General features: G+C 42.4%; 6 protein-coding genes across 12 annotated transcripts; 3 read left to right on the top strand and 3 right to left on the bottom strand.

The window, feature by feature from the left end:
* Positions 1–3,728: 3,728 nt before the first annotated feature.
* insm2 (insulinoma-associated 2) lies at positions 3,729–5,702 on the top strand (the record flags this gene model as incomplete). The annotated part of the gene is made up of 1 exon (XM_080042282.1): positions 3,729–5,702. The coding sequence occupies one exon, from the start codon at positions 3,729–3,731 to the stop codon at positions 5,700–5,702; it is 1,974 nt and encodes a 657-aa protein (XP_079898408.1).
* A 1,581-nt stretch (positions 5,703–7,283) lies between these two features.
* On the bottom strand, positions 7,284–71,263 carry ralgapa1 (Ral GTPase activating protein catalytic subunit alpha 1). 5 transcript variants are annotated; one of them, XM_080043058.1, is made up of 46 exons: positions 70,889–71,263; positions 67,410–67,520; positions 67,218–67,267; positions 66,178–66,235; positions 65,727–65,770; positions 64,859–65,036; positions 64,055–64,170; positions 63,542–63,680; positions 63,223–63,431; positions 62,368–62,691; positions 61,499–61,678; positions 60,956–61,027; positions 60,645–60,793; positions 60,378–60,501; positions 60,097–60,243; positions 59,357–59,447; positions 58,573–58,737; positions 52,014–53,822; positions 48,946–49,070; positions 48,331–48,565; positions 47,388–47,576; positions 46,944–47,114; positions 46,644–46,837; positions 46,437–46,535; positions 46,016–46,171; positions 45,744–45,872; positions 45,473–45,598; positions 44,751–44,809; positions 44,489–44,597; positions 42,480–42,590; positions 42,326–42,394; positions 42,097–42,234; positions 40,723–40,906; positions 39,361–39,479; positions 39,140–39,259; positions 38,088–38,688; positions 37,625–37,740; positions 36,984–37,108; positions 34,929–35,000; positions 34,515–34,638; positions 33,994–34,149; positions 31,178–31,336; positions 29,719–29,846; positions 15,081–15,205; positions 13,632–13,663; positions 10,531–10,663 (listed from the first exon to the last, which is right to left on the bottom strand). In XM_080043058.1, exons 1-45 carry the CDS (start codon positions 70,992–70,994, stop codon positions 13,635–13,637), a joined length of 8,040 nt encoding a protein of 2,679 aa, XP_079899184.1. In that variant the 5' UTR covers positions 70,995–71,263; the 3' UTR covers positions 10,531–10,663; positions 13,632–13,634. The 5 variants fall into 5 exon arrangements, with proteins under 5 accessions (XP_079899182.1, XP_079899185.1, XP_079899183.1 ...); XM_080043056.1 differs by lacking the exon at positions 13,632–13,663 and having other exon boundaries at positions 7,284–10,663; XM_080043059.1 differs by lacking the exon at positions 13,632–13,663 and having other exon boundaries at positions 7,284–10,663; positions 53,622–53,822.
* Positions 71,264–71,652: 389 nt separating this feature from the next.
* brms1la (BRMS1 like transcriptional repressor a) lies at positions 71,653–79,147 on the top strand. The gene is made up of 9 exons (XM_080043088.1): positions 71,653–71,767; positions 72,854–73,008; positions 73,353–73,443; positions 73,802–73,929; positions 74,048–74,127; positions 74,702–74,798; positions 75,020–75,109; positions 75,259–75,323; positions 77,064–79,147. The coding sequence occupies exons 2-9, from the start codon at positions 72,870–72,872 to the stop codon at positions 77,160–77,162; spliced, it is 789 nt and encodes a 262-aa protein (XP_079899214.1). The 5' UTR covers positions 71,653–71,767; positions 72,854–72,869; the 3' UTR covers positions 77,163–79,147.
* A 411-nt stretch (positions 79,148–79,558) lies between these two features.
* Positions 79,559–89,986, bottom strand: mia2 (MIA SH3 domain ER export factor 2). 2 transcript variants are annotated; one of them, XM_080043092.1, is made up of 23 exons: positions 89,786–89,986; positions 88,742–88,873; positions 88,601–88,622; positions 88,366–88,454; positions 87,996–88,067; positions 87,505–87,615; positions 87,322–87,393; positions 87,021–87,125; positions 86,753–86,875; positions 86,438–86,620; positions 86,219–86,309; positions 85,624–85,691; positions 85,448–85,518; positions 85,261–85,362; positions 85,068–85,164; positions 84,785–84,852; positions 84,489–84,574; positions 84,254–84,364; positions 83,013–83,144; positions 81,904–82,044; positions 81,395–81,447; positions 81,116–81,296; positions 79,559–80,911 (listed from the first exon to the last, which is right to left on the bottom strand). In XM_080043092.1, the coding sequence occupies exons 1-23, from the start codon at positions 89,885–89,887 to the stop codon at positions 80,673–80,675; spliced, it is 2,451 nt and encodes an 816-aa protein (XP_079899218.1). In that variant the 5' UTR covers positions 89,888–89,986; the 3' UTR covers positions 79,559–80,672. The 2 variants fall into 2 exon arrangements, with proteins under 2 accessions (XP_079899218.1, XP_079899219.1); XM_080043093.1 differs by having other exon boundaries at positions 81,116–81,293.
* An 8,827-nt stretch (positions 89,987–98,813) lies between these two features.
* Positions 98,814–102,423, top strand: gemin2 (gem (nuclear organelle) associated protein 2). 2 transcript variants are annotated; one of them, XM_080043005.1, is made up of 10 exons: positions 98,814–99,083; positions 99,434–99,524; positions 99,621–99,719; positions 99,805–99,864; positions 100,206–100,322; positions 100,467–100,511; positions 100,617–100,685; positions 101,284–101,394; positions 101,688–101,746; positions 101,980–102,423. In XM_080043005.1, the coding sequence occupies exons 1-10, from the start codon at positions 98,962–98,964 to the stop codon at positions 102,017–102,019; spliced, it is 813 nt and encodes a 270-aa protein (XP_079899131.1). In that variant the 5' UTR covers positions 98,814–98,961; the 3' UTR covers positions 102,020–102,423. The 2 variants fall into 2 exon arrangements, with proteins under 2 accessions (XP_079899131.1, XP_079899132.1); XM_080043006.1 differs by lacking the exon at positions 101,688–101,746.
* A 1,005-nt stretch (positions 102,424–103,428) lies between these two features.
* On the bottom strand, positions 103,429–109,559 carry pnn (pinin, desmosome associated protein). Its single transcript, XM_080042782.1, has 9 exons — positions 109,427–109,559; positions 108,906–108,983; positions 108,394–108,465; positions 108,001–108,076; positions 107,518–107,612; positions 107,282–107,357; positions 105,928–106,083; positions 105,562–105,700; positions 103,429–105,407 (listed from the first exon to the last, which is right to left on the bottom strand). Exons 1-9 carry the CDS (start codon positions 109,537–109,539, stop codon positions 104,110–104,112), a joined length of 2,103 nt encoding a protein of 700 aa, XP_079898908.1. The 5' UTR covers positions 109,540–109,559; the 3' UTR covers positions 103,429–104,109.
* Between the last annotated feature and the right edge of the window lie 4,984 nt (positions 109,560–114,543).

The following is a 114,543-nucleotide window of genomic DNA, read 5'->3' as shown; positions in this document are numbered from 1 at the left end:
GTCTTAGTTCGTGTTTTATAACAAATTATATTGTATAATTCCCTTACTTTCAACGAATCAAACACCCAACTAAAAGTAAGCTGTGGACCATGTGGTTTCTACAAGAATGTCATGGTTATATAGGCCTAAGAAACTTTAAAAATCACACTTAGAGACTTTTCCATCTCTTATACTCCTTCAACAGCTTCTTTGGAACATTTTAAACCAGCAACGTAGATTTACATCAGCTTTTTACAGTAACATTTCAGAAGAAAATGCCCTTTGCTAGTTGATTGATTTGTATGCATTTGTCAGTAAGTTTCCATTTTCAAACATGAAAACTGGATTCAAACATTTTACTGTGTAGGCCATTCATAATTTGCAAACGTGTCATTGAAGAAAACATTAAAGCTCCCATATTATACACTTTTCGGTTCTATTATACACCATATTATATGGTCTTAGTGGTCCCTAATACGTTTTTCTTTAATTGTTTGCTGAAAAAAACTTTCAGATAATTTATTGTACTATGCTGATGTTCAGCTAATCTCACAATGGCCTATTTTTTTAAAAAGAGCTGCAGCTCCCCTCGTAAATATACAATCTTTGAGTTCCCCCCGCCCCCTGTCCGGAAGCGAAGCCAGATACGCCTCGCCCTCTGTCTGTCAGGGCCGTGGACCAATAAGAAATAGGGGTGTGGGCTGCACAGTGGAAGCTTCTGGCTTTCCAGTTTTTGAGGTCAGAAACGAGGAGAATTCTGACTGGAGTATATTGGGGGGGAGGGGTGGGGGTTTCAGAAAGGGGGAGAGTGAGAAAAGGAGAGATTGTTATTTTTTTAAATATTTTGGCAGTCTCTAGGCACACCGTGGACCCATGGATATGTTAGAACAGGGGTGTCCAAACTTTTTTCACTGAGGGCCACATACAGAAAAATCTACGAAGGGCCGGGCCACTTTGCAAAAATAACACATTTATCAGGACATGTAGCTGCTCAGTTACATAGTGTCTTCGTAAATTGTAATCCTTCTTCACGGCAACACTTTACTTGCACATTAAACAGATACATTCCCCCTCTTGTTAAATGCCATTGATACACCCAGTGTTTTCTGCTTTTGTGTCCAATGTCCAGCTAGGTGAAAATAGTAGCAAACCGAGATCGCGCCCCTCCTAGGGGGGTCCGGGGGTATGCCCCCCCGGGAGATTTTTTTAAGTTTTTAAAGTGAAATGCATGAATCTGGTGCACTTTGAGAGGGAAATTAAGAGGCTAAATCTAAAGAATTTTCTATGAAAAAAAATGGAGACACTGTGTCAGATGAATCAGAAGCTATTGGAGAAGGACACATGGATTTTCCATAATAATATTAATTTAAAATAAAATACTATGCAGGGTCCTCTGGGATGGGCTTGGTGCTCTTTTTCTTTTATGGGACATATTTCTCTGTAATATAATGAGTGCATTTAAATTATTTAAAAATTAAAAGGGCCAAATTACATTATATTTTTCAAATGTGCCACGGGCCAATCAATCAGTTTTGACACCCCTGCACTAGTGGGTTAACTAAGAAATGAAAAAAAAAAAAAAAAAAAAAAAAAAAAATTTCAAAGGGCCAAATTATATTATATTTCTAAAATCGGCCGCGGGCCAATAAAAAGCGGGCCGCGGGCCGCAGTTGGCCCGCGGGCCGTAGTTTGGACACCCCTGTGTTAGAACAAATTTAAAAAGTGCATTTAGCATAATATGTGACCTTTATTATTAAGCCATAATGAGCATACTTCTGGTTATTTTGACTTACCATGAGTGTTTTATATTTAATCCATTGTATCCATGTTTTTCCTTCTTTTCCTGACTAAATGTAGTTTGATTGAAATGTATGTCAAATGAAAGCAGAAGCTTCAGTCACTCATGTTTACTTTTCAGTCAGTCAGGGCAATGACGGCTGATCTGGGGTCAACGTGTCCTCTCTGTGGGGGACATTAATGGCTGTCAATTACAGTGAAAAACAAGCAAACTAAAGATCCAGATAGCTTGGAGCTCAATTGGTTTTTGGTGTTGGACTCACTTTTCGCCACCCATCCCGTTTCTATTCTCAATTCTATTCCCCAGGCGGCCCTCGTCATGCCAGCAGGCCGACCCCTCAAGCTCGTTCTCACGCTCATCCTCCTTGATTGATTTCCAGGGAGCGACGCCGGCTGGCCCGAGCCCACTGGCCGTGCTATAGAGCGACTGGCCCGGCGCGGAGGGGCCGGCCTAACCCGGGGGAAGATGGACGGATGGATGGATGAGTCTCCCTCCGATCTCTTATCAGCAAGAGCAGCTTCTAGTGGGAGGACGGGTGTGAATAGTGCCCCCCCCCCCCCCCCCCCACACACTCACACACAAAGATCATCATCTCTATGCGCTGCCATTCTGCTGAGGAGATAACGCCGCGCGCACACGCACGCACACACGCGCACGCACGCAGAGGGAAAGTTGTGCCCGAGGTATTCCCACCACCACCACCGACAAAAACACAGATAATCAGACACTTCAGCGGGACATAAACGCTCATTAGTACTCTTAAAAAGATATGATCTGTATGAGTCCCAGAGCTGCTGTTTCTAATTACATTGACACCAACACGCACATCGGATCATGTTCTCTTCTCAAACATGTGTCGACTTTTGCATGTTCACGAGACAGGTGCCGAGTACATCACAGCTTCTAAAATAAATGGAGGAAAAGATTTTTGACAGTAGCCTATATGCGCAATAGCTGCATTTTATTTCACCACAGAGGCAACATTGCTGATAGTTACATTACTTAAAATCATAAATGACTTTAGTGAATAATGATAATAATAGGCTAATACCAATCATATTAATACTTTAATATTTCGTATATAATTTTAATTTTCGTTATTTAATGTAAAGTAAACGTTTGAAATTGATTTCCTGTTTGCCCCTGGAATGAGAAACGTGAAGCCATTTATTCCCTTAGGCTGTAGAAAACACGAGAAACCATGTGAGCTGGATTATGACAAAAGAAGAATTGCCGAACAAATACAGTTTAAATCTTAGAGTATGAATCAAAATGCTTCTTTAAGACACTCTACGATGTGGCTGGATAGCTTAACATCTGACTAACAACATTTCACTGGACCGTGTCATTCCAGACTCGACATTTGATAAAAGTAAGAGTAAAAGTGTTTAATCTTTTAGTTGTTGTTATGATGGAACTATATAGCCTATTAATATAAGTCATTTTTGAAGTTAAAATGGACAGAATTTCCTTTAGTACTATGAATTTATCACATTTAATAGCCCAAATAAAACATTCAGCACTTCGTTGTTGTTCATAATGCAAATGTAGGTTTAAGTAGCATCTAGGCTATGATATTTAGCGAAATTTCAATATTTGACAATATAGAAAAGTCTAGAATTTTGGGGGTAATGGCTCAAACTCCACTAACAAGTGTGCAGGGCAGAAACAGACACAGCACAGATTAGCAACTCTATCTCTGGGCGCTGTCCCTCTCGTAGCCATGGACATATCCCACCTGCGCGCGCCTCTCTCTCTCTCTCTCTCTCTCTCTCTCTCCCTCACTCTCTCCCTCACTCTCTCTCTGTGTCTCTCTCTCTCTGTCTCTCTCCCCCTCCTCTCTCTCTCTCGGCCACTTAAAATCTCTACTTGAAAGTGCGCTCGAGACGAGAGTTGTTGTTTCTTCAGCCTGGTGGTGCCACGCGCGAGCCTCACCGTCACCACCACCGTAATGCCTCGAGGATTCTTGGTGAAGAGAAACCGGCGGTGTTCGGGCTCGTACCGCTCACGAAACAACAGCAATAATAACAAACAAGTTGCATATGATGGCGACGGGAACAACGGCGAGAACTCAAAACCGGAGTCGGCGAAGACAAACGATGCGTTGAATGTTAACCCATTTGAACAGCGTCCCGTGTCCCAGGAGGAATCCGCCTGCGTAAGAGCGGCATGGAACCCGCACGTGGAGTCCGCGCTGGAGGCAGAGGCAGACCGGCTGCGTGCGCAGTTACCGGACACCGGAGAGGAGCAGGTGAGCGAGGTGGACGTTTTGACTCCCGACGAGGACTTCTCCTGCTTCTTCGCACACCCTCCTTTAACGGAGTCTTGCAGCCCCGTTAAACCAGTCGGGACGAGACTGATGGAGCATCAGCGCGAGGCAGGAGAGAAGCAAGAGCCGTTGTTCCAAGCAGCCAGGTGCCTGACAGCATCCCCTGAGCTGCCGTTCCTGGTGAGTTCCTCAACTCCCACCTCGGTGTCCGCTTCTATCGAGAGGCTCCTCGCGAGCAGCAGCAGCAGCAGTAGCCGCAACGCGCAGCCATCATCATACGGCCACAGTGGCAAATATGAGCCCGGTATGGGTCACGCGCACTTGTTCCCGCCACTTACACTAGTGATGAACCAGGAGCAGCATCAGCAAGCAGCGAGAAAACGCCCCTACCTTGATTCAGACCAACGCCTGAACAGCAGCAACAGACTCAACAACAACAAACAGCCCTACCCAAAGAAAGCCAAAGTCAACCGGAAACTTAACTTCGAGGATGAGGTCACGACCTCGCCGGTGTTGGGTCTGCGGATCAAGAAGGAGACTCCTGAGTTGAGGAGAGCGCGCGAGAAATCTTCCTGTTCTGGGAACCGGCCGCTGGGTGAGTTCATCTGCCAGCTTTGCAAAGAGGAGTACCCCGACCCGTTCTCCCTCGCGCAGCACAAGTGCTCCCGCATAGTGCGCGTGGAGTACCGCTGTCCCGAGTGCGACAAAGTCTTTAGCTGTCCCGCTAACCTGGCCTCCCACCGCCGCTGGCACAAACCTCGCCCGATTAACAACCAAGATGCTTCGACCAACAACAAGGGCCAGCCGTTAAAAGAGGCACGAGGGCTCATTCAACAGCACGAGAGGCTCGCGCTAGAGACGGAGGGCAAAGAGAACGAGCTGCTGCGCATAAACACCAATCAGCACCACGCAGCGCTGGACAGTTCCCGGGTCAGGCGCGAGCCATCCCTGCTGCTGCTCCACAGTAGTCGCTCTCGAGACAGCCAGGACCGCGACGTCAACAGCCTCGCGCTCCCTCCTCACTATGACCCCGCGCTTCATTACCGGAACCCGGTTGAAAGCTGTCTAGACTTTCAGCAGCACGGGAGAGCGGCAGACAGTCCGCCCACGAGCCTTCTTCTACCAAACGGCAACCCGGAGGAGCCGCGGCAGCAGCAGCCGTCACTTTCGCACCCCCTTCCTTTACCGTTCGTCCAGTCGTTACCCGAGGAGGAAGTGTACGAGTGTCGGTACTGTGGGAAGAAATTCCGCCGACAAGCTTACCTGAAGAAACACCAGGCTGCGCACGAGGCGGCAGCGCGAGCGTCTCCGCCCCCGTACGGCCAAGTGGCGCGCGAGAGCAGCGCCTGCGGACAGAGCCAGGTGTTCCTGTGTCACCTGTGCGGCGCGCGCTTCCCGTCGGTTGAAATCAGGGACAAGCACCGTCTGTGGCATGCCATGAGGGACGAGTTACTGGCAGGAGCGCTGGGAGGACTGAGGCCAGATGTTTACCACGCGCAAGGTGAAGATAGCGTCACCGAACAGCAGCAGATCTTCACGTGCAAGCACTGTCCGTCCACGTTCTTCAGCTCGCCGGGGCTCGCGAGACACATCAACAAGTCTCACCCGACCGAGAACCGGCAGGTGATGCTGCTGCAGATGTCCGTTCGACCGTAAAACGCGCACGAGAGACAGACACACTCAAACAAGGCAACTGGACTGATTGGGGGGAATTATCATTGAGTGTCATTATGGGGAAACTATTTAGTCTGTTTTCATGGTCTGTTCTCTCTCTATTGTAGATCGGACTTAGGCCCGCTTCTTTCAGTTGTGGTCAAAAAGATAACAGTTGACAACTGTGTGTTCCAAAAGAGGGATTACGGTTGAGTCACTTTGCATTTTGTCTAAAGGTCAGTAATAATCAGACACTAGAACGACGCAAATGCCGTCTGTCCATGGTCATGGAACTTTCTGATACGATTAAGCAAAAGTAGACCAAACGTTGCTGAAAATAGGCAACAAAAAAAATCATTCCCCGTCTAATATACTGGAGCTGTCAGTGGTGCTGAAACCATGTCCACAAACACAACTGGACTGCTCTGTTTACGCACAGGTTTATACGCCCTTCATAACAAGCATAACTGTAAGATTATCACACTGAGGGAAGCTATGACCCCGTTTTTTTTTAAAAAGGATAGCGAATTTTTTTCTTTTAAGGTAAATATGGGACAGTCCCATTCAGTAGACAGTTGACAGATTGCTGTTGCATAGGCGAGAAAAAACAAAAAACCTGGTGGATGATTATAAAGATATATAGACATCTGAAAATAGCGGCAAATTAAATTAAAGTGAACCTTGTTTAAGAAGGGCTATTTCATTTGTTGAAATCTTTTGAGAAAAATACATGATCTCTCAATATTAAAATTGTTGTGGAGGCGGATGCCACAAGTCAGACATTGTTTCTATATTTCCATTCAGATAATGTTGAATCCGTATTGGCACACTTTTTTTCAGCTTGTCTGTTAATCATTTGAGTTTCAAACACAGTTTGACAGAAAGAGGCATTTGGATTATAACTCGAAGTAAGATGGAACTTTTTTTTTATTTTTTTACATACAATGATTGACAGACTTCTAAACTCATGCTCAACATATTTCTGTGGCAAAGTAGCCTTATACTGAAGCGAGGAGGAGTCTGATGTGTTACATTACTTTCTGGTATAATATGTAGGGAACTGTAATTACATTTTGGAAGTGACCTTCCTTACCCCCCAATAACTGGAGACAGAATAGATGTCCTGACTCGCTTTCAAATACTATTTCATGTACAGTGAACAATAATATGAAACAGAAAATAATCAGACATACCATAATATGCCTTTTATAGTTAATGTGCCAGTGAACTTATCAGCTATAAAATATTTTCATACAGAAATGGAACATTTATTGTTAGTACTGCTAGTAAAACGTCTTTCGTCTTAATAGATTATAAATTAGTGTTATGAAATGTTATACAAATGCCTTCCCAATGCTTTACATGTAATTGTGGTTCTATGAAGCCTATACAGTACTATTTTGATATGTTTGAAGTTGAATGTGAAATCTATTCTAAATTATTGTCAATAAATGTTAATACAGTATGATCAACAAGGTGACCTGCCCCGTCAACTTATTCATGGTTCAACGCAGGTACACACACACACACACACACACAATATGAACTGGTACAGAAGTCAGTGGTACGAATCATTTATTTTTTAAATTCCATCATCGCACATCCAAGCTCCTCCCTGTGTGTCCAAAAGAGACGTTACACATTTACAGCTCCGACAGTAACATCGTTTGAGGAGTGTGTGTGTGTGTGTTGTGATACAGCTCTTACATGATCAACACATGCAGTCAATACTGAACTGGTGTCATGCAGTATGTACAGTCAGTAGTTACATACATACATCAGCCTCGTCCCAAACTAACGTCAAGACACCGAGCTTAACCTGTGTCCCGTCCACAGCCCCGCAGCATGTTCAGAGCATCCATCCACTGAGGCACATTAGCTCCACACCCACAGTATATTAAAGAGGGGACGTTTCTGCATTTCTTTTATATGGCTGCAGTAATAATTTTTTTTTTTGGACAACTAGAGTTGTCTGATTTGGGTCAAAAGGGCTGAAATATTTTTTCCTGAAAATCCGAGTGAAAATCCTCTGGACATGACAGCCCTCGGGGTAGTTCATATGGTTTTCATACGTCTAAAGACTTTGAGTAACTTCGGTTTTCCATTGATTTTGGTTGCTGCTGCTAATCAGGGTTTTACGGAGTCACACATCTGAGCTCAGAAATGTTGGTGAAAAGCAATCTTCTTTACATTATTCTAAATCTGTAAAACAAAACAAAAATTGTACCAAATTAAATTCCCCTCACTTCCCCCTGAGACCTAAAAGCAGCATTATGACTCCAGTCCTCATATGGATTGACTAGTATTTGAACCAAAGCATATCCAAGCTTGCAGTGTGCTGGAACACAGTTTGGGATGTAACCATTCAACAATAGAGACTAGTTGGTGTCAGGTGAGCTGCAGTCTATGTGCAGCGAGTGCAGTGGGGCTACTGGGACCACGTGCCTCAACCAAATCAACGATGCTTCAACCTCAGCAATATTAAGAAATGTTACAGCCACACTTTATAAAGGGAAAACTCAAATGTCAGCTGACTTCAAATATTCACACACAAAGTAACACCAATAATCTGAATTTGACTTCATTTTACAATGGCACATTTCTAAAAGAAACTATTTCAGGTGCAAAAAGATTTAAATTCCCTTTCCTCTGTGGAGAATCTATGGATGAACTTAAAACAAACAACGTGCAACAGTAACAGAAAATACAGCTGTGAATGTGCTTAAAATGTTGAACTCAGATCTAGATTTTCAAATACAGATCTTTGAATATTTGTATGTTTCCATAACTGGGGACCAGGCCATGGAAAAAGGCAATAATGGAGACAAAACAAAGCTATTGTGAAATGGTTCAATCCTGATATAACATGGAAAACCACAGCTGTGACATTTTCTAAAGAAAAACCCCTGACGTATTAGAACCATGAGAGCCGATTTGAGACCTTGTCAGTTTAATGTGAGTGAACGGATGGAGTGCTGAAATGATGGCGGTGAGTACATGAAAATCATCTGTGGTAGTGTTACATGTTTTTGTATTGTGATTACAAGCTGATGCACACAGGACTGGAACTGGGGACAAGTCTAAATACAAAAAGAAAGAAAGAGAGAAAGAAGGAGCAGCACAGAACCATTCACGTTTAAGTGATGAGTTGCCATCTCTTTCCTTTCTCTCCTTCTTTGGCCTTTGGAAATACAGTGACCCGCATTTGGACACTTTTTTTCCCCCTCCTCCAGTACGCAACTAAACTAGCCCTGCATCAAAACACACGTCACATGTTAGAACAAGAAAAAAAGATATGTCGACAGTGAAGAAGAGTCTCTGTGCTACAATGAAATTATGGAGAAAAAAGTGCAAACTAGCTATGAAAAGCAAAAATAACAAAAAAAAAATAAAACGTTGAAGCATAAAATCTTGTAGTGTAGAACCATTTTTAAACAGGTGGAACCACAGTTTGGCTTTGGCAGCTATCCTCACATAACAGTATATACACAACAAGCCTCCTCACACACTGTACACGCTCTTATAGATGTTCTTATATCTACTATATATATATATTTATACTCATACATATATAGACATACAGAATATATATATAGTCAAAAAGGAACAAATGAAGAAAAGCCGTGGTTCCATTGCATCAGATAGATAGACAGACACTGAACTTAGAAATACAGCAACCGTTCCTGTTCGAGTCAGAAAACTGAATTTACAGTCAATAAAATAAGGACAAAAATAAAATAAAAAAATATGAAAAATAAATGCAGCGAAGTAAATCAGTGCTTGTCCACATCTTACAGCATGATGAGCACACACAAAAAAAACCATCTGAACTAAATAGGATATAACAAGTGCTTCCTCTTTGATCAGTAACTCGTGTTCGTTCTCTAGAAAGCTCTTTTCCTCTCCCTCCATCATTCCTTTAACACTGTTCCTCACATCGCTTGACTCGAAGTGTCGGCTTTCAGTCCCAGAAGTTTAGGGAGGGGGAATAACAAAGAGATTTTTTTTTTTGGCTTTAAAGTGTTGCCACATCTGTGATGACAGGTTTTTATAAATTCATCTTTTATGTTGGCAAATGATTAGTTTTTATCAACATGTTATTGGGACTGAGTAGAAAGCGACCCTTGCCCTCACCTCAACAGGTCTGAACATTACAATAAAAATAGACTTCTTGTCTTGCTCTCTCCATGCAACACTATAGGTGCAATCACTTTCATATCAAAACGCATGTTTCAGTCTGTACACACATAGGCGCACGGACTATAATACAAATATACAGATTTCCCCCATAGCAACGGTATTTTGTTTCACTTTGCTCTGCAGTCTGGCCTTACTGGATGTGCTGTGCAGCGTATATTGTGGCACACAAAAGCGTTTTGCAGTCGCTGGCTACATTGAAGTTTGTTCAATTTTTCTAACATGGCACAGATTATTGTGAAGTAAATACTGGACTGCTTTCTAATGTGTCAAAGACCGGCACTGGTTCAACTTGAAACCAGGTTTAAAAAAAAATAAAAATTTTAGACAGCAAAGCTAAGTACAAGTTCAGCAGCTGAGGGAGCAGTTTGGACATAAAAGCTACAGTAATACAGTATATAGTCCACAGAACACTATGAGGTGTGTTTTTGAGAGAGGCCAGTGGTCTGGTCAGAGCATCATCATGGCCGGGCGGAGGAGCTCCATGCCAAGTCAAAATCCTACTGACAACCCCCCCAGATATTTTCAGCTCAGTCCAACTTTATATTTTTTCCCCCCGTTGACGACGAAGCGATGGAGCATGAAGAGTCAGTTTGGGACTATCGGCCGTGTTAAAGCCTTTTAGGTCTTATTGGCCGATCCGGAGGAACGTCGCAGCTTCATGGACATGCGACTCTTGCTAGTCCGGGGAGACATTGGGGACGCCTGGTCGCTCCCGGCCTCCCCAAGAGCCGGACTTTCTCCCCGAAGAATCTCTAGGCAGGAGCCTGAGGAAGAGGGTGGGACGGGGTGTGCCAGGGAGGACGGGTGAGGGGCCGGAGAGGGTGTGAGGAGGGTGGATGAAAAAGGGGAGTCAGGAGGGGGAGGGAGGTAAATATGAGCAGAAAAGGATGAAGGGACAATGAAAAATATCACTCAAATCCCACCCCATTATGGTCTAACTGAGCCAGACTGGACAAACTTCTACTGTCACTCACACAGGCAGGACAGATAGACAGACAGACAGACAGACAGACAGACAGACAGACAGACAGACAGACAGACTAACAGACAGGACAACAGACACACAGAAGGGACGACAGACAGACACAGAGCTAGAAAGACAGGCGATGTATGAGCTAAATTTTCTTAATCAATAAAATCCTTAAAAACACCAACAGAAGTTGAGATTTCCTATCCTAACACACATTATGTAAAGGTGCATTCAGCCATTCCAGAGAACGCTTGTCGTCAAAATATCTGAATATCTCCTCATGATCCACTACCGTTACGTACTGTGTGCACGCTGATTTTTCTTTTTTCTTACAGAACCAAGGCTATATAATAACACTGGATTTCTTTCCAGCACAAGGCCAAGCTGAGCAGACTGGGCTTTTTGGAAGGCGGGGCTTAAAGAGACAGGCTCTAAAAACGGAGCGTTTCAGACAGAGGCGGAAAATAGGAGATTCAGCAATGGCACTTAGAGAAATGTAAAGGTTTGTTTTGGACACCACACAATGTTTTTAGACACCTAAATTACAAATTTCGAACCTAAAAATTAGCATATTATGTTGCCTTTTAACGCAGAATTTAAAAAGTTATTTCTACAGTGGCTGCTGGGAAACAAGACCCAAATATGCTATTTAAAAAGATACTCCGGCGAGAAGAGTACTTGTCTTTACAGCATACCATTCACAGCTAGCATGGAGAACCTTCTGCTTCAGACCCTTCCCTTTCACCCTGAGCAGGTTAAAGCTGTCTAAAGGTTTAGGGACCATCAAACACATGACACTATGCTCCTCTGGAGAGGATAGGAGAGAAGAGGAAGAGGAAAGGAGATGGACGGAAAGGAAAAAAATAAATTGGCAGAGAGGAAAAGGAATAAATCATAGGAAAGGGCAAAGGAGCAGTTCAGGAGAGTGAAGGAGGAATGGCCAAAGAAAAGGAAAATTGAAAAAATGAATAAAGACGAGGAATAAAATGTTGCCACACGTATAGAGAAAAACAGTTGAATATATTCAACGTACATGACAGACACAAATAGACAGTACACACAACACTGAACACAACATGTACACACATAATGATGCAAAAAACAGTTAGCTCATCCCCACCACTATGATTCTTATAGCCAATGTGACATTAAAAACAACAACTTTAATATTAGTTTCAAATGAAACATTCAGTCAACGTGCCGCTATATTAGATATGCTTAATTTTACAGAAAGAGTGTGTGTGTGTGTGTGTGTGTGTGTGTGTGTGTGTGTGTGTGTGTGTGTGTGTGTGTGTGTGTGTGTGCAATGCTACATCATATCAAAACCGGGAAGAGAGGAGCATACAAAGGGTTAGAGGTAAAGCTTCACCAGACCGAGTGTGATGTCGCAGGTTAACAGAACAAAACCAGGAAACATTAACAGACAAGTGAACCAACAGGAGAGGAGAAATCTCACACTGTTAGAAGGACGCGTCACTTTCACCCTGCCACCCAGTGTAGTTTGGTATGAAGCCCAACTCATTGTTAAAGCAATGATGGAAATTGCAGTGACTTCAATAAGCCTATTCCTCAGAAAGGCAAACATGAACGTTGAAGCCTGTTGTTAAAGGTGTCATCATAAGTAAAGATTTGTTTTCGGATTTTTCAGGTTTAATTAAACATGTCACTTAGAGTCAATATGTTCTGGCCTATTGGCTTAAAGTTGCACTTATCAATATTTTAATATTAATAAGAGGATTCTGACCCGACTGTGCAGTAACACCCAGCTCTAAGGAGCATTTTAGGTAAGGGGTTTAAGTTCCAGTCTTCATTATAGTTAGCAACTATCTAGTGAACATAGTGGAGTTTTATCAGCTAAAGTTGGAGACCAAAACAACACAAGAAAGAGGGTGTGTATTGGATTTAAATTGAACAGGTAGACACAAATACAACTTAAAAGTGCTAGCTGTTTGCATACAGCTTCACCATACAAATGTTATAAGGTGATAGATGTCGATATTCTTTTTGCAGCTTTATCCACTGCCCAAAGTGGCCGTAACATGCAGATTTGTTTGTACATGTGAGAAGACAGCAATCATCCTCAGGTGCGCACCAAAAGTGGACCGAACAAGCGAAACCGAGACCTTGTTAAAGAGGTGGTCTTGGTACGATTCCAAACAAACTCTGGTGCAGTCCATTTGTGGTGAGAACGTGAGCCCGACCAGACTGTAGTACTGTATTTGCGGAGTATTTTTGGATTAAACGAGCGAACATTGAATATAGCAGGTCAGGAACTACATTATTTCTACCGCCCCCGACACATCTGACCAATGTGTAAAATGAACGTTCTCATGTGGCTTATGCCACTGTATTTTGGTTCGCTTCGGACTATAGGAAAAAACTAAACGTGTATAATTCTCGGATCTGATGCAAACCAAGGTAGCGAACTGGAACTAGACAATCAGGTGTGAAACTGCCCTAACATTACACCTTGTGCTCCTATAATGAAACTGTTAATTATCTCATCCCTGTTACTCTGGTAACATAATGAGTCACACCAAACTACACTCCAAGATGAGCTGAAAATGACACTTCCTTTTAAATATCGTGGGACTAAAAACACATGCAGACCTGCTTTAACTGTGAAAACAAAGGAGAAAACAGAGAAAATTGTGCGAAAACACAGTATGGCGGGGGATTCGGAGGAAAGCATAGGTTAGGCTGAAATGTAAGTAGGGAGAGCCAATCAGAACGGGGCATGTCAATCATGTGACCAGGCTTACCTTTTAGCTATAGACAAGTGAGACATTACGATCTAAAGGAGGGGGGGAACAAAAAAGATAAAAGAAGAAAAAAGGAAAAAAAAAAACACAGAAACAAAAGTAAAATGAAAAAAAAAATGTAAACAAAAGAAATTAAAAATAGTTTGAAAAAAATAAAAATAAGTGAAATGAAAAAAGAAAAACAGAAAGAGAGAAGAATGTTTGATCATTGTGCTGTTACGGGAGGGGAACCTGGAGGTTAATTTGAGCAAGGTTTATTTCAGAGCACAGGATTTTACATGTGCCCTCTAGACGTCAAAAAACACAATTTGAATACTGAACTTTGGAAATAATATGCCTTATAGGACTAATATAGTGGATAAACTACAAATATGGCTATATGAAATGATAATATATCATTATCTCACTACCATTTTGATCCTGTGCTCTGAAATGACATTTTGGGGCTGAACAACACATTGACAACCCAACAAAGAGCAACACACTATATAACATACATTACTCTGAATGAGATATGGGAAAAAAAATAGCATCCCAGGTTGTGTTCAATGTTATTCAGCCTCAAAGTAGGTTGATTATTATAGAACAACTATTAATCATTTGGACACAAAATCAGGTGAGATGAAGAGCAGCTGGCCATGGAAAAAAACAGTGATCAATTACACACATATTTAGACAAACACTCAGTCACACCTCTGCAGTGAAGACACAAAGAAAGACATTATGTAACTGTCCCCGTATATTAATATACTGATAGGTGACTAACACGTCACAGCTGTGTTCCTTTATGCTTTGTATATAACACATCTTTATAAAGCAATGTATGGCTATGTGTGTGGAATTACATTATTGTAAATAATTGCCATGCAGAATAATTGGATTATGTCTGAGTCAGAGGACAGTACACAATTTTAAATTACACTTAAGCGGCATATTACGGAAAAAATTATCAGTATCCGTTGTCTAAACTTAAACTAAACAGGAGACATTTGAGATACAACTCTGCATTTAAAAAAAAAAGAAGACAGAGGGAGATTCTTGATGGTTTGTAGTGGACAATCCAACATTCATTATTTCATAGTACTTAAAAAAAGTGAGAAAAAAAACTGTATGCTTTGGTTGAGCGTTATTTACCTTTCAAATATTTTTAGGATAGGATTCTTAGAGTAAATTAATTGAGAATTAATGTATGAAAGTGAATATCTGAATATCCCAAGAATTGAGTAAAATATTTATATTGAGTCTCTAGTATGTTGACTTAAATGTCTTTCTTTTTTTCTCGTTCTAAATCATCCCAAAGATTTGTTTGTGGCCAGATTTGACCACTTGACAAGCAGTTTGCAGGTTGCATAAGACACTGAGGTTGAAGGGTTGATTGACAAGTGGACAGCTGCAGTAGTAATTTAACATGTGTGTGGTTACAGGAGGTTTGACAGAGTGGGTCTTTACCTGTGTCTGAGGGCAGGTGTGTGCAGGGAGCGGGGCTGTAGACCCGGGCTGCGTAGTCCTCAAAGGTGGTGGGCTCCTGGTGGTGCTCCACGATGGTCTCTAGGTAACGGGATCGCTCCTCATAGCTGAGGTCAAAAGGTCAAGGAGAAAACCCCCCCCAAAAAAAACAGATAGAGATGGAACACTAGAAGGGCAATATAACACAGATAGAATGTGGTGGAAGATGGTAAATTAAATAAAACAAGAATACCCTTGATGTCGACAGTTATCTCACATTAGGTTTGGAGAAATTAATAAGAAGAACTCTGTGTTACAAATTGGAGGGGTCCAGTTTCGAAAGACATTACAAATTTTAACCGTTATAAAAGTCTTGTCTATTTTCAAAAATAAATAAATACATTTGCAAGTAAAAAACTAAACATGGGTGATTTTAACACTGAAAGCTCAAAAAAAAAAAAATGAAAGGGGTTACAAGCTTCCGGACATTTTTCTATTAAATAACAAGAACAAAATCACTAGGATAGAGCAGAAAACAGAAGAGAAATGAAAATGACATACTGCAGCTAAAAAAAAAAGCACATCAAGGGAAAAACGGAAGAAAAGACATACAGTATAATGAAATAAAATGAGCAAACAGCTTTTTTTTTTCTCCATACAAAACTACAATCTCCATACAGTTTGCAACGCAGGTATAGTTAACTCCACGTATCCAATCTACTGAGAACGCTGCCAACCAAAGCCCTGTAATCACTGGCTATTACAGCCTTCAGCAATGAATTCAATGAGAGAGCCGCAGCCTGGATTGAGCAGAGAGCGCAGTAAATGGAAACCAGGACTTCAACTGTCCATCTATTAGAGATAACCTCATTGATAGAATGACATTTACCCCCTCTTCCTTAGTCCTAGTCATACATCCAACCATAATGACAGCCCTATGCAGCCACACACACACACACACACACACACACACACACACACACACACACACACACACACACACACACACACACACACACACACACACACACACACACACACACACACACACACACACACACACTCCCAATAGCATTACCATTTGCTCAGTGAGCTCCAATAACCAAGGATTTTCAATGAGAGCAGCGTGTGTGTGTGTGTGTGTGTGTGTGTGTGTGTTTGATAAGATTGGTTGTGAACAGGCACAATGTGTGTTTGTAAGTGCATGTGTCCCTGTTTGAGTGTGTGATGGGATTAGGCCAATGAATCTTCAGAATGAAATCTGTGTTTTTCTACCTCTGTGTGTGTGTGTGTTTTTGTGTGCACATTCTGAATGGGTCAGCCATCTGTAATAGCGCCCATGGGTTTTCTATTGGGTTAGAGAGCAGGTCTATGGGCCTCAGAAGGAGAAAGATTCAGGTCTAATGGTAACTGATCCAGTTAGAGACAATGATAATAACAACAATATGGCTCCTTCAAAGTAGGGAGACAGACAAGCGCTGGCAGACTGAGAGAGTGTGGGGGGGAGAGCAGAGCAGGAGGGTGGGGGGTGAAACTTCAATAAACTTCGGACGGATGACACAGTTTTTCCGAACGTTTTACTGTAATTTCAAGACGTCTCGAAATAGCTACTGTTTGCGAAAATATTCTTCTCACTTAATCCTGACGCAAGCCAAGGATGTGAGGGAGAAGGGGAGAAGTGAGGGAACAGAGGTGGGAGAGAGGGAGGGACGGAGGTGCAAAGAAAGCAAAACTCAAGAGGGAGGAAGAGAAGTTGTAAAAAGACGGGGAGGAAATGGCCACGGTGAGGAGGAAAAGCAGGGTGAGAAGCTGCAGTGAGCCACAGAGGAGATGAGAGAGGAAGGAGGGTATTAAGGTATCAACACGATGTTGTGTGAGCATGTGTGTGTCACAGAGTTAGGAGCAAAAATCACACAGAGAGCGTGGAGCCAGCGCCTCTCACACCGAGTCTCTGTGTGATCTCGCCGTTTGCCTTTTCCTGCTCCCCTGCATCACACTTTCTCTCACCAAAGGGGGAAGAGTGTGTGTGTGTTTGAGGGGGAGAGACTTGTGGATGTAACGCAATTAAGGAACACTCTACTCCTGCAAACATCACACAATAATAATTTCTTTGTATCATGTGTAAATATGGTGTGGCAAGGAAAATCTCAAAAAGTCTCAGAGAGGGTAAAAAGGTTTAAAGGTCACCTATTGTGCAAAATTCACTTTTTCAACATAAAGACGGTGTGAGTAGAGACTCCCCAACTATGGGAAAAAACAACCTTCCGTTTTTTGTTCCACGTTTCAGAAAACATTTGTTCAAAAACCCCAGTCCGATTTCTTTACCTGTATGACATCATAGGAGTAAGAGCAACGCCCCCTCATTACCAACCTAACTTAGCACTACCTCCACCTGGGATAAACAGACCCCCCCCCCCCCTCCCCCAAAGGAAAAAATATTCCTCTGAATCTAACCGGCAGCTACATTAAAGGAGCTGTAAGCGGAATGGTTCTTTTAGCTAACTTCCTGTCAGTTACTGCAGTTAGCAGTCCCCTCGCTAGTCCCTACGTAACCACATTAATGCATTGCGGTCTTCAAGCAGCAAGTTATCTAGCATCATCTCAGATCCATAAGTGTGATAAAACCGGATAAAACATGATAAAAATCATCAAAGGGAAGGATTTTTACCTGCTCCGCCATTGTAGGCGCATACACATTCACCCATCTGTTGCTCTGGCGTGCACTGGCAGTGAGACCATGGAGTGTATATGTATATATGAGTGAGACGAGTGACGGTTTGTAGCGTTCTCTCTCCTGATTGGATAAAAAAAATCGGGATACTACAACATTTTATTTGGGCTATTACTGCAAATCAGAATGACTTGGAGACCTGTGATATGACGTCCGCACTCTGTTGAAGTGATTGCTGTAGGAATATGGAGTGATATAACACATATATTAACACAAATAAACCGCTCACTTCACCTTTAAGGGCCAATCAGAGCAGACATGGCTTTTTGGAAGGAGGGGCTTAAAGAGACACTCTCCAAAAACGAAGCGTTTCAGACAGAGGCTAAAAAGAGGAGATACAACAATGGCACTGTGATAAATACAAAGGTTTTTTGGACACTAAACCATGAACACAGTTTCTAACAGTAACCCAAATTATAATTTTGAACCGGAAAATGAACATAATATGTCACCTTTAAAGAATCTACAGAGGCAGGAGGGAAGCTGAACGAAAGAAAGAGAAGAAAATACACTGATATGGTAGCACTGCTGACATAAAAAGACAGGAACATCACTTTGCTTTCTTTCTCTCTGTGTGTCTGCCTCCTTTATATCACCCTCCCTCTTTTCATCCCCTCTGCGGGGGGTTAGTGCCTGTGGCCTTAAGTGATGAGGGGCTGAGGCAAAACCTTTACATGAGCGGTGCTATCACCTTCATATCTCTAATACTTACAAGGCCACAGCGGTTGCTCATTAGACATTTAGCAGCTGGGTTGAGCAGTGGGCATGTTTTTCATTGATATTACATGTTACCATAGGAAAGGCACATGTCTTGATAACACAACTAACGATTGGCTGAACTACTTCTCAGGGATCTTGTTTTGTGCATGCTGCCCCACTGTCATGGCTAACTGGGACACTTGAACAGAACAAAGAACACCATTAATGTTATAAGCTATTAACAGCTGTGCCTTTTTTCCCCCTGCTGCGACAAGTCTAACCGTCTCCCGTGGAAAAGGGCGCATACATGCTAGGAACAATTGATACTGCTAACAGAGGAATGAGGGGACTGTCAGTCAAGCATGGCCACGAGCCGTCTACCAAATCTCTCCCCCTGTAGTAGTAAGTAACTCAGTGTTTTACTTTACAGTGGCCAGTTAGTTCAGATTTATGACAGCTATGAATGAGGATGTTCATTTTTGTGTCTTGAACATAATGAATAGTGGGATTGTAGGCAAAGACAAACACACACTTATTGTTTCATTAATGGGAATTTTCCCAGCGCTACAAACTGCTTTAATTCCCCCCTCTTAATGCAATCACTTGAATACAATAAATGGTTAATATGCAGTGTATGTGGGCTTTAATAACAAGTTAATCAGTCATGTATATCAAGCTAACTGCCTTGGCTGCTGGCAAAAAATAAAATGAATAAATGTTTTTTGCATAAGGGGATTTTTACAGGGAAATGGTGGCTGGCACAAAATGTGGCTTTTATTTTGGACTAATGCCACTTCCACATCTGCCATCCACTAACAATTCTGACATTTAGCAGCAGTGCTAAAGCTTTCAAATCGCATCAGATTTTTCCGTGTAGTTATTATTTTATCCTACAGTTTGCTTAACTTTGTTTCCTAATCCTGATCCTATCCTATTGTGAGCTGTAAAACCCAGTGAGAGGCACAGAGTGAGAGAGAAATAAACTTGGCTTGACAGTCACACGTCGCTGCCTTTATCCACCCATCCCTCCCATCCACCCAAATGGCACTATGAAATCACTATGAAATCTACTGTAATTGAATTTCCGATGGCTCCTCTTATGAAGTCGTTAGCAGAAAAATATCTCTCTCTTTTGGAGAACGAAAGTGAAAGAAAGAGGTTAAATTATTTGGGAGAAAGAGAGAAAAAGGAGAAAAAGCGGAGCAGAGAAAGGCAGAGAGGAGACAGGGGGCAGATAAAATAGGTCTTTTGTGTCGAGTCACAAACTCATTTTCCTGTGCGTGGCTGAAAAGAGAGGAGAGAGTGAAGAGTTGGTGCCCACTCCGGCTCCTACTCTCTCTCTCTCCCTCTCTTCTCTCTCTCTCTCCATTCCAGCTCTTTTCTCTCTCTCTCTCCCGCAGCGCAGTTCATTGTGGCGCTGTTCGACTCCTGCGATCACTTGAGACGGATGGGTACGGGAGGACGTGAAAGGGAGCTTGTTAGCGCATTAGGAGCTGGGTCCACCGCTGGGATGTGTGTGTGAGTGTGAGTGTGAGAGAGCGCGCAACAAAGTTTATCAGAAGGCTTGAGTGTGTTCATAGAATATGGTGTGAACATACTGCCTATATGTAGCCACACATGTGACTGTAAAGGGATTACTAAGTGTCAAACCCACTAATAATGATGTTAACATGACCCAGAACCTCAATATATATATTGTTTTAACTTTAATCTATATGCTGTTTCACATTCAAAAAGAAAGCAGACTTTTTGAAAAACGGTAAGGATTCAAACCTTTCCCCAGTCAGTGTTGCATTAGAGACGTTGAAGTCCTTACAAATGGGAAAATGATGTCGGGAATATAATTGAAAAACAAAACATTTCAATAAGTGGCCTAGGACGTGAAATTGAAGTGGACACAGCTGCCCGAGTGATAGAGAAATAAAAAAGATGCATTCACAGGCTCTTTCTAGAGACGGTCACCTAGTGAAATGATGCTAGAAGTATTTTTGGCATGTCACATATACCTTGAATTCAAATAGTGTGTGTGGTTTCTCTCCATGTTAAAATCAAAATGCCCTATTTTACAGACTTTTCAGCTCCCCTGTATTTGCCCAACACCCGTTTCCCAGTCCATCCAGAACTTGGTCAGCAAATGACAGGTAAAACACAGCATTGCGTTCACTAGAGCAGGACTTCGGAAAACATGAAAACCACAATCGAGTGCCACTAATGTAGGAAAACCTTCAAATACAGTGTGGCATTCTCCTGTCAGGTGAGCCATTTGGAAAGTCCCAGACCTTAACCTTACCTTAACCTAGCACACTGTATTTGGTTCAATATCCTGACTCCCTGTCTAAATTTAATGTCCTATACTGTCCACACAGCAGGTTATCTGAATGTAAATAATGGAAGAGGGGGAAACACTTGCTAGTACGTTTAGAAAGTACTTTGTGAATTCCCTATGCGGCCTTTTACACTCACTCCCCCGCTGGACGTAAAACGTGAAAAAACAGCAAAGCATTTCACGGGGAAAAATTAAGATCCAACATCTATTTTGAAATGTCAAAAAATGATATTAAAAGATCAACAACCCAACTTCTGTCCATTTCCTCAAGCTTGTTTACAAGATGCCTCTCCTCAGAAACACACACACACACATACACACTCGCTATATCTCACTCTGCATCTCACACACACACACAAACACACACACACGTACTCACCCTCTATCTGTCCACTCCACCCCAGGCATTGGAACAGACAACAGAGAGAAGGACATCAGAGGGATAATACAATTGGAAAAGCTTTACAGCGTGTAATGATAAACCTGTGCGTGTCTGCGTGTGTGTGTGTCCATGCCCAAAGGAACAAGCTAATGGGTTTATATCTTTTCTGTGATAGCAATGATATGGGGGCTCTGTGATTTCATTAGGGGTGTGTGTGTGTGTGTGTGTCCACATACGCCAAAAGATGAGGACAGAGATAGGTCGATCTAATGCACTACTTATTGTTGAGGGGCCGATGTGCACGGAAAGTACACACACACACAATCATATTTACCCCTATTCATCTGCTCTTTAACCCAATGTAAAAACAGCGACAGAGGAGCAAAGCAGACGTGATACATTAATTGGCTCTTTGTCACCCTTTGACATGTGTGTGTGAAAACACACAAACACAAAGTCTTTCCCCATCCTGTCTGTCACTGGGGAGCCCTAAAGCTGCCAGCGCAATTACAAGCTTTACTTAACTCACAGCAAAGCACACACACACACACACACACACACACACACACACACACACACACACACACACACACACACACACACACACACACACACACACACACACACACACACACACACACACACACACACACACACACACACACACACACACACACACACACACACACACACACACACACACACACACACACACACACACACACACACACACGGGTGTTGGTAGCCGTCACTGGGGCCTGAAATAATAATTCTCTGATTAAGGAGATGGATCCTTTTCTTATCTGCAGGCTCTAACAACAATTACACACAATATTCATTCTCCACTCATACCTGCGCCCGTATGAATCCCTTATAATATATGTACGCGAGGTGACGCGAATAAAAAAGGCTCACTGACATCCCCAGTGTTTACCAATTCATTTCCACCGACAGTGCTCTCAATGAGTAATGAACAATATGTTTTAACACTATAAGTAGATATGAGACGAATCAAAACCCCAAACATAATCCGTTTTATAGAACACATTATAGAACATTTTAATAAAAGAGAATATATTTATAAGAGTTCTAGATTGCAAAGGTCCATCTCGACCCTCAAGTCTTTTTCAGGTGAACTTAGAGAGCTTCTTCGTCTTCCAACAGGTGAAATTCTATCAGACACCGCATAAGGCCGTTAAGTGTGTCCATTCTGTTCTAATGTAGAAACATGGCGGTGTAACATCGCCCCACGCCCTGTTACTATGCTGATATAAAACCCTCATTCTAAGGTAATACAAATAAATATGGATTATTGTATTCCATTTCTAACAATTCTGTTCTGAGAAACACCAATTCCCTTTACGCGCTGCACCTTTACATGTGATGATTTTTTATCTTAAATGATAGTAAACTGAATATTTTGGGAGGTTTTGGACTGTTGGTTGAAGTAAACAAGGAATATGAATACTGAAAAACACCTGCCAGGATACTTATTATATGCTGTTTTCTTCTTCTTATTTCACTTTTAACAGTGATAAATTGATTGTCCTTTCTGTCTTTTTGAGGCCAAACTGAAGACGGCTGTTCAAAGCTTAAGACACAGTATGCCGGGTTGGCTCTTGGTCGCTGTGACATGCCGCCCTGAATTTTAAACACCTTGTCACATAAAAAATACTTACATTCACACAACCTCTCCGCAACATGCATTCATCACCCACACACACCAAGACACTGCAGATTAGCTTGTTTACCAGTCAGAGGGGGGTCCTGCTACCAACAAGATGTGATCAAGCCACTGATGGCTACAACTCATGTGTCTGCACAACTCTCGGTGACAAGATGCGTACGTGGGCGTGCGCACACACACACACACACACACACACGCGCACACACACACACACACACAAAGTGATTAAATTAATCATATACTTTGGCAATTATACCAAAACATCTTAAAAAAAAACACATAGAACAGAGTAATATCTAAAGGCACATCTATGAAGCATACCTTTTTTTCTCTTTGATAATTCTGAAAATAGATGTATCTTGTATCTTTACTGCTATGCTGAGCTGAAACATTGGTGCTTTTTGCTTGTGTGACACACAGCAGTTGTCTTCCATTCAGTGGAATTTGCTGTAGAGATTGTTTCTTGTTGAAACTGTTTTCTATTGTAAATTTAAATATTAAAACTCCTTTAAGCAGTGCAGTAAAGTGTTTTGCTTTGTGAAGTGTAATAAAAAGCCTGTACACCTGACAAAGTAAGGCTTACATTCACCTTCCTTTAGTCAGCTGAGAAGGAGAATGTTAAAAAGAATTTAAAGCAGAGGAAAAAACTAAAATATAATTTTTTTTAAATTTTCCCTTTAAAAAAGAAAAAGTATTGTAAATGAGCGATCCATAATTGAACACAAATACACATATTGGAATTACTCTAACATCCGTAGATGCCTTACAGACCAAAGTGTCAAAGATCATAGTGCTAGAATGTGATTGTGAAACAGATTAAAACCCTGAAAGCATCTCTCACACACACACACACACACACACACACACACACACTGACACACATTTCCCCAAGGAGAAGTGGAAGAGATTAGCTGTGACCCCTCCTCCTCACCCCTGTTCTTTTCATTTCCTCCATCTACCCGATGGGAAACAATTAACCACAATCACCTCCCCCCTCCGCACGCATTCACACACAGACTTGTTTCCATTTCCTTAACCGTGACCCAAGACACACACACACACACACACACACACCATTAACCTAATCCTAATTGTGTCATAAAACGTCAAACAGCGCTCAACGTGGGGTGCTTCTTGCAAGCGTATATGCTCAAAGAGCGCTTTGTTTTAAACGAGGAACCGATGGGCAACATTTATTTATTCTGACAGTTTAGTCTATAGTGGTTAGTTTAGTCTATAGTGGTCAACATTTTTTTCAAGCACTGGTCAATTGAGATTTTGGTCTATTTTGCTTCCATAAAGTCTTCTTTCATACAAGTATGATATATATATATATCCTGTACAACCATCTTTAACTGCTATTATCTCTCAACATTTGTTTTTCCACTAATTTGAACCAAACACCTTAACTTTCTAAATCACTTACATCAACTAGCCTGTTTCACAACTAGAAGTTTTTCATATCTATTAGTTAAAATCTTTTACCCTATACACCTGTAATGTCTCGCCTTAAATACTCTACTTTTAAAAACAAACTTGTTTTAATTCAATATCAGCAGTGGTAATTAATATCTCCCTGATTTGTTAATTGCATAATTCCATCAAATGATGCGGTAGGATGCAACCTGAAGACAGGCAGCAGTGCAGCTTTCTTTGATGTCAAACTAAAGTGAATCTTCTGTGCCTGATGGGAGCACTGGGGGCACAGAGAGAGAGAGGGGGGGGGGGGGGGGGGTGAGGATAACATGACCCCATTTCAGTATCAGCAATAACACAATGTCTTCAATTTGTAAGGTTCTGCCCTTACCTTTCCACCATGGTGAGGAACACACACTCCTTGTCACACACGGCAGATTGTAGCCTCACTGGGACAATGGTCTCTATTGTGGGAGCTGGCAAAGAGAAGCCAGGCAGGCCGCTAGGCGTTTTGGCCGCTCTCCGTGTGTGTGTGTGTGTGTGTGTGTGTGTGTGTGTGTGTGTATGGGGGGATATGGGGGATAATAGCGCAACATGCCCAGAGCTGCCATCATTTCACTGGGAACAGAGTGTGAAAGGGAAAGGCAGCAACACACACACGCACACACACAAACACAAACACAGCATCGCTATCACACTGAGCCATATGCTGACCCCAGCCTCAGAGCACCTATCTCTGCCAATCAACTACTAGAGGGGATGTCCCACACACACACGGACACACACACACACAATAGCTCTAATCCTGAGAGTGAAATATATACACACGCAACATAAACACCATAAACCATACATTGGTAAGCAGAAAGATTATATACATTTGAATTCATGCACACAAACACACACTTGCTGGAACTTGTGTGTGTGTGCTTGTATATAGAAGCTTAGCGTCTCTCCAACATTGTTCCCCAGAGCCACAATCGCCCAGGAGCAGACGGAGGACGAACACAGCTTTGCCCTTTCTCTCAGACACACACACACACACACACACACACACACACAGACACAGACAGACACACACACACACACACACACACACACACACACACACACACACACACACACACACACACACACACACACACACACACACACACACACACACACACACACACACACACACACACACACTTATCAGATGGTAGAGCTGCTGTAGCAGATGAAGCTAGGTGAATCTTGGCCAAAGTGATCGACCAGCCCACAGAGTCTGTGTTCAGAGAAAACTTCAACTTCTGATTCAACTTCTACTTGGTGAGAAGAATGACTGCAGCATTCATTTCTATCAATTTGACTTACACAGCTATATAAGAGAGTGACAGCAATGTATCAAAGAGCGGTCTGCTCTTTACCTACATCTGGTCTAATCTATGAGTTCGCAGGGGAAAATTCCATCTTTCTCTACAATCACCAAAGATTTACTGCTGTGTGGGTCAAAGACCATTTAAACCCCAGTGTTGATTGAATTTCATTGTGACATGTGAATATAGTGAGGGCTATATGGAGAGAGACTGTGTGTGTGTGTGTGTGTGTGTGTGTGTGTGTGTGTGTGTGTGTGTGTGTGTGTGTGTGTGTGTGTGTGTCTGACAGTGTGTGTGTGTCTGACAGTGTGTGTGTGTGTGTGTGTGTGTGTATGTTTGTGTGAGACTGTATGTGTGTGTGTGTTGGGGGAGTCTTGGACTGCGTTTCTTGCTGCAATGAGCTGATATGTGAGATAGAGCTGTGCCTACACACAGCTGCCCCAGCAGCCTGGCACTGTGTGTGTGTGTGTGTGTGTGTGTGTGTGTGTGTGTGTGTGTGTGTGTGTGTGTGTTGTTGGATGGCTCTAGTCATGGTGAATGAAAGATCAGAGAAAGAGAGAAGGCAGATGGACCGCCCTGAGGGCCAGGAGACAGGGAGAGAGAGGAAGACGGACAGAGAGGAGAGAGAGAGAGAGAGGGAAAGAAAGAGGAGAAAAATGCCAGTTAACCACTGACACACTTTGCCCTGCCAGCCTTCTTTCCATCCCTCTCCCCCTCCCTCCATTTGCTTCTGTGTCAGCCCGTCAGTGAGGACACTTGGTGTTAGAATGCAGCGCTGCGACTCAGACACACAGATGACACACAGCTTAATGAAGCACTTGAAGGGGCACACAAAGGCATCTAAACCCTTATGTGCAGTATTGGTGCTAATCACTAGGAATGTCTGGTCTCATGTTACTTATAACTAAAAAAAAAGTCATGCATTTGTATTTTTGCACAAGTATCCATCTCCATTGCTCCAGTTGTATTTAATGTCTGTGTTGCTTTAATATCTTTCAAACTCAGCTTCGGATGTAATGCAGCTTACAAAGTATCTTTACAAATTCAAGTCCTACCATTTTTGAAATTTCCAATACTGTATGGGCTTCACTGTGCTTCCATTTGCTTTTAGAAAACTTTTATGTTATGTATGTTCCTAGGAAAAAAAATGAAAAGTGAACTCAGCACTCTTTTCTCATTCAACTGAAACTGTATTGCATGGTGTTGTCCTCTAACTTATCAATGCGTTGTCCTGAACTTTAAAAAACTCTCTTAAAAAGGTAACCTATTAAATGCACCTTTTCTTAGCACTACCTCCACCTTTGATAAGCAACCCCCCCAGATACAAAACCCACCTGAATTTATTGTGCAGTTACCATAGATTCAGGGCCAAACAGAGCAGACTGGAGCGTTTGACACAGAGACTGAAAAGACTCAGCATCGCCACAGTTAGAAATGTAAAGGGTTTCTTGGGCACTACACTATGAAAACAGTTTCCGGTAGAAACAAACATGACAAATTTGATCTTGAAAATGAGCACATTATGTAACCTTCAAGGACTGCTATCACATCCAGTTTCTCTTAGTTTAGGACAATGAGAATGGGCAGATAGGAAACGGAAGGGAGTTTGTGAGACGGGGGAGAGAATAGAGGGGTCAGAATCGGATAGGGAGATTGAGAAAAGACAATAAGGGCCACAGAGTTAGACAAGACAGCAGTAGGAGAAAAAAAATAATGCGTACGCAAGACGTCGACGGATGATAGAACAGAGGTACAGACCTAGAGATGGAAGAGAGAGAAAAGGAAAGAGGAGGAGTGACAGAAGTAAAGGAGGGAGAGCTGGAGACAGGTGTGTGTGTGTGTGTAGCAGAGAGATGGGGAGTCAATAATGACTGATTACTGTAATTCAGCCTGTCAGAGACATCGACCTGCTGCTGCCGCCAATCAATACACACCAGGACACTCGCAGACACACACAAACACCTCCAGACGAGCAGGCGACACACGCACACACAGGCACACACACACACACACACACACACACACACACACACACACACACACACACACACACACTTGTAAAAGGTGTCTACATGTCTGCGCACATGCCTCCAGATTGCTGAAGTCACACAAAACGATACAGGGACACCGATATGTGCGAGAAGGTGAACGTTCGTGAACAAACACAGAAACACACACACGCATTCAAACACAATGGGGTCGGAGGGAGTCAGCGTGGAGCTACAGCCCCACACTGAGCCTAACAATCCCCAAAGTCTCTGTCTCGCTGTGAAGACACGGGAGAGCAAAATGGCTTCTTCAAACATCGCCTTCCCCCCCAAGCTGCCACCACTGTCTCGGCGAGCGTCACCTCCAACCCTCGCATTATCTCTCCAAAGAAAAGGAGAGAGGAATTAGAGGGGGCGAAGTTTGACAAGAGGGGTGACACAGAGCATGGCGACGGAGGACAAGAGGAGAGTGGAAATTGAGAGAGGGAGGGAGGAAGAGAGAGAGAGAGAGAGCACATTGAAGGAGGGATAAAGTAAACAAGGACAAGGACAATGCAGCACCAAGAGGAGAATTTGGACGAGATTCAACGAGTAATGACAGGAAAAGGACGGACTCGAGGGTAAATGACATTGCATTGTTCTGAATTTGAGAATGTTAGATTGGGGGAGGGGGAGGGATTTTGTTCATACTTAATTATACTTAATTCATACTCATTACTAACCTAACTTAGCACTACCTCCACCTGTGATGAACACACCCACAGATACACCTGAATATAACCGGCAGTTCATTTTAAACAGCGGTTTGATTCAGAGCCAATAATAGCAGACTTGGCTTTTTGGAAGGCAGGCCTTAAAGAGACAGGCTCTAAAATGGAGCGTTTTGGGGGCGCCCTTAGCTCAGTTGGTAGGGCGTCCCCCCCCCCATGGGCCTCGGCCAGCAGCGGACCCGGGTTCGATTTCAGCCCGCGGTCGTTCTCTGCATGTCACTCCCCTCTCTGCCCCATTTCAACTCTGTCTCTACACTATCAATAAAGCATAAACATGCCAAAACAATATCTTTAAAATGTAGCTTTTCAGACAGAGGCTGAAAAGAGTAGATTCAGCAATGGCACTGTGAAACATATAAATGTTTTTTTTCAACAATACATCCGGAAAACAGTTTCTAGTAGAAACCCAAATTACAAGTTTGAAACTGAAAATGAGCATTATATGTGACCTTTAAACAATGAATGAAATTGCACGCGAATGTACTTGCATTACTATTACTCTTGTCCATGCGAGTGTAACTGTCTTATTGTGTTTGTGAGCATGAAGAGTGCCTATAAGTGTGGACACGTCAGTATTTAAGTGTGCGTGAGTGTGTGTGAGAACAGAGAGCAAAGTCCCTCGCTTAGAGACAACGATGGAAAGAGAGAGCCATCGATAAGTATTGAGCGCTGGACTTGTTCCAACCAAACTACCATCGCATCGGATCAGGCAGACAGGCTGTATACACACCTGTGTGTCTGTTTCTCTGTCCCTCCTGCACACACAGATGCACACACACCCACCCGCACTTGAATTATGGCACTTCAGAGCCAACTAAATACAGCTCCATCACACAAGCACTTATATTCTGAAAGCCAAACACCACTGGACATTGATTTGCTATTCTTAACACTTGAGCTGAGTGATCGCCGACATTCTTGCTCACACACACACACACACACACACACACACACACACACACACACACACACACACACACACACACACACACACACACACACACACACACACACACACACACACACACACACACACACACACACACACACACACACACACACACACACACACACACACACACACACACACACACACACACACACACAAAATGGTGCAGATATATTCCAACATGTTTAAGTAGCTATAGAGAGCCTCGCAAGACTTTTAAAAAGATCCCAGAGGCAGAAATGAAGGCAATTCACTCAAAAAAAATCAAATGTGTCAGTGACCTTAGCTCAAGATGTTTGTGCGTGTAGTGAGGAGGGTTTTTAAAAAAAGGATACAAGTTCTGGTACAGGGGGATGAGGGATTTGAGAGCTCGACTGGCGTTGATGGCTGTGGCTCTGACCATGGTGGGCAGAATCTTCATGTCCACTATAGCACCGTCAAACAGCGGACCAAAGAACGGCACCTACGGACACAGAGGTCATTAGTGAAACAGTGAACAAAATTTAACTTTTTTTTTTAAAGTATTTATTTTGGCCTCCTCACTTTATTAAACAGATATGGATAGACAGAGTTGAAATGGGGCAAAGAGGGGAATGACCGGCATATAATCGGATTCAAACCGGGTCGGCTGCAATGAGGACCAAGCCTCTGTAATGGGGGGGGCGCTCTAACTACTACATCACGAGCGCCCCCAAAAATCACTTTTGGTAATAAAAAATATAGTTAACGATGAACCTACTGCCAATATTAAGGCTCTCAAAGATAACGTTCTCAATATTTTAATATGACAGAATAAAATACTGGGTTTTAAGTGACCCGAGCAACATGTTTTTTTTAACCATATTCGATTCAGGCTGTTGGCTTTGTGATTCAATTCCATACTTTGCTCGTGGAATCCCAACAAAGAGAATGATGTGGGGCTTTTTGATTGAATTTACTTGCAGACCAGGTCTCTGAGCCAGGCACTCAATGACTGAATACAGTGCTTTCAGGGACGACAACACGGAGAATCTCTTATCTAACTTGTTTTGGGATTTATGATAATTCAATATTTGCTGGCTTGCAGAATGAATGAAAAAGAACATGGTTAGGTTATTAGTACTGCGGTATCTATGTCATAGAGGAAAAAAACAGCATTTTATTGTGTTTGGTCTTGCTTGAAATGCAATTACTCTATCAGTGCATTAATGTCTGCTGTGTTTTAGGACTGATACATTAACCAGAGCAGCAAAGACTCAAAGGCAAAACTCTCTTTAGGATTGTTTGGTCAATCTGGATGCATATCTGTATAGTCTGGTAGGAAATGTAAAATTCTGTATCAAATCACTGGGCCTGTTTTTCTAATGTATTTCGAGCCAACTCCTTATCCATACATTCCAAAGGCTCAATCATTGATATATCCATCCAGATTGAAGGTGGAGTCAGCAATCCTGGAGAACGCTTGTGGTCAAAATCTCTTCTTGTCAAAAATCTGTGAATATCTCCTCACGATGCATGTTCGTATAGTGTGTGTGCCCCAGTGTTAATACACAGCCTAGGCTCTGTAAACTGGTAGCTTGCTAGCTATCTTGGGCCCCCCTTTGTTGACATACCCTTTTGTTCACATACTGAATTATCATCATGGGTTTTAATGATGAGTTTAAATGTCCTGATTTTATTTTTGAGGCAGTCTCAACCAAGGAAAATTATTTTTGGGGTAAACAAAGATGGTGAATATTTATAGATAAGTTAGATTTTTAGGTTAGATTCCAGTACCAAAACACTGATTTTTTTTAATTTATTTTATTTTTTTACCTCTGGTTTTTTGAGTATGTGGATGGAGTACATGTGGTTCTTCATGGGGTAGATGATGATCAACACGTCTCCAAACTCTGTGGGGATGATCCCTCGACGGTAGTCTCTGGAATGTTCAGACCAAACTATGTGCACCTCGTCGTTACCCAGGTGTCGGAGCTGGATGGGCGCAGAGAATAATGCCCGAATGAAAACCAGAATAAACATCTCACATTTTTGCTTTCTCGCAGCATCCACAACACAGACAGAGTCAATGCACAAACACAGACACAAGACACACACAGAAGATGGGCTGTATCCATCATATACCCAAGGCTTTTGATTGTGTGTGTGTGTGTGTGTGTGTGTGTGTGTGTGTGTGTGTGTGTGTGTGTGTGTGTGTGTGTGTGTGTGTGTGTACGTGCTTGTAGGTGGCCCTGGGGGTGATGGAGTGAGTGTGTGAAGATGGAGAGTGGACACAAAGACAAAGTGAAGCTTTGGAAGTATGGAGTACGGGCTGAAAGACAGATGGGATCAAGTTTGATGCAGTGTGATTATATGCGTGTGTGTGTGTGTGTGTGTGTGTGTGTGTGTGGGGTTCACACTCACTCGCTGGGCTATAGTCATTAACCTTGATGCCTGCCAAAATACTACATAGACGCACAACACACACACACACACACACACACACACACACACACACACACACACACACACACACACCAACAACTCCTTGGATCTCTACTTTTCTGGTGTCTGCCGCTCATGGACTCGGCCCTGAACATATTACAGACGTCACATATGCTAATTTTAAGGTTCAAAATTGTCATTTGGGTTTATACCAGAAACCTTTAGCATTGTGAAGTGCCCTAAACACCCTTTATTTGTGTCACAGTGCCATTGCTGAATTTCCTCTGCCTCTGTAAAGGGAGAGAAATCTGACTGGGGTTTTTGAACACAGCTACACAGAGAAAAGAGGAAAAAGAGAGGGTTGTCTTTTTTCTCCTACATGTAAAAGTGCATTTTGCATTTTTTGGGTGACCTTTAAAATGTGTGTTTAACGACAATCAGTTGTGTATTTTGTCCCCTGTCAAGACATGTTTAAAGAACTCTGCATGCTTTCAATTAAGGAGTGTATCAGGACGAACGGTTTAATAAAATGTAATTTTCTTTGAACACACACATCTCACATCAAGCCAGCGGTTGAGTTAATTCATGTGGAGGCAGCCTGTGCGATCAGTTCCCTAATTCATCATGTTTGTTAGTGACTTCACCCGCTTGCCACAGTGACACTACTTGAATTTTAAATGTGGAGTTATAGGGTTTAATTAGCCTGACATTTGCCAGAGAGGTTTTAAAAAACAAGCGAGGAATGATGATTTATTTATCAAGTTCCACTTAAAGTAAATCTCTTGGGGGGCACTTCCCCTCTGACGGCGCTTGCAATTCAAAGTGTCGGCGAGACGCACAACTCACAGCTCTGCCATTATCGCATTTTTACAGTGAGAATCATGACCTCCGTGCAGTATTTTTTGGGTGTTACAACAATCAAGTGGCACGGGTTAATTAAAGAGTTTTGCTGTCTGATGTGCCGCACCACTAAAAACATAAAAAAAAAAAAAACATATTTCAACTAAGTAGATCACAGTGATGTCATCTGAAATGCTACAGTCAGTTGGTGGTGTAATGCAGCTTTAATCCTTTTAATCATGTTTCAAGCAGATGTGGCATGAGAGGGAGCAGAACACACAGCTAAGAGTGAGAACTGGACCAGTGCCCTGCTAGGACTGAAATCACACTGCAAGCCTATCTGTGTGTGTGTGTGTGTGTGTGTGTGTGTGTGTGTGTGTGTGTGTGTGTGTGTGTGTGTGTGTGTGTGTGTGTGTGTGTGTGTGTGTGTGTGTGTGTGTGTGTGTGTGTGTGCGTGTGCGTGTGTGCGTGTTTCAGGAGGACAGATGATCAGTGCCTGTGTATGTCTGTCAGTTTAACCTCTTTGTAGACATGTTTGTCAAACTGTATGTGTGTGTGCTGGCCAACATGTGCGTGTGTGTGTGTGTTTCTGTGTCCAGCAATAATACAAATGTATAGCTTGTGGTCACATGTGCAGGTTGAGTGGACGTGTGTTTGTGTCAAGTTAAACAGGTTTATGTTGTGTGTACGCGAGTATGCGTGTTTGATGGGGCCATCAGCTGATCAGGGAGACGGATGGTGTCGGGCCAGGCGCTGATAATCCAATCAGGAGCCTGCAGCGACGTGATAGGCCGAGAAGCAGGAAGTATGATCTGATTAAAGGGACATTATGGCCATGTGCAGTGCGCCCAGTGCCTGGGGGTTGACAGGTGTGCACACACACACACACACACACACACACGCACACACACGCAATAAACCCGTCTGCCTGGACGCTGATACGAGCCCACACCACGCACAAACGGACAATGCTACTTAGAATGGTTAGAAACGTTGGTTTGAATTACTAACACTGACACCCACATATTTGTATACGTGTGTATGTGTGTGTTTGCAGCTTATGTGCAATGTTATTCCAGGCAAAGAGTGAGAGGGGAATGAAAAAGGGAAAGACTGAGAGAATCCCTCATTAATAAAAAGAGTTAAGAAAAACAACAAGAACACAGACACACTCGACTGCAGTTTCAGGGCAATACTAGATAATGGGATGGATGGATGCAGAGTACAATGTATGTTTCTATCAAACTTTCAAGAAATGTGTCTGTTTGCTGGAAAAAAGACAGTTATCAATGGAAACTCTCTGTTTGTGTACAAAAGCCCAAAGGAATGGCTACACAGGTGTGTGTGTGTGCGTGTGTGTGTGTTACCTTCTTGGTGAGGTTGTGGTCCTGGTCGTGTGGCATGCGGGTGGAGACGTGGTAGACGACCTCTGTGGTGGAGGTGGCGTAGTAAGGTGTAGTCTGGCCTGTGCTGCGATTCCTCTGGAGACCTCCCATGAAGCCACAGTGAGTAGCGAGGTCCACCTAACACGCAGACGCAGACGCAGACACACACACACACACACACACACACACACACACACACACACACACACACACACACACACACACACACACACACACACACACACACACACACTATTAGAATCATTAACTCTCTTGTGTTTTAAACAGCCCTAGAGTTAGTTTGAATAAGTATCTACTACACTATTGTCAGCTATTGAGGTTTTATTTTAACCACTGGACCTAAAAGGTTTTACTATCTTTAATCAGTTATACCATCAATACAATGATAAAGATTCAATTGATTCAAATGTAAAAGGTAAATGATCCATTTTGAAGGAGCCAACTAATGTTGGAGCCTTTAGGATTATTGCATGTCTTCTTACCTCCCAGCCCAGTCCAGAGACAAAGTCTTCATACGCCTGGCTGCCCGCTGTGTTGGTGAGTATGGAGTGCTTGTCCTCTTGGCCCTCAGCCACATAAAACACGGCTATTTTATGAGTCTCACGGCTGCAAGAGAAAGGAAGGAAGGAAACAAATAATTAGCTAAAAAAATGAATTAGGCCACATTAAATGACTTAAAATGTACTTTTAACCTCCCAATTCACCATTTTAAATCCAACAGTATCGGTCTGATACAGGTCTTAGCCTTCAATCAATATTTAAAGAATCTTTAATGACAAAACTCTTTAGGACAAAAGAAATGTGCAGAATGAATAGGATACTGACAACCAACTATTGAGAACAAAGAGATCATAAAGAAGGGAGTGAACGAGGAAAGCATAGTTTTTTTTCCTCACCACTGCCGGGAGTCCAGGTTCTTCAGCTCTCTGAGTAGCTTCTCATTCTTCCGCAACAAATGAAAGTTACTCCTGTAAGACACACATGAATGCAAAAGGTTAAGAATGCTTTTACCAAGTGACAATTAAAAACGGTCACTCTAAAAATCATCTGACTGATTTTGTGCTTACTAAAAAGGTGTAAGGTAGAGCTGGAATATGCTCATACATCAGTTGAATATAAGGTTCGATAGCAAGTTTGCTTCCTTTTTCAATTAAATAAATAGATGTTAAACATTTTGTATTGTATTAAAAGGTCAGTGTGTATTCAGGAGTGATGCTGTATCCAATCCTGTGCATGCATACTTCTTTCTTCAAAAGAAAAAATCATAATTTGAAATTTATTCTTTTTATTTTAAATGATTTGTACAATGCTAGGAAACAATGTCCGGCGTATGCTGAGAAAGCACCAGTTTAGAAAGGAACTTCGGGTTTTTAGAAAGTTACCAAAATGTGATGAATATTTGTTTGTGTGTAATAAATGACTGCATGTTGTTACTACTTTGCACACCCAACGATGTTTCATGCTGACCACAGCTAGTGTCATGGCTTCTTTGTGATAGAAAAGGACAGTTCATTCACTATGTCCTAGTGACGAGGCACCAAACCTCCATGCCACTGCTGCTGATATAAAAAGAAAGACTTGAGAGCAGTGAGGCTTGGAGTGGACTGATAATGACACATCATTCTTTTCACTTTTAGAGAGAGAAAGAAAAAGAGTGAAAGAGCAGGAGATAAAGAGGGAGAGAGAAAGAGAGAGAGAGACAGCAATTTGCTCTTTATTAAACTGATACTTGGTAATGGCCTCATTCTGTGCTCTCAAAGACTCCATTTACACCCTGGATTATAGGGAAAAGCATAAAAGGGAACGAACACACACACACACGTTAGTGTCTTAGTGTGTGTTATGTCCCAGATGAATACCTGGAGAGACATAAGGTGACTATAACAGATAATTAGTCAATCTCGTCCTTTCCTCCATTTTTTTTTTTGTATGATAACTTACATTTGCACAATATGATGTTAATATCAAACACACAAACTAAAAAAAAAAAAAAAAAAAATGTTTGGAGGGGGCCCCCCTGGCGGTAAGGGGGCCCTAAGCGACCGCTTAGTTTGCTTATGCCTCGGGCCGGCTCTGCATCCGTCTACCCTGTTTCTCCACAACATCTACATTTCTTTAGCCTTTATATTTTCTCATTCTCATCCATATTCCCTCATTTATTTAGTCTCCATTTTTGTTCTGCTCACGTGCCCTATTCATTCCGTTTTCTGATTAGCCACTTCTCTCACCATCATTCTCTTCTTCAACTACTGCCTTTTATTCAGACTCCAAATGGCTTGATTTTGATCAATAGAGTACTGTGCTCATTATTACACTCTTACAGACACACACATATAAGCACACGCACGTCCATTGTGCCGGCTGAATGCAGACGGTGTAATTCTCTGGATGAAGTATAACGAGCGATGAGTGTCCATTAGCCGGCCAGACGTGTTTAAATTGATACCTTGGACATTGTGCGTTTTGAGCCCCAGAGTCAATGAGAAATTGAAATGCTCTCTGCCATATGAATGGGAAAACATGGTGTCTAATTATCACAAAATAATTTTTTTATAAATTTAAAAATGTTGTCTCATTTGTATGGGGAGACCAACATTAGACCTCCCACACATGCACTACAGTACTAGGAACAGAAGACTTCTTATTCATGCCTCCTCAAGCACTAAATGTTAACCATTATTCTTAATTAAATCATTTTCCTATACAGACTTTTATGCAACATGCAGGACGTCGTCAAATAAATCTCCTGTCCAGTAGATTCTTATCTCCGTAAAAGTAAACTGGAAAATGAAGAATGCCAAACTAAGAATGTCTTCAAATACAATATAGGTTTACATAAAGTATACTATAAAACTGTTATTGTTAATCTTATTTAATTGTGTTTTTTTAAACATAGAAAAATCCACTTTTAATATGGTGTCTAGTTGACATATGTCTATGTGCGGGCTGACCTCTTCTCCCAGGAGTTGAGTCCCAGTATGTTGATGAGCAGTCTGCAGTAGTAGAAGGCTGACTGTGGCGTCTCAGTCTCTGGCTCAGTCTGCTGCACGGCCCTCATGTTCAACCCCTCACCTCTCTGAAACATTCAACCATTTAGTTTCGGCCCAAAGAAGGGGGAGAATAAATAGATAAATACATAGGAAATTAAACGGAAAAAAAGAGGCACATTGCAGAAATGTCGGACCAACTATTGAACATAGTGATATACCTTTTACTTAGTGCCTTAGAAAAACTGTGTGCACTTTGTTGTCATTAGGCAACATGATAATATGGTCATATCACAAAAAACAACAATGGAGCCAAGCTGATTCAAATCTTACCGTAGCAAGGTTATAAGCTGGCTGACTTTACTTCACAACAGCAAAGGAAAACCAACACATCTCCACTATAAATGTTTTGCAACATTAAAAAAAAAGTTTGCTTGAGTGGACAGCTTGTGATTTAGCTTGTAGTCCCTCAAACCCATTTCATAATTCCAAATGACTTTTATTACAAATGTTCATCAGTTAAAAGCTTGGAGCTGGTGATCCAAAGATTCAAAAAAAAAAGAAGAAAACTCAATCTATGGAATATTAATTAGGACACTACGTACATGAAAGACAAACTCTCTTTCTGCAGCGCACTGCTTCAGGATGGCATTGATCACGTCATTCTCCTGCTTCTCTGAGACGCACACTGGAGGCGGGGCTGGGATGTTGAGTGGCATGCCTACGGGACCAATCAGGAGACAAAGATAGCTTGAGCTCAAAAGTTTTATGCATCTCTCTCTCTTTAGGATGTTCATTTTAATGCAGGCTCCTCAACTGTGTGTCTGTCTGTCTGTCTGTGCGTGTGCGTGTGTGTCTGTGTGTGTGTGTCTGTGTTTGCGTGTCTGTCTGTCTGTCTGTCTGTGTGTGTGTGTGTGTGTGTGTATGTCTGTGTTTGTCTGTGTGTGTGTGTGTGTCTGTCTGTATTTGTGTGTGTGTGTGAGTGTGTGTGTGTGTGTGTGTGTGTTTGTTTGTGTTTGTGTGTCTGTCTGTCTGTCTGTCTCTGTGTGTCTGTGCGTGCGTGTGCACCTGCTCTCTGCAGACACTCTGGACTGGAGTATCCCAGGTACTGCAGCATTTCGTCCAGCGAGTCGTCCCCGTCCGTCAGCGAGTCCCACGCCGGCACCGCCTCCCGACACACGCGTTTAGCCGACGGCGGCGCCAGAAGCTGCTCCAAGCCCGACTCCCCTCCATTCTCCCCTCCGTCCATCCTACACTCTCTCTCTTCTTCCTCCTCCTCCTCTTCTTCCTTTTCACTTCCCTTCCCTTCCTCACTGACTTCCCTCTCCTCTCCTTCCTCTTCCTGGATCCCTTCTCCCTCCATCCCTGTCCCTCCCTCCTCTTCCTCCCTCTCCTCTTCCTCCCTGTCCTCTCCCTTGGGGCCTATGTTTTTGGGTGGACCTGCCGGCGGGGTGCGTAGCTGGATGTGAGCGTTGTGGGGTGATTGCGTGTGCGACAGGGAAGTGTGCGTGGGGCTGTTTGGGGAAGATGGCGGAGGAGGACCGTAGAGCACGGCAGAGTCCCAGGAGTGTTTCCCCGCCACGTCTCGCACGATGACTCGGACGCAGGCGGGAGCAGAGGACAACCCGGCCGTCATCCCGCCTCCGGGCACGCCAGACTCTGACCGGATCTGTGGGGAAATAAAGAGGAAGAAACAGTGATTATGAGTATGTTCAAACAATAAATGTGCCATATATTAAAAGTGTCTCCATTTTAGCTGGTACAACTTTTATAAAGGAAAATCGGTAAAGGATTTTTAAGAGCTGATAATGTAACAATGACTTACAGTTATAACTGACGCAAAATGTAATATGTTTTTACCTTGTGCGCAAAAAGTGATTACGTAATGTGCTAGGTATTTTGTTACATTGTTATTACATTATGGTTTTTATTCGTTACATTTTAGATTACATTATGCATTGTTGTAACATCAACTTCAGTCAGTACCAGTCATGATGACTAACAGTGGTTAAAAAAAGTTGGTAAAAGTCATGTAGTTTGACCCCGCCACTCGGTTTACAAACATACATATCACCAGATTAAGTCAGGGCAGCTTTCTTTCTGTCAGTTGGGGTTATTACCTGATAGACTGAGAGCAGTGTGGAGCCGTTCAGAACCAGAAACTGCAGGTTTGGCGAATGGAAAAGCTCTGGTCCCAGGTCAGCGCTCTCACAGAACGGGTTGTCTTGGTTTTCACACACCTAGGAAAAACACGAGGCACATTGCTGGCTTGAACAAAAAGGCCACAATCGTAAAATGAGTGAATGGAATATTTCCTAACCGTCAAACACAGTAACAGTACCTGACTGGACAGAGTAGCGGGCCCTCCGGACATGGGATAATGTCCTAGATGGTTGACCAAGTGCGTGATCACTGTTCTGGCTGCGATGGAAACCAGGCCGTGCTGAATACGGCTACGGACTGCAGAGACAGAAGGAAAACAGACAGAGGATAAATATATATATTACTACAACAATGAAGCAAGGGAAAATACATTAAGGGTACAAGATATATAAGGTGTCCCTGTTGCTCTGACTTGATGTTAGGTTCCAATTGACAAGAAAACTTCAGCGAACACTAGGGAAGAGGGACAAAAAACACATTGGGCTTGTACATAGTCTGCCCCATGCTGAGAGGAGGCCAATGCCATCACACACTGTGCTGCCAGCAGATCCTGGCTAATCAACAGCATTACACACACACTGTGAGACACACACTCTCCCAACAGCATCTTATTGACAGGACCTACGCGTCGTAGAGCGCAGATATGCATTGACCAGACATTTCTCAACGACTCCATGAAACTCAGGAGAGCACAGGAGGAGGAAGGAAGGAAGAGAAGACATGGACATAGAAGAACGGATAAGAAATAATAATACTGTGAATAGGGTATTACAGAAGAAAGGGAAAGCAGAGAAGAGAGGAGAAGAGAGGAGAGGAGAAGAGAAGCATGGTCTATCAGGTTGCTCTAGTCATTAGACTCGACACTGCTTCCTGGTGGACCACAGCAGGGGACAATACACGCTGTCACACGGATGCACTCACATGCTAACTTTTCCCATCTTTAATGATTGATGCAGCGGTTTTGCAGACAACTCTGGGTCATTTTGTCCAAGGTTTAGAGTGTTAAGTGTGTTGTCCGGGCACCGCTTTACATGCATAGAAAGAATTACCGTCCAGATATAGATGTGAACCGGCCTGGGTGCAGTCTTGTAAACACATATTTGCAAGCTCAGACTCATTTGAATGTGTTGAAGATCATTTAGTTCAAAGACGTTTAAGATGATAGGCCCACATTGTATGTAGTGTTAGCTTGGTGAGACCAGCCTCACATTTGTTTCTCTCTCGCAGATCAGTCTGGACTTTCTCCAATGTCTATGGGGAGTAGCCTGGTTAAAGAAATGACCGGGCCAATCAGGACCCGTGTTTAGACATAACGTCTGTCCCATAGTGGAAGGCAGCTTCTGATTGGTTCATGTAGTCGTCAGTCCAGCCTCACGTCAGAACGGGCCCTCCCCACTTACACAATCCTTTAATGAAATACCGCCCCTGATTGGTTCATGCAGTCGTTTGACAATAACATGGATTGACGAATAAGAAGCTCTTGAGATCAGGTTGTTCTCGCCAGGCTAATGTAGAGTGTCCCTGGCGTTAGGTGAATTACCTTCGGTGACAGGCTGTAGTTTGCTGGAGCGTTCAGAGTCGGGGCTGTGCAGAGGTTCTGGCTCTCTGAGGCTCTCCAGCGGCAGGAAGGGGTCGTAGTCTGCACTAGACAGGTCCGACATCTGCAGTGGGTAATACTTGGGACTGTTGAAAGACTGGGCTCCGTACACACAGCCATGCAATACCTAGATGTTGTTTTTTTTGTAAAAGGGAAAGATTACCAGATTTCAGATTGAATTCCATGCTGCCACAAAAAAATACATAGGTTCGACTTTATTTCACTGATGCTTGAACTTCATACCGATAAAACACTCATTTACATCATGTACTTAAATGAATAGTTCAACAGTTGATCTTCTTACAGAGGCAGGCTAATGCTACCTATTGACAACAGGTAATTCAGCTAAGCTAACCCATTTAAAAAAAAAATTATTCACAGTTACAGAAACGGTTTCTGTCAACTAGTCTTAAACCTGAGAGTGAGGCAACAAGCTCAAAATTACAAATATTTGCTAATATAACATTTTCACACAGTTTTGTTTTTTCTAGAAGTGCTAGTAATGTTTCTGTGATAACCAGCCACTGCTTAATGAACATTATTGATTTGAATGTAAGTGTGTGTTAAGGGCTGACACAAACGGACCAGTGTTAATTTCGTTGACTAAGACTATGACGAAAAATATTAGTCAACGAACCTTTTTCACGGACGTAAACTAAATAAAAAGGCAGATATGATGACGAAGACTGAGACGAATATAACTACCACTATAGTCAACGAATAGGAACGATACGAAAATGTTAGGGCGGGACGAATGGAGAAGAGATCCGATCAGAACTACTCTTTTTGTGGGACAAGTTGCGAAGAAATCCAATCAGGGCAAAGCAGTGAATGCAACCCTGTGTCTGTGAAAATCGACGAGAGACCTCGGCAGTATGAGCGGGTGGAGTGAGCCGCTGTGCAGTAAAACTCTGCGGTTTGATGGACAAAATGATAGTTCCGCGATCTGTTTGTAGTAGGCTGTGTCTCGAGCTTGAATACACAGAGCCATGTCCCCAAACTGACTGCGCAACTATATAGGAAATTAACTGTGAAACTGCCGCCTCCCTCCGTTAGTTTCTGTTTTCACCCGAGTAAATTACAATCAACAGTCTCCGACGCATGGACAGCGTTAAATTAAAACCTCTAATTTTATTATCAAAAAGGCTTTGATGCAATAGAAGTCCGAACACACACAGCGGCAGCAGTGTTGCTAGACTAAGACTAAAATATTTTAGATGACTAGAATAGGACTAAGACTAAATGGTGTGATATTCAAAAGACTAAGACTAAATCAGAATATGCTGCCAAAATTAACACTGAAACGGACATGCACACCTTATAAATACAGCTGAGCAGGGTCTTGGTGGGCTGGTCCTTCTCTGGAGGGCTTCGAGTTTGAACGGGTTGAAGGAGAGCCTTTGGCGGCAGAGCCATCACCCAGTCCAACAGACACAACAGGAGGGACACTACCAGCTGCAAAACACACAGGCAGGCACAGACAGTTTTAAGCAAAATGAATAATAAGAGTGAGAAAAATGTGAGAATTATTTTGTGTTAATGTTACCCTCTTATCCAGTTCATGAGGAGAAGACTCGGTAGTAGGAAGCAAGTATGTGATGGTGGCGATCAAAATCTGAAAAAAACATCAGAAAAAAGTGTTTTAGAACTAAGATTTTCTAAATATTCCAATAATTGTACCCGTGTCATTTAAGTCTCACCTCCACGATCTTCTTTGGAGTGTCGGGGGGGAATTTCTGAAGGTGATCCACGTGACTGATCAGAAGGTGAAGGATGTCCGACGCCACCAGCGCCACATTCTTATTTGGGTACTGGGTGAGGGAACACATGAGATGATTTGTATTAGTGTATGCATACTACAAGACCACCATACTTAAATAATATAATAAAATATACAGTTTTTACAAGTCAATCAAAAAAGGATTTTTGGGTAACATGGATCAAGCGTTTTACTCTAAGATGAGATGTTTTGAAATAAATAAGTAATTATTTTGTTACATTTTTGATTGTAGAATTCTAAATGCGTCTTGAAATTGTTTAACTTTAATTATGCATGAGAGGTGTAAATAATTTTTGAGAAAATACAAATGAATACAGGTCAATTAGAAGCAAGAAAGGGAATCTATAGCAGTCGGCTCGAATAACAATTGCCACCTACAAAACAGGAGAAGGGACGGGTAGTGGGATGGGGAGGACAACAGGGAAGAAGAGGCTCTGCATGGAAGTATGACAACCCCTCAGGTTTGTTTGTGTGTGTGTGTGTGTGTGTGTGTGTGTGTGTGTGTGTGTGTGTGTGTGTGTGTGTGTGTGTGTGCGTGTGTGTGTATGTGTGTGTGCATATCACATGGCCCAGGTCTGATGCTACTGGCTGCTGGTATGAGGGCAAAAGTGGACAAGATGTGTGTGTGTATACTTGTGCTGCTGTGAGAGTGTGTTTTTTGTGTGTAAAGACACAGCTTGCAGCATTCCCTGTGGATTAGTCTCCTATCTGAAGGAGGACCAAACATATTGACAGTCCAGGGTTTGCTCCCAGGAGTAAGTGAATGCAAGTGTCTGTGTGTGTGTGTCGGTGTGTTTGTGTGCGCATGTTGCTGTAATGTCTGAGCGGGCCATTGGCTGCCGATACACAAGCTGGGGATTCCAAGGTGGAAAAAGGTATGTGTGTGAGTGTGTGTGTCCATACAGAGCCACTTGGCCACAGATGAGACAGTAAATGTTGGACAGTGTTATTGTGATCCACAGGCCTCCCAGTGTAGTGGCCTGAAACAAACAATACCAACTGAGGCTATTTCAATCTCCAACAATGTTTTCCATCATACTTTGGCTCCTTGCAGCCCACCATGTTAAACACATTGGCACCACAACTGTCCCGTTTGTACTCAGTCTCTGGTACATTTAAACTCACTTTAACCAGAAGCATCCCTTCCTCAATCAAAGCAAAGATTTGTAATCCTATCAATCGTGACCGTGTTGTTCTGTGCTTAAATACATTAGAAGAACAACAGTTCTTAGGCTAAATACTGAGATCATAAAGGATCACGTTGAGGTTTGTAAAAAGCCAGAAAATACTGGATTACAGCAGGCTAACCCATCAATACATAATAATAATTAGCCTAAGTTCAGTTCCGATATTGTGTGACAACAAACTCTATATAAATATCCAAAAAGTCAATGTGAATGACACTTGTTTCTATGTATTGTTGACAAAATGTCCAGGCGACATCTGATTTTTACTCAGACCTGCTTTGATGATTGAACTACTTTAAACCTACATCCATATATTAAAATAAGCTTACTCAATGTACAGTATAACATTAAAGTTAATCATCTTGTTTTTGCTTTATTCGATTAATGAAGCTGAACTAGGCCCAATGAAAACATCCAGAACAGATGTGTAGACACTACAGTGTTGTGTAGATCAGTGACAGGAATCCCATCAGCAGTCTTAAGGAAAGAGATTCCTAGCTTTGGTCTGATCACACTGAATCACAGTCAGAGACAGAGAGAACACCATGGTCAGCGGGGGACAACATTTGAAGAAGGGTCAGGCTGCATGAGATAATCTCCTTCAGCTGGGTTTGACGTGTGACCCGTTTAGATTTATATTTTCAATGACTGATTTGTAGTTTGTGTCTAAAGTTCAGGAAGGGGAATTGTAAAGCCTGGATGTAACATGCTCTTTTGAAAGCAGAACAGAGTTGTGGCTGACCTTGAGAGTAACACAGATGACGTTGAGAGCATCTTTTATCAGTGGATGTTGAGTCCCGTGAGCCAACTCCTGGCACAGCCATATACCCAGACTGCACAGAGCCACGCACCTATCCAAAAACAATACAAATACAGTGTGAGCGATGTGAAGAAATGCCGCTGTCATAACACGTGCAGAAAAGATACACATACTAAACACCACAAACACACACACACACACACACACACACACACACACACACACACACACACACAACACGTACCTAGCAGGAGCAGAGGGTTCGTCCCTGGCAGAGGTCAGGATGGTTTTCACAATGTGCTCCTAATAAAACAACAGAGCATGAAGACAAACACACACTGAGTGCTCAAACACAACAATAGTTTTTTAATATAATGAGAAAGTGATTAGTGGGAATTACATAATGAGGTGTTAATATATGAACATACACTTGGTATTTAAAATTGGACACAGTACAGACTTAGCTACACACACACACACACACACGGAGACACACTCACTGGTCCCGTCCCCCTGGCTGGTGTTAATGGCCTCTTACTGATTCAAAACAAGTTTCTTCCTCGTAAGAAGCTGCCTACGCATGGCATTAACTGTTTTACACAGCAGCAACAACAATAACAACACCACTCCCATAGCTCTGGATTGTTGACAAGAATGACTTATGAGACATTAGCCTATTATTTGGACTCGCAGACCCCCTAAGGACAGCAGAAATGTGTGTTACGAAGTTTTAGACTGACCTGGATTTGACTCTGCTTTGGTGGGTGTAAGTTATACAGTATGCTAATGTGTTTTGATTTAGGGAGACAGAGATGACAGCTTAAATGGTAGCCTACTATCTGACTGTTAAGGTTTTTTGCTGATCCCGTCTTCTTCATATTCTACTGTGTTTATCTATTTTACTATCACAAAGAAGGAGACACAGTGACTTATCTCAGCGCCTGAAGTACCAATGCTTGCACGAACCTTGACATCAGGGAACTTGGTCAGCACCACGTCGGCGGGGGTGGGATGGAGGGCTGGAAGCTCCCCGTACAGGTTGGGGAAACACACCAGAGATCCAAGCAGGATCTGGGCCTCTACTCTGGGAGCCTGGAGAGGGGTGTAGCAGAGACAGAGAGTAGAGAGGAGGGCAGAGGAGATGCAAATGAACTGAAAATAAATAAGTATATACAAATAATCTGTGTTTCCACTAACTTATTGCAGACAACACTGTGCGTTTTTTGTGTTTTCTTACATTGAGTGATGAGCAGGCGGTGACTCTAGAAGCAGCAATGATGAAGTCCAGGATCAGCATGGTGGCTCCAGGTAGACCAATACTGAAGAAGCGGGGACTGCAGTGCTTTATGATGGTGTTCACAATGTCCTGTAGAAAGCACACAGATTTTTATTAACAACACACTACGAAAGCTATAGCATTCACAGCTAGAACACATTCCATCCTGTAGTCCAAAGCTGTATAAACTGAAATGAATACATTAGACACTTGCACACAAACACCCACTCTACCTGGTCTTGGTGCAGTAGCCCTTGGTGCATGATGTTGTAGAAGTGCGTGAGAAAGTCTGAGTTTGGGGAGACATCTTGCCGTCTCTTCATGATTCTGCAGATCAGCTTGTAGGCATGGAGCTTGCCCTGCTTGTAACGCTCTGTCAGCATAGTGGCCTGGAGGGAAAAAACACACACACAAACAAACACGCAATGAAGTTAGGTCAAGCGTTAACTGGCTCATGTGGTGATTTTGTGTTCATATCAAACAAATGCATTTTGATTGTCTGTATATTGACGGAAATAAATTAAAACATGGCAATTCCTGAATACGTTGATGATGATGATACAATTAGCTACACGTGAAACACAGATGTTTCCCATCTAGATCTCAGTTTAATTAATGTCAGATGTCATTCAATGATCCCTCCGTCACACCAACCTTAAAGAGCCAGGGGGTGAGGATTCTCAGTGGTGGGATCAGACCAGGGGGAGGTGGAGACGTTTGGTTGTCCAGAGAAATGCCCAAATTATCTCTTATCTGAAAAAGTCATTTTTATTTTTATTATTTTTGTACACAAAATATACAATCTTTACAGTTAAGTGGTGTATCCTAGTCTTTGTAGTGATTGTGTGTCCCGGCACATACCTTGGCCAGGTTTTGCCACAGCTCACACAGATAGTCAAAGACCTGAGCGTGGATCTCTGGGTCTTTGATGCTATTGACGTCCCCCAGGATACCCAGCATCCTCCGCCACATCACCGTGGCAACGTCCGCATGCCATCCGGTTAGAGAGCCGCCCGCCATCACACTGCAGTCCTCGCTGGGGAACTCACTGGGTTCTAGGATCAAATCAATGGATCGGTCAGGAACTCATTCACAGCTGCTGCTGCTACTACAACAACAACAACAACAACATAGTAGAAGTAGTTTGAGTGTGACTGTTACCCAGGTCATCTGGAGTCTGCAGGACAGAGTTGTGGAGCTTGTGGTCCAGCTGAAGGTGTGTGTGTGAGTGGGAGTGTGCGTGATCGGCGTGGTCTGCCGTCAGTGTGGCTGGGGAGGGCGTCTGGGAGCGGGAGCCTCCGAGGGAATGCATGGGGGACGCACTCTCAGAACCTGGACACGGAAATATACAGTAAATACAACAAACAAATGTGCAAAAGAAGTCCGGACATGTGATTATTTATTTCAATGAGTCACCAAGGAGTCACAATTCCTTTTTTTTTTTTAAGAGTTATCAGCCAAAACAAAATCTGCTTGTTAAAGTATTATCGAGTGACTGATCTGCGTAAATGATTGCAGTTTAATACATCATATTTAGGTTGTTGCTTTTTGTGTCTGCGGCAGTAAGACAGTAGCCACAGAGGTGTAAATGCTGTGTCCATATACCAGTCACAGTGATGGTGTGGCTGAGGCTGCTGGTCTCTGAGTCGAGGTGAAGGGTTGTCAGACTGGCCACTTCGTGCTCTTCGGATGCTGTGCCCCCTCCCAGGCTGTCCTGGTCCAGTGAGCTGCCTCGACCTCCTCCTCCTCCTGACCCAACTCCCCCGCCACAGGCTTCGGAGCTGAAAGGAAAATCTACAAAAAAAAAGAGAAGAAAAATACATTTAAATAAATAGATATTGGGCATTACACATTTTTAAAAGGGGGTTTCCCGCGGTATGTTTGCTACTTTAATATTAAAGTTTGTTAAATTCCCAGAAGCAATCATTTATTATTCTTCCGACAAGATAAATCATGTACAGCAAAATACAATTGTGGAAATATTAAAGGGTCACTTATTATGCAAAATGCCCTGTTTTTTCAACATTAAAATTAGTCTCCGATGGGAATAGGTTCCCATAGTATGAGAAAAACAACCCTCAGTTTTTTGCTCCACCTCCTGAAAAACCTGTGTTCAGAAACCCCAGTCAGCTTTCTCTTCCCTTATGATGTCAAAAGGGGAGCAGCCACGCCCCTGCAATACCGCCACCTGTGATAAGGACACCCCTATATACCCCTGAATACCTCGATAGATACAAACCAGCAATTAGATGCATGGCCAATTAGAGCAGACTGGGGTTTTTGGAAGGCGGGGCTTAAAGAGACGGCTCTAAAACAGTGTGTTTCAGACAGAGGCTGAAAGGAGGAGATTCAGCAATGGCACCGTGGGAAAAATAAATTTTTTTTGGACACTACACCATGAAAACTATTTCTAGTAAAAAGCTAAATTACCATATTGAATCTGAAAATGATCATAATATGTGACCTTTAAATAGAAATGTGTCAAACGTACTTTATCAGATTCTCAGATATTATATATTAGGGGAAAAAAAGTATTTGGTTCCTTTACTATCAAACTTGCAGGTGGAGTACTGAAAGGCATTGAAGGAGTCCGACTGGCTGTCTGAGCTGATGACATCGGAGCCGCTGGCGCTTGCAGGCGACGTCCATTCAGAGGGAACCCCCGGGTCATCGATGGGTCGGGGATCGTCTGAGGCCCGGAACCCTGGACTATGACCCGCCTCCAGGAGCTCCGGCAGGTCCCTGGGAATCTCCAGGCTTCCCGGGCTGCTGCCACGGCGACCCTGTGTACCCAGGAAAGGGGTAGGGGTATAAAACAGGGATTGTTTAAGCTTCTTCCAAAACTTCATTGTCAATCTTTAAAGCTACAGTATAGTGGGTAACTTCTGTCGCCCCCATGAGGAATTCTGAGTTATTACAACAACACAGTCAGTGTGTCAGTGTATCCACATGAGGTTAATCTTAGGGAATTCTTGTGCCATTGTCGGAGGCACAATACAGTGTTTTGTGGAGCTGATAGGATTAATCAACCTTGTGTCAACTCGTTTGGCAATGGTTTAAATGTAACCAAAATGTATTTAAATTACTAAGTTACGCACTATAGCCTGTGAGTGTGTGTGTGTGTGTGTGTGTGTGTGTATGAGTGTATGTGCGTCACACTCACTGCCGTTCCTTTGGTCCTCAGCCTCTCTTGTATGAACTCGTCCATGAGGTCAGAGAAGTTTGGGTTGGTGCTTCCTACGTCAGTGGAGACTGGACGAGCCTTCTGGACCACCTCCTCTTTGTTGACTGGAGGCAGACGGAGAGGCAGATATAGGATGACAGCGCACACACAGAAATGAAGGGGAGATGTTGAAAAATATAAAGAGAAAACACACACACACACACACACCCACACATACAGTGATAGACAGGGACAGATCCACACCCACACAAACAGCTCACAGACACAAAACTCAATAATGAAGTCTGAATTGCTGAACACTAAAGTATAATATATGTACTATTTTACATTATTTGTAATTTAGTTCCTTTCAATTTCAAATACAAAAGCGCTCATATATTAAAATAAGATGTCACTATATCCATACAACAAACTGAAGCGTCTCTCTCTAAACTGTAAGAGCAGTCTTGATGTGTATGTACTGTGGGCCCCAAAGTTAGCAAAAAAAAAATAATTATAAAACAAAATAAAGCCACAACACAGCAGGCAAACCCACCAGAAAAAGCAATGCAGGAGGAGTTATTATTTCACACCATGCACAGAGAGCGTTTCATCCTGTTAGGTCCACCCAGGCAGCATATCATTAGTGCAGCTACTGTATGTTACTATGAGTTATGTTGCCGTTAGCTTGGTAGCAATGACAGCGGTCGGTGTGAGTTTGTGAGCTCGGAGCGCAAAGAGGATCTATACCAAAGATGAGAGTAAATATGCTGCCAGCTGAATTAACAAACTCATTTATTTTTATCCCTGAGAGTAGTGGCTGATTAAGCCTGGCTCCATCCACAGCCCAATGGCAGGACTATGATCATTACTCAACTTTAAAGAATCAAATGTATTTACTCTGCTGCCACCTAGCTAAGGAAAATTTCACTTTGATGCACAATTTCCCTTTAGGATTTATGAGTGGAACACTGCACTGCTGTCCCAGATATGGTCACTTGTGCAACAAAGGAGAAAGTTTCAAATCACAGAGGTCTTGTGCAATCATTTCTAATCTGCATAGAAGAAAGAGCATGTCACCACGTTGATCATACAGAGGGAGCTGAAGTAGAAGAACAAACCGAACTAACACAGCCCAGAATTTGAGTGTTGCTCGGGTTAACTCGGCTAACTCTTCATATACATTAACATCTATCAATACTCACTTATAATGAGTACGTTATTTGCATAGCTCTTAGCCTACTAATTATATTATAAATACCATTAATATAGCTGTGTCTACACACTACAGACTATTAGACTGTGATGGTTATTTGCCATGACATCACCAAAAACAATGACGACAGGAGTGTGATTATGTATAGATATATGTTGGCCTGAAAAAATACTTGCAAGCCTACGTATATACAACATATTTTTCACACTGGACTACCGCATAGAAGGGTTGGTGTTGAAGTAGCTCTATAGAAATTCTTAGCTGTGATGTTAGCAGTTATATATCACATAGCCCCACACCTCACCTCCGCAATCGGTGCACTGAATATTTGCATGTTCTGAGCATTGGCATATCTGTCAATCGGCCTGTCAGTGAAGACTTTGGTGAAATTGGTGCATGGCTTCCTTTCACAGATGCTGGTTGTGAAAGATCATTCTAACCACGGACATGCAAATGTTTAGCGCTGTGATCTGTTAAGTTTTGTTGAAGAGCTTTTAAATCCCTGACAGATGGCTCCACCTGTGTTCATTGAACAAGGATTATACATAACCATCAGCAGTCATAGAGCTTAAGTAGTTGAACACACAGCATGACAAACATGGCAAATAAGATCAGGTTTTAGTCTGCACCGAGTTCCAGATGACTGGGGTTGACTAAACTTGCCTTAGATGTAAAAGTGAAGTAGCTGTCAATAGTTAATTCCTTGAAGAGAATTGACTATCATTTCAAGATAATATGGGCCTCTTCTGTATTATCATAAGTGGCAAATTCCAAACATTTGGCACAAAGGAAGACAAACACATAGACGATTAGTATGTACTATTTGTCTCAAGTTGTCAAGCAACGTGCCTGAGGAAGACAGACAGAGATAGAATGTGGCTGTGCAACAGTATTTCCACATCAAGACCGATTCAGGCGACGAATCGCTGATGAATCGAACATCTTAACCTTAAGACAAAATCATTTTAACCCAGTTCTACAGTCTGTTGCGCCAATGAATAGATAAATTGTATTGTACAGCTGATTCAAATGTGCACTTTACCAATCATGTTTGATATTCTCTTGGGGCAGTGTACAAGGCAAATCCAGAACCACTGGGGATTGTTGTGAAAGTGCACAGCCCTTGTCCACCATTCAAGTCCCATGATTATCAAGCTGGCCATCTCACATAAGGTATTGTGCTGCATTCTAGTGGCCTGAGGATGAACTACAGCAATATGTTTACTTCTATGTATTAATGCAGCTTTTACTATTGCTCTTCTTAAACAATTAACATCAATCTCAACTTTCATACCTACACACGCACACACGTGTAAAGTGTGCTTTCTTTTAAGCTGCCATTTTATCTCTCTACAGGCAGTTGTGCTTTTGTGTTTGTTTCCTCCTGTGCAGCTGAAGAGGGGCCGGAGTCCGAGGAGGTCACATGCAACATCGAGGAGAGGGAGGAGGTGGAGGAGAAGAAGAGGGGAAAGAAGGAAAGGAAGTTAAAAAAAAGTCCCAAAGCCCTTAGAAGAAAGAAGATGGGTAGAGTAGGGAGGGGGCTCCCGAGGCAGAGGAACAGGAGTGAAGGTATGAGGGGAGGGAGGGGGGTCCTGGAGAGGAGGCAGGCTGGAGGAGGGGCTACGTTCAAGAGGAAACACATCAACAGGGAGCTTTGAATTTCAGTCCAGCAGCAAGATGATGAGTGTCAGCCAAAAAAAATATATATCATTCCATGATAACAAAGTTAAAAACAGCCAAAAAGAAAAAAGAGAGTTGTCGGTGTTTGTGTTGTTGTGAGTACTTGTCTTTCCAAAATGTTGCTGTATCTGTGGTGTCCTTTGTGAGCGCTTGGCTCTTTGCGATCCCTCACCTGGCGCCGGCGTCTTGCGTCCAAAGTAGCCCAGGACGTGTGAGTAGAGGTCTCTGAGCGAGGCGTCCCCCATGGCGGCCCGGGACTGCCGCTGTGGCGATGAGCCCTGGGAGGAGCCCTGACCTCGGGGCCGGGGTTTGGAGGACAGCGCGTGCACCACACTCTTATACACTCCGCCCAGCAGAGCCCCCTGGTGGTGCCGCGCTGCACTGCTGCTGCCGGGCTCCTGGGAGCGGGACCGGGACGCTCGAGATCGCAAGGCCGAACGTCCCAACCGGCCACGCACCCCCGACGACACGGAGCTGCTGGGTAAGGCCTCTGGGTGAGCCTCAGAGGCCTGGCTGGACCCCACACAGGAGCCAGGGTGTTGTTTGTCCTTGTCCCCTGCGCTACCCGCCCTGTTGTCCAGGCTTACGACAACCGCTGCGTTCCCTGCTCCGCTGTTATCCGTAACGGAGGTGAGTTTCTCATGCCCCCCTGCTCTATGGCCGATCCCAGCCACTGAGGCAAACTTACCTGCGCTGCCCGTTCCTTGCTTTGCCCCTGACCCCGGCCCAGTTCCAGGTCTCTCCCCGGCCGAATGGCTGTGTGTGTGGAAGTGACTGAGGCGGCGCAGCCTGGCCTTCCAGTGGGCCTCTTTGCTCTCCAGGGGGTTGTGGAACTGGACCGACTCGGTGGAAGGACGGAAGCTGACGTGAGCAGCACCAGAATGGAGCCTCTTGTTGGCAATACGGGACATTTTGGATTTGGTCGATTCTGAAGTTTGGGGATTTTGATTTGACTCTGTGCTCGACTCGAACGTGGTATTCTCTGGTCTGATTAAACCTGCAGCTGAATCTTTGTCGTCCTGTGTCTCCTCTCCCATTTCCCTCAACACATCACATTTCCCTTCCCTTCCTGTGCTACCCGCTGCCCTCTTTTCCCTTTCTAAGCTAGCACTGCCCCTAACGGGTGATGGCCACTCACACTGCAGCTCCAGGCACTCGTAGATGCTCCGCTGCTCTGCTTCGTTCTCCTCTGTTGAATCCACACTGCTATGTCTCACGGCTTTACTTACCTGCCTGTCCTCTCTCACCACCTGCTTTGCCTCTCCCGCCTGTCCAGTGCATTCTACTAGTGTTCTTGCTACCCCTGATTGCACGCTAGGTACGGGGAAAGGTGCAACGCTGTTTTCTAGAGCTTGACCGGGACTATCTCTCTCTCCTCCTTTTTGAGTGAGGTAGTCCCTAATGGAGGAGAACAAATCGTCCTCCTCCGCCCCGGGAACTAGTTCCCCTTCTTCCCTGTCGATTTCCTTTTCGGACGAACAGTTGAAGGCAGAATCCCAGTCACTTACCCAATCGGAACTAGAACCTTGGCCTCGAGAGCCAACCTGCTGCCAGCACTGGTCTTGAACTGTACTATTATGATCCTGTCCCTCTGGGGACGAGGACATGACACCATTGACACCATTGGAGAAGTTAAGAGGAGGGGTGGGAGAAGGGGAGGTGGGGGGGTGTGGGAGCGCCTGAGCCGATTGGCTGTTGGCGGACAGTGAGGAATTAGCTGTGGTGTGTTGGTGGTGGGGGGTGTCAGGGACCGCAGTGGGATCCCTCTGGGGGTCTTCACCTTTGACCCGCTCGGCGATGAAGGGCTCCATGATGTCAGAGGCGCTGCTGCTCCGGGCCAGGGAGGGGGGAGGAGCCTCCAGGTCACTAGCCCCGCCCTGGAAGAGCTCAGAGCAGGAAGTGGGAGGGGCCTCGTCGCTCTGGGAGGAGTGACGCATCCTGGAGGGGCGGGACGTCAGAGTGATGGGCGGGTCCTCAAGGTCTGGTGATCAGGGGGGAGACGAGGGAGAGGGGAGTGAGGTTAGTCAGGAGGGGGGTAACATATACATACATGCACACACACTTTTAATTTGATTGGAAAAAAAAATCCCTCAAATTTGTTTTTTAATTGTTACTCATTTATCATATTTCCTTATTTGTGCGTAGAGGAGCGAGTGCTACAGCAATCTAATATATAGTCTTCAATCACGTCACCAAAGCATGGTCATTAGTAGACATCAAATTGGGATGTGGATCTTAACACCTAATCTGTTTGTATAAACAGTAGAAGCTGATAAACTCCTGTCTGTCTAGGTGCCACATGGATATAGTTAATGCTGGCTGAGACAGTTAATTATCATCAACCTCAACCAGAAAACACTGTTTGCCAAGGAAATACATTGTAGGAACATCAGTATTATGAAATACCCCTCCTCTTCAAATGTCTGCCTTAACAATACTCACAAATTGAGATCGTGTAGGAGTGAGGTCATTCTAATAACTGACTTGTGGTTACATGAGTAACAGATATCCTTTGAATAGACAGATTGTGTCCAGCAGGCAAAGTTAGAACAGAAATAGCATGAACTGGCTCCTTGTTGATAGATGTTAACCTCAGTCACGTTTCATTTCCTCCTTCATGCTGACATGTGTTATGTTCCTGTGGCACAATATATACAGGGTTTTTCCTGCATTCAAAAAATGTTGGCGCCCGCCAAAGGAATTTTAGCGCCCGCCAAAGGAAAATCCTCAGCGCCAAAGTGTTTTTTTTTTTTATATATATAGATAAATAAATAAAAATCTACTTAAAACGGCTCCAAATGTGTTTCCATTTCCGCGCCATTCCAGTCATATTACTTGCAATCTCAGTTGTAAAAAAATAAATCAGGTCGGGGATAATCGTTATTAAACTATCATTGTTCCGCTCGCCGGGGCATGCAGGCTTATAAATGCAGCGCACCCTTTCAGTCGTGAGCTCCGCTCGGCCCCTCCCTTACCTGAGTTTAGCTATCGGCTCGTCCAGAGTAGGAGGGAGATGTTGCGCATTGCCGGGTGTTTTGAAAAACTTCTAGATGACGAGAATAAAGGTAAAACTAATTGTGTTGTCTGAAAACACTTCAGACTCACAACAGACTAAAATAATGTGCAAGATTTGTCACACGCGAGTAACGTGACATACGCGACCGAGAGAGAGAGACAGAGAGAGAGAAAGAAAAGTGATATACGACCTGATCTGCACCTCTAAACATACCGACCAATTTGTTTATTCACTTTAAGTCGAATCATAGTGGTCTATGACCAAGCAATCAATGAATAAAAACACAGGAAGTTTAAAGCTCCTTGACTCCTGCCACCACAACTGTCAACACTACAATGCAACTGCCTATCCAGCCAGCTCCATGACATAAATAAATCATGCCCTTACATTCAATGCTAGCAAAAGACGTGCCCTATCAACACCATTTACAACTGGTTATTTTTATTTTGACATATTTTTTTTTAATTATTAAAAATATGTTTCACTTATTTAGCCTATTTCTATTCTCCCTGTTTTCAGTTCAATTAGGCCTTTGTTTAAAGTCCAAAGTCATGGTGTTATTAGAAAAAAACCTTGTTAAAAGTAAAATAAATGCATAATGTTCTTAAATCAATGATTAACTGTCTTTAATAATCGTGATAACACAATGTGATTACTCAAAATAATCATGATTATGATTTTTTCATAATCGAGCAGCCCTACCTTCTTCCATGGTTTAGAACAATTAGAAACAATTAAAGTATTAGGCCTAAATAGGTAGGCCTAGTCATTATTAGTATTTTGACTTCATATATAGGTTGTTTATTGTGATTTCATAAGCGTCAGTGAGCTCCACCCCTCTTAAAATACACAAACCGTTTGCCTTTACTGTCGCGACCCCAAAAAAAGTCGGTCGCGTACTGACCCCCCAAAGGCCCATTCTGAGCCAGGAAAAACCCTGTATATATAGAGCCGCAATCATCTACAAGAGACTTCCACAAGAAGACACACACCAAACGTAAACACGCAAGTAAACGACAAGCAAAAAAACACATGAAAGTAATTCAAACAGAATACGATGAAGCAAAATCATCACCACTGCCTACAGAAAAGAATTGGAAGAGTCAAATGAGATGCCACCGTAAGACATCTCACTCAACTACAGTGATAGGGAGGTTAACAGGAAGGGCATGGACACAGAGGGGAAGTAAGTGGTTGTAACAGTGCATGCTGCATGCTGCATGCTGAAGAGCTAAATACATGGCAGAGGGACATGCTATTGTGTTCATATAGACAGGAATGAAGTAAGTTGGTAAAAGATGCATTTTTGCAGGCAAGCAGACAAGAAAAGGGGTAGGTCAAGTGTCATGCAAGCATTTAAACAGAAACAGATATACATAAGCCTAACCAGTAAAAAGGCTGCTATTCTAGACAAAATGCATATGCACCATCTCATGTAATAATGAATGACAGTAAGCATAACCAGGAGGATCAAGGTTTAAGGAGTTTAGAGTATTAACTGTACAGTGTGGAATATCAAGAGTATTTAGCGGCAGATAGTGGTATGGCTTCCTCGCGTTCGGAGTATTTACTGAAGCTATGGTGGCCTTCAAGGTCAATAAGGCAGTTACTAAAGATGGCATCATCCAACAGGTGCATTTCCAGGGGACGCCCACTACTATATATGAAAATGCATAAGGTCGTTAAGCCTGTCCGTTCTATGCTACTGTAGTAACATGGCGGCGCACCCCACTTGTATGTAGATAGTAAAGGCTTTTTCTAAAAATGGCGATTCCCGCCACCTGTGTCATGGTTGTTGTGTCCTTGGGCAAGACACTTCACCCACCTTGCCCGGTGTGAATGTGTATGACTGCTGTATGTTTGAGGTGGTGGTCGGAGAGGCCGTAGGCGCTGACTGGCAGCCACGCTTCCGTCAGTCTGCCCCAGGGCAGCTGTGGCTACTATCGTAGTTTACCACCACCAGTATGACTGTGTGTGAATGAATGGAACCTGGAACCCTGTAAAGGGCTTTGAGTGCCTTGAAAAGCGCTACATAAATGCAATCCATTATAAATAAAACATACTTATGAATATAACATTCCATTCAAGTATGTTCTGAAAAATGCCAATTAATGCTACACACTGTACCAAAAAGACAACAGGGCAACCCGGAAAAATAACTGCATTCACCAAATGTTCTCTATTTACAAAACGTCACATGCAAAAATGGAAAGCAATTCTGATCAGAATTTCATATTCTGATAATGCGTCTTTGACGTTCAAACATGTCTCAAGATCACACTGCTCATCCCGGGACAGACACGGAATGCCTGTATGATGGAGCACATGCAAACGCTTGCTTAAGTAACGGCAAATGGACGGTGACGATGAGACGAGACAAGACGACGGGCATAAAAAAAGTTTCAGTTTCTGACAGACGTACAGAGAAGTAACGTATCCAGGCAGGCAGGCAGGCAGGCAGGAAGTGCGAAGAGTGTGTACCTGCCAGCTGGTCGGCAAGGGGGGGAAGTAAAGGGTGGTGGTGGAGGAGGACAGGAAGAGGTGGGGCCAGAGTGGGAGCACTCTTAGCACTGCGGATAAAGGCTGAGGACAGCAGAGAGTCTCCAGTAGAACAGCTACGCAGGGCTGAAGAGGTGGCAAGAACAGGTGGAAGGTAGGCAGAACAAAGGGGGAAAGAGAGTGAGAGATAGAACAGAGAATGTGATAAAAGATGAGAGAAAGAGGGAAAAGGGTGGTATTGTTCAAGTTAGGTAGAGGTAGATAGATAAAGAGTAGAGAGAGGGCGTAAAAAGTTTGAATGGAGCAAATAGAAAATAGGGAGTAGGGGTAGAGAGTATAGAGCAAGCATAGGAAGATAGGTTGGTGAAAAAGACAAGAAAACCGACAGGCGACAGGACAGAGTGGGAAATGGGAAGTTTACAGTGGTGGACAGAGAGGGAAAGAGACAGGGAAAGTGAAGGAGGAGTGAGACAGGGTTAGCTCTGGAGGGTAGACAGTGAGAGAGTGAGAGGCTGATGGCAGCTTGGCATTCTGTACTGCTCAAATCTCATCTTAAGGACATGATACATAGCTTAACTTACAGTAAACGGCTACATGAGGATGTCTGCCAGTTTGACTAAGTCTATGGTTTTTTTTTCATTTCCAAGTGCAGATGGAATGTCACGTAAAATGTGCAGCAAAAACAACTCCATACCAGAGTGTTGGCTAGAATGTTGCGAACTTCCTTCTCAAAGGGAGGTTTTACAAGTGGTGCTACAGCAGGTAAAATGCAGCTTGTAGGCCCAGAGAAGCTGCTGGGATTTTTGATATCAGGCTATGTTAACACAATTACCTTAAACTAAACTGTATCATTGTCTACCTCATTCTGTTATACATGCATCTTGGGACAATTGGAGCACAACATACTCTATTAAAAAGTGAGAAATGGGAATTAAGTTACATTTAATAAAGTGTATTGTGAGTTTGAGAGAGCATGTGCATGAGTCTTCATTATCTGGTTCATCTGGTCTTACACTGTGGTGTTTTGATCATTTCTTTTCACTCTGATGGCCACAGCTGAAGGCTTTGCATAAAAGGAGGACGAATGACAGTAAGCATATGACACAGCAGCTTCCTGTCAGACAGAAAGACAAGCCAGAAAGGGGGGATAGAAGGGGACATTTGTAACTCACAGAGCCTAGGAGGAGGAGCGTGGTTAGGGTGGATATATACTGACCTACAGTCTTCTGGCGGACCATGATCCTGGCCTTCTCGATGCCCGGGGAGCCAGCAGTGGTGGCGCTGCGTTGCCGCATGGCTGCTGCCTGGCCTGGCTGGTCTCTGCTCCAGCCTTTAGAGAAGGAACGGTCCACTATCTGCCTCTGGCCCTCTGAACCTATGCCTGGGGGGGAGATAGGACGGTTCAGGACGTATGATACCTCTGTCTGGAACTACACACATGATATCATCTATAACTGCATTCTGTGGTTTATGTATTATTTGCACTTTATATTCATACTGCACTCTATTGATCCCCCAGAACTATATGCATTTTAATAATGGACTGAATATGTTAACTATGATGATCAACTGCATTCTGTGTCTTATGTATTATTTTTTATAACGCTGCTATAACGATGCTAAACTACATTTCGTTGTACTGGTTGTCATTACCTGTGCAATGACAATAAAGTAGAATCTAATCTAATCTAATCTAATATAATCTAACGAAAATTTCTTGTAAAGTTGTGATACACATTTCTATTCTCTGATTTATATTGTGCACTTTTTGTATCGTCAATCTTGCATTTGAATTGTGATTGTAAGAATTGTAGAGAGTGTATTCACTGCATCTTAAGATATGAAACCACGGGTTCTGTTGTGTATGTGGATTGTAACTATATTCCATTGTTGCAAGTAGGCTCCAGACTACATGATGTCTGTCTGTATTTCAGATCCGCTGGCACGGAGTTCTGCTGCATGATTTTTTTATATATATAAAAAAGGAAAAAGGGACCAACCTTTCCCTTTGTGTTTCTTCTGCTTTTGTTCACTGAGCTTGTCCAGAGGCAGCTCATTCAGATCAACACTGTACAGGTTCCTGGCCAACACCTACGACGCAAAGACATACACAGTGCTGTTAAGACTTTTCATTGTTATGTAATGATACTAGTTAAGATGGCATAAACATAACTGTTGTGATTTTAAACAAGCAGTTAAAGCAAAGAGCTGTTTTTTTTTCCAGATGCCAAAGGAAAATTTAAAATTGGCTTCAACATAATCCAGTCACATTCACATTAATGTCAGAGCACAGGAGAAACATAATGAAAGCGAAGCCACAAATGATCATGTCATGGAAACAGCAAATAAACGTGTGCCATCCTCATCAGTCCTCTAATGCTCTAATGACCATTATCAGCAACTCAATTGAAAATCAGATGACTCATTTGAATAAAAAAAATAATAAAAGCTAACTGTTCATCTTTCAGGTCAAGACAGTCACAACTCTGTTGAAGTCAGTCATTCCAGTTAAAACATTACAAGGAACAGGGGCGCCCTTAGCTCCGGGTTCGATTCCAGCCCGCGGCCGTTCTCTGCATGTCACTCCCCTCTCTGCCCTATTTCAACTCTGTCTCTACACTTTCAATAAAGCATAAAAATGCCAAAAAATTATCTTAAAAAAAAAAAAAAAAAATTGAACTGATTCACATTCATACACTGTAGATATAATACTGGTGATTTAAATAACTCAATGCGGTACCTTGGTGAGGGTCTCCATGGTGAGGGACCACTCGGTGACCAGCTCGTCCCAGCAGGTGAGAGAGGAGAGGACACAGAGGAGGTCGTCCCACAGCTCTCTGCTGATGTAGACGTTTAAGTTCCCCTTGATCCAGGCCACTATCAGCGTCTGGGAACAAAGAAGGGAATGGAATTAGATTTTATTTTTTAAAGTTCTCAACTCATCAAAACCAAATATCAGTAAGCTAGTCGGCTTTATACCCATAACTGTTCAGTTTGATATAGTGATAATTGTAAATATACCTGAAAGATGGGTCCAGCCAGTCTGCCTGACAGTGTGTTGAGTTTCTTGCCCTGGGGCATGATGGATGGAGGCCTTTTCATCACCGACTCGGTCACCCTCAGCAGAACCAGTAAGATCTGCTCCCTACAAAACACATACATTGAAAAAGGAAGCAAATATAATGGAACCTTAAATGCATCTATAGTGTCTCCCAGTCCAGAGAAACAGGTGTGATTAATGGATGTATCTGGTGTCTGTTCATTGTTGTTGTTTTTTGTTTTTTTTACCATGTTTTCTGGTCCATGGTCTCGTGCATGACGAGGCTGCGGTAGATGTTCAGGACTCTCTTGCACATGTCAACGTGCTCCTCTAAAAGGATCTTGATGTCGTTGGCCGGCTCCATGAGGAAAACGTTGGAAGAGTGTGTGATAAATACCTGACAAGAACACAAGAAGGTTGGGATGTAAAATGTCTCCAAAAACCATTTCTAAAAAAGGACAAGTTGAAGTAGGAGCAGTATAAAAAGAAACAGAAATATAGTTGTGTGCGTATGGATGGAATGGACAGTCACATACTTTAGTTAGTGTCAGGACCATACCTGTAGTGTAGTTTGAACTCCTGCATGAACGCTGTACTCCAGCAATTCACTGTCAACCGACTTGTTCATTCCCTGAGGAAGAGAGAAAATACACACGCACAATTCGTTTCTATTCCATCATCTTCGGTGGCCTTGAGTGATTTTTGTGGTAAAAAGAAAAAATGCTTTAAAAGAAGGAAAATCTCCTAGGAAACAGAATCGTACTAGGTCACTGTAACCTCTCAATATGTGAGGCTGCCGTAACCTTTGACCTCCAAAATCTAAATCACCCTGGAGTCAAGTTTGGAAGTCATAAAAAGTTATAAATGTAATTGGTTTGGCTGAATACTGTAGCAAAATATTAAAGTAGCACATTGGTGCAGCACAGCCCAGAATACAAATCTTCCATACCTAGGATAATATGAAAAGTAAATGAAAAATGTTCTCTCAATTTGTAAGTGGACTGGCTCAGCTCAATCATTACATAAAAACCTGCTCACACATGGCACACTTTCATTATAATCATTAAAAGGAATGAACTACTGACTCCAGCTACTGCCTCACCTCATCGTCCTTGTCTCCGAGCTGGGAGCCTGAATCCAGACTGCCGCCCGTTGCTATGGGGTACGGGCCCTCGTCTGGCTCCTTCATGAACACTGGCCTGTCCTCCATAGCGATCCACTCCTGGTAAACACGCACCACTTTACGGATCGCCGCAGCCTCGCACATGGGAAGGAGGAACGCCTAGAATGGTAGGGACATATATAAACATTTAAAGCCTCTGCAAACCTGGTCTAACATATTAAAAATCAATATTGGGTGTCTCAATAAACTGATTGAAAAAATTAATGTTCATAAATGTTATAAAACTTAGTAATAAAATAAATAAAATTACTTTCTAGACCGTTTGACAGGACTGTGTGGGCGTGTCCGTATCAAACGGTCTCCATGGCAGCAGTCATTGTTTTTATTGAACGATCGTGCAGAGAACTGCTGTGATTGGTACAACATACCATTTGTGTAATAAGAACCAGAGCACAGACAGCCTCATCTAAAGCAAATTTCTGTAGGAAAGTTTCTCAAACTTAACTTAATTTTTCATTTGGATTGGTAAATATGCCTAAGTATCAGATGCGTACTATCAAGCAACTAACTCCCCAAGTTACATAGGAAGAAGGGTTTTGTGGATTTGGGTTTACATTGGCTTCAACATACATTCATATTACACAACATATACTGTATTGTTGTTATTTTTATTGAAAGTATCCCCCAAGGGAAGCATTTCTTTTCCATGTACAATCTTGTAGTTGGAAATAACAAAAGCATAACAAAAGCAAAAGTTGGATTTATGATACATACAATCTAATATTTAGAAAATACCACCTGGATCCATTCCTAATGCAGACATAAGCTTACATCAATGTAGTAGTCACCTGTCTGAAGATCTCAGTGATGAAGTTGACGTTGGTCCTGGAGTTGGTCAGTACTCTCCTCACCACCTCCATGTCTGTCAGCTGCTCTTCATCTATGGAGCAGAGTGATGAGGAGCTGGGCTCTCTCTCTGTCAGTGTGGATGTGTTGGAGTGGCTTTGTTCTGGCTCTGCCCCGGTCCCCAGACCTCCAGACAGGCCCAGGCTGCTCCCACCTGGTCCAGACAGGGACACGCTGCCGTCCAGGTGGCTGTCCGACCGCATCCCGCCTCCACCGCTGTCCTCTGAGCTGCCTCCAGAGCGGGCTGCTAGGCCGGCTGCTGCTCGCTGCAGGTCAACATAAGAGTTAAACAATGCGGTAAGAGAATAAACCAATAGAAATCAGAAGAAATTGTCCCAGATGGATAAAGATAGTTCCTGAACAACATTGTTCTATCCATTTCAGTTATAATCTGGTGTAATGGAACATTTCATAATATTGAATGTCCTTTTTCAACAATACTTCAATAACTATTAACAATACAATCAATATGTTATGCTTCTCTAAAGTGATTATTTCCTGTTTTCCAATAATATATACAATTATGTATACAATTTAAAACCCTGAATAGGTTTAAGGTCTTGGGCCTTGTTGTTCGACAAAACACATCATCTAGATTCTAGAACATCTTTCATTATTTTCTTACATTTTATAGAAAGAATAAGAATGGATTAATCAAGAAAATCTTTATGAAAAATGTGTAAGTTCCAGTCCTTTATATTCCCACCTCAGGGTTTCCTAATAAAGTAGGCTACAAGGAACTTTCCAGTGGCTTGAAACAGACTTGGCCTTCTATTGCTAAATGTGTATGTGTGTACCTGTATGTTCTTGGGGACGTTCTCTCCCTCTGTCCCAGGGATCTGTGTTTGTGCGTTGGGCCGCGGCTCCAGCCAGAAGGACACCAGCCAGCGGATGAAGATGACTCGCGCCTGGAGGAAGCTCTCCTTGGTGCAGTACACCGTCTCACCGCCATCTTGCTCCCGGCGCACCACACTGTAGTACGGCTTAGGACGCATGGGAGGCACGTCTGCAGGGAAAGAGGGAAAATCTCAATTGATGGGGGTCAATAATACAACATTTATTATTCAATGTGTTCCTATGGATTATCGGTAGACTATAAAAAAAAAAGAAACTGACCCAGTATCGGGTTGTAGAGGCTGGTTTCCGTGGCAAAGTTGGGGAAGATGTGAGGAAGGTAAAACTTCCTGAAGTGGCCAAAGAGGAAGCTGAAGCCACGTTCATGGTTCTCTTTACAACGCCACTCGAGAGACTTGGCCTGGTGGACATAAAAACACACACAAAGACAAACAAGCTCCTGTTACAATGATATCATTACACACACACACAATATCGGGGTCAAGCGGAGAAGAGCACCATTGTTTAAGGTTGAGTGTGACTGCATGTACAGTGTGTTTGCTTGAAGAGCAAGAAGAGGAAATACAGGAACCAACAAAGTGTGTATGTGAGTTAGTGATATCAGGAAGAGATTAGATTCAACTATCAGGTTTCCTTCATGATCATGTCAGCAACTGACAGACCTAAAACCTGCTTCCTCAATATGTTCATTTGTTGTGGAATTAAGAGAGAATCACAGTGTGAAAGTGCAAAGAAATGAGTGTTAGAGGTGTTAGTAAGAAGGGATGAGTATACCTGGTTTACCATGTATTTCAGCAGAGCTTCTAGAAAGTAAGCAGTGAGGTCCTCCTGGTTCTTGTCACCTGACTGGGGAGGAACCAATGGGGTGATCTCTTCTGGGGTAACCTGAGCTGTAAGGGAGGTTGAGATGGGATTTTTTAATAGTAACATTAATGCAATTCTGGAAAATATTAGGTCATGTACGAAATTCCAAATCCTATCCTAGACATTCTATGGAGTGAGGTGAATGGATTGTTTTTAATGACTTTAATAGCTAGGGCTAGGTATCATTGACCCTTAGGTTTGATCAGCTACTTGGTATTTTTACATTTTATCAATCAATAAAACTGTAATTAAGCATAAATCAAACTTAATTCCTTCAGAAGTCCACTGCAGCTACTACAAAATATAAAAGCAAATAGAAAGACAATGTAATCTATACAATGAATCAGCGGCAATAGTTTTCAGTGCAAAATGAAAAGGTGCAAGTCACTATGTCAGGCTCACTGATGCATGTTGTAACCTAATGTATTTTTCATGGATGCCTCAACACAGCCAATCTCCAGCAATTTTAGATATTTGCACATCAAGCATGCTGCATGCTTATTGGCTCACTGACGTTAATGAGTTCAACCCCTTAGGTATTGAAATTTGGTATTGACCTACGAGACATTTTTTTCAATACTCTTTGCTATGGAGGCATTTCAGTCGGTGCCAAAAATCTGAATTCAATTCAAAGCCCTAATCATAGCTGAATGTTGAGCCATTTATCAATGCAACCCCACTGTGCGTGTGATAGTGTCTGTCTCTTGTGCTCACTCTCTGTCAACGTCAGCGGCGGGTTGATGAGAGTGTCCAGGGTGCGTGGGGTCCCGTGGCAGAGAGGAGCCGGGAAGCCTGGAATCAGACAGGCGAACATGCAGAGCTGCTCGCGCTCTGCGTTACTCTGCAGCGCCTGCATCCACAGCAGGAACAAACGCACGCCTTCACGCCGGATCTACAGTGGACATGACAACCCGGTAGGAGAGGTATTAAGAGTTGAGCAATACAACTGGAATTAAAAGGTCAACTATTATGCAAGATGCACTTTTTCCATGTATTTTCAACATTATTATGGGATACTCCAAAATGATGAAAAAAAACAACTCTCTCCACCTCCACTTTTCTGCAAACCTGTGTCCAGATTTCTCTCCCCTTATAATGTCATAAGGGGAGAAGCCACACCCCCCCCACACTCCCCTCCTCCAACTTAACTTCCTCCACCTGTGATAAGCACAACCCCAGACCAACGGTTAGAGTCATGGCCAGTCAGAGCAGACATGGCCATTTGGAAGGCAGGTCTTAAAGAGACAGGCTCTAAAACAGATCGTTTTAGCCAACAGGTAAAAAGAGGAGATTTATCAGTGGCACTGTGAGAACTATGAAGGTTTTTTTGGACACTACAAAAAATAGTCCAAGAAGAACCCCACATTACCATTTTGAACCTGAAAATTAGCACAATATGTGACCTTGTGTTTGACCTACTACTCTAGCGGACATTTTTCCTAATAATTTACAAGATAAGAGAAAAGTAGAGATGGGAGTAGAGGAGGCTGGAAATGAGCTCTTGTGCCCAGACGGGAGGATAAGGCTCTAGGGGCTTTGAGTGACGGCTTGCCACAGAGCTACCAGCCAATCAGAGCTGTACCTTCAGAGAGTTCCCAGTGTGCAACAGCTTCTTGAGGATCAACCCTGAGAGAGAGAGAAAGACATAAATATAACTGTATGTTATGCAGCACTGACAACACTAAAAATACATTATTTAAAAAAATTTAATTAAATCTGACAAACTACAGCAGTTGATAAGCCCATCAGTTTGACTACCTCAATGCACTGATGTAACATACTGTACATGTAGGATGACAGCTGCCGTGCATTCTTCTCTTTGCAATGTTTTGATGCAGCTAGGTCTGTGACATTATACATGGAATAATCTATCACGTGAGCTGCGTCTCCACTGCTCTAAACTGGTTCAACTTGATTCAGCAACGGTTCAATGACAGTTTGCTGGGACGAGCTGATCTGCTGTGCTGCACCCGAGTATAAGATCAACCGTCACATGTGTCTGAGGGTGAAGGGACCGGAGTGAGCATAGTTACCGATGCTGTGGAACTGCCATCGGCTCTGGATCCTCTCTGGCAGGAGCTGGAGGATTTTCTGGAGGAAGAAAAAGATTAAGATATTGAGAAAAAAACTCAAACAATGTGTCATATTATATTTGGCGTTTCAACTCATTTGGATGAACGACAAATTGTTAATATATCATGCTAAACTATCCCATTTGTCTAGATAACAATTTATGATTGATATTTCACCAGTTGACTGGTCATTCACTGGATTTAGACAATTTAATGGTGATGGAAAAAAACTGATATATGAATACAGTTAAGACAGTATGACATTTATAACTAATCAATAATTGTATCAACTGTATTGGACTGGGTTACTTACTTTTTAACAAGCACTTATCAGGGAAAACCTATATTAAGCACATTCTTTTATCCAACTACTTAGTGGACTTATGCTATGCCCAGCCTTGTTCTGAATTTAAAGTGTGTGAAGGGCCAAACAGGGGTCAGTCACACATACATACTGTCTGGGCTATCTTATCCTGGCTACTCCCAGTGAGTGTTGCTAAATGCCTGTGGTCTTGGTCTGGAGTCAATACCAGCTGATGCTGTGGTACCGACCAGAGAGAGAGAGAGTGTATGAAATCACAAACGCTTGAGTGATTTAGTTCCACATAATGTCAGAGCTCCATTCTGTAGTCAAGTTGCATCAAGCAATTTAGTAAGGGTTTTCTCCCTTCTATCTAGATTTCTATTATAATTCTAGGCTCGTCACAACAACTAGAGACTTTAGGTCTTACCAAAGCTTTGTCTATCCAGTATGGGATGGTTATCGCTAAAAAAATGATTCTTAAGGTTTGGAATAAGGAGATAGCACCCTGCTTCTATATGTGTCTCATGGAGTTCTCTATAGTACTATATATGGAGAAAATCAATTATGAGATCTCAGGGAAAGCAGAACCATTTAAACAGATATGGCAGCCTTTCCTGGACTATATATCAGCGCTGAAGTGACCTTCATCACACCTTTTTGACTTCATTTTTCATTATTAAACAATATGATTTGTTACCTCAAAGATGAAGAGGATCGAGTCCAGCTCCTCCCTCTGAGACTTGTGACCTGAAACACACAGACTAGATTGAGAGAAAGCACGGTGCTTTGGCTGAATAGCAGTGAATGAGGCATTGCTTTATTCCTAACCTGGGGAAAAGCTGACCAATCAGAGCTCATGGTTATTGCTGGGCCCTGGACGTTGCCTTACCTTTTTGCTTGAGGCCGACCTCGATGGTGACAAAGTTCTCAAAGAAGACATAGTAGATGTGGGAGTAGTTCAGGTCGAAGAACTGTTTCAGCTCAGACGGCTCTGCGTTTTCTGTGGAATGAGAGGGGATATGAGGCTGAGAATTCACTGAAAATAGAACACATACACTTACTTTGGAGGTGAACGCCAGAGGTTAACTCAGAACTGTCCACAAACTCACACATCTTATGTTTATACAACATTGACATCTCCGTTGCCAGCCCCCATTTGTACATCTCAGCCTGACCCAGAAATGTCCCTCTGTGTTCTCTCATAGCTGTATTCAGTCAGAAAAACTAAATGAAATGGACAATTTAACAAGTTCTTTTTTTTGGGTCTAAATATTTTAGCCATAGAAGTCTAAAGACATCCACAAACCCTGTGAGTGAAGACCACACAGATCACACTTTTCATCACAGGAAGTATATTTGAGTAATGCCAGCTCACTGCAGCATCTGGGTTGTTCTCTAAACACAGTGTAGAAAAGGGTCACACAGCTACAGCTTAAGATACAATGTTTTAGTGTTTAAAAGGATAGTGAATAGGACTGAATCTCTGCCTCAACACCACTGACTGTCTTTGAGAAAGAGACTTACTGACTCAGCCACAACTTGGATAACACATGCACTCATACTGCGGATACAACCAGCACTATAGTTCAGGGGGCAAAAAAATTGAAAGAAAATACAGAAGCATTTAAGACATTTAGACTATGCACAGACACACAGAAGATCCTCTGGTGATAGGCTCTGGGTTTGTTTATATGAACTCTGCCACACACACACACACACACACACACACACACACACACACACACACACACACACACACACACACACACACACACACACACACACACACACACACACACACACACACACACACACACACACACACACACACACACACACACACACACACACACACACACACACACACACACACACACACACACTGAGGCTGTCTGTGTTCTGTGCCATAGTGGTTGCCCTTGTAAGGTCTTGGTGGTCCAGCTGGCTAGTTTTCTATATTTTCCTCTGGGAACTGACATCTTTATCACAACAACATTTACCACCATCTTATTGCCTCCGCCATCTCATGAGCTGATGTACAGACTCATTTGGAGTCCATGATGACCGGAGCTACATTTACGTACTTTTTCAACATCTCATTCAACAGGTGTGAACCAGTGATCTATACAATCACCTGCGTTACTCTGGAGATTTCCATAATGGTGTAGCTTTTGTTTGTTTTTCTTTGGTGGACCACAACTGTAACCTAAATCAAGAACATGTAATTTTAAAGTTTTTCAAAAAGTTCCTTGAGGGAGGAAAAGAAAGACCTTTTTTTCTGTCTGACTTTTATTTCTAATAATGGAAGTAAATTCTGACCCTTAAATGTGATAAGGAGATGGCATTCCAGTCACTAAATGATAATGCACTGAGCTACATAGCTTGCAAACACAATATTACATAATTCACGATGATTGAAAGGTTGGCTAGATTATGAACCCTTTATATAAATACAATATATATAGTCAAGGATTAGTGGCTATCCTGAACCCGACTGTAGGAGACAGCTATATGTGTTTTGGTTTGGCATCAACAACAGAGCTGGGGAGCGGTTACTAACCAAGCTGATTGCATCAAAGGGATCGCAAACTAAGTGATGAAATAACTTCTCGTTTAACCATTTTTTTTTCACATCAGGTATAGACTTGTCAATTACAAAACATAAGATAAAAATGACCCGACACTCGCAGTTCACCCTCCCTCTATTTCCCAAACCGGCAAAGGTAAACATTTCTCAGGGGAGGGTCTTCTATTGGAGTAAAGGAAACTGGTCAGTGGTCATTAGAGTAGGTTTTCATGAACATGACGGCTACACAAACATATTCGAGAAACATGGACAAAGCATTCTTCTTGATGTGAGATGTATTTTTTTTACAGTCACGTGCACTGTGCAGTTTCAGGGGAGGGAGATTTGTTTACATTTGCAGAGCCTGCAGTTAGTCCCAAAACATATTTCACTACATGGAATTCTTCGTATTGAATAATTATTATATTATCATAAATTAAAAGCAAATGACTTGGGGGCACCTGGAACAAAAGGTAAGACTAGAATACGTTTGTCAACAAAACTGTGGGCCCTGCTGCAATGAACAACAGTGAAACATTAACTTTTCAGGTAGCTTTTTTAACTTCAAACAGTGTTCCAGGGATCCAATTGTTACATAATGCACCTTTAAACTGCTTGCTGTCTAAAGTGGCATTGCTTTTAGTTCCCACTCGTCAGTGCTGCCACTAATAGTGCCCATTGTTGTGCATTTTTTTTAAGTGCTGTACTGGCACTGTCAACTATAAAACTGCTGTATTTAGCTATTGTTCAGCTGTCTGAGAATTCCTCCGCAAACAGTGTGAGTGCAAGTGTGTTTCTTGTGTTCCTCTTCCCTGCGATTGTTATCAAGGTTTGTTTGTGTTCCCCAAAGAGCACAGGGAGGGGCACACCTCTCTTTCTCTCTTGCGCACACACACACACACACACACACACACACACACACACACACACACACACACACACACACACACACACACACACACACACACAGCTCTTACAATAGAAACAGGAAGTTGAGCTACTGTACAGGGACACAGAGAGGAAATAGTAGAGGCGGTTTCCCTCTCCGGTCAGTGTGTGTGGGTGTGTGAAAGCAAGTGTGAGTGTGTGTGTGTGTGTATGGGTGTGTGCGTTAATGCAAGATACACACAAGCACAGGCCCTCTCCACCACTGCCATCCTCCCACACTTTCAAAACACACTGCTGTTGGTCTTTTGTTGCAATATGTCTTAACACCTGTTAAAAACAAAACCGTCAGCAATTTCTGACACACAGGTCTTTGTCCTGCACTCAGTCAGACACACCCCTGCAGAAATCACAACAACCTGACTAGCAGCGTGTAGCATCGCTGTGATTACACTGGGAGCAGTCACCTTCATAACATGTGTCCTCCTCGCACAGTAGTAAAACTATTAAATACGATTCTCCTCCATGCAGGGACCAAAGTCAAACTCTATTATAATGAAAAGCTGACACTGTTACTGAATTGCTACTTACTCATACCATATCTTTAAATCCTGGTCTAAATCTACATTCTGTTGACAGCGCATACAGCCAGTCTCCTCACCTTTAAACATCTACTTTTAGCTTGTGTACAAAAGGGTCATTACTGCCCATCATAGTCATTCTAAAAGGGGAAACACAAAACAAATCTAAAATTATAAATGATGTCATTTTTAAAAGGCTGCTTCTCTGTTTACATGAGAGTGGACTTTAAATGTCGTGATTTTCGAGATGAGTTTGGTGTGGCATTGCTTAAAAGCACAGATTGGTGGTAGATGGTATGTACCTGTTAACTGTTTCATAATGACTTTTTAACTTACCTATGACTATTCTGAGATGTTTGAGCCTCGTCAACACGTCCTTCTTTGGGTCCAACACTTTCTGTGTTGATTTTTTAACGTCCCCATGAGGCTTTTTGGAGAACATTCCTGGGGCAGGAGACACACGAATGCGACGGTAGACAGCAGGGAGGAGCTAGCCCTGTAGCCACTTAGACAGCCGCAGCTAGCGATAATCTTCAAAGTAAAACGAAAAACCGTCGCTCCTGGATCATTTATTGACGCTGCGCCGAGGAATAGCGGCTGCAAGGAGTACGTCAATGGGGAAATTGAGACCGAAAAGGCGCATTCTGTTTAAACTACGACAAAAATATGAAAAAATGTAGAGAGGCAAACCATCCATCCATCGCGCCTCCCTGCCACAACAGTCCACAGCTTGAAGGCTCAACTAGCTGCTCGAGCTAGCGCTTCGCTGCTCACTTAGAAAACATCATGGCGGAGGAGGGAGGAGGGAAAACAAAAATAATGGATACCAGATAAATTCAACGCTAAAATAGTTTAACACAAAGTAAGTTTTTGTTAAGTGGTTTAAACTACAACACATATGAAGATTATACAAGTGTATTACACTTCCGACACTTACAGCCTGGCCAATTTTACTGGGATTAAAGTTTTTAAAGCTTTTTGACAATTCCGCCTCGCGACACAGTGCTGGATCCTGGGTAACGTAGTTTACGGCTGGTCGTTGGCCCTTTACTGACTTTACTATTAGCGATAAAGAAAACTACAGTTCCCCATACAAATAAGAGCGCCCTTGTTAGATTTGTTTTTAGCTTAGCTGGGAAACACGAGTGGAATTGTAACAGGAGAAAATTGCGTTTATTTGAACAGTCTCGAAAATCCCTGCACAATTTCTGTCTTGTGAGTTATGCTTTAACATTATGAGCTTCTTTGTGAGTGTATTTTTGTTATAAATCGTGCTCATCTTTCTTGCTACCTAATTTGCAAGGCACTTGCTAACACGCTAACGCAATGCTAGTTTGATGGGTTGTCGTTTGTTTGTTTACTTATTTCTTTATTTTTTGTATCGTGTAGTGAAACATTAAAACGACGAACAGCTACATTTCCTAGTGAGTTCAAATTGCTTGCGTAACTTTTAATAACTAATCTCAATCAATGGATGAAAGCCATATAACCTACCAGTAGGGGTTTATTATTGTTTTCAAAATACGTTACACATTAATTCCTACATATCAAGAAGAATTCTCAAATGTGATCCTACATATATATATATAGATAAATAAAAATACTGCAACTTGTTTATTAAAACATCCATCACGCACGCATTTTTTTTGGCTACCCCACATCACTATACTGGTAAACAACAATGGGGCTATAGCACAGTCAAATCGATGGAATAACAGAAATGCTATAATATAACATTTCTTGCATAGATTGACTGATACTTGAAGGACGGCTTAATGCTTTGTGTTTGTTCATACTTTGTGGTAATTCAACCTTGAAATTATTTTCTTTCTGGAAATGATGTAATCATATCAGGCAAGAGAAAGAATATGAATGTGTTCAATTAACAACTCATTTGTAATCACTTTGAATTGGAAAGTCATGTCTTGTTCCTATCTATAAAGCAAGTTTCCATCAGTATGACAATGTTGAATGAATATACAGTTTAAAATATTTAATCATGCCTTTTAATTCCATGTGTAAAGGGATTCGATCCGTTAGGTCCCCTTCTCAACTAATACTCACCCCATCACGCATTTTAAATGATGCATCATTCAGTTGGGAAAACATCAGTAATAATAACTTAGTGCATTATGAACTCTCTGACGTATAAGCAGAACTAATATTTTCAAATATTTAGTCTAAAACTAAACTAATGGAACTAATATGTTCAAAAACCGTAAAGTTGTGTATGTGGTAGAGAAAAAAATTCCAACTGAGCCAGTAACCCATTGTCTTTTTATCTTCATGCTTGCGGTTCAGGAGTTGACTCGCTGCCATGCCGGTGCACCGTGACCGGGAGAAGAAGGAGAGCACAGCGGAGGATATGGAGGTGGAGGAGCACGACCAAGATGCCACCAGCTCAGAGGAGGAAGACTCTGACACCTCCTCTGTGTCTGAGGATGGAGACAGCTCGGGTGAGAACACAGTAGAAACACACATCCTTTATTTAAATGATGTTAGTGAATGCTAATACAATAAACATTATTCCAGTGTATGGTAGTGATACAAATAAGTAATTGCTGTCAAAGGTTTGAAAGACTGTACGTTTTCAATAGACTCAACCCAGACGTGTGTGTGTGTGTGTGTGTGTGTGTGTGTGTGTGTGTGTGTGTGTGTGTGTGTGTGTGTGTGTGTGTGTGTGTGTGTGTGTGTGTGTGTGTGTGTGTGTGTGTGTGTGTGTGTGTGTGTGTGTGTGTGTGTGTGTGTGTGTGTGTGTGTGTGTGTGTGTGTGTGTGTGTTTGTCTTCATCACGTTCCAGAAATGGATGAGGAGGACTGCGAGCGGAGGAGGGTAGAGTGTCTGGATGAAATGTGCACCCTGGAGAAACAGTTCGGGGATCTCAAAGACCAGTAAGACTGAAAGTTTTCCTTTTGATTTTGAAGATTAAAGCACAAAATGTTTTTTTTTGTTGGTATTTATCTGTTAGTTACAGGCAAAAGATACACATAGCGCACATACAACCTTATGATGACAAGCTAAACAACTCTGCATGTGATACAACACATACAAATACATATATTTAAGTAGTAAAAAAGAAAAAAAAATAGTAGGATGCGTTGAGTAATTGAGTAAAAAAAACGGGTAAAGTGGTTTAGAGTTTTATATTGCCCCACTCTTCATAAGAGCAAATGTTATCAAGTAATTCCCAGTAAATGAGCTATGATCATTGTTCCACCCGTGTGTGTGTGTGTGTGTGTGTGTGTGCAGGCTGTATCACGAGCGTCTCAGCCAGGTGAACAGTAAGCTGTCAGAGGTGGAGGCTGGCCGGGCGGCTGAATACCTGGAGCCTCTGGCAGTGCTGCTGGAGAACATGCAGGTCCGCACCAAGGTGGCAGGTATAACTTCAAACACGCAGACGCACTCCAGAGTCACAAACACCCCTCACACACTCCGGGCTCACTCCTCATTCACTCTCACATTGTGTGTGTCTCTCTCTCTCTTTGTCTTTGTCAGGCATCTACAGAGAGCTGTGTCTGGAGTCTGTGAAGAACAAGTATGAGTGTGAGACCCAGGCGGCGTGCCAGCACTGGGAGGTCAGGCACACACACACACAAACAAACAAACACGTTTATACCTATATACTTACTTATATACTCACGAGGACCTTTATTGATATTATGCATCCCCTACCATAACCCTAATCGTTACCATCACAACTTAATGCCCAAACCCTAACCCCTAGCCCTTACCATGTGTGTAAACATGGTAAGGGCTGAACCTAATTTTAATCGTAAGATCTCAATCCTCAAACTACTCTTTGAAAGGTGCAGCCCAAACTGAGGACTGGACATAATGTGCTCACTGGCCATTATGTCCTCACTCCCAAGGCTTGAAACTCATGGTCCTCGCAAAGATAGCCGTACCAATACACACACACATGCACGCACACACTTACATAACCTTGTGTCTTGAAAAAAAGTATTGCTGATGTGATACAATTTCATCGGTCCTTCAGAATCTTATTTGAATTGAAGTGAGTGTTATTGTATCTAGGTAAATAGAGGTGGTGTACTGTATGTAACTATTTGAATTTGTTTGTCTGTGACATCTGTTTTTTCTAATATTACGTCTGTGCTTCCTTGTGTGTGTGTGTGTGTTTGTACGCAGAGTGAGAAGCTGCTGCTGGTTGATACAGTTCAGAGTGAACTGGAGGAGAAGATTAGACGACTGGAGGAAGACAGACACAGCATAGACATTACATCAGGTAACACACACACACACATACACCTCAGCCCTTACATTATTTCATATCAAGTAAGTTCGAACTAAATCCAACACATTCTAATTACAGTAATCGCATCCGGCACAATTTATTCCGTCTAATCCGTGTGATTGTGTGTCTTTCTCTCTCTCTCTCTCTCTCTCTCTCTCTCTCTCTCCCTCTCCCTCTCTCTCTCTCTCTCTCTGTGTGTCTCTCTCTGTCAGAGCTGTTTAACGATGAGTTATCAGGAAGGAAGAAGAGGAGAGATGCTCTGAGTCCGGATAAGAAGAGGAGACGACCTTCAGTGGTGTCTGATATCCTTTCGACTGTTAAACTCTCTTACTATTCACACGGATGCTACTTACTTAATGTATTATTTTTTACTTTCCGTGCCTTCATGAGTCCCCCAAAACTTTCATCTAGATGTGTCTTTGTATTCCCACTTTCCTTAACCCCTCCCCACGCCCATATATAGTTTACATGCTGCCTGACTTGGACATCCTGGAGGACTGGACAGCTATCAGAAAGGTGTGTAAGTGTGTTCAAAGTTGTGTCTTTTTCCCCTGATACGTTTATGTGTGTGTGTGCAGGGTTCGACATAACGTATAGCCCGATGGCCCGGGGCCAGTAAAATCATATGCAGGGCAAGTTGATTGGCCAGTCACTGTCCCGCCCGGGCCAGTGACTGGCCAATCACAGTTCAGTATCTTTTTGTAGACTACCTTTTTTGTAGTCTATCATGGTTCATTGAAATGCGCGTTGAGAGTCGTAATGAAAGCAGTGTTTATTTAAGACTCAATATAATAAACCTAATATTAAATATATTTTTAATGGACAACCGATGCGTGGGCGTTTTGACAGGTGGAGCAAGAAGCGGGTGCACTCTCGCTCCGTTGGCAGAGCTGCCTACCGTCCGCCTGCGAGTCGACAAATCAATCGACTTGCTTTGCCCCCTTTCTTTCTTCCCACAGCAGAGGTTGAGGTGCAGAAAGTGATAACTGCGCTTTTCCTTTATCTGCCACCGTAATGTTACAGTATTTGCATACAAGCCCCAATGGTAATACAAATGAGAGGCGTTATTTAAACGCTGTGAATGCGTCTCCGGTGATTGTGTCGGTTGTAGACAGAAACGAACGGAGGGACTCCGCTCACTGTACAGTTCCTATAGTCGCGCAGTTTGGCACTGTGTTTTCAGGCTCGAGACATTCAATCAAATCGCGGAAGTCTTTCCCATTGAAATCGCTAACGGGGAGAATATCCCCGGTTATTATTTTAGCCACAAACCACAGTTCATCTGCGCGGCGGCTCACTCGCTGGCGAGATCACACGGTGAAACGCTGCTGTGATCGGACGAACGCATTGTGTGTTTCTAAGGTGATTTAACGTCATAGTCTCAGACGAGCGTTTAACTTATGCTGCATATTTTGCACTGCATTGTTTTTTATCAATAGTTTGAAAAAATGGTCCCACACCGGACTCTTATGTGAAGCTGACACTTAATGGAGAAGTGACACTCCTGCAGCGCGCTCACGACCAGACGTGAACTCACATACACGGTGAAATATCCCATTAAAAAAACGGCATAACCCCCTGATTTTCGTATTTCTATTCTATTTTTAAAGTCAACTTGAGCGCAAGTGGAACACCGGTCATTCGGTCGACACATTCACATCCCTAATGCATATAGAGAAAGTAAAAAACAGCCTACCACACCACAAAGAATGATCAGACCTTCATCTCTTATTTTTTTTTTATGTTTGAACATGACTTCTGCAGGTGAACTATTCATTAAACTGCCCAAATTCAAGAATAAAAACAATCAAAAATCATAAAATCAAACTACTGGACTTTAAAATACTGGCCGACTCTTTCAACATACTTTCAGTTGTAGGCTTCTAATTCAATATGTTTGCCTGGTTTTATATTATGTGTATGAGCAATATCAACATTTCATATAATTAACTAAAATAAAAATAACCAAATCTAAAGGGAATATCTATACTGTTACAGTATAGATATTCCCTTTAGATCTGGTTATCTTTCTTTATTTTTCTAATACAGGTATTATAATTATTGACACTAAATTATGAAGAAAAAAAAAGTGTGTGCAGGGCCAGTGAAAATATACAAGGGGCCAGTAAAACTCAGATCCACTGGCCCGGCGGGCCAGTAGGAAAAAAAAGTTATGTTGAACCCTGGTGTGTGTGTGTGTGTGTGTGTGCGTACTTGCTTCTTTTAATAACCACACGTGTGTTGTCCCCCCCCCAGGCCGTGGCTACGCTAGGTCCACACAGAGGGAAGGTTGACCCCGACAGCTCCATGTTCCCGTTCAGATCAGACAGAAACAGATCCATTCTCAACTGCTGAGGCGCACGCACGCACGCGCACGCACGCGCACACACACACACACACACACACACACACAGATGCAGTCACACGTTAGGACATGCATTTAAACATGAATTTAAACACAAAAGGACCTTAAACACATGAAAAATACAAGCAGATGTGTATTTACTCTGCGGGCATCACAACACAGCTGAGCAGTTTCTCTGAATCTTCCCACAATCCACTGCTCAGCTCACAGGGACACCAGTCGGTAAGCTGCCACACACAGTGAGGACTTCAGAGTCCCTTTAAAGGACGAAAAGGAACAAAATAATTATTTTAACTGACATGTTGGTTACCACTACTTCTGTTCAGACTTGGGCTTTTGTTTTTGGCTCAGTGGAGATGAAGTTTTTCTCTTTTTAACAGACAATTTAAAGCAAATTTAAGGATTACATTCCAAAATACACCACTGATGAATACAATTATACTCAAGAGTTCAACCTATTTTGGAAGGTTGACGTCCGTGGATGCCACTCAAACTCATTCATTACATTTGAGTCATTTTAGAACTTGCTACGTTAACATTGATTGGATACTTTAACTAATGCAATCAGGTTTACATGAACTACATTATTTTAGACAGTGTTTTGACATCGGAGCATTTCGATCAATTCAAACAACTTTTCTTATAAAAATAAAAAGTGTTGCTATTTTAATCTGACACTGTTCAACAAGCACACAACATAAATCAAATTAACGTCTTTCCCTGTTTACTGTTTTCAACAACAGTTTAAGAGCCTTCCAAAGCATTTAAACATTGTACGGTTTTAAATTTGGCGATACTGGAGCTTTCAGAAGAAGTTTTCTGCCTTTCACGGATGCATTCAAAAGCAGAACATCCCCACCCTTCCTCGCTCAGTGACAAAGGCTAGGAGAAGCTTTCGTTTCATAGGCTCCAATCATTGTGTGTCATTGTAAGCATTGAGATTTGGGGAAAATAGTGGTTTATGTATGAACCTTGTCAATTGTGCCATGAATTATTTTTAATTTTGTACTTTTTTTTTTATTACGTGGATCAGTTGAAATGTCTTAATGTCTACTTTGTGTTCTTGTGTATTAGACAGGTGTTGATCATATGACATGGTTGTGTACATGTTGTTCTTGTTTCGGGGAGCACCCAGCGCTCCACTGTGCCTCCAAATTGAAGTCTGTGGAATTTCATTGTCACATTTTTTTTGTTTGTTTTGAGTTACAGTTGATGTGATTGGAGGTTGATTCAAACTCAGTGATAGCAGTAATTAAAATATAAGAAAGAGATATTTCAAAATTGTGTGTATGTGACCAAGAAAGACTTAGCCAGTACATTCAGGAAGAAATACTGCTAACATAGCCGGTTGGGGGCTGAAGCCGATTAACTCCCCTCCTTATTCACCGCTACATCACTGCAATTACAAAATAATGCAACAGGTAATGGTAACCACATTGGACAACATTATTTTGCAATGACAAAATGTAATGCAAATGTTTCCCCCTTTTAACATTGTGATTCAACAGGTGTTCAACTGTTTAGTGTCTTCTGACACATCTACCTCTTCTCTCTTATCTGTCGCTCACTCTTTAAAGTCAAATCCACGTTTGTATGATTACTTATGTACATGAAATTGCTTCCATCTTTGCCAGTATCCTGTGTATGAAGTGTATTACTGGTTTATTTGGCTGTGCAGATTTTGTTAGGGTTTTTTTTAGTTTTCTCAAAGCCTGCTGTGATGAAGACCGAGGAAGAAACCATGTTCTTCCAGTGATACCCTGCCACTGCCTCTTCACAGATACAGCCTCTGGTTTATAAAGGACGGTCAACAAAATGCCATGGCATAATATTGATTTTTTTTTTATTAACAGAGGTTATCTGAGGATGAATGTGGTGGGGATGCTAACATATTCAAATCAATATTTTTTTGTTGTATCAGGTACATTTGTGTCTTTCTTGTTGATGTGGGTTGTTTTTACAATTACAAGTTGTTTTATAAGCCTTTTGTGGTGCCTCTGTTTACACCAATAGTGACACACTGATATAGGTTTACATTACAGTACAAGTACTAGACGTGAGAGACGTTAACACCAGAGTAAATATTCTCTTAATAGATGTGCTATTGTTTAGACTTTTATGTTTTAAGTTTCTGTTTTCCTGCAAATAAAATGTGTAAATATTTAGAATGACACACAAGAGTGAGGTCAAATAGCTAACAGATCATAGCATAACAAATGATGCTGTACAAGTTTACAGTACATTAAGGTTCATTTGGAATATTTTCGCAATGCACTTGGTATCATATGTAACAGTCACATAGAAAGCACTGATAAGTTTGCTGCAAAAACTCCACGCACAACAAATACTTCAATGACATATGGAGACATTGACTATTTTAGAGTCTTCATTCATTTATTAATAATCACTTTTTACAAAATTCACATGGGTGTCATCTTTATGGCCTTGAAGGTAGCATCTCTTCCAGTCTCTTTGACTGCCAGGTCAGAGTTTACTTCCTCAAATCACAAGCAGCTGCTATATGAGCCACTTCCCACAAGCCTTGGCTGTATGAAAGTCATTGAAACATGATTGAATGTTTTTGTTTACTTGCTGCTCTTTGAAATAACAGCTTTGTTGATGAGGGTTGAAGTCCTACAAATTCCAAATTCAGGTATGCACTTTGATTATATTTTACGGAAATCTGTCTCGTCTGACCACTGAGGAATATTAAGATTTGAATAGCGACTCAGTTCGGTCAAGAGACAAGGCCTGATGTGATCCGGTTTAAGTGTTAAATCCCGGTGAGTTTCTGCGTTTGAAGTGATTTTGACGATGTCGTCGGTATAACAAAAGATATTCTATTAGGCCCTAAAGAGATGCATGTCTTCCCTGATATCAAAGATCATTTAGCGGGTTTCTCGTTCCGTGCCTTCGGGATGAAATATTGCTGTTGTACGTAAAACACTCTGCCACGTACCACACACTCAGCATTCCTACATGCACACATTTCAACCTGCCATTCAAAACATTTTTCTGGCATTGTCAAGCAAATAAGCAGCTGTTCCTGTTTCCCATGGCAACAAGCCCCCTCACACATATGTACCGATAAAAGCTGCCGTGTTCCGGCCCGTACAATGACAAAACAGAGCCTAACCACTGTCAATGTTACTCCTCAAAAACAGGAACTACTTTCACAGGGGAATGTAGCTGGATGACGACAGGGTAGAGCTAGAGTAAAAGAAAGAAGAAGAAAAAAGGCAAGAAAGAGGGATAAAAGGGAGGATGGGAACAGTGGACAAAGACCGAGCAAAAGTGGACAAACGGCAATGAAGTGGGCTACTGAAGGCTGATGATTTTGCCGCTATTCATTAAATACACCCTCCTGGTTAATAAGTTCTTAGATGTTAAAATGTAGAGAGGGAACACAGCGACCTGCCCAACCATCCATCCATCTAGTTAAATATTAACCAGAAACCCGTCATGGCACAGCTCACTGGGGAAAAAGCTGTTCAGGCGGCTCAAATGGCGTCCTCAGGTGAAGGTCTGTTCTCCTCTGGTGACTGGCTGTGTGGTGGGGAGGGGAGGGGCTGCTGAGGAGGGTAAGGGCCCATGTTAGGAGGGCCCATGTTAGGAGGCTGGTGGCCATCGGGCAGAGGGGGGCGCATGGAGGGAGCGTGGTGAGGGTGAGGACCAGGAGGGGGCCCGCCGAAACGAGGAGGGAACATCATCCCTGGAGGAGGAGGACCAGGGCCCCACACTGGAGGAGAAGAGCAGAGGGAAAGGGAGCGTTAGGATGACTGATGACATATTAGCCACATTTCCACTGAGCGGTGCGGCTCGGTTCAGCTCGACACACATTTATTTTAATTTCCACTGTTAGCCGTCCCAAATGGTCCCAAAAGGGTGGAGCTACACACTGCATTGGTACTAAGACGTTATGAGGATAGCTGTGACTGCTTACTAGGCATCATGGGAGGGCCTCCAGGACCCCTGGGGGGGTAGAAATCAGGAGGTGGTGGTCCATAGGGAGCTCTGCGAGGGAAGGGGCCGTCCATGGGGCCCATCGGAGGTCCAGGAAGAGGTCCGCCCCCCATCCTGACATCACCTTCAGGGGGAGTTCTTCTATCACCTGGACCTGACTGCTGACACAGATGGAGGAAATGTTCAAAATGTTACAAACGACTGGACCACAGAGCCAAACACATACAGTACACGCTCTTGACACAAACACATCTCTTACCTCTCTGTGCTCCTGTTCACCAGGCCCAAAGCTGTTTTCTCTGTAGGCGCCATCTGCATAATGAAATTAATGTTTTTGTTTGTTTTCAGTTTGCATTCCAACCCGTCTTCATAATCACAAATAAATGTTCAATTGCACTTATTTACAGTCCAAATAAGTAAAATATATCAAGACAGTAGAGATCAAAACATAGGCCTCGTTTCTACTGAGCAGTACGGTTCGGTTTGGTACAGTTTGGTCAAAATGGTAACCATAGATCTGGCTTGCGTTTCCACTGCAGACGGAATCCTTACTTGGTAGGCACTAAGCAGGGAATATGTCAGACGGCGAAAACCGCTTAGTACTCCAACGAAAGGGTGACAAAAACAGGTACGGTACGGTTTTCTTTTTTTGGTAACCTTCCCAAATTTTGACAGTGGAAATGCAAATAATTACTGAACCGAACCACTCAGTGGAAAAGAGGTTCAATGAAGGATTTAGAAGCAGCTGTACAGGTAGCAGTGACTGACCGGCCATGTCTGCAGGGTGAAGGGGTCCTGGGGGGAGGAACCTGGGACGCATAGGGCCGGGTGGGCCAGGAGGAGGGAAAGGCCCCATAGCTCCTGGAGGAGGGGGAGGTCTCCTGTACATCGGACCATCGAACATATAGCCTGACAGAGAGATATGGAAACATTCATTCATATTAGACCAACAGCTCATGTGATAAATCATTGAATACAAACACTTTCATTACAGAGCTTCATAAACAAAGGTTGTTCCCAGTGTCAAAACTCAAATGCACATGCACTGTCCACTTGCACCCTGCATGCACACTGAATAACTTTAACTGTTGACTTGCCAAACACAGGTAACACAACACAACTAATACCTTTAACAATGGTTACATTCCATCGAAACAGCCAAAACTAATGTTAAAAGCTACTACACCTGTGTGCGCCAACAATACATCAACATTTCCACTTGGATATAGGCATTTTGTGTCGCAAAACAGTATTCTGACATTAGACCACAATGTCTGTGAACTATTAGATAAAATCAAGGTGCAAATGTTGCTCGCACATTTTAAAATAATGTAATAATGACCTGACCACGATGCATGGTTGATGACACAGCTAAAAAGCAGCAGTGTAACATGCAAATATCTCCCCATGAGAGTGAGGACATTTAAGAAAAACATTTCTTTGGTGCAATCGATTGGCTGATCTTTCTTTGATATGAAAGAAATGGGAATCAGCAAATACAGAACTGTGCTCATCTTTGAAAACAATGAATGAAGTATGGCACAATTTGATTTATTAACAACACCCTGAAATATTTATATTTTTTCCAACATTGGATCACTTTAAAATAAAAATTAAAAATATCCTAAACAACACAATAGATACATCTTGACAGGGGAAAACATTTCTGAAAATCACCTTTAGGGAGTTTTTTACTTGAGCACCTACCTGCACAGTTTGGGATCAAACTGAGGAGATGTGTGATCCTCCATTATATCAGAGGCTGTTTGAGAGTCACCAGTCCTGTCTACTGTCTACCATTACATGTTGGCCTACCGGGCTTTACGGATTCACTCTTTCTCTTTGTCTCTCTCACACACACACATACACACACACACCTGGAGGTCCCAGTGGCCCGGGGGGTCCCCTGCGATCTCTCTCCCATGTAGGAGAGTTTGAGCCGCTGTCTGAATGAGGACCTCCAGTCCGCTCCAGCTCTCCACCAGGGGGCTCCATCACGTGGCGAGGCACTGTGGAGGAAGAAGCCCAGGGAAGGACAGAAAGTACAAGGGGAAGAGGCAGGGCGGGAGACATGATTGAAGATCCAATCGGCCAAAGTCAAAGTTCACAGACATTTGGACAAGAATGAGTGTGATTTCAAGAGAGAGAGACAAAGAGGACTGACATATTATCACGTAGCACTCTAATCAGCTAACAGCATGCCAGCATACAGACCATGCTTCTGCAGAGCTGATCATGCCTCAGGCAGCAGGTCATATCCAACATGATGCAAGTGTGTGTGTGGTACTTTGTGACACTGAATAAGAAAACTAACCAAATGTTGATGAACGATTGTAATTCTAATCAGCGAACCTTTGTTACATAAAATGGCTTTTAATCAATTAAGTATTTCTGATTCTGATAAATAGACGCCAGGCGAAACACTGCAGGTAAAAACATTGTTTTTTCAAGCCTTTGTCAATTTTGAAATGTTTGACTATATAGCATTAAGCATGTCTTATTTCATATTAGTATAAATAAAAGGTCCAAAATGTAGGTTTTGTTCAAATGTTCTAACTTTGATTTAGGATACATTTGTTCTTAGAAACATGCCGCAAATGCATTTTTAAGACCTGTACATTGTATATTTGGATTTATAAAATGAAAGTAGGCTGTATCCAAAATCTGTTTTACATAAACTCTGGACACTAATATGTTGTAACAATGAAATAAAGATGTTAAGACTGACTTTATCCATCACCTAGACTTTTGGTTTTAAAAGAGAGGCAGATATACGCATAATTAGTTAGATATTGCTAAATGTACTGATGTATACAAACATTTCTGAAAAATGTCTTACAAATAAAAATGTGTTAATGTAATCAATTGCCATGGTTTCATGATGGTATCTATAAGTTAAAATGTTTAACTTATTAACCTACAGTGTCTTGACTTTAAATAACTCAACTTGAAACTACAACTCAAAGGCATAAGGAGAATGTCCTGAAATGTATGAATGAAAATAAGGAAAGCAAAAAGTTTTGCTTATTGGAAGTCGCTTTGGATAAAAGTGTCAGCTAAATTAAATGTACTATAATGGATGTCTGTCTTTATATGTGGACCGTGTCTGTGTGTTTACCTCTAGGAGACAGTCTAGCAGGTCCATCCATTAATGTGGGAGGAGACAGGAAAGCTCTGGTTTCAGATGCGGGCCGGCCCAGAGGAGATGGGCCGTACGGTGACCTCTCAGCTAGAAGAGAGACACTTTGGTAAATATAAAGTCCAGGCAGTCTTTGTCTCTTATCCAAAGCATATAATGTCAACGATGTGTGATTGTTTTCTCTGTGTGTGTGTGTGTGTGCTATTGTGCTAACCTCTGAAAGGCAGCGGTCTAGCCAGGCTGTCCAAGGTGTAGGGATCTTTGTCGAGGGCGTCCAGTTTAAACTGTGTGTCTGTCAGCCTGTGAACAAAACACACCTAAAGTCAACATTTGACTCACAACATTTGACTTTTCTTTGTTGGACTTTGTTAAGGTAAAAACACCATATGAATGGCAGAAGAAAAAACAAATCTCAAACATTTTAATTGAATTATCTTTAGAACAAATAAAACACAACAAATATTTACTATAATTTTGTTGTTGGAGAAAGTTTAGTTACTGTACGCTTACTTCTGTCTGAAGAGAGCGTTCTCTCTCCTGATGTCTGCCAGGTCTCTCTCTGCTGCCCGGGCTGCCAGCTGGAGAAAATCAAGCAAAGATCAGTGACATCAAAATGACATAATATGCACTCATAACTTTGCATAACATAATTTAGATTAAGAGACTGTCACAAAAAAGCAAATGCATATCCCAGAAGATATAAGTGTGTGTAGTCGTGACACAAACACACATTTCATCAGTGGTCAAACCATCACAACCAACACCAACTTGAATATGTTCGACTTTTACTCACCCAGTTATTGTGAGCCTTCTTCTCATGCGCTGATATCTGAGTCTGGTAGGACTGTTGGGTTTTCTCCAGCTCTTCCTCCATCTCTGTCGCTCGTTGTCTGAAGGGTAAGTGATGGGGCAGGTGAGACTCACAAATGGCCGGTGCATATGGCATACCGTTAATGTGCTGGGTAATACTTTGAAGAAGCGGCTACCTATAGTTGGTGAGTTCCTCCATGGCCATGGCAATGTTTTTGTCTGCTTTATTTAACTTCTCTTCTTTCTGCACGCGCTCCTTCTCCTCCACTGTCAGCAGCCTGCAAACACACACTGGTCAACATCCTGGACAATTACTACAGCTTGCATTTGCCCTTCTTTGTACATTTATCTGTAGTGCTATACCTGTGCAGCTTCAGCTCATTCTCCTGGTACATTTCTGTCATTATCTGGAGTTTCTGTTGCAATTTCTGCACCTGAACACATGATTAAGAGCAATTAATCCCAAAGCAAATGAAAGTGGAACACCAATGTAATAACATATCACACCAATACACAGTGGAGGTGTAGAGGTCAGCTACCTGATCAGAGTAGAGCTCAGTGCCTGACTGAAGAGTTATTTTCTCAGTTTCCAGCTCCTTGATCCTAACTGGAGGGGAAAAACAGAAAAACACACACACACACACGCACGCACGCACGCACGCACGCACGCACGCACGCACGCACGCACGCACGCACGCACGCACGCACGCACGCACGCACGCACGCACGCACGCACGCACGCACGCACGCACGCACGCACGCACGCACGCACGCACGCACGCACGCACGCACGCACGCACGCACGCACGCACACACACACACACACACACACACACACACACACACACACACACACACACACACACACACACACACACACACACACACACACACACACACACACACACACACACACACACACACACACACACACACACACACACACACACAGGTTTAACAAACATTACATCAGTGATACATCTGGTCTTTACATCAACATTACCCATTTAAAACCTCTTAGAACTCAGGCTACGCAGATTATTGTAGCGGATGTTACTTCTAACCCTGAGCTTTGTCTTACTCCCAGACATCTTAATGACAATCCTGGTTAAAATGAGTTTGCAGTTGACTCACTTTCCAGGTCTTCTTTAGCTTTGATTTCATCAGTCAGCTTGGCAAACGCTCTGTCCTTGTCTTCATCGACAGACTTGAGGTCAGCGTTGAGCTACACACAAATACAGAGACGAGCAGGTTCAAGAGAAGTGCACGGATGTTGACTGGATGATTCATCAGAATGTTTTAACAACAGCAGCAGCAGCATCTTCTACACTGTGTGATCCTGCTGTCAAATACCTTAGCAGCATAGATAAGTTTCTGCACTTTCTGGAGATGGCCCTGTGGGTCAGTTGTTGTGTCTCCTCGTCCGTTCTCCTCTGCTGTCCCTGCTGACCCATTGGAAGCGTCCCTCTCTCCTCCGTCCTCGTCCTCTATGTCTGAATCCCAAGCTTTCATCCTCAGGAGACGATCTGTCAGGGACTGGACACGTGCATATATTTGGTGTCAAAAGAAATGAATGTTCTCTAGTTCTTCTTGAAATATGTCCTTTATTGGGAAGCTAGTTAGTTCTTGACAGTGTATTATCAAATAGCTAGCTTCAATGTGGCGTACCGTTATGCGCTCATCCTTGTTGGCCACATCCTGCAGCATCCCGCTGTGGGCGGCCTCACACCGGCTCATGTCCGCCTCCAACTCGCTGACTCTCTCTGCCCATCCCTCCACCTGCTGTCTCAACTGAAACATTGACGGAGAGATGGATTGATGGTGTTAGGAACAATGGGCGGATAGACAGAAAGAAATACAGTAATAGTCATAATCATGTTTTAAGGACTCTGGAAACACTGGTCTAAAATAATAATAATCAATATATTATCCCCACCTGAGCATTGCTCTCCAGTAGCAGTGTCTTCTCCTCTCCGGCCGCTTCCAGTTTCTTCTGTAGTCTATCACTGTTCATACCGTACACTTTCAGAGTGGTCTGTGCCTGGAGACAAACAGACAGCGACAATGTTATACGGACCACAGAGGGACAGAGCAGAGGAGATGAAACAACAAAGAGGAGAGGACATGTAACTAAGTACTGTACCTACTAGCTACAGACTGGTTTCTGTGTGTTCTGTTGTATGATTGTCTATATTAAAAAAAAAAAAAAATTGCAAGTCATAAAAAAAGTACAGTACCTGCTCTTCATGTGACTGGAGTTCTTTAGCTTCCTCCTCAAACGTTTTGATGCTCTCTTCAAGCCCTGCTATCTGGAAAGGATGACCGAAACATAATCCACACTATCCATATCACACAACTGCAATCCATACTGATTCATATTCAGCTCTGTATTGTTGATAGTGAGCATAAGAGCCACCTACCCTCCTTTCTTGCTCGATCCTATGTTCTCTCTGCCGATCCAGTTGATCCTTCAGTTGTTCAAGATCCCTCTCCAGATCCCCTTTCTCATTATCCAACTCTGTGGATTTCATCTGGGAGGAGCAAGACAAGAAGAGCTGTTCATTAAAGCAGCTAAAGAGACAAGATTTTTCCCTCAGGTTTTGGTAGAGACCAAAACCAGCTCAATGCAGAGGGATTTGCATTAGCCATGGGGCAAGACACACAACAACAAATGATTCATAATGTGTATTAAAGATGTGTAAATTAGCAATGAAATGTTGAGTATATCAACTTAATCGTTGGTGATAAGTCAGCGTTATTCTTGTTTCCATTGACTGACCCCAGAACAACAATAGATCTTATAGCAAAACACACTGTGCAGAAATATGGAGTTAAGAATTCTGGTTTTGTTTCCCTAGTAGTCAAGACATTTTTCATTCTCCATTTGCATTATTTTGATTCTCTGCCTTACCTCCAGATATTCTGTCTTTTGTGTTTGGGCCAAGACGCCACTGTCCCTCAGCGAGTTCTCCAGCTCATCATACTGCAAACAACAAATAGGTCAGGAAATAAATCTCACTAAATATGGGCTAGACACATGGCAAATATGCATGTCATCAAGGTTTAAACTTAAATTCATAAATCATATTACTTTTTAATGAGAGAGCTTATGCCTTAGGAGCACAACATATGCAGAAGCCATCTTCCAATTATGACTTTATTCAACATGGATATTACAACACATTATATGAATCAGGCCTCCATTGAAAATACCCATTGTTGTGTGTCGGACAGGCTCTCACTCTAACCAATAATCAGTCAGCATTATCACCAGTACTAACCTCTTGTTGACATTTGCTGAGAGTCTCAAGGACTTTACACTTCTCATCCAGCAGCTCTGCAACCTGCTCAGCCATCCGCCGCTCTTTACCTGACAACAGGCAAGTCAAAGATTAAAATACCTTCTAATCATTTTAGATTTATTTTCAAAAATATGTCTGCTAGTAACATAGTTTATACTTTATTTCTGCCTAGTCATAAACATGTCATATTAAGGAACAAGTATTGAGAACTTACTTCTGTACATTCTGCTTTTGACCTGTGAAGAAATAAGAAGAAAACAAATATGAACGGCAAGTATAACTTATAAAAATTCAGAAACTGTGAATATATAGAATCTACGTGATGCCTATGTGTTAGACTGGGCTGTGCACTTACAGAGCTATAACATCTACAGGTGAACAACAGCACTGTCAGCAGCCCCAACACACTGGAGACAACCACTGGTTCCCATGGCACCCCGTACAGGTCGGGCCCAGGTCTGATGTCATCAGGCAGTGACGACACAACCTGGAAGAAGACAGGAGAGCGCTGTTTACTTTAGGAGCCGGTTATAATATACATATCGAAGTAAAAAAAAAGGTGTGTGTGTGTGTGTGTGTGTGTGTGTGTGTGTGTGTGTGTGTGTGTGTGTGTGTGTGTGTGTGTGTGATCCTTGTAAGTCTGGTGGGAACCGGAACATTTGGTACACCTCTATTTAACTAGGTGGATTGAACACAATGCAGTAACTATTGTGGACATGTTGACATTGCTGGCTGCCCTGCAAATAAAGTTGTAATGCAAACAGCAGCATGGTTTTGGGGGAGGTCAGTGCTTTAAACATTGGTGATGGTGTTAATGCAGCATGGTAGTCACTTTTCGACAAAGCAGCTGTTGCAACAGTGTGTCGGCTTATTTCAAAAAGAACCCAGCAACTTTCTAATTTCACCTTTTGAGCTGTTTGTAACGTTCTTAAAAAGGGACAAATAAGTGTCTATAGAAAATGTGAGATGGTTTGGTACTACTGACAGTAGTTAGCCTTGACTACTCAGCCTTAATAGTTTATTACACAGCTGTTAAAGAGACAACATTATATCAAATAGCATTAGCATATTCATCTGCTACGAGTACAAATTAAAAACGCATTTTAGAAAGAGCTTAGAAGCACAACACAACACTTCATATTGAAGCTAACTATAACTAGCTTACTGTGAGGAACTACTATCACATCAGAAATAACAACATTCTATTTAGATGTAGTCCTGTCAGCTGGTTAACAGCAATGGCAAAGCATATATGTAGTCAAATAGGAGCTGTACTCAATTTAAATATATACGTGGCAGTAATACTAAGCTGTTTGCGACTGCCTGACGCTCCGTTACGTGGTGTCAGCTGTGACAGGCTAGTGAGTAGATGCTAACGAAACCCGCCACATAAACGTACATCCTTCACTTTCTCCACGGCGATGCTGTAGTAAGTCTCTGCCGCCGACTGGAAGTCCGCCGCTTTGACGGCCATCTGGTCGCTCGCCGTTTGTTCCTCCATTTCCCAATTATTTCATTTGGTTGTTAGTTTAGTGCTATCTCTCGTTTAACCCTGACATTAAACACAGAAACCGAAGCCATCGATCGGACGAGCGGCGATTTCACATCCTGACCTATTCACAACACTGACGCTCAAGTGTGGACCATGTCATATTGCACGTCCTAAGGGGGGAGGAGACGTAATATTCTCTCTGCAAAACCCGCATAAAGGTCATACTACGCTGTTTTAAAAAAAAAATATTAACATGAGGCGTATCATTTATTTAAACAATTTATGAATACATAAAGATTGATTTGTGCAGACATGTAGAATTATGTAGATATACTGACATCCCCGCTCTTGTAAATGGTTCACCCGCAACGTCACCAATTGTAAAATGCCACACAGGCACATCGGAGCAATTTTAAAGTGACACCAAAAGGAACAGGTGTCACTAAATTAAATGACGTATGCTAAATGTCCTCTTTGACAGTCTCCCGAATTATTTATGTATTATTTTAAAGTCAGAACATTATGTAAGTTTTTTTACACTGAAGCCATGTTTCTCGAGCAGTATATGACCGCATGTGTTGAGTTACGGACGCTGGCTATAGGCCACAAGCTGGTCGAAGTAGGACACAGGTGAACCCTTGAATCACTGTGACATGCAAGTGCAACACTCACCAAACTCTCCGAATTGGCTTCGTATTCGTCCATTTGAAACCAGAGAATCAACAGTCCTCTCAGAACATTTACAATAATTTGCCTTTGGGGCAGGTTGAGAAAGCCAGCTGGCTCGACGCATGTAATAGACCCACCAGCACTAAGGAATGTGAGTGATGTTGACGGAGCAAGCTTGACAGCTGAGAGGCATGCAAAGCAAAGCTGAATGCCAGAGGGAGAGACAAATCAAGATGCCCCAAGTTCAGTGTCATAGCCACTGTGTATCCTATTGGTAGGTATACAATAAAACACCGAAAGGGTACAAGAGTCAGTATTTTACCCAGAAGGGGCTCCCAGATGATATGTGGACATTGTTTCAAATCAGCAATATTTACAGGAATTTTACTGAAAGGTTCTGTTAGGATTTAAAGCTCACCTAGTTTGCAAAATTCACTTTTTAAGTGTAGTTTTTCAACGTTGACTGAACTGGAGACTTCCAAAGTATTAGAAAATGCAACCCGCTCTCTTTTTCTCCACATCCACTTTTCTGAAAACCTGTCTTCCAAAACCCATGTCGGATTCATCTCCCCTTCTGATGTCACAAGGAGAGGAGCCACCTTACTTAGCACTACCTCCACCTGTGATAATTAACCCACAGATACCCCCCTGAATTAGATTCAAACAGGCAGATAGATGCAGGGCCAATCAGAGCACACTGGGCTTTTTGGAATGTGGGGCTTAAAGAGACAGACTCTAAAACAGACCATTTCAGACATAGGCTGAAAAGCTGAAATTCAGCAATGGCACTGTGAGAAATATTAAGAGTTTTTACAATTTTGAACCTGAAAATGAGCATAATATGTGACCTTTAAATGATCACTTAATTGATCACATCATTTAAACGTACTGATGATAACTCTTACCTGGACAGTCAGCCATATGAGAAGCTGCCTCGCTGCGTGAACATGAGTGGCTGAGTCTACAGACATCTGATGAACAAAGTCCAGAATTTGCTTCGTTACCCCTGGAGTTACAAACATAATGGAATTTAACATTCAAGCGTTTCTCCCCTTTGTCACAATGTTACTGGTAACACCAAATTCATCGTTGTTGAACACTTAAATGTACTGGTCGGTTAATATTGTTCTGGTCGTGCCATAATGTTCCAGGTTATGATCCCAGGTTTCCTCTTGAATGAGGGTGCAGGATGCCGAGTAGCTCTCCAGCTCAAATGTTAATGCTTTATATATTATATCTATATATTCAATCATCTTTTAATCCTTTAAGGGGACACTTGAGCCATCCATACCTGCCACAGGCCTTGGTCGTCCTCGTTGGGACACAGGGGGCGCTGTCTCTCCTTTATTTCTTTTTTCCTTCCCTCCTCCTCTGTCCCCGTCAGTTAGCCTTTCTTTTCCATCCACCCCTGTCCATTTATCTCCCGGAGCGTTGGTATCCAGGCCTGCAGAGGGATACACATGCACTCTGTGTGAGATCACTGCAAGTCAAACTTCAAATTTCAAATCATCTTTAAAGCTATAGTGCGTAACCTCTGTGGCTCCCAAATGGAATTCTGAGTTAAAACAACACTGTCGGCAACATCTACATGATGTAAGCCTTCAGTGACCGCGCATGGATTTTATACCTTCTGCTGTACATCCAGGTTTGTTCTTAGCCATAGAATCTGAAACCATTTCCTGGGCTCTTCTTGGACTTTTTCTGAGCTATACTGTGTCGGTTTTGTGGAGTTGATAGGCTTAATCAACTTTGTGTCAACTTGTTTGGCAAAAGCTTGAATGTAACATACATTCATTTTATATGAAAGGTTACGCACTATAACTTTAAAGCATCGCAAATATTAGCTATTATCTTTGAGGCCGCAAAAAATATACCTTGATGTATTTTGTTACTGAAGTCTGATTTTCCTGTGGTGAAAGTCTCTCTGACTCTCTCCAAGAGCATTTCCAGCTTCTGCAATGCGATGAGCGCTCTGGTCTTCTCTTTGTCCTCCTGCGGTGCATTGGCCAGCCTTGCGTTAGGAGCCGATAGTGCCTCCCTGTGATAGTGCAAAAGTCTTTCCACATCCAACAATATAGATTCGTCTTCGTCGTCAGTCGTGGTTTCCGAGCGTCCTAAAATATAATCCAAAAACTGCAGCTTGTGCCGCCCAAAGAGATCAAGCAATATATTAGCATCGTCTGCACTCATGTGGGCAAGGAGGTTCTTGTAGTGTTTGGAGAGGTTTTTCGCTCGGACGGGGCTTTCTGTGCTTGGAGACTGAGTACTGGGATAAGGATGGGTCTGCATTGGGGATGGAGATGTTGTCTGGATCGGCGGAGTTGAAGGCTGCTGCTGCTGCTGCTGTTGGGCCAGGGCAATGGGAGAGTCTGTGTGTAAATCTTGAGTCCGAGCCCAACTTGGATCAGTAGTTAATTCCGGTTCTGGTTCAGGAGTCAGAGAGGCCTCTCCTGTGTTAGAGTCCAAACTTTGGGCAGATTCTTTGGATTCCTCAGCTTCTGTGGCAGGTTCTTGGCTGAAAAAGCCAAAGGGATTTCGGAGAAGGCCAAATGCTCCTCCACTTTCGGGCTCCGCTGTCCCTTTGCTGGGACCATCAGGCAGAAGTGAGGAGCCAGTGGGATGTTGAGACACGGGTTGAACAGTTTCTTCAGATATCACAGCCTCACTTTCCACGGTTTCAGGGGACGAAAACGAAACTTTGATTCCTCCCACGCTCCAGAATTCACTACCGACTGTATTTTGGTCACTTTTTGTCACTTGCACATCATCGTCCTCGATCAATCCTAGATCAAGGCCATGTTTTAAGCCTATCTTCACTTCTTCCCTGTCAGTGTTCTCTTCCGTGTCTGTCTTATGATCAGAGTGTGTTTGCTCGGTTTCCTTCTCAGTAGGAATCCCATGGCTGCTAGTTTCAGTGTATCCAGGTGTAGTTGTATCTGCCTGATAGAGCAAGTTGTCATCAGAAAGGTCAATGTCATCAAAGATGCCGTTTAAATTGTTACTATCGACATCTTCATTCCCAGTTTGGCTTCCTGCCGCTATTGCCCCAGCATCTACCGAGCCCGGTCTATCTGCAGCATCACTTTTGTCCCTCACAAATGCCTCTTCGCTGGCTTTAGGACAAAGCCCATTTGAACATTTCAGGCTCTCCTCTTCCTCATTCACCTCAGCCTCTTCCTCTTTCAACTCATCCTTTACCTCTACTACCTCCTCCTGCTTTTTGTTTTCTTCCTCCCTCACTGTTTTTTCAGCCTGTGTGGGTTTCAAACTATTCTCATCTTCTGTCTCTCTGTCATTGCTTTCTGACTCTGGCCTGTCTGTGTTTTTGGTCCCTGCCTCAAAATGAAATGACCCTTCTTCTTCACCCCCTTTCTCCTCTTTTTCCTTCACTTGTTCTACCTCCTTTGAATCCTCTATTTCAACATCTTCTTTTACCTCTTCCACCTCCTCCTGCTTTTCCTCTGTTACCTTTTCTTCCACCTCCTCCTGCTTTTCCTCTGTTACCTTTTCTTCCTCCTGCCTCTGCTTTTCCTTCAACTCATCTATTTCCTCTTTCTTCTCCTCTTCCTTTAACTCCTGGAATTCTTCCTGCTTATCCTCTTCCTTTAATTCAGCCACTTCCTCCTTATGTTCCACTCGATTTACTTCTACTTCTTCCCCCTTCTTCTCTTCTTCCCTTACCTCCTCTACTTCTTCCTTCTTTTCCTCTTCCTTCACCTCTTCTTCTTCCTCCTTCTTTTCCACTGCCTTTACCTCTTCTATTTCCTCCGTCTTATCCTCTTCATCTACCTCTTTTACTTCCTCCTTTTTTTCCTCTTCCTTTACCTCTTCTACTTCATTCTTCTCTTCCTTTAACTCTGTTGTTTCTTCCTCCTTCTTTTGCTCTTCATTGACCTCTTCTTCCTCCTTTTCCACTTCCTTTACCTCTTCTATTTCCTCCGTCTTATCCTCTTCATCTACCTCTTTTACTTCCTCCTTCTTTTCCTCTTCTACTTCCTCCTTCTTTTCCACTTCCTTTACATCCTCTACTTCCTTCTTCTTTTCCTCTTCCTTTAACTCTGCTTCTTCTTGCTTCTGCTTTTCCATCTCCTCTACTTTCTTCTTCTTTTCCTCTTCCTTTAAAGCCTTTATTTCTTCCTGCTTCTGCTCTTCCTTTATCTCCTCTGATTCCTCCTGTTTCTCCTCCTTTGCCTCCCTCTGCTTTGCCTCTTCCTTTGTCTCGTCCACTTCTTTAGTCTCAGAGCCTACAGTCTCTGCTGAGGCCTTTTCAGACCAAATCTCAGAACTTCCACTTGTAGACTGGTATGATCCAAGCTCCTGGGAGTTCTCCTCAATAGGGTTCACCTCTTCCCCCTGTCCTAACTCACCCTCACGTGTCTCTGTGAATGTGTTATTGTCAATCGCAGCCCATGAATCTTTATCATCAACATCTACACTGTGAGATTTTAAAGTGTTGTCCTCTTCAGAGGTTGATACTTTACTTTCCTCAAATGACAAGAGAGGCTCACTCGCTCCACCTTCAGAAAGTCCCTCAGAGTTTGAATCTAAATCCACAGAAGTTAAGTCAGGCCCGTAATTGATGTCGGATTGTGTCAGGAGATCCTGATCACTGTCCCTTGCGGTTTGAAATCTTTCTTCTCCCTGGTCTATGTTACTATCCACGCCATCATCTTCTGTGGATTTGGGAGTTTGATGATCTTCACTTTCCATTTCTAGAGATCTTCCCTCACCGTGTACATTGACCTCTTTCTTGTCATCATCTAAAACATGATCTTTCCAATCCACTTCTTCCTCATTGCGTTTTTGAAAAAAACTGTCTAGCATTGATGCTGCATCTTCAGGTAATACACTATATTCTTCTGGAGTTTCTTCCTCCTTTGGTTCATTGCTAGCTTCCGTCCTTTCCTTCTCTGTCAGTACGGGTTGTGATTGATTGGAATCCACGTTCTCAGTTGGTTGTTCTAAGGTTTTGTCCTCTTCGGTCTCCTTAAAACCACTTCTTGTACTTTCACTCTCATCTGTCTTGTCTTTCTTGAAGCCTAACATGTCCCCGATCCCCATATCCATCCATGAACTAGGCTTGGGCGGCTCTTCCTCTTTCGGGATCGTCTCTTCAGCCTTTGACTCCTGATTGGTCAGGCCAAACCCCAGCGTGCTTGACAGCCCATTCCCTAGCCAACCCAATGTCCCAGTCTCTTCCATCTCCTCTTCGTGTAACTGGCTGCCTTCTAGGTCGAGAGACATTCTCCTGCTTCTGAATGTCTCTGCTGGCTCCTTTTCTTCATTGCTTTCTCCTAATTCCTCTCCGCGCTCCTTGTCTGGCGGCGGTTGTGCCGTTTCTTTCCCATCTCCGAAGCCAAGCCACCCACTCATGGTTGACCCGATAGAATCTGCAGTTTCTCCTTCTTCTTCTACAATTGTAAGGGCTTCATCAGGTTGTTGTCCTTCTCCTCCAAACCCCAGCCATCCAGTCATTGAAGAAGCGTAAGAATCTTCTCCTTGCAGCTGTATTATCTCGTCTTTTTTCTCTTCTTCTTCGGCCTCATTGCCAGGTTCTTTCTCTTTAGACAGACCTAACCATCCTGTCACTGAAGAAGTATAAGAAGCTTCATCTTGTGACTCTATTATCTTGTCTTGTTTTACTCCTTCTTCGGCCACATTGCCCGGTTCTTCCTCTTTAGACAGACCTAACCACCCTGTCATTGAAGAACCGAGCCAGCCAGAAGGAGCAGACCCACCTTGTTTTTTCGGAGCCTCCCGGGCTTCCTCCTGGGTCCCGGTGCTTTCTCGTGCATCCACTTTTATAGACCCACCCTCGGCTTCCTGTGATGAAACTTGAGGTTCTTTAAAAGGATCGGCAGATGTTGGAGGACTTTCCTCGATTAGGTCATCAGTGAACGGGAGGGTTTGGGTGGTTTCTGAATCCTGGTTTTGGATTTTCTGATCATCCTCATCAACATCATCGTCGTCAACAATGTCAATGCGAGAGCCATACTCATCCATGCAGAAGAAATCAGATTCCTGAGTGAATACAGGAAATGAGGGCATTTTAGCAATGAGGCATTTATATGGTACAGATTTAACAGATAACACTACAAAAGTCACCTGATGTTTAGTTAGTTACTATGAAATAGTACATAAAATAAAATAAAATCAGTTTTACTTGTGTAGCCCAGTATTCCAAAAAGACATGTGTCTCAGTGGGCTTCACATTCCATACAGTATGACACCAGAGCATGGTTTTGTTCACAGCTTCTAACCTGAAGAGTTACCGAAATCAAAGCTTATTTACCTGTGCTTCCACCACTTTCTCCCCAGTGTTATAAACATGCTCCTCTTTCACTGCGTCCTTTGGGAAATGGCCAAACTGTTTGTCTATCTGAAAGTAAAAAGGAGCAGGACACCAAACACAGTTCAGTACACAGCCACAGCAGCATTGTGGAGGAACTGAAGGAAAGGGGGTAAAAGGCACAAGAAGATTAAAAGGACAGCACTGAAGACGATTCATTCATTAATTTCATGTATTTGTTAAAGGTCTTCCTCTCCATTTTATTCCTTTTCGGTGTCATTTATGATAACATTTGAAACTAAGTGGTGCAAATGAAAAAATCATGATATTTTGAACAGCTGTAGATGGACAAAATACATTTTATAAGAACTATTCAATACAATATTTGGTTGTATAATAAAAAAAAACTCAAACCAGTGGTGGGCTATTTGAAAGCAGTAGTTCACAAATCACCATATTGTGTGGGCCATTATTCAAAACAATGAATTTCCTCCTAATCAAGAGTGAAATTCTGTCTGTGAAAAGCAGTATGATTCTTATACAGTAGAAAAATAAAGCGAATACCAGAAGAAAAACACAATTAGCTGTGATATTGTGTCAGTGTTTATAATTATTCACTCATCCTGTCTGTTATAATAGGCTACACACATAATTGTATTAATGAACTGGAGATTAACTCACATATGTGGGTGTTTATCAGGCACCCTGTTGTTCATATAACTCAGCCAATCAGTGCAGATAACCTAGACGGTTTGAATATAATCAAGAGTAGGCCTACTAATCGAATCCCTTTAACCTAGAACCTGAGACGAGGAACTGTTTGAAGATGGTATTCACTATGTTCTGCACTAGAAAGAGAAAGAGAGGGAAGGAGATGGTAATGTTAGACTCACACTTCCTGCCCAGAGGTTGTTCCTCTTTCCGGTCAGTTTGTGGTAAACAAAGATGGTTTCTCCTTGTCTGAAGTTTAGGAAACGGCAGTCTTTGCCATGGTAGTCCCTGATGGCCCGTACTCTGCTCATCAGGCCTGCAAACATAACACACACACGCACACACACACACGCACGCACGCACACACACACACACACACCCACACACACACACACACACACACACACACACACACACACACACACACACACACACACACACACACACACACACACACACACACACAAATGGCAAGGAGACAAAGACACAAAGAAACATTGATGAATGGATATGTAGCCTACAAATGAAAGAAGAGGAGAAGGCTATAAATATGTAGTCTACCTCATTTGCCTTTAGGCCCACATAAAATAAGAGTAGGCTAGGCGGCCTGTATCATAAATGATGATTAGGCTATAGTCCTACGGCCTAGTATTGTAGTTGAGGACTTACTTTCACACTCTGAATCTCCACAGATCTTGTAGTCAGACAACAATCCCAGGTTCAAGTGAGGTAAAATCACAAAAACCATGCCGGCAGCCCACAGGATTTTGTAAGCCGGTGAAACAGCCATTCTTGTTGTTATGACAAGAGTTAATCAGGGGAAAATGTCCATAGTGAGGGAAAACGACTCCAGGCAGTTGCGCTGGCAAGTGGACATTGCCTCTAAACTGTTGCTGTCAAGAAGACTCAATACTGAATGAGAGTGCACTGATAAGATATAAGGACAACGTGAGGATAATCATTAACATCCCCATAGCTGATCATAATAGCCTACTAAACACTATCCGATCACTGGTCAAAGGTTTTGAAATTATTTTAAAGTTTAATATTTAGTATCGAAGGAGAATGTTCACCGTGTGACAAACAAGCAAACATGGCGTGACAGATACATGTTTGTGGCGTGCTTTTGGACCTTTTGTGGACTTCGCCCTTTATTCTGAAAGGTCGACAGGACAGCACCACGAGCGTCGTTCATTACCATAACAACCAATGCCGCGCGGAAAGATAACGTCATCACGGTGCGTGCAACAAGCAAGATGGCTACCTTGTTTGGAGAACGATTTTACCACCTGTGAAAAGTTAACTGTTTAGGTCGCCAGAGAGATTTGTATTCGCCTTTGCTGCAAGTCGACGCTTCAGTCGCACTCAGCAACGTTTCTGACAAACATAGCCTATAGGTCACAATTGTAACACAATGAAGTCGGACGTGGAGGATTTGATGCCGAGGCTGCTGCCCACTGAGTATGGAGCAGATGCTGGGGAGGTGGACATGAAAGCACCGCCGAGAAACCCCCGGGAATACCTCCGACAGGTCCAGTAAGTTCACCTCAAATAAGTATAGCCTACTAATAATGTTTTGTATGGACGGTGAATTAGCGGGACAGCTAGAGACTACACTGATGTTTTGTGTAAACATGATGGATAGTGAAAGTATTTAAGTCTAGTTCAAAGCCAGAAAGAAGAATCTCACTGTGTGTCAACTAGTTTGATGTTAGAATAGGCCATACTGTTTTATGCTTCCATTTGTACTTTGTGATCAGCAATAATCTGCACTCCAAATGAAGCAACACTGTTAAATCTCACCCATCTTTCTTTGTCTATGAGTGCAGTGCATCATTTGAGCCTGTTTTTTCCATGATGTGATGACCTGTTTCCTCTCCCATCAGGTTGGAGGCGTCACAGTATCCAGAGGTGGTAGTCGCTCAGATTGACCCCAAGAAACTGAAGAAGAAGAAGCAGAAAACAGTCAATTCCTCTGTGAGTATATAAGAAGAACGTCTTTTTAAATTTGAAACATGACAATTATTCTAGAATTCCTTTCAATACAATCATTTTTCTGTTACTTGCTGCCAGTACTTTCAGGTGGCCGGTTGCCATGTTGCTCCAGTGGGTTTCTCCCCCAGTCTTCGATGGCAGCAGCAGCAAGTCGCTAACTTCTCAGATGTCAGACAGGTAAAACAAAACGCGTACAAGTAGGCTATAAACAACAGGCCATTTGGAATGAGAAGCAAATAATCTATCTGCATTTTGCTTTCAGAGCATCGCAAAGAACAGGGACCACTGGAGCAGCCACACTCTGGATGACAACGTACTAATGGTGAGGACGTGACACAGTTGTACGCTTAATTTTATATTTCAAAAAAAGTGTCAATTGATTATTGCCACATTGAAGGTTTCAAATCGACGGCATCCAGAAATCACATGCTGATCACGGGGATTCTGATTTAATGTTTACATAGAAGATGAGACTGAAGAAGAAATTTTGCATTTGCTATGTGTGTGTGTGTGTGTGTGTGTGTGTGTGTGTGTGTGTGTGTGTGTGTGTGTGTGTGTGTGTGTGTGTGTGTGTGTGTGTGTGTGTGTGTGTGTGTGTGTGTGTGTGTGTGTGTGTGTGTGTGTGTGTGTGTGTGTGTGTGTGTGTGTGTGTGTGTCCTACAGCCAAACCTAACAGATGAGGAAGGTTGGAAGAGATTTTGTCTAGGAGAGACGGTTTATCTGGGCACTTCATCATGCAACACAGACACTGAAGCCGAGCCAACACTGGACTATAGCAAGGTATTGTGAAAGTTAAAAATAGTCTTCAAATATCTGTGAAATTTTCGACTAACTTAAAAGTGAAATACTTCGACTAGTTTCACAACAGTGTAAAATAAAAAATAAACCACATTAGTAATCGTTGCTTCTTCTGTCTTCGTTAAGATGGGCTTCCCTCCCTTCCTCAGCATAGTGAGCAGACTGAACCAGGTAAATGATTCTCCCCATTCAAACATTTAGCGCACACTGTTCCACTTCAACATTCTCGATTGTTATTATTTATGTGTTTTTCTCCCATTTCTCTGCGCCCTCCAGTCCACAGTGCTGATGGTGATGGAAATTCTGACCAGTTGGTTTGAGGAACACGAGTTTGCTCCACAGTTGGTGAGTTCATTCGAAATCACAACATGACCTCATGCTACTTTCAAATAGCAGGGAGATTTGTTATTGGCTAAATGTGTGTCAAAATACTGTTTAAAATTTAACTTTGGCATGCAACAGAGATGTCCTGCCTACACATAACTTACAGACTTCAGAAAACATCTTTGTTTGGTACCTTTTCCCACAAAAATCACACCAAATCTTTTTAGTATGTGCTTCAATGCAAATGAAAATAATGATGAAAAAGTCGTAATTGCCTCTATTATCACAAATCATATCGCAATTATAATACCAGGCACAATAATCGCATTTAGATTTTGCTTCCCTTAATGCAGCCCTACTCCACATACTAGCTCTAAACTCCTTAAGGACAATGCTACAGTCACATTACAGTGTCATATTGTTGTTGGAAAACTTGTTTCACGTATAAGAAATATTGTTTTACATATAATCCTGTTTTGAGTTTTTCATTCCCTAACCTTCCATGTTTGAATTATGAACGTTGATGGTTTACTCAGTCAATTCAATTATGTTTTTCTGAACTATTGTGAAATAGTTTGATTTCGTGTGTGCCCATATCCCCTGTATTTGTCTGTTGTAGGGTCAGTGGTTGTATTCTCTGTTGGCGTGTCTGGAGAAGCCTCTGATTCCTGAAGCCCACTCCTGCATCAGACAGCTGGCCCGGAGATCTGCCCAGCTCCGCAGCACGCTGGTAGGATTCACTTTGTACCACTGTCCTCAAGCCTGTGTTGCTCTACTATGGCTACTGCCATCGGGAATACCAATGTGTGTTTGATATGTGGAAATCTGTAAGATGCGGTCACTGGCAATGAGTGGATGACTCCATCCAGGGGGATCCATTATTTTTTGCATTTGAATTTGTGTTCCAATACAGTGTTGTATTTTTAATGTCAAATTTTAATTTAGGTTAGAATTGGAACTCTTGATGTGATATGTTAGAGCTGACAATATGTGTATTTCTGTCCTGCTTGTATGACTCCACAGGAGAGTCAGGAGGATGAGAAGCTGCCTGCACTCAACCTGCTCATCTGTCTGGTTGCTAGGTATCTAACACTTTATATTGGTCTCATAACATGGTATTTATCAGGACTGTTTGCATGGATTAAATGTAATTGTAGTTTTTAAGAGTTTAGGGGGTTGCTACCATTATTCACTTTGTTTGGGGTGATAATACCACACCATGTTACAATTTTAATCATGTATATATAATAAACATTACATGCACTAAACACTGTATGCATGCAATTCTGCTCATTTTCCTTCATCTTTCCTGCAGATACTTTGAGCAGAATGACCTGGCAGACCAGCCAGAGTGAACGCTGAGTTGAACTGTGGTGACAAGACATTAAAGGAGGAATATGTCGTTAGTACTTACTGATTGCAGCATCCAGGACAACTGCAGATGGAGAATCTTTGCCAAACGAGTAAAATCAGTGAAGAGAACTCAACGAAGCGACAATGCATAACACCCTATATAGGGGCTGTGGTGGTTCTTCACATGCTGGAATGAAAGTTTAAGGCCAGAACCAAAGGGATTGTATCATGGACTCAGCCCGTATTATTTAAAGCCACCGATTTGGACTTTTGCCGATACAACTGGAGAGCACCAAAGCAGTATGATGGTTATCATTATATTAAAGTTCAACTTTTTCTTTGTGAATATGACTTGAGGTTTATGGATGAACAACTATTGCTGAATTTGTCTATTAAACTGATTTGTAGAATACCTTCAAGTGTAGTGTGGACATTGTTTTCGTCAAGCATTTAAGCTGCTACACATTTATAACCAATACTGTGGCTTTTAAGCTTATCAAATGGCAGGACTCTTGCTCCCACACTTCACAGGCAGAAGTACAGCACAGATCAAAAACTATTCAAAAAAATAGATACATACAGGATGAATCTCAAATGTGATTCTTGTTTCCTTACACCTCAGCTTCCACCAAACATGATGGGGTTCAGGACCTGCCAAACATTAGCATTTTTATCTTCTGATAAGAGACTGATCAGGTTGTACACTGGTCGATCATTCCAAATGCAATTTGCTTGCCTTCACTGGTGTTTCATGAGGTGATCATATGTTTACGAAAAATTAGAGAGATTGAAGAGGAGGACATTGCCCTGTCAAACTCCTGCATAATTTCAGATTTTTAAGGAAAAGTTTCACATTAAGATATTTGCCTCATTCTCTGGCTCAAGAAAAGGTGACAGAAACAGTTCCTGAAACAGTGCATGCATTTTGATATAGAAATGGGCAAAGGTTGCTCATCCAGGTTTAGCTTAGCTCAACCACTGGTAGTCAAGGGGAGCAGGCCTTTTTTTGAGCCCGAGGCAAAAACCTAAAAATTAAGAATGTTGAACTATTCCTTTAAGAACATTTACATGTCAATAATGCAAAAGCTAGGCTTCTTCGTATCCTTTTTCAAACAGGTCCAGTGTTATGTTGATATTGGTATTAGATGGGTTTTTTTCAATCGTTCGAAACAGATTTTAATTTAGTAAAAGACAATTTTCTCTACCTCTAGTTTCAAATATGAGGATGTGCTGCTTATGCCTTTTTTTTCTTTTCTTTTTTTTTACAGCATCGTATGTTAAAATCTGGATTGTGTACTGATGATCAGGATATGGTTGTCACCTTAAAATTCTTATTTTTTGCATTTTACAGGCCAAAAACAGTCAGTTGCATGCCTAATATAAAGAAATAACACACCACACAATCTTCCACTGATAGCTCACCTTTAATTTGAAGCACCTTCAGTCGTACAAAAAATGGAAAAACATTTTCAAAAACCAGACTGAGCAAATCACACATGTACCCACATAATGAAGATACAGGGGCCTCGACATCAATCAAAGCGTGGAAGTAAATGAGGATCAACATCGCGGTCACAAAATTGAAAACACTAACGTACGTTAACGGTTACTTCTACCATAACCATCAATACCCCCGCCTATGGCATTATGATTTGGATTAAAAAAAAGAAATTAACATTCAACATCACCTTTCCATCATAGTGCCACAAATACCTTATTGAAACCCAAACGGCAGGACGAAGAGAAACCATTTGGATTTAAAATGACAGGACTAAAATGAGGCCTCAAACCTGTTTACTGATGGATCCGTTTATAGACGGAGTATGGGAGTTTCCCTGCCAGGCTCACTGTGACTTAAAGGGCAAACGTTAGAGGGAAAGTATGATAAGTCAATTTAGTTTTAAATTGACTTATTCATCCCTACACTGAGAAAAAATCCCCCCCAAGTTAAAACTTCAGTAGGCCTTAATGTGGCGCTTTTAGGTTGAAATCCTAGTTTAAAAAAAGTAAATAGATAAGTTGATTTTCCCTCTCCGTGTTTCCCGTTTGCCAGCTTCACCATACAGAGGCCGAGGTGAGAACCAGAAGCAGCTTAGCGTCTCTTGTCCTTCCTGTCTCTATCTTTATGCTCGCGGGACGACCTGCCCCGGCCTTCATCACTCCTCCTCTTCCTCCTCTCCTTGGATGTCTTGGAGTCCCTCCCTGCTCCGCTGCTGCTCTTGCGGTGACTCTTGTCCTCTTTCTTCCTGCGGTCAGACGGTTTGCTCTTGCGCTTGCCGCCGTCTCTGCTGCTATTGGACGAGGAGGAGGATGACGATGATGAAGAGGAGCGGCTGGATCCGGAGGAAGAGGAGGAGCTTCCACTGGAGGAGGAGCCTGATGAGGAAGAGGAGCTCTTGCTGTGACTGCGGCCCTTCTTCTTTGGCTCCTTTGCCTTCTTCCTGCCTCTGGCGCCGGCCTCCTCCTCCTTAGACGCTGCAGCGGGGATAGTGACGCTGGGGGCCTCTTTGGACTCTGGCTGTTTTTGGGGTTCCTCGTCCCCTTGCTTCTCCTTCACAGCTTGAGTCTCCATCTCTACTGCCGAGTCCTTCGCCTCGAGGCTAGGGACTATGACAACATCCTGGCCGGGCATTGTGGAGGCAGTTTGAGACTCAGGGATAATCTTTGAACCCAGAACCTCTTGGGAGGGCTTCACTGTGGGTTCCTCTTCCTGGGGCTTGGGGCTGGCGTTTGGTGCCTCCTGGCTGGTAACGGTTGGTTCAGAGGGCTGTGTATCCTGGGGCTTTTCATTCTGTAGGTCTGTGGTCTCCTGTTGTTTACTGTCTGTTTCTCCTCCCTCTCCATTACTCCTGCCCCCCTGCTCTGGCTCAACAACCATCTCCTCTGACTTTGGACTGGCCTCCTTCACTGCCTTCTCCTCCCTGTTCTCTCCATCTTTAACCCCCTTCTCCTTTTCCTCCCCTTCTTTCTTTTCCTTACTCACTTCCATCTCCTCCTCCTCTACCTTCTTCAACACCTCTTTCTCCTCACCCCTTTCCTTCTCTGACACCTTTCTAGCCCTGCCCTTTTCCCTGTCCTCTCCTACGTCCTTCTCCGACACCTTTCTAACCCTCATCTTTTCCTTGTCCTCCCCTCCGTCCTTCTCCGACACCTTTCTAGCCATCACCTTTTCCCTTTCCCTCTCCATTTCCTCCTCCTCATCTTCCTCCATCTCTGCATCCCCCCTGTTACCGGTCACCTTGACTACCTGACCTGCTGGCTTACCCTCCGCCGGTTGGTCCGTCCCTGTCGCCGCTTTTCCGTCCTGCTCGCGGTTTGGCTGTCGCCGGGGCCGCGACTCCATCTTGCTGAGGTGTTCGGCAAAAGCCTCACGCCTCTCCTCAAACACCGCTGTACGAAGAAAAGAAAAAGCCACAGACGTTAACGTACACACAAACCTATTGTCTCTGGGTGACTGGAAAACATTCTGTCTTTGTGGTTTAGAGAAGCCAAGGCTTTCAAACGGTAGAATAATCAAATCTCTTAAAGCAGGAACTCTACTGACCATTTAGTTTCTTGGTGGAGTCGTCGAGGAGTTTCTGTGTGGCGGAGCACATTTTCCCAGGCAGGAAGAAGATGTGAGGCCTGGACTTGGTACGAATGAATTTCACCAGATGAGTATTGTGGCTGGTCCACTCCTCTTGCTGTCAATGCAGGAAAACAAACAAACATTTAATACAATTCTGGCAAAATACAGACACAGTTTTAAATGTTATACTGTGTTGTATTATTCGTTTATACATTATCACACTGGGTACTATGTCTATGGATTAATTTTTTTTTTAAACCTTTTAGAAGCGCATTTGTCAATGACCCTGGTAAACAAATGGAAACTAATTGTGCCAAGTTGTGTCAACGAGCGTCGTCTTACCAGCTGAGCTAATTCCACCTTCTGTTCCAGTAACTTCAGCTCGGTCTGTTTGGCTCGCCTCTCTTCAAACAGCTCTCTCTTTTCAACCTCCATCTTCTTCTTCTCAGTCTCAGCCTTCACCTCCAGCTTCTGCTCAATCTCTACACGCCGCTTTTGCTGTGGGGGGAAAAGCACAAGGAGGACAGAGAGAGAGTTAACGAGAGACAGAGTTTAAAGAGGAAGATCAACACAGTTGTAGTTAACAGAAAGCGAGTCTAAAACACTAAATGAGTGTAATTAGGGTTGCAAAATTCCGGGAATTTTCAAAGTTGGAAACTTTCCATGGGAATTAACGGGAATTTATGGGAATTAACGGGAATTTTGGGAATTAACGGGAATTTTGGGAATTTACTAAATTTAAAGCAAACCAAATGCACTAAATCCTTCTAACTATGTTATTTCAGTCCTGGCAAACGTTCTAGACTGTAAAAAGCAGTTTTTTCAACTAAGTTTTTATATATTTATGAACATTTAATTTCAAATCAGATTTTTTTTTAAGTTTATTGAGACACCCAACTTGATATCATATATTGATTTTTACTAGACCAGGTTTACAGAGGCTTAAACAGTGATTATAAATATAGTTGGGGAAAATATATTTGAGCAAAATCTTGACTAAAATAACCAGATTTTATGCAAGCAACCTTGGCAAGTTGCACATAGCACACATCCTACTGCAGGGGTACTGAAGCCATGCCCTCTACATACTCTGTGCATTCCTCCATCACATGGTGGGGGGGCATTTGACTTTATTTATTGAATAGGTGGGGTCAGACAGATGAGTAATATTTAACTCAACATTCATCTTTTTGTTGTTCAGTGAAATTATTGATTGTTCATAAAATAATCAAAACTTGATAAAGTTCTTCTTACAAACAAATCTCTTCAAATGTAATGATTTTTAATTGTATTATTTTGCATGGATGTCTGCCTATGACCAAACATAGTGTTTAGATGTTTAGATTTATGTTTGGATATGAAAAAAAAATCATTTAAATTACCGACATTTAGTTAATTCCTATAATTTCCAATTTTGAATATTCCCAAAATTCCCGAGCGAAAGTTCCCGTGGAAAGTTTCCGGAAACTTTCCGGTAATTTACCGGAAACTTTCCACCCCTTTGCAACCCTAAGTGTAATGAATGAAAATATTTCCGGAATATTTGAGTGTTTTGGGCTTTTTGGATGCCATTTTCTAACATGGAGAACAATTTGTATATTTATCTCCGTTTAATACTTTGGAATCTGTTTATTGGTTTTCCTGCCCTCCTCAATGGTAGTCCGGCGTTCAATCATAAACTTGATAAGTTTCTCACCTTGTCCGTAGCGACGTTGGACTCCTGTTTAAACTTATTCAGGGTCCCCATCAGCAGGCCGAACATGCGCCGATTCCTGAAAACACAAATCCACAGTCACACATCATTGCAATTCTCAGCTTGAAAATATATCCTTCCAATTTGAATATAGTTTTACTGCAATTTATTTTTATTTTTTTCTGTTTGCTGTTTGACTATAAAGACCACTACGCTTATAGCCTGTATTGTTGGCGTACCTCTGTTTGCCCTTCTCGTCCATGGTTTGATCTTGGATGAGGTCTCGGCGTGTTCTCTCCTTGGAGGTCGCTACTACTGACGACTGCAACGCCGGCTGAGGGAGGAGAAACACATGAGTGTAAAGGCATTTACAAAAAGGCAATTGATGAATGTTTTGGTCTCCCAATTTCAAAGGGATAAGCCAGGATACATGTCTAACTGTGAAAAATACATGCGATGAGAAACAATGGAAGCATTTAATACTAGTTGGAATGTATTGCTTTAATGCTTAAGGTGCCGTCATATACAAAAGTAATGACGCAGTTAGATGCGAAGTTACACATCCAGACACCTGCCAACCAATCAGGAACAGGTATTTTCTGTGGCCAGCCAATGTTGTAAGATATCTAATGCTGTCAAACAAAATCCCACACTTAACTCCGCCCCACAGGCTGCACATAACAGCGCTACCAACACCTTCCAGAAGAGCTAAACTCTATTACCTTTTTGACATCGTCATCATCCTCGGCGTCGCTGTCGTGGCGCATGTCTCTCCTGGCCCTCTGGTCCCCTGCCAGCCTACACACACACACACACACAAAATGATAAAGACAGCGATAAGTGCCAGACACTTTAGAGCCTACGAAAACATAACTGCTGAGCTTACAGGGCAGACATGCTTTTCAATGCTTTGTGTGTGGTAGAAAGCTAAAAATAAAATGTGTACATTATTTTCCGATGCCTAATCTGTTAACGACAGAACACAACAACACAGAGGATAAATGTCACATTAAAATTAAACAGCTCAGATCCCTCTGACCTGCAAATAGTGAGTTTCCAAATATTGTGTGTGCAGAGTTGATGTGTGCACACTAGTAAGATGCACATAATCTCACCTCAGCAGGGCTCCTTCGATGTCCCTCTGCTTGGCAGGGGGGCCGCCGCCTCCAATCTCAGAGAGACTACGCCTGGGAGAGGACAGAGAGTGACAGAGGTTAGCATGCCGCTGAAACTATTAACTCTAATTCACAAATATCTTGATTTCCTTAACAGCAAAGCAACGGTCTGTGCAGGGTTTCTTTTTCTATTGCAGGTACTGTTTCATGAATAGAGCAGAATTAAAAACTCATGTATGTAAAGGGTCAGCTGTTTAAGGTCAAAAGACAAAAAGGTGCAATTTTCCAAATACTAAAGAATGTATTGTATACTGTGTGTAAACAGTGACCAGTTTATTCAGTAAACAATACAACAGCCTTGCAATAAATCTTCCCTTCATGAAGTGTATTATGTTCTGTTTGGTGCTTAGTAGAGACGACGATATTATTATTAGGTGTGTAGTTTTACTACTATACTGTGTCATAAATCAACAGCTGAACCATCTATCTAGCCAAATAGAGTGCGGTGTTACCTGAGCAGGTTGATTCCTCTGCCTCTCCCTCCTCCGGGGCCTGCCATGGGGCCGCTCAGACGCCGGATCTGACCCGGTCTGTGAACACAGCAACACACACGGTTGATACACATAACAGAACCTCCACTGAGTCACGTGGGCTGCTAAACATAAGTGTATTGTTGTTTTTGGTAGTGATATCAATGATGTGTTAGAAGCTGAGCCATTTCGCTCTAAATCACAGGTGGCGACTACGCCTACTGGGCCTAGCTGGAGTTGGCTTGCCAGGTTGAATTTAACTCCAAAATGTAGGGGGTTTTACTTATTCTGGGTTTATCTAATGCTTGCTGTGGCAAACCGTTTGGATTAGAAAAACGAAACGCACGCTACTGTAGTTTTAGCTACAACAAAAATAAGATAAAGGGCTGGCAATGTTTGCTAACTTGCTAGCCGACTCATGCTAGCACAAACCGCTAGTCGTTTAAATGCTAGCAGGTGGGATGGCTAGCTACGACATCCAAATAAGCACTCTGTCTCTTTACCTCGACTCATTGGGATCACGTCCCGTTAGTTTGCGGATATTCTCGTCCACATTTTTCAAGCCTTCTTTGGCTTTTTCGAGCTGATCTTGCAAGCTGCGCACCACCACCGCCATCTTGCTTGCACTTAGCGCGAATCACGTGTTCTTCTTCTTATCATGCTTTCCCTTTGAGCTTTCTCTTCTTCGTTTTTTACCGGCAGCTGACACGCGACGTTAGGGCCATTTACCGCCATCTGCTGGCCAGTTTATCTACTCCACTAAAGATGATAGCGAAGACATATTTAAACAATATAGTATTTCTAGATAAGTATTTCCCTTTAACCTTTTATGTCCTCACTTAAAGTAAAGCAGAGGTTTTATTTTGTATTATTTATTTCCAAACGTCAATGATAACCATCCATTTTTTAATGTGTTCATTCTTTTTTAAATATGTATTATGCTCTGGGCTAGCCTACAGTATATCACCCATTTTGGGATTAATGAAGACTTTTCTTGATCTAATGCAGTGAAAAGTGCTTTAATGCAAAAAAAATAGTAGCCGCATTTGGAGACATCTAGTTATAACCGTAATTGTAGAATGAAGAAGATGTAGCTCTTGGAATAGAATCTTATACTGATATTAGTGAGAATTATAGATCCTGGTAAGATGGTTCTGTTACTTTGGGGCAGTCAAACTAGTTATTTCTGCCTGGTGTCAGTCTTTTTGCTATGCTAACCTGCTTTGCATACTTAGCATACAAATAAGGGAGTGTCACAAACTTCTTATCTGACCCTGGGCAAGAAAGCGTGTATACTGCACGCATATTCCAAAATGACAAATTATTGCTGTAACATAAAGAATCAGTAATGAGCTCATGTGGTCTTGTAGGTTCTCTTTCTACCCCTGGTTCAAGTTTGAAGTGTTTTCAAGTTTTCAGGAGACCCAGAATTTCCAGGAGTGCTCTTGCTGTCAGAAATCACAGGCACCCCCAGACACTGTGGTACTATATGTTGTAGTATGACTGTTGACTGGAGGGTGTGAAGTATAGAAAAACATTCCAACAACTTAAATAAAGTAGCTTTTTTAACCACACAAATTAGATTCCTAAAACAAAAACATCTGACTCAAGACTAATAATAATAATAATAAATTTTATTTATATAGCGCTCTTCTCTCACTCAGAGCGCTTAACTAGTAGGAGTTAGGAGAAAATAAAAAGGAGAACAAAATAACTCATTAATAATATCTCCTAATCCAGGGTCCGACACACCTCAGGGAAGTCTGGGGTATTAATAAACATACAATTTCCCATCAGCCATTGTGTTGTTGTTTGTCACCTCCTTGTAAACTGAGAGGCATACAACAAAAATTTTATTGGTTCCACTGCATACCACCAATAGTACAGGCATTTTGTGAGAAAATATGGGTGGACCTCTCAAAAATTGCAACAGAAACCATTTCAACTGTTTTTGACTCATGAATATGTAATTAATAACATACTAAAAATCTTAAGGAATCCAAGTGGTGGAAAGTTTTTTTTCTAAGGGGTTTCTTAACTATACCTTTATGTCAATTTTCGGTTTCCTAAAGTACTGTTTTATGGTAGAGGGGATATGTGCAAAATTGTTAACCTTTTCAGAAAAGCTTGAAACTTGGTACACTTATACAATTTGGGGCTCTGAACATTTTCAGATATTAAGCCATTGCAAAATTGAACCATGGTTGCCATGGAGACCATTTTACTTTCCGCCATAGCCTAATTATGCATTTTTCATCATAACTCCTGAACCAAACATAATACCACATAACTAGTGATGTCTAACCCTATGCTTTCATGGTCAGGGATTACATGATACCACATACAACATCAGAAACAGTTAAGGTCAATAGTTAAGGGTGAATCCAATGTTAATTTTTATTTATTTATACATTCTTTTCTGATATCCACAGAAATCGTTCATTACTGTCCATATCAACCGACAACTTTGTTTAACAAGAGATATGGTACAATGCATGTGCAAATAAATGATTAACTATGAAGTCATAATATTAATTTGATTTAATTTTCTTGCCATAAATGTATTAAATGTTTTCAAGATAACAATGTCAAGTTATTTTTGGGTAATTTTTGCCTTTATTAGTTAGAGAGAGAGATCAGAACCATATGACCCGACAGCAGACCTGGAACTCATATGGAAAACTGCCATCCTGTTTGTCTCACAAAGGCCAGCATGGTCTAGACTAGTATGATGCAATTTGCACAGCATGGCAATCATCCGGGGAAAACATCCTTTGTGTTTGCCCCATTGGTTGATATGAGACGTAGTGACCCTACATGCATCTACTCTGCATGTAAGTTCCTATGTGAACATGCCCACTGCCACAATTCCACCCCAATCATCAAATTTTATCAACCACTGGTGGAAGGCATTTTCTTATAAAAGCAGCTGAGCCAGAGGTTAGTGACTTGGGGGCTTCCACACTGATATGAGTTGTTGGGGTCCATTGGGCATGTTATGGTTGATGCTGGGAAGAGGAAGTGATAATGATTTTCTATGCAGCCGTTGTGCACATTATGACAGGGAAGATGTTTGGATGGGATTTGCATTGAAAGAGTCCTTAATTGCCTGATTCTGCCTGATGCACTTGTTGCAACTCCCCATTAGCTGCAAGGAGATCCAAAATACTATGATGAAGAGATGTCATCAGCAGATGATACCTGCTGGAGATCGGTTATAAAACTCTGGTGTCAATTAAGTTGCTGCAATATATGCAAAGCTGATAGACGATGTCTGCAGAGAAGGCATGCCATTCTGATGTGATTCTCAGAATAAGATGACTTCTCAAATGCAAAACTGAATCCTTAAAATCCATTGGTAGACATATTTTGCAAGTTTCTGAGAATTGGGAACTTCACCTTGAAACAATATCAGAAATGCTTCCTTTCATGGCAGTATCAGGGCATAATCTCTACACAAAATCAGCTCACATCTACAGTATGTGCAGACAGGGCCGCCCATAAGGGGTAGAAAGTGTGAAAGCTTTCTAGGGCCCAGCCACTATGGTCTTTGGAAGCCAAGAACCTACCTAGATAACCTTTATTTTTAGATTTTTAGATATTTATGTCAATATCTATTCAAAGTTGGGTGTTTACACAGAGCCGTGGCTCCGCTTAAGGCCATTTAAAAAGCAGTAGAAAAGCTACTTGTGTCTGGGTGTGGATGTGAAAAGTATTTGGACCCCATGAAAAAACAGGTTGGGTACCTTTTGTAGTTCTTCTACATTCTTATAAACAGGACAGGCTAGTTACTCTGTCATTGTCCTGAGTCTACAAACAGGTTTAAATTCTCTCTCCCCATAACATACATTTTTGTGAAAAAGAATATCCCTTTGTGGACTATTATAACTTCTAAAGGCTTTGACATAAGTCTTCAGGTTGACACGGCCAGCCAGGTCTGACCAGTTTTTCAGAAACCTGGCCAATTGACCAACCAGCCGAGTGATACCACAATGAAGCTGACGAGCAGCATCATCCTGTTTTAATCATTGTAACCACCAAGGTCCTGCTTTCTGTATTGTTTCTAAAAATTAAAAATTAAAATAGACCTTAAAAAGTTCTTAATGCAAAGAAAGACACAAGGCACAAAGAAGTTGGAAATAACTGAAGGAACAGATTTGTGTTCAAAGATTAAGAACTTTTTTGTAATGATTTCAGTAATGTTTTCAGTAATTTTGCAGTGATGATAGCAGAATGAACTAAGCCTAAATGTTGCAACCAAATATAGGCCAACTTTATAGTTTTGAAGGGTAGGTTGGTTTGGTTATTCATGTAGAGAACCGCCTTTTTTTTCTTTTTTGTGTGTAGAATTTGTTGTTGATGTTAATTTTTAAGCGTTATTTATTTCAACAATACCACCAAAATATTTCAAATGATTTATTGTCATGTGCAGAAATACAAAAGAGTGCAATATTTGGTGCAGTCAATTAGTGTAAATGTATCTTATACCAGAAACTAGTAGCATAGAAAACGTGCAAATTGTGAAAAAGCTTTTAGATTGCTTTAGTGGATACTAAAGAAGAACAATGTCTCTGTGTGAACTGATTATTTTGTAGAGATCTGCTGATCTGTTAAACAATTGTGTGAGTGGGTGTTCAAAATAAATTGGTAGGTATGCTGGGCTAAGTCAGAAATGTACGTGCTACTATTGTAAAATAATAAGCCCTTGCTCCCCCAACTGTCCCTGCAAATCCTTGGTTGATAAGATAGTTATTCTCTCTACAAATACATGTATGTGTTTTTTTTAAAGATATTTTTTGGGCATTGTTATGCTTTATTGATAGTGCAGAGAGACAGAGGTGAAATGGGGCAGAGAGGGGAGTGACATGCAGAGAACGACCGCGGGCGGGAATCGAACCCGGATCTGCTGCTGGGCCTGGCCCGGGGGGGGGGCGCCCTACCAACTGAGCTAAGGGCGCCCAACCTTAACTGTTTCTGATGTAGTATGTGGTATCATAGTAATCCCTGACCATGAAAACATAGGGTTAGACATCACTAGTTATGTGGTATTATGTTTGGTTCAGGAGTTATGATGAAAAATGCATTATTAGGCTATGGCGGAACGTAAAATGGTTGCCATGGCAACCATGATTCGATTTTGCAATGGCTTAATATCAGAAAATGTTCAGAGCCCCAAACCGTATAAGTGTACCAAGTTTCAAGCTTTTCTGAAAAGGTTAACAATTTTGCACATATCCCCTCTACCATAAAACAGTACTTTAGGAAGCTGAAAATTGACATAAAGGTATGGTTAAGAAACCCCTTAGAAAATAACTTTCCACCACTTGGATTCCTTAAGACTTTTAGTATGTTATTTATTACATATTCATGAGTCAAAAACAGTTGGAATGGTTTCTGTTGCAATTTTTGAGAGGTCAGGTTATATAACGCCTGGACTACAACCCCATAATCTCATAGTCTGTTTATCCAGACATGAACAAGCTCTTTGTGAACAGGAAACAAACCAAAATTAGCAGCCGAGAGTGTTTTGTCTTCAGTTGTTTGTGCTTCGGCACGTCTCTGTGCGTTTGCTGGGGATGCAAATGCAAACGTCAAACAGCCACAGTAATTGTTGAATGTC

The sequence above is a fragment of the Ammodytes marinus genome (assembly GCF_949987685.1).
Source record: "Ammodytes marinus genome assembly, chromosome: 15".
NCBI lineage: Eukaryota > Metazoa > Chordata > Actinopteri > Uranoscopiformes > Ammodytidae > Ammodytes > Ammodytes marinus.
The sequence above is the reverse complement of the archived record's forward strand: the minus strand, read 5'-3'. Positions and strand labels throughout refer to the sequence as shown.

Bases quoted from the DNA above. Each gene is read 5' to 3' on its own strand.
- brms1la (XM_080043088.1), top strand. From the start codon at position 72,870: ATGCCGGTGCACCGTGACCGGGAGAAGAAGGAGAGCACAGCGGAGGAT. The intron at 73,444-73,801 runs GTAAGACTGAAA...GTGTGTGTGCAG, and splicing joins TTCGGGGATCTCAAAGACCA to GCTGTATCACGAGCGTCTCA. The intron at 75,110-75,258 runs ATATCCTTTCGA...ACCCCTCCCCAC, and splicing joins ACGACCTTCAGTGGTGTCTG to GCCCATATATAGTTTACATG.
- mia2 (XM_080043092.1), bottom strand. From the start codon at position 89,887: ATGGAGGAACAAACGGCGAGCGACCAGATGGCCGTCAAAGCGGCGGAC. The intron at 86,310-86,437 runs GTATTTGACAGC...ATTTGTGTGTAG, and splicing joins AACTTATCTATGCTGCTAAG to CTCAACGCTGACCTCAAGTC. The intron at 83,145-84,253 runs GTAAACACACAG...CTTCCTCCACAG, and splicing joins TGCTAGACTGTCTCCTAGAG to TGCCTCGCCACGTGATGGAG.
- pnn (XM_080042782.1), bottom strand. From the start codon at position 109,539: ATGGCGGTGGTGGTGCGCAGCTTGCAAGATCAGCTCGAAAAAGCCAAA. The intron at 107,358-107,517 runs GTACGCCAACAA...TTGTGTTTTCAG, and splicing joins GACGAGAAGGGCAAACAGAG to GAATCGGCGCATGTTCGGCC. The intron at 105,701-105,927 runs GTAAGACGACGC...CTGCATTGACAG, and splicing joins AGGTGGAATTAGCTCAGCTG to CAAGAGGAGTGGACCAGCCA.
- ralgapa1 (XM_080043056.1), bottom strand. From the start codon at position 70,994: ATGTTCTCCAAAAAGCCTCATGGGGACGTTAAAAAATCAACACAGAAA. The intron at 39,480-40,722 runs GTAATTCACCTA...CTGTCTCTGCAG, and splicing joins ACTACAGCCTGTCACCGAAG to TCCGTAGCCGTATTCAGCAC. The intron at 10,664-15,080 runs GTAAAGACCCAC...CCTCTTCCTCAG, and splicing joins ACACCTGCCCTCAGACACAG to GCTCCTGCCTAGAGATTCTT.
- gemin2 (XM_080043005.1), top strand. From the start codon at position 98,962: ATGAAGTCGGACGTGGAGGATTTGATGCCGAGGCTGCTGCCCACTGAG. The intron at 99,525-99,620 runs GTGAGTATATAA...ACTTGCTGCCAG, and splicing joins AGAAAACAGTCAATTCCTCT to TACTTTCAGGTGGCCGGTTG. The intron at 100,686-101,283 runs GTGAGTTCATTC...TGTCTGTTGTAG, and splicing joins ACGAGTTTGCTCCACAGTTG to GGTCAGTGGTTGTATTCTCT.